General features: G+C 37.5%; 6 protein-coding genes across 11 annotated transcripts; 3 read left to right on the top strand and 3 right to left on the bottom strand.

Moving 5' to 3' along the window:
* Positions 1-1,192: 1,192 nt before the first annotated feature.
* ppp3ccb (protein phosphatase 3, catalytic subunit, gamma isozyme, b) lies at positions 1,193-28,057 on the bottom strand. Of its 2 annotated transcripts, XM_079861376.1 has the most exons (14): positions 27,677-28,057; positions 20,404-20,601; positions 19,191-19,315; positions 14,842-14,953; positions 13,028-13,173; positions 11,945-12,084; positions 11,719-11,796; positions 11,500-11,594; positions 11,166-11,291; positions 10,748-10,825; positions 9,039-9,123; positions 7,370-7,467; positions 4,794-4,820; positions 1,193-3,049 (listed from the first exon to the last, which is right to left on the bottom strand). In XM_079861376.1, exons 1-14 carry the CDS (start codon positions 27,726-27,728, stop codon positions 2,874-2,876), a joined length of 1,536 nt encoding a protein of 511 aa, XP_079717502.1. In that variant the 5' UTR covers positions 27,729-28,057; the 3' UTR covers positions 1,193-2,873. The 2 variants fall into 2 exon arrangements, with proteins under 2 accessions (XP_079717502.1, XP_079717503.1); XM_079861377.1 differs by lacking the exon at positions 4,794-4,820.
* Positions 28,058-32,647: 4,590 nt separating this feature from the next.
* On the top strand, positions 32,648-41,652 carry LOC307152600 (5-hydroxytryptamine receptor 7). The gene is made up of 2 exons (XM_079861378.1): positions 32,648-33,290; positions 38,965-41,652. The coding sequence occupies exons 1-2, from the start codon at positions 32,824-32,826 to the stop codon at positions 39,713-39,715; spliced, it is 1,218 nt and encodes a 405-aa protein (XP_079717504.1). The 5' UTR covers positions 32,648-32,823; the 3' UTR covers positions 39,716-41,652.
* Positions 41,653-47,247: 5,595 nt separating this feature from the next.
* Positions 47,248-64,968, bottom strand: dmtn (dematin actin binding protein). Of its 3 annotated transcripts, none has more exons than XM_079860848.1 (15): positions 64,888-64,968; positions 56,838-56,897; positions 56,400-56,462; positions 56,058-56,213; positions 55,729-55,773; positions 54,623-54,755; positions 54,492-54,536; positions 54,238-54,381; positions 52,972-53,081; positions 52,617-52,722; positions 52,200-52,264; positions 51,904-51,957; positions 50,356-50,421; positions 49,964-50,044; positions 47,248-48,704 (listed from the first exon to the last, which is right to left on the bottom strand). In XM_079860848.1, exons 2-15 carry the CDS (start codon positions 56,844-56,846, stop codon positions 48,591-48,593), a joined length of 1,191 nt encoding a protein of 396 aa, XP_079716974.1. In that variant the 5' UTR covers positions 56,847-56,897; positions 64,888-64,968; the 3' UTR covers positions 47,248-48,590. The 3 variants fall into 3 exon arrangements, 2 of the variants coding, with proteins under 2 accessions (XP_079716974.1, XP_079716975.1); XR_013819991.1 differs by having other exon boundaries at positions 47,435-48,704; positions 51,909-51,957; XM_079860849.1 differs by lacking the exons at positions 47,248-48,704; positions 49,964-50,044; positions 50,356-50,421 and adding an exon at positions 51,441-51,658 and having other exon boundaries at positions 51,909-51,957.
* Positions 64,969-70,433: 5,465 nt separating this feature from the next.
* pbdc1 (polysaccharide biosynthesis domain containing 1) lies at positions 70,434-72,174 on the top strand. The gene is made up of 6 exons (XM_079860850.1): positions 70,434-70,516; positions 70,924-70,989; positions 71,092-71,151; positions 71,249-71,389; positions 71,482-71,593; positions 71,721-72,174. Exons 1-6 carry the CDS (start codon positions 70,487-70,489, stop codon positions 71,831-71,833), a joined length of 522 nt encoding a protein of 173 aa, XP_079716976.1. The 5' UTR covers positions 70,434-70,486; the 3' UTR covers positions 71,834-72,174.
* Positions 72,175-74,296: 2,122 nt separating this feature from the next.
* On the bottom strand, positions 74,297-91,996 carry xpo7 (exportin 7). 2 transcript variants are annotated; one of them, XM_079860844.1, is made up of 28 exons: positions 91,913-91,996; positions 88,504-88,650; positions 88,235-88,328; positions 87,978-88,144; positions 87,263-87,328; positions 87,013-87,117; positions 86,723-86,888; positions 85,855-85,928; positions 85,624-85,743; positions 85,219-85,365; positions 84,933-85,105; positions 83,544-83,737; positions 83,359-83,464; positions 81,636-81,771; positions 79,793-79,866; positions 79,607-79,687; positions 79,396-79,459; positions 79,084-79,192; positions 78,847-78,953; positions 78,646-78,734; positions 78,339-78,446; positions 76,844-76,926; positions 76,495-76,709; positions 76,279-76,417; positions 75,995-76,155; positions 75,631-75,729; positions 75,296-75,423; positions 74,297-74,524 (listed from the first exon to the last, which is right to left on the bottom strand). In XM_079860844.1, exons 1-28 carry the CDS (start codon positions 91,928-91,930, stop codon positions 74,431-74,433), a joined length of 3,264 nt encoding a protein of 1,087 aa, XP_079716970.1. In that variant the 5' UTR covers positions 91,931-91,996; the 3' UTR covers positions 74,297-74,430. The 2 variants fall into 2 exon arrangements, with proteins under 2 accessions (XP_079716970.1, XP_079716969.1); XM_079860843.1 differs by having other exon boundaries at positions 79,396-79,456; positions 79,604-79,687.
* A 3,530-nt stretch (positions 91,997-95,526) lies between these two features.
* Positions 95,527-110,328, top strand: dok2l (docking protein 2-like). Of its 2 annotated transcripts, XM_079861672.1 has the most exons (6): positions 95,527-95,768; positions 97,156-97,452; positions 97,577-97,694; positions 106,637-106,809; positions 108,224-109,149; positions 109,887-110,251. In XM_079861672.1, exons 1-5 carry the CDS (start codon positions 95,709-95,711, stop codon positions 109,121-109,123), a joined length of 1,548 nt encoding a protein of 515 aa, XP_079717798.1. In that variant the 5' UTR covers positions 95,527-95,708; the 3' UTR covers positions 109,124-109,149; positions 109,887-110,251. The 2 variants fall into 2 exon arrangements, with proteins under 2 accessions (XP_079717798.1, XP_079717797.1); XM_079861671.1 differs by having other exon boundaries at positions 108,224-110,328.
* The last annotated feature ends 33,851 nt before the right edge of the window (positions 110,329-144,179 follow it).

Raw genomic sequence — 144,179 nt, forward strand, 5'->3', positions numbered from 1 at the left:
GGATTTCAATAGTTTTAGCCAACAACGTCTTGGTGTGCATTCTTTATCTCAAGCCTAAGTTTCACATAATCTCAGCCTTAATCGGCATGTGCTTGTGTGTGTGGGATGTGTTAAGACAGGTAACTACACTAGCTGTCCTTCAAGCACAGAATGTTGAAAATGTGAGTGTCGTAATCATAGGAAACCTTGACGAGCACAGACATGGATAAAGAAGAGAAAATGACAAAGGGAGTCTCACAAAACACTAGCTTGCCATCAATCAGGAACTCAAATTGTAAAAGCAGATGCAATATGAAGAATCTGGAAACATAATTCAAAGACAAATAAAGAAACAACACCAGGTTTTTTTTTCCCCAACATTTTTTGTATTTCATTTTACTTTCATTTTTAATGGAGCGATACATCAACATAATTCGAGATTTATAGAGGCCTCGCAATACAAGTACTTGACACAAACTCCTCCTTGCCCTCTTTTAACAGCTATTAAGAAAAAAAAGATCTTAAACATTTTTAGTAGATTCTGCAAGATATGTTTGGAATTTGCAACAGAAGCCCTCCTATAACGGGGTCAGTGGTCCGAACGCCCCAATTCCTCTCCCATATGAAACAAAACCCTGCCCCTTCCACCCGAAACCCCTGATTGTCTAACACCAGACATCCCCTTTTAAATTAGACATGAAGGAAACTAAAACAAAATAATAGTTTGCAGAGGCTCATAACATAAAACAAAGACTTGAAGAGACAAACACTTAAAAAGAGGACACGAAAAGGTGGTCGTGGGGTCATGATGATCTTTTGGTACCTGTTTAAGGATGTAGGCCTCCCTCATATCTGTTTTATATCGCAAAGAGTAAAGCGTCAACAGGTGTTTTTTTTCTTTTTCTTTACATGACTGCATCGCTGATTTGAGCACTCGCCTCTTCTCAAGCGAATGCAGAGGCAATGATCATATACAATCAGCAGTTGTTGTTTTTTTAGTCAATGATCAAAAGCCATATATTACATTAAAACACTGATTTTTCTTTGGATGAAATGTACTTTAAAATACAGTTATGATAACGTGTAGGTTTACCCTCGTCAAGTCTCGTATTACGACGCGCCATGAAAACGGAGTATTGCGCAAGGCATACAGAACCTGAACTGCTTGCGGCGTTAAATTAAGCAAAAAATGTGCGAGCGACTGCCTCAATGCCTGCACACAGAACTCTCGCTAGAATTATTAGCATGGCACATGACCTCAAACGTGTAGCGTACGGGAAGTCAGAGTCTTTGCGCAGCGAAATCTCCAGTCACCGGATTTTATGCAATGATAACGGTACAGTGTAGAATAGAAAGAAAGAAAAAAACAGAAAACAAAAGGTCTGAAAAGACGATTTGGTAAACATTTCTTGCAAAACCTGTCCTTCTCAAAACACTCGGTATAGTAAAAGCAATCAAAATAACATTGTTTTACTTTAGGTAAAAGCAAAAGATGAGGCTTTAGTCAATCATATGTGTGGAAAATGGTCCACTAGAGAATACAGGCGTTTAGAAGAGCGTTCTGCTCAGCTATAGAAATACTAGCGCTGAAGATACTTACAAGTTTGTTGATGCAAACCTTAATAGGTACAAAAATTAGACAAATTGAAAAACAATTAAATGGAGTTTAATGTTAAAAACATCCAACTGGTGGGCTACAATGGTTTTGTAGAAACAGAACATTTTCTACATTTCTAAACTGAAAGACTTTTCGGTTTAACTAATTTCATTTAGCCGAGATGAGACGGGATGTAAGGCATGTATGCTCATTTTCTGAGATGCTTAACGTTTCACCTCATCCAATCACATTTATCATATACATTATGGGCGGCAAGAAAAATGTCTGTGTAAAATCATGGCAGTTAAACCGTGCCTTTTACCACTTATGGTTCTGACAAAATGCGTCTAAAAGTGTTCGAAATTATGGCAGAGGCCGATAAAAGCGTGACTCGAAGGGAAAAAGTAAAGAAAAAAAACAAGCTCCTCCAACCATCTTACAGGATGGCTTTTGCTTTTTTGCCTTATTGATTACAAATCAGTATAGTAATTTGAGTTATGAACAGGAAAAAGAAAACAAATGAAACAAAGTAAACATTACATTTGGTTGAGGGAACACTTGAAAATGTACATGTACATATAAATGTGTCAACACTTGTTATTAATGCACCCCCCTTAGCTATAATTGGCATTATGAAGGTATTTTTTTCACATTGTTTCAATAAAACTTTTGTTTTTTTTTGTTTTGCATCAACAATTATCATACTTGCTTTGGGTATTCACAAATAAGCATTCTATATAATTATGCCGGCCAAAAAATTCCTTTGCCAAGCGCACAAACATCGATAACATAATTCTGCCGAGCAAGTCTTGGTTGTTAAAAAAAAAAAAGAAAAGAAATGAAAAAAAAATGTCAGAAATAAATCTAATTTATAAACGTAAATTTACAAAATGGATTGTTTTTTTGTGTTTGTTTTTTTAAACTACTGAATCTAAGATGACCTTACACCACCCCAATGCTATGTCTATATATATATATTCTGTTTATGTACACATGTAATATTCATCACGTATGTATTCATTCATCTCAATTTTTCCACCATTACAGATCTTACATTTCTTATCATCTATTTCAATAAATAAATAAGAACCATGGTTTGTTTTTCACTACGCCCTCTTCATGGTATTGTGCGATTCTCCCCGAAATGGTCCTGGAGAGTTTTGCATGTAGGGGGCATCACCTCTACCAAAAAGAGAGAGAATGAGAGGAAAACAGAGGGAGAGAGGAAAAAAAAAAAAAAAAAAAAAAGAGACAGAAAGGAAAGGATGAGGGAGAGCGCTAGGTAGCTGCTGGGTTACTACGCCTGTGTGTTGGTGCCGTTCTTGTCGGGGGAATTGGCTGCGTTGATGGAGTTGGCAGTGCCGTCTGGCTGCACGCTGTCCCTGCGCGGAGGCATTCGCTCGTTTATCCGGTCCAGTCCACGTGCTTCTTCGAAGCTTTGGATCTTGTGTTGAGGGTTGAAGCCTTGGATGGCTGGAAGTATGGAAGCACGAAGTTAAATAATGCTTTTGAAGTGACATACAACAATGACAATGTTTGCTTTCGTTTTGGGCATTACTGGTATCCTTGTGCATATTACCGTGTCAGTTTACAGATTGCCCTAGCCTTAAGATTAAATAAACTGTGTCCACGCCATGTCGTAATTACATCATCAACACTATCAATGCCAAAATTAATCTTTAGGGGACTGGTGGTACAGTCGGATCTCTCAGGAAAAAAAAAAAGTCTACAAATTGTAATTACAAGTTCTATAATGACGTGAACACTTTTTACAAGTCGGCATCTTGTAATTACGGGAATTACGACATGGGGTGAATGCGCCGTAAGATTTGAGACTAAATTTTCAAAACATCCCAAAAGGGCTGCACAGTTATCTGTTAAACTGAAAAAAATAAATAAATTGGAAATTAAACTGAAATTGCGATATGGATTTTTAAAATGTAAAGGCTGCGAATGAATTAAATAAATGTATGCACTGTTTCAGAGCGAAGTGTGTCTTTTACACGCAAACAGCTCCGTTCACAGGAAATGCCACACAAATTCGGCTCTGAGCTTGGGTTGCTTATAACGTGCATTTGGAAAAGCAACATGCGCCAGCCATCTTACCAAATTTGTGAGAAGCACTTATAAACCGGCTATGCAGGCTTCCTATAGTTTTCCGCCGAAATAAAACCTTGGTGGTTTAACGTTAGAAAATGAACAAAGTGAGTGACAAATCCTATTGTAATTTTACAGTGATATATTGCAATAGTAACATTCATTATTTTGGTTAATATTAATAATAATAATTATTATTATTATTATTACTTCTACTACTATTTTATAGTAACATTGATATATAATCAAAAAAAGCACAGCAAACCTAGAGCTTAAAAAAAAAACAAGCTTGAGGAAAAATTGCAATTAGTGTTTTTCCCACCCACAAACCATGCAGTCCTACATTCCAACATTAACTTATTAGACATGAACATTTCCAGTCACTAAAGTCGCATGACTACTAAGAGAGGGTTGTTCTTCCCCAAACAGTACCCAAAAAAAGTTGATGAAAAAGCTAAACAAACCAAGCATGAGAAAGGTAAAAAGAGAAGTTGAGGGTGTACAGTAAGGGTACGACTAGTTCAGATAGCATTCACCAGAAAAACGCTGATGTACCCACGTCAAGCCTGACATTAAAGGCAAAAACAGGCCTAGATTTGAGTTTATCTGTGTGCTCTTTGGTCAGGAAGTGAAACTGATAAAAACAAAGATTCAGTCTCATGCTGTGGTCTGCTCACACCCCTGCCTCTGGCTTCCCCCTTTAAACAGCTGTGACTGAAGCGCTGGCGTTCACGATTGTGAGACTATTTGAAACGTCCTCTTTCAACGGCTAGATCTACCAAAGTATATACTGGGATAAAGAGATAGTTTACCCAAAAATAGAAATACAGTCATCATTTGTGTCATTTTTATCCGTTTAGTGGCGCAGAAATTACGTGACGCCTTTAAATGCAAACAGACGAAATGCAACAAAACAACACAAAGGAACAACAAACAAATATCTCAACGTGCAAATCAAACTAAATTGCTAGCTTTAAAAGTAACAAGCATGTGAACTACATACACACAAATAAATAATGATATTGGCGACTACAAAAGGACGAGATGCACAGACAGTAAATCACAGGGGGAGGGTAACAGACAGACAACACTGAGAAGGTTTCACAGATGTCTTGCATACCTTGTGCTTCCTCTGCTTCTATGGTGGCTGTGTAAGCATGAGTAGTAGTGCCATGCCCAAAACGAACGGGGAAAGAAAGTGAGTCAAGTTATCAATGCAATCACAAGTACATTCAAACCCCCTCCCTGTTGCCCATTCATTCATCTTCCCCTCCCAAAATCAGCCCAAACGCTTCACATGCCACACAGGAAGAAACCTAAAAGAGGTTAGTTTAGTTGCTTCATTCAGAACATAAACAGATTTCAAAACTAGTTTTTACTTGGTGAGGTTTGTTTGAGAAACCAAGCTTTTGAACCTGAGACGCAAGGCCTTCTGAACGACTCTTGACATGGACAGAGTCTATTTTTACAGCTGAAGGTATACAATAGCCAAACAAGGAGAGGCTTTCGCCGTAAAAACGCCATGCAATGTACTGTATATGTACGAAGACAGTATTTGTGGGCTTCACAGGAAGATGAGAGATGAGACAGCTTTGAGCGATGTGTTGTTTTATTTCTATTTTCGGCTTCTGAAGAATCCTTTTATTTACGTCCCCTCCCCCAGTGCACCATCAACACGTTACAATCACAACACTGTGTTGTATTTTATTGTGCCTTGACGTTTGACCACTAGAGCAAGGCCTTTCAAAATGTGATGCCATAGACCCCTAAATATGAAGAGTCCCTTAGAAGTGCCTTTCAGTGCCTTTATTTTCCACTAATAAATACCCTTTTATACTATGGCTGCATGATATTTTTATGTGATATATATTGTGAAATGAAAACAATTTCACCAGATGACCTGAATAGCTCTATTTGAAAAGAATGAATCATTCAAAAATGATTCAGGTGATTTTGTAGGGGAGATAATTTGCATAGAAAATAAATGACATGTAGGGATGCGATGCACAATACTGTTCGCCATGATGGTTTTGAATTGCTTTAAAATATGATTTAAATGACTGTGCAATGTAGTGCAAAATGTGCAGCGAGTCTGTCATATGGGCTACATAAAATTATGAGAACATTATAATTATGTGCTTTGGACATGGCTTTTAATGGTGAGACTTTTGTTTTTGTAATCAGGCTCTCAAATTAAATAAATTTGAATTTAGATTTATCGGCTTTCAAATATAAAGAATTATCGTATCGGCCAAAATTTCCATACCGGTGCATCCCTAATTACATGCATAGATCAATACAACAGAACAAAAATACAAATGCTTTATATTTTTCAGTTTTCAGAAATTGAATCAAATGTAAAATTACACTACATAGTCTTTAACAAATATTAATTATATTTAATTTATACATTAAAGCTACAAAAGTATTTTTCCTGACTTGATTAACAGCAGCAGGTTTATTCGTATGCAGTTTTCAATATAATGATACACATCCGTTTTCTTTCTCAATTGTTTACACCGCGTTTACAAGGACACTCGCCGAGAAGCGCATTTTGACGTGTATATGTCTGTTTAAGCACAAAAAGACGAGAAAGAGACCTGAATTCAGTGTTCGCGTGCTGTCTGCGCACAAGCTCCGAACTGAGTTCTTTTTCACGTGTTCTTGTGCTTGAATGTTTTAAACTCATTTGAATGTATAAACTGAGGCCTTAAACATGTGCAAATGATAAACTTTCACTCTGATGGTTAAACTTAGCGATTAATATGCAAATCACATGCATTCTGAACCGGGTACGGATCAAGGATCAACTACGATCCCTACTTACTTGACACCGCACATCCTGCGATGTGACAGCATTTATTTGAAATAGAATTTTTTTGGTAACAACTTAAAAGTCTATGCTTTAGAAAACCAAAACCATTTAAAATGAGCAGTTTTGGCAGAACGGTGGCCTAGGAGTTTCATAGGAGTGCAGTGCTCAGACATGTTAAGCTATTGTGCCCATACGGGAAGCAAGCCAAATTATTCACCGTCACAAACAAAAGTGTTTTGAGCATGTGAAACTAGTCACTGTGATATCAGTGTGTTTCCAAGTGGATATTAAGCTGTACTGAGTGGTGTTTAGCACATTGCTATGATGTTTCTAGGAAGGGCAACTAGTTTCATCAAAAACAAACCTGACCATGTTAATGTGGCAGTGAGTAGGTAAGCAGGATGCAGCAGGCTGGTGAGTTTTTACATTAAAGGCCAGGAGAGGAAGCGTGGCACACCGACAGGCGCTGGCTAAATTGGGTCATATTGCGTCATAGTCATAAGCTCACAGGAGCCCCTCTCACTGTGAAAGCATCACCCGCGGCAGCTCCTTGGCACTCGCTATGATCTCAGCAGTGCTTGGAAGTTTTTTAGGTCCCTGTCAGGGCAGGAAATCTGAAGCGTGTAGATTGAAATCCCCTTCATGACCAAACCCTTCTAAAATCCTCCCCCTCTCTTAACGATATCACTTTCGATGATGGGTGTGTTACACCGTGAGAGAGGCAGAGCTGACGGGCAAGGCGGTGACAGCAACAGGGTGAGAGAGAGAGAGTTATAGACAGAAAGCCTGAGAAAGTAAGAGCGTAACAGGAGCAGGGGGTTGGTGGAGAGCCGGTTACACCCTCCACAACACCACTCAATAAGGCCAGGAGCAAGACTTACCGCTCTGCAGGGTCTGTCTGCCTCCTGACAGGACACCCAGAGGCAACGTCCCAGTAGGGGTCAAGCCCTTTAACTGCAACACACTCTCGTTCTCCTCTCTGAAAATACAGATTTTCTGTATTTACATCAATGACAAATAAAAGGGTCCACAAAGAAAAAGGGTTTTGAAATGTGCAAAGCTCTTAGAAATGTACTCATTGTATTCACCATGGTTGCATGTGGACTTTAATTAATTATTTTTTGCAAATGGTATAACAAGGTATTAATGGTATTAATTCATTGACTCGAAATTGTCATGTGGTCCAACCAGTAAAAATAAATAAAAAATTAAGACTTATTGACCATGACACAGTCATGAGTTTTTCCAAATAAATACATTTTTAGGAAACACTTTATTTTTAAGGTGACGTAGTTACACATGTACTTAATATAGTAATAACAGTAAATTATGCATAATTACAAGTAACTAACCCTAAACCAAACCCTAATCCTAACCATAACTTTATAGTAAGTACATGTAGTTAATATTACTCAGTACTTATTTGACTAAGTACAATGTAACTACGTGACCTTAAAATAAAGGGTTACACTTTATTTTAAGGTGTCATTGTTACAGTGTAATTATATATTTAAGTACTGAGTAATATTAATTAACTACATGTACTTACTATAGGGTTAGGGTAGGGTTAGGATTTGGTTGAGGATAAGTTGCATGTAATTCTGCATAATTCGCTGTTATTACTATGGTAAGTACATGTAACATATGTAACAAGGACACTGTAAAATAAAGTGTTACCGAATAAAGTGTAACCTATTTATAAAGATTGACCAACCTTAAATTCATTATTCATATCTTATAAACCTGCATCAAATGCTTTTAAAGAATACACCGCAAAACATTTTCGTAATTTTTTACCGAAAACACTGTAAAAATGCTACAGTAAAAACATGTTTATTGGTTAAATACAAGTTAGCTTACCATAAACGGTGAAAAACTGTAAATGGTTTAACATCACTTTATGTGTAATTTTACTGTAAATAAAAAGGACATTCCCAGAAGTCTCTACTTTACACATCACATTTGATGAAACTGTTTTATAAACGATTTTGTTTCTTCTTATTGTCGTTGTCAGTAATATAGATTAGTGTGCTTATGTTACATTTATTTTACATTTTATTACATACATTTTGTTATTTAGTTAATGTGTATTGCATTATTTTATTTGACTGTTTTACTGTGTTTTACCCTGATGGTGTTTTGTCTTTATGTGTGTAACCCTGTACACCATCTATATACTGTACTGACCATGTTTTATGGTCAGGTCGCTTACAATGAACCGATTCATCATGAGGTTTTCTATTGTGCCACCTATATTATTGTTGTGGTTATCAGTACTTTTTAAGGTAAAAAGACAGATTTCGGTAGTTAAAGTAGGTATATATTGTCATTATATCACTTCATGAGATACACAGTTAAAAAAATAAAATATACAGAGCTGGAAACACTGTCACAGTATTTTTTTTTCTGGCAACCACAGCTGCAAGTTTTTTTACCATAAGTATAACAGGATATTTTTACAGTGGTCAACATCTCTGTTGTGCAGAAATGAGTGTGTGCGTGTCAAATCCCTGGCCATGAGGGATTTGTACTGGAAGTGTGTATATTCACCTAAGAACAGAGAAAACTCTGGCCATCTTGCCAATGGCACGAATCTTATTTCGGATCACCTCCTTGCGGACTGCCGGGGTGCCACCTGCCACAAACGGGGAGGGACAGAGGAAAACAAAAATAGAGAGTAAGAAGGTTAGAGTCTAGTTTCATTGATGGTACATGGGGACAATTTTGCTATATATCCGTCTACTTAAAACCATGTCTTGTAAATTTTATGAACTAATTTTATCCAGAAAAAAATTATAAAGTAAAGAGGTAATCAACATTACCTGCAAAATGCAAACTAGTCCTAATCTGATGGCTAGAGTTATAAAATACTGGAGATCAAATGAGGCATTACATTCTGAATCCCATAAGGAATAAATAAACCCCATTTCAAAACTCAAAAGGCTCACAGACACACAGAGGAAGTGTGTCAGGCCAAGTTAAAATTATGCACCATTCAAAAAAAAAAAAAAAAAGAAGGACAAATCAAATGGGCATCAAGAACAGTAAATGGGACACTGTATTCCTTCATGACAGCTCCTCAGATGTGTGCTCAGAACGGGTTCATCTGGTTTCATTACAGCAAGAGGCATCACTGTACTTCATGGCTCTTACGTTAAGAGCAGCAATTCATTTTGAATCACTGACGTGACTGAATGGAGACCCAGTTTGGGGTAGTTTTTGAAAACGGTTTAGGGCGGTGCATGTTGCGGTGCATGTTTAGCTAGAAGGTTTGTAATAAATTTGATCATTTAAAAAAGAAACAAAAAGAACATGCTTTGAAGGCATTCATGATGTACAAACTAAGCACTGTCTATGTACTTCCTGTCTCCGCAGTGTTATATGCATCAAACAGATAAAACAATAAAGCAGGATGCCTATTTAATCACACAACGCTGAACACGGAGTTCATATTTAAAGCAACTTTCACACGAGAATATAGTGTCCTAAATAGAAATATATGGGTTATTCACGGAGGACTAATGCACACTAATCAGGGAACTATTATTTGATGAGATGAGGGGCATGCAGATATATATTTAACAGAGCTGAAATCCATTTGAGGAGAAAAAAGAAAGGGAAGAAAGGAGACATTTATGCAAGAAGGCTAATAGAGCACACTTTGTTACATTTAAATTCAAGCAAATGTTGATTACATTATTATTGCTGAGTGGAAAGTAAAAAAACGTACCAAATATTTTTGTGATGTACAAAAATGTTTCAGTCTGGGGTGAGTAATTATTTTTTATTTTGAAAGAAATTAACACTAAATCCATTAAATTAATCAAAAGTGACAGAGACATTATTAATATTACAAAAATGTATATTTCAAATAAATGTTGTTCTTTTGAACTTTCTATTTTCTAGCAATAACGTTAGGCAATCATTACAGTTTTCTTACAGGAAAAACATCATTTTAGAATGGGTCAGAATGAGCAATGAAAATAATAGTTTTTCCAAATATTTTAACTTTACATTAGTTAGTATTAGTTAGTTGTTTTTGCTGTGGTATCGAAATTGGAATTAAAAGTTGTTAAATTTCACTGGTATCTAAAATATTATTAAAATAACTATTAAAAATGATCTTTAGCAATCTTTGAGCCCTGATCCCTCACCTCTAAAAAGAAGTGGTTACCAACTTTAAGTCTAACTGAATTTATTTGGAGTAAAATAAAAAAATAAAAGCTACAGTGCAGTAAAACAGCTTTACATGTTCTTACCTTCACATGTGTCGTCTCCCTCTGACATGAGCTCATCATCTGAGCAGATGTTTAACACGTTGACCAGCATCTCTGTTACTGAGAGTACATGAGAGAAGACATTACATAGACCGCCAACATATGCTCTCTGAACCAAAACTTGGTCTACTTCTACTATTTATTACATGCTTAGGCTCTAATACTGCATACATGTCATACTTCATAGTGTTCAACATAAGGTCTATGGTCATTTTGCACAGACATCTCTTAATTAGCAGATGTTTTGTCTGAATGTTTCCTTGTGGGTCAATAAAATAAACCATCAGAACTGATAAATCGCAAAACATCCAATAATCCCACAACCAATAATTCTGCAAATGCACTTCTGATAGGTGCCAAAATCAATGTAAAAAAAAGAAAAAGCTGTTGCCATTTTTACCTTTCTCCCCGACGAAGGGCAGTGACCACGTGAACACATCCATGAAGTTGGGCAGCCAGTACGGATGAGGGGAGCAATTGAACTGCCGGATGTTCATAACGTTGTTCTCGTATTTCAACACAGCAGCTTATGGGGTGAAAGGACAAAAAAAAAAAAAATCTGAAAGTATGTTCTTATTTGAGAATTAATATTTAATTAATTTTGAAAAAGAAAAAAAAAATAGACATTTTCATTTCAGCAAAACTGGCTTACCTTGTTGAGAAATTGCATACGGCTAGATATTAAACTGCACAGCATGATAGCACAGGCTCAAACATTTTTTGAGAGTTCTTACCTTTATTGTTATACACATCTAAGTAGTTTGGTGCAGAGAAGATTGTGATTAATGAGGGGAAGCCTGTCGTCTGACTTTTTCTGTACATTCGATACCTAAGGAGGTCAGTGAAATGGGACCGAAATTGTCAGGGGTTCATTTAAAAACAGCTGTTAAAATAGAATTGAAGCTCTTGCTGCAAATAGACTGGTTTAAGAGTGTGCTGTGCAGTGGACTCACCCTGCATCTTGGGCTTCGTGTGCTCTTATAACTGACAACAAGTTATTATTCATCAAAAAGTCACATACTGCAGGGTAGCTGTTAGAGACGGAGAGAGGTGTAATTAGCGATTCCAGCAGTCCATCAGTCAAAACGCCATGACTAACATTGAGGGTGCGACTGTGAACGGGTACTGAGTAGGCAGCTATCGAACAAATGCATGTGGGTAGACTGTCAGCTGGAGTACCTGTAGAAATAGGAACATCCTCTCACACTGTTGTGACAAAAGTGCTCTGAGCTCTTTTCGCTGCCGTAGTCCTCACCAGGGTCAGACCACAGCAGGTCGCACATCGGCCCGAAAGCTGGCGGCTCTTTAAACCGGTCTAACTGCAGAGCAAAGCAAACAATCAGACCACCTTATCAATCACTGCAACAATACATACTCAATCTGTTCAAAATCTACATGATCGGTGAGGGATCACTGAAAGAACAAATCGCAATTCGTCAGTGCCAATTTCGTTGATGAATAATTTGTCATCAGTTGTCAACGACATTTTATCCCTGACGAAAACGCGATAAAATAAAATCCAGTATCGAATGACAGAAACTATGACGAAAATCTATTTACATTTTCGTCAGATAAAAACAAGATGAAAATGTTGGGGAGGGACGATTTTGGGAAGAGATCCAGTCAGAACTGATGTCAAACGCAGTAGATGCGCACATTTGAATTGTAACGTGCTTATCAACCTGACGGGCTGACATAAGTTGGCATACACTTGCTGCATGTCTCATACAAAAAAATTTAAATGTCTGGGAGAAAGAGAAGAGCAGACATATGGATAAATCTGAAAAAGTGTGACGACCTAAAAAAGCGCTTGCACAGAAAGCCGCCTCTCAAACGCCAGTGCACGTGTACTGAATTGAGCTCTCTTTCGCATCTTTAAAAATGTCTCTGACCAAAGCTAAAAACATTGTCCATGGTCCAGGTTAATAATAATAAATAGGGATGAGTCAGGGTGGTCGCTAGTTGTCCAACAACAATTTCAAATGATGAGGTAGACAAGTGAGTTTACCAAAATTTCATAAAGTTTTTTTTTTATCTTTCTTATCTTAGTGGCAGTGCTTTAAATGGGATCCAACTTCTCAGAGAGGGTTTCAGCATGTTGACAGCATGCTGTGATTTAGCAGCACAACTCCCCATTAAAAGCATCATCACTACACGGCGCTGCCTTTGCCACATATTCACCATCATCTGGTACTGTCATACCCAGGACACAGAATACCATAGGTACACAGAACACAAAGTGATGCTTCACATCTTACTTACTTTCCGGATGTCGTCGAGGCAGGTGACCTCGGGGGACAGGCCTCCGTGAACACACAGGAACTGCTGGTTGAGCAGAGCGGCCAGGGGAAGGCAGTCAAAGGCCTCCATGCAAGCATCATACACCAGCTCAGAGTACTTAATCTTGCCTGCAATGAGAGAACCACAATAAAAACACCCATGTATCTCTGAACAGGCGCAAGCGGGGTGATGAGCTTTTCAAGCCAAGGCTGTCACGCTGTCCGTTTGACATATCGCAGTAATGCTGGGTGGGTGAGGGCAGATGGGCTTGCCAACTTTCCAAGGCTGGAGGAATAGATGGAGGAGGAGGTGGTTGCATGCCTTGTTAGGTGATGTTACAGCAGATCCGCGTGCTAATTGGGATGAACTGAAGAAACCAGCGTGGCGGGAGGCTGATTAAAGGAAGCGGAGGCCAGACACAGGTTACACGTGGAACAAGGGCCGCATACCGCCGTTAAATCCTGACATTTTAGAACGGGCCAACCGTGCAGCGTATTGTAAACAGCAGCACTGACAGATGAGAAACAGGCTGCCTCGTGATGAGCAAAGAACAACATTGCAACGCGCCGGCAATTGGTGAAGAAGCACATCATAATCAAAGGCTCTTTGATTAGCTCGATGGAGAAACAGCCAGGATTCTGCGGATACAAACTAGGGATGTGCAGCATGATTTCATTTCCATAACTTATAAACGGACATTTTGTAACTGACTAGTTGTCTCTGTAAGTGATCCATCTGAAATAGTCTACTTCATTTATGAATTTATCAATCATTCAAACAAATTCCATACTGAATGCTGTAGAAAAATAGGTCATATACATGTGATGCGTTTACCTCGCATTATAATCCTTATGCCAATTTATTACAAATCAACTGAATCAATAAGCAGTGCAGGACCAGTAAGCACAAACTCAATACTATTAACAAAATGCCTCAAAAGTCAGTTAACAGACTAAGTCAGAACATGTCGAGTTATTCCTGTTCGTTATATTATTATTATTTGTACAAAACAAGCAGCGAAAATCGCAACTATACAACATTATTTAAGGGTATTCTATTTGTTAACTTAGGATAGGATCTGTTGTTATCAAGTAAGTTTCATCAATAATGGTTCATACTGGTATTGTCCAACATAACCGGTAGAATAAGTAGCCTAATTGTAATATTCCAGTTTGACATGAGTCAAAATACTCCATTACCCTAATCGTCTTCTGAGTGGATATTTCTCTGAACCCGTCGCGAGTGATGAAAGAAAGCAAAAGCACACAAGGTCGAAGGCAAAATGAAAGGATTTTGCTTTCTGATCTAGATATAGACTTAACACTGTAAAAAAAAAAAAAAGAGGGCTGAGAAAACTGCAAAGTGGCAGCTGGAAGCATATTTACATAGCCAAAGTATTTAATGAACACGTACAGGACAAGGACTTTATAAAATTGCATAAATGACAGGCGTTACAATTTTGCACAGATTCTGTGTGGGTCTGCTTATGATCATCAGCTGCTGGTGGAAGGGTTTCAGTTAGCTGTCAGAGTTTGTCATGACTGATATGATGGCTGATGTAAATCTAAGTGGGGAGGGAAGAGCCCTGACGAGCGCTGAGGGATTGTGATTGAGCTCTGTGCCCGTGGCCCACCATCCAATACTCTCAAGAAGACATGAGCTCTCTCGGGATGCCATGGAAAAAATTGCCATGACAGAGTTGAATGATAGGATGTGGTAAAATCTCATTTCGCTCTCTTTATAACGTTCACACACACACACACACACACACAGTGTTTCTAAAGAGCTGAGCTTACATTCTTGTTTAAAGGTGAAGTACTCAGTGAGATGCCGACACTCGTGGTTGCCCCTGAGGAGGAAGAGGGTGGTTGGGTGGTTGATCTTCAGGGTCCACAGATAGAGCACACACTGCAGATGCAAACAGAACACACATCACCAAAATGAACCACATACACTAGCGATACTTTCATATATATGATAAAAACAGCTGATTATCTGAGCAGATTATATCCTGTCAATCAAAAGGGGGCGGGAAAACATTTCACTCTGCAACTCATAATGTGTGTGAAGTTAATGCGACAATGCATTAACAGTAAAAAAAAAAAAAAGCAGGCTCTATTTGAACCTATGAATACGCTATGAAACAATAAATGGCATTTTAACGCTCTTAAATGTGACGTGACAGATCGCAGCAACTCCGTTCAAGCGGCAGCGTTAGCCATCTCTTTCTCTAAATGCATGTTATAGCATGAGAAAACATGCATGAATATCAGAGGGTGTGTTGAACTTACCGAAATGTATCATGACTTGTGTAATCGCTCAGTTCAACCGGTGAACGACGTCAATAAAACAGCTTTTCACTTAACAGCTTGTGAACAATGTCACTTAATGTTGCATGTACCTCAGGAAAGTTATCCAATGCTCACAGTTTGTTAGTTAGCTATAAAAACACTAGAGAGGAGTTTATTAAAATAAATAGTAATTGAATATAATAATTTGGGCTCTGTTGTTAATTTTAACCTCTAATATTATAGTAATGTACCAAATGAGAGGGATCCCTGTATAGTTTAACTTTAGAGCATTAGTTGGGGGAAATTTTTTTCCTTAAAAAAATTAATTCATTAATTCATAAATTTTTTTTTTTTTTTTTTTTTTTTTTTTTAAATCGGCAGATAGCATTTTGAATAATCAGGTATCAGTATCTCTAAACATTAGTATTTTGATTTAGCTCAAACTAATATGCAGGTTCAGTGTTTAAGAGGATTATACCTCCATTACTCCTGATATTTTATTAAAGGAATAGATCACACAAAAATGAAAATCCTTCTATCACCATAACAGACCACTAGTATTCACAGTATGCAAATTTCCCTTATGCACAGAATAATTAAACAAATGACTTCATTTGCCACTGAGACTAGTACACTCTGTAAAGAATACTATATCCCATAATGCAATGGGGTTGTCTTGTCCTTCTATTACAAATAGTTCCATCAGCAAATAAAATAATTTCTTAACTCTAAGTACTCCAATCAAATGAGTTTTGACATTTTTATTATTTATCTATTTTCAAGATTGTAACTGGACAACTAGGCTACTCTTTTTCTGTAATGTGCTAAACATTTTTGTGAACTACAAAAGTAATGATGCTGAAAACTCAGCTTTGCATCACAGAAATAAATTCCATTTTAAAATATGTATTGATGAACAAACACTTTAACAGTAGTGTACCATTTTTAGTTACTGTATGGATACAGTAAGAATACAGTAAGTAGTATGCTAGTATCCCCAACTTTAAACTACCGCTAGCAGACAAGAATTTGCAAAGCCGAATCTCATGTACACTCCAAACACACTGAACCACTAACACATCTGAGTAGACAAAGAACATTTTGCTACATTAAGCAAGACTAAGATTTCAATCTTTTGAAGGCTTCGCTTCTGATATCATCTCTCTACTGGAAAGCACTGAAACGTCTAAAGTTCTCAATATTGTTGTCTTGAAAAAACTTGGCCTGTCTTGTCATTGGCATGCTATCCCATTAAACACCAGCAAGGCTTTTGGGTTCACACCTAGGTTAGATTAATCACAGAACACCGCTGTATAACAGTGGACAGGAGGTTTTCTCTATCCTCTCAGGAAAGATACGCTGCGTTTAAGTTTCAGTTATCTTTAAAAAGGCCAGTCCTATAGTGAAAGAAATACTGAAAATAAAGCGTACTCCACGCAGATCTGGATGTCGGGGTGGGGCGAAGTCTGGTGGCCTAACCTACGAAACGTTTGATGACTGCAGTGTCTCAGTCAGAGGGCATTAGCAGGTGGTGTGGCGGATTGACTGAAGTTCAGTCCTCTGTGGTCTGTGATGTCCAGGGAGGGAGTAGGAACTTAGCGTGGCCTTTATTGTGAAACACACATGCTCTCTATGAGTCTCAGGTTGCACGCGGGCGGCCCTGAACCCTCAACTGTGTTTGATGGTATTGAGCAGCGGTGTGTCCGCTCTCTTACGCCGCCTCTTTTAACCATGACATTTCTCCCGTCCCTGAACTTTGCAACCAAAGCGAGATGCAGAGGTGGAAGCTTTTTGAGGACTCGCATTCAAGGCCCATTTAGAATGACATCAGACAACGATATAAAAGACTGCAGCTGATAAACTGGACCAGAATGTTTCTCAAACCAAATTACATGTAACCTCGATGTTGAGAAACGCTTTCTCTGGCCTAAAGGATGGCAGGATCAATAATCCTTTAATGCCATCTGCTTCATCATTGTGGTTGCTTTACAATGATGATACAGTGCTACAGGCCAAGGCGACATGCTGACTGCATCATCACAATGCATCCTGGTACAACAGAGGCTGTTAGAAATGCACAGCCACATGGCATCTTCTGAAGGCCAAGTTACATTAAATGTGAACATCTTAAATGTTTACAATGTGCAAGATGTGTTCACAAAGCCTTACAATTACAAAGGACTTTTTATAGTGATTACAAAGTAGTTTAAAACACAAACTAGCCTCTTTTAATTAAAACAATTTTCTAGATTTAAAATAGATTCATGAAGGTAAAAGAGTAGCAGAACTCGAGAGCACGTAGATGTGAATTAGAGAACTTGTACAATTAATATTCATACTTTTACGTGAACATTTACACTTACAGCTCCAATGTGAAAACATTTAAAATAAAAATCTGAAGTTGAATGTTGAAATTTGCACTCTCAGACAATAGTCACAAACCTGTATTCTGAATTTGAAGCTGCAGACAAGTAAGTCAAGTCAAGTCAAGTCAAGTTTATTTATATAGCGCTTTTCACAACATAGGTTGTATCAAAGCAGCTTCACAGTAATAAATTAAAACAATACATCAATGTTTGTTTCTAGTGGAACGTCCACGTTTGGTAATGCTGATCAATGGTATCGTTGATTGATTAATTCAATTAAATATCCCCAAATATCCCCAACTGAGCAAGCCAAAGGCAACAGAGTGTAGTCACAAGTAGAGGCAACAAGTAGTCACAAATGTGTAAAATGCCATTCACAGAAATACAATGACAGTCACAAACTTGTAATATATATTTGCATTTATTCTTACATTCACATTCGCAGTACAACCTCAATTAGGCACTTGCAACTTCTCAAATCTGTCACTGCAATTTCAAATTTCACGCCTTGACTTTTGCTACTCTTTTCGCGATATATTAAGTGCAAATAAACAAATGCAAATATATATTACAAGTTTGTGACTGTCATTGTATTTCTGTGAATGGCATTTTACACATTTGTGACTACTTGTCTAAAGCTTCAAATTCAGAATTTTATTTTACATGTTTTCACATTGGAGCGTACAAGTAAGAATATTTATTGTACAAGTTCTCAAATTCACATCTGCGTGCTCTCGATACAGATTTGGCTATTGACAACATTTGTGGCATGCACCAAAATAAGTTAACAAAAGTACATTCTTACTTTAGACAAAATCTAAAACCAAAAATAAAGTCAGGGAAGTTCAATTTGGGTAACTGAACTGTTCAGGGTGTTATGTTTTCAGGTGATAGTAAAGTTTTTCGAATTCTTTTTATGTTCCGCCTCTCAATGTTTCAGCCAAACAAATGTTATATATTGCTACTTTAGCATCCTTTTTGATCACACTGCTGACATGTTTACCTGTAGTAGCTTTTCCACGATGATAAATAAATGTTTACAGTCAAATGTATCACCTGTTTAAAATCATTTTTATTGTTAGTGGGAGAAGAACGTCTATGAATGTAACTTCTGCACATACAGTTTTCCCCAAATAACCCTTATGTTATCTTTGTTCCAATGTGAAAATTACCATATTTACCAGGGTTACTATATGGGGAAGTGAAAGATCACACCAGCCTCATGTTATTAGGTATAAATGTAGATTCTAGTGACTGTAATTTCAATAATGTGTGTATATTTGAACTTTTCTCCATGTATAATGCCTTGGCAAATAGACTTTTTTGCAAACAGAAGCAAGTTTAAATGATTTTCTATGGTATTCGACAGCATGCCACTGATGCTGCTGATAGAGCTTAATATGTATTGAACCTGTAGCATATTATAAAAGTTGTTGACCACTTAACCCTATTTTACATAACGTGCGATCATTACAGAGTAACACTCACCTCAATACTGAAATAGCCTCGATCCACATAGTCTCCCAAAAATAGATAGCGTGTGTTTTGCGGGGAACCCCCCACCTCAAAAAGCTTCATCAGGTCGAAGAACTGCCCATGGACATCTCCACACACTGAAGATGGAGACAAAACATAGTAAGACAAACACTTGAAGTTGAAACAAAAACAGAGTGACATGATTTGAAGGATGTTGCCAAACCAAAAACATTGGAAAACCTTGTGAAACGAAGAAATATCACATTGTGTACACGCAGGGTCATCTTAAGGTGAAGGAAAAAAATCGGTAGCAGAAATGCTAAGATTTGAATAACTGCTCTTAAAACCACTAGACGGAAGTATACAAATACTAGGCCCACCCAAAACAGCAGAGTGAAAAATATTAATAGTGGTCACCCTAAACAGGATGTGGCCAAACCAACATCATTTCCTCTTAAACCTCCACAAGGTAAGTTGTTGTAGAAAACAGCAAGCAGAGACATTATCTCCATTATGCACGCCACCATTTTTATTTTTTTTTGCTTTTCTCTTGTAGGCCAATTATTACGCACACAGTGTGTGTTATGAAAAACATGAGAGTGTGCAAAGGGGGGGTTGAGGGGGGATAGATGTGGATAGACGTGCCCATTTATATCCACACACCTGTTTGTGTGTTTGCTCGAGTGTATGGCGAGTGTTGGGGGTTTCCTGTGGCCTCCGCTGGGGAATTAAAGTGTGGGGGTGTGTGCGAGAGAGAGTCTAGGATGCAACTGTTTCTCTGACCTTTATAGAGCAGCCACATTAGGTTGCTGTGGAAGACTAGCTCCATATGAAAATAATCACGCTCTTCTCGCTGGCTTGAGGATTATTTTGGGGTCAAGACTAAACCTTAAAGATTAAGGATGACATCAGAGATGCCCTATCAAGTAACGGCAGAACCTTGATTGTACTTTCATAATGTTCTTCATGAAAAGAACTATATCACTGTGAACCAACAAACAAACTCTGATCTCATTTTTCATCTGAGCAAGCAGGAATGTGGGCGAGCACCTCAACAGTGGGCATCGTGTTTTTCTGTGATCGTACGGCATTAGGTGAAGCGAAAAACCTGAGAGAACCACATCCTGGATGTAGATGGTGGTTGTCAATCACGACAGGTTTGTAGTGTCTCCGCACAGTGAGTCATCAGAACAAGCAGCACACGGCTGAGTGCGCAATAGCCTACCTGTGATGGGGGCCTCCACTTCCAGCATGCACTTCTCGTGGCGGAGGATGTTAGCGCCGTCATTGATGATGCGTAGGGCCAAGTCCTCCTCCAGGCGGCCCTCTTTCACCAGGTGGCTCTTCAAAAGCTCCACCTTGGGCTTGCCGTCCTCGTACAGCTCTTTCATGGTGAGCCGCGTCGTGGGAGGGTACGGCACCGCTGCGGGAAAGAGGAGAAAGGAAGACTCAATTCTTTACTCTTGTTAGTCACAGGGAGACCCTGCTGGCGAGCATTTGATACATTAGAAAATTACTAAGCAACTACAAGACGACATTATGTGTGTTTTTGACTGTACAAAATGGATTACAGCTTTGTGCCGGAGCAATCCAGACCCCATATTGATTTGGAGCTACCCGTTAGAACGTCGCAGCAAATGTCTAAATTTAAAGCAGCATGTTTACAGTCACAACCATGCAGAGTCGATAACAGTGTGGTGCAGTCTCAGAGTCTCTCATAGCATCCGAGACCGGGGGTGTCTCCAAGTTAAGGAAGTGCGTCTCCTTCACAAATTTAAAGCCAGATGGTGTGTGATAAAAGTGCTGAACCATAAACAGAAAGGTGTTACTCCAAGTATAAATATCTCAGCCCAAGATTTTTTGATCCACTTTCAGGCTTCCATCAAAAGTAACTCAAAGCTTCTGTCTATATTGTTCAAACTAGATTGTTAAATGTTCAGAACCTGAACGAGCCTAATTATTCAAGTGTTGGAAAAATATGCAGTTTTGCACATCACTATAATTGCTTGCCTGTGCAAAACTCGCCACAATGTTGCTAGGGTGTTCTGGGTGGTTGCCATGGCATTGCTATGGTTGCTGTTCTGAGTAGCTGCTAAGGTGTTCTGAAAAAGTCAACATGATATATTTTCTTCTGTTTTATTGTCCACCAGCCAAAAACCATACAATAAGCCACACGATTTGAGGTATCATTCCTTGCCACAGCACAAAGGGTGCGGTATGGGTTACATGCCAATGTTTAATACTAAGCATTATGGATTTTGAAAACATCAAACCCTAAAAATATTTTATTTTTTTTTCCTAAATGTCATGATTCAAGGGTGTTCTGGGTAGTAGCCATGCCATTGCTATATGTTGCTCAACTGTTCTGAGTTGCTGCTAGGTGGTTTATTACATAGGCTAGAGCCCACTCAATCTTCTAAAGTTGTGCATCTTTGGAAGCAGAGCCGCTCGCAAAGTTACAAAAAATGCTGAGAGAGTGAAACCTGAGTGCTGAACACCGAGGGGTGGGGCAGCCTATATTTTCAAAAAATTTTCTCTTTCGGCAAAAAACTGAAGCTGCCATTTTTGGCCGATAATTCTCTGCGGCCTAAATTTCGGTGCATCCCTATTAAGCACTAACCTTAATCTCAATATAGTGTTGGTAACTGGTAACACATTATGAAGTTAGCATTATCGTTTGTCATTGTCTCTGATTATGAAGTCTGACATTTTTTTGATCGGTGACTGTGAATAAGTTGACCAATGACACTGCTGCATGGCATGATTTGTATTTAACTGGTTTGGGAGAAGAAGAAGAAAAAAACGACCACAAAAACAATGCACATGATGCAACACAAATACTTGCACGTGATGCAACGCTAATTAGCATTGCTTCAATTCTTCCCCTGAATACAGGCGAATTAAACTGATGTGTGAAACTTGGTTGCAAGACGACAATCTATTACTCAATTCATTACGATAACTGAAAACATACAGTTTGCAATGAGGTTGTCTGAAAAGCGCAATGCCAAGCTGCCTGTCAGAAACTAAAAGTGAAACATATGCACGGTAATAACGGTTACAGTTTTTGGTCAGAATTTGGGACTCTCCCACAAAGCTATGTGGGTTATCAGAACACATATGGCCACAGCTGGTCCCGTCCCTTCCCCCAACCAACGCGCAAAGGCCTTGTTAAGAAGACACGAAGCCCTTGCCGTTGTGGAGAAGACAGCTTAAACAAACCCTTGACAACCTGGGGGCTGGGATTTTACATTCAGACACCGCGCGCATGGGCGAGCGGCATGCAAACAAATGCCTGCTGGAATTGCTCTGCAACCCCCCGAGCCTTAAGCTATTTTCAGTTGCAGGAATTCCACAACATTCAAACCAGTTTAAGAGGAGTGGGGAAGTTACGTCCTGAAGCTAGGGTGGGGTAGAAGGCCAGCTGTTGGCATCGATACGGAATCCTCTCCGCTAGGGTCACAGGCCAGGTTGGCACGACTCGCTCTTCAAAAGAATGTGGGTCTGGCCGACGGCCACGTCTTTCAGCGCTGGGACCACAGGCATGACAGACCACAATAAAGCTTCAAGCTCAGATGACAGGAACCTTCCAGCGACTCCAACAGCAGAATTAGGATCAATTTGGGTTTACAAAATTTCTTCGGAGACTGCTCAGGCTGAAATTGTCAGGGAGTGTAGGTCTTGTTGCATGCCAGTATGAGGAAGAGAAACAAGGTGAATCTTTCATGCTTGACAGAATAAAGGAAGGACACCTGCTCATTTGCCTATATTAACTAAAGCCGTAACAGGGCTATTATCTGGATCGAGGGTTGAGTTCACTCTTCTGCAGCAACGGCAGCGAAAATGTGTAACCTCTCAGTGTTGTGCATTTGCATGTGAAAATTAAGCCCTCAGGACAGGATGGGGGTTTTACTATCAAAGTACCAACATACTGTATGTGTGTGTATGATCTCAAAACCTAACTAAAGGCCCACTTAAAAGCAGGTCAGTTTTCAAGAACAAAAACAGTGCTTTTGGACTTGGTCATTTCATAGCTGACCAACCATAAAAGTGTAAATGCATTCAAAGATGCATTTGAAACCAAATTTATTCTGTAATCTTAAAGGAATAGTTCAACCAAAAATGAAAATCCGGTCATCATTTACTCACCCTCATATCGTTCCAAAGTTGTATGAATAATTTTTTTCTGTAGAACATAACATTTTGAAAAATATTCTCAACCTTTTCGCTCATATAATGGAAGTCAGTGGGATCTAACGTGGTTGTTTTGGACCTCACTGGCTTAATGTTTAGACAAAAAGATTTGAAACATTACTGAAAATATATTTTTTTATGCAGAAGCAAGTAAGTTGGTGATTAAAGGATAATAGAATTTGCATTTATGGATGGACTATCCCTTTAAGAATCATTTGGACCAGACCGCATGTATATTATTAAGGAAGCTAGAAAAGTCGTTACTTCCTGTGTCAGGCTGATCTGTGGTTTTATCGCACTAACTGTTTTTTGACAGAATATTAGAGAACATTTTTGGTAAGAAATCTCATGGACTTGTTCTGGGCAAGGATGACGAGGGCTATCTTGGGAGGTACAAGCGAACCTAGACAGACGATGCTGTGTAAGACTGGCCCGAGGTCTGTTAATCATGCATGAGGACAGAATAATTACACAAGCAGGGTGACGTTGACCCTGACAGCTCTAGTTTCTATCTGTAAATAAGCCAAAAGGTCAAAACATCAAATTTACCAGCAGCCTGACAGGGGTCCAAAACTTTATAGCATCAGCTGCATAACTCATTTCCAGACGACATACATTAGATGGTGATATGATTTCATGTTGATTAGAGATGCACCAGTCAACCTGCCATCAAAGTCAACCGACTGGTTGCCGATCATGCGTTCAAAACAAAAAAAACGTTCTGATTGATGGCGTTTTTTTTGGGTGGCTGATCTTGTACACAACCCGCATTGCAATAATTTCTCAAAATGTCATGTGTGTGGAAATATTACAAAGTCTATAACCATGAAGTTAACACAGGCCAGAAACGGGACACACAGAGGAGAGAGGAGAGCACAGATGTGCCACAGAGAAAAAACTATCCCAGGCAGATCAAGCTCAGACCTTGAAAATATTGGGAGAAAAATATAAATATTGAATTGGAGGTGGGGGTTTATATGAATGTGTCTCTATAGGGAACTGACTGTCTTCAGAAAAGTTGATGGCATTTTTTTTCCTATTACCTCCGTTTAATGCCTATTAAAGTGTGCAGCGGTAACAAGGAAACGCTATATCGCTGCTGTTCCATAAGCGCCACCTACAGACAGAGAGTGAATTAGCATTTTCCTCCAGTCCATCCGCTGGTTTTGTTTTGTGCAGGTATGTTTTATGTAGCATAATTTCAAAAAGCTAAAGTCAGACCATTCTGTTTGCTTTGAATCTTGAAATGATACAATCTAATTTAAATTAAAAAAAAACTGCTCATGCTACATAATATAGCATCTTTTTTGGATCTTGAGTAAAATGCAATGGTTGCCTCTTATTTCAAACAGATACAGAATTTAAGGCCAGTTTGGCCTGTATAATAGAGCAAATAGCTACAAAAACAGCAACCCAACTTGAATTGCTCTTTCATGCCAACCTTACAAGCTTTCAACGGACTGCTGGCCCATGTTTAAATACACAGCACAACAACTACTGCACTGTCTGCCGATCTCAGCAGGGGAAAGTGAGAAAAGAGTTGCGTGGAAACGTCTAGCAACTAATCAAAGCTTTTAAAGGCACTTAACCTCAGCTTTCCTCCGCCTCCGTGGTATTGTTCCAAGCAAGGCTCGGCTGATGAGTGCGGAGTAGAAAAGTGCCGCTGCGATCCTTGATTCCCCACGCTCCGTGCTTTAGCTGTGGGAGGACTCATCAAGACACGGCCTTGGCGAGAACCTCAACTCCCACTCAGCACTTCAATCATGCTGGAGTTCATTCTCACAAAGATTATAGTCCTTTTAAAGACAAGCTTTAGTTATTTTACCTTCCAAACACAATATTTTCTGAACGAAACAACAGGCGAGCATGGAAGATTTTTCTTTTTACACTCGAGTTGACTGAATTCACCTTTCATCGGCCAGAAAAAAAAAAAAATGCTTACCCAGAACATCTCAAGGTGGTATCAGAATACGGGCGCAACAGCACTCAATGCTTGATTGGTCATTGGGTAGCAATGGTTTCAAGGTGCTAACAATTAACAATAGAGTGCAACGGTCAGGTTCTGGAAGACCAAAAACTCAAGTTCATTTTCTCCACAGAAAAATGTACAGTATAACTTTAAAGGCAGACCTACTACTATGAGGTATGAGGTTGTTAATCGATGGTATACGTTTTTGTTGAAGCCATCCGTTTGCATTATTTCAACTTACTCTTAAAATAACTGTTTAAAAGCTAAATTTATGGTGAGAAACTACATTACCCATGATCTTCTACAGAAAATTTCACCAATCAGAGTCACAGAGAGATTTTCTGGATCGAGGATTCTGATTGTGCCACTTAGCCTAAGTCTTGTGCCTCTGTTTCTTTTTTGTCTGATTTATAAATACTTTTTCACCTTGTATCTAGTTGGCTTGGTTAATGGATTATAACGCTTTAACAAATACTTTTTAAAAATCCCTATGGGAAAAATGAAGGGAAAAACGCCACTGAAAACGTGGGCAGGCACTAATGCACTCTATTAACACCTGCATCATTCCGCAGACAATGTTCCCTCTCTCTTGTTTTGTTGAATAATTCTCAAGTTTGAACCTTCCGCAACATGGATGTCTGACCACCGTGGCCTACAAATAAAACATTTTTCAGACAGCCTGCAATTAAACATACGTGTAGCGTAAAATCCAGGTGTTGGAGTGCTTAAACTGAAAAGAGGCATTCAGTGAAACCTGGAACTAATTTGAAGCTGAAATGCTCCTGTTCCTGCAAAAGGGGATCACAGATTCTAGACAGACACAGGCTTCGGCTCTTTTTAATGAGGAGGGGGTTTTTTTTTGTCTGTAGCGATTTAGATTGCTGAATGGTCTGACTTGGGAAGGAAGATGCAAGTCATTACAGATCCAGACTACTAGAGAGCCCAGTGCTATCAGCTCATTACAGAGACCGTCTAATTGAGCCCGATCAGCCAAAACACATCGAGCTGACAGCAGCACATAAAAAACTGAGAGGAGAGAACACACTATGTCAGCGGACACACTAGTTTTAATCAAAAACTAGCCCAAGTTCCCCAGGTGCTTCTATACCCATGAAACTACGGACCAAATGATCCAATTAGCGTATTACTCCACTGTGTCTCACTCCTTTGATATAAGAAACTCCCACGAGCACTTGATAGGGAGCTGATACACCACGTAATCAGGGGTCAATCCTTTCTTGAGTTTAAAGATTATTTGTATGAGGTTAATTGGGATCACACGGATAACTTCAATTAGTTTAGTTCTATCTCAGTCAAGGGAGCAAGGTAAAGTAAGTGACACAGTTTTTGAGCATAGCGTTTTTTTTAACTAAACTGTCCCGAGATCACTGATGTTGCCTAAATCCCAAGGAAGGATGGAAGCAAGAGGATGAAAGCAAATGTACTACAATAATGTGAATTAACATTAGCAGAGTCAATGTTGTGCATGCAAGGCATGTAAACCTCTACAGTCTTTCTGAAACAGTAAGTGGCTTTTAAGCTCACCAAAATCTTTTAACATTAAAAAAAGTTAGATTAATCTCTCATTTTAAGATTTATGTTTATTCAGTAATCTATATTACATATACATTTAAAAAAGTAATTCCTTATTTTAAGATTTATATTTATGTATATTAAGTGTAACCAGAAAGACCACCAAAATGTTTACATTTTAAAAAGTTAGATAAATCTATACATACAAAATCCTTTTATATTTTGAAAAATGATGCTGTGAAAAATATATATGTACACATACATACACACATACATACACACACACACACACATACATACACACATATATATATATATATATATATATATATATATATAATTAGTAAATAGAAAAACACCTGCAATATGTAAAATGTTTTTTTCTTCTTCTTGACACGGCTTTGGCAGTTTCAATTTCATGAATCATCGGGGCTTTGCATATTCAGACCAATGAGTAACATGCATTCCCACTAATATCCCTACAATGGTCTAATTCACTAAGAGCTTTCCTTCTGCGTACTGTTTGCACACTGCAGCTTAAAACTTCATTGATCTCATTTAATTCATGCCAGTCCATCCCATGCAGCCTTAGCCAACCTGTCAAATTAGCCATCAACATGTGTGTCATTAGACTTTCTAAGTTATCCAAAAGTCAGTCAACACAACAGATGTCTACACTTGTTTATCTTTATATTAACGTTACACATAAACTGAATGTGACCCATCAGCTACCAGAGCGGGTTAGCTAACACAAAACCAGCAAAACTGAATAAAAACGCACGGTTTCACATAGAAAATGTACCTTTTACGAGCCGTTCGGTGGTGGATTGTTTATTCTGCTCCTTCCCCGACATCCTTCAGTTTTTCTCGGTGGAATAATTGTAATTCCTCCTTGTAGCTGAACCCAGCTAGTCGCGTTAGCCCGCTAGCTCGGCTAAGCTACTGACGTTTCAGTTCGCGAGGAAAGTCCTGACCGCTCCGCTATAAAAGCGGGGAAACGGAGTCAGCGCGCTCGTCCGGGTTGGCTTGTTGATATGTACACTCAAACGGTGGGGGAAAGGGGAAGGGGGAGCCCACTGTAGCGGCAGAGTTTTATTTTCTGCCGTGTCTGTCCTTCGGGTTTGCTCACACAGGCGACCCAGCTGCTGTCAATTTCTCCGAGGGAGTAGCGATGTCCGATTCGTGAACGAATCGTTCGGTTGAGTCGGATCTTTTCAGGGAATCGTTTGAACCTGTTCATAAATCCTGTCTGAACGGCTCGTTGTCGAATATGACTGAATCGGTTCTTGAGTCAACAATTCACCGACTCATCCTGTCTCAAACTGTCTCCCCTCCCTATGTTTAAATAGTTACTTATGTTTAAAATGTAATTTAAACTAAACATAGCCTAAAAAACAAGACAATGCAGACGTACTGCCAGAGTAACAAAAAGGAAATAACTTAATAAATTAGCCCACACGAGGGTACAAAAGATGAATATACAGTTTTCGTTGCTTTAGGATTAACAGAGCTTTGGATAGTTTCCTTATCTAGATCAATTTTGAATAAAGAAAAGAGAGGTTTAGAGGCCGAACATTTTTTTTTTTTTATGTAGGCCTTATGTGAAATTTTGCTAGCATGACATAATGTATTGCATTGACAATATTTTCCATATCTTTTGAGTATTCAAACAATCCAAAGAAACACATTTAAAAGAGAAAGAAAAGTCACTAACAAAATGAAATTGGATAAACAGTAAAAAATACAATTACAACAATTTCTGTGCGTAGGTAGGATAGCCAAAACAAGTGAATAACATTTTCCTCAGGAGAGTGACAGAAAGAAAAATTATTAAGGCTTTAGTTGGGTAAACTTTATGAATCAATTTAAATGTTATTTATTTTACTTTCCCCTAATATACAATGTAAGGAATTGTTACTGCCTCTCTCTGGAAGAGAGCTCTGATATTACAGTTATTTTTTGTTTCTCGAAAAGCACATGCTCCCAATCATTGTGTCAGTTAAGTGCAGGGAGATAGGCTACATGGCCATGGAAATGTAGAAACATGCAGCAATAAAGACACTCCAGAGGTAATGGCATGGAAAACAACAGCATATTCATTGGCGGTAGGAAAAAAAAAAAGATTTTTTTTTTTTCTAAATAGGCTTTAAACCTGCCCTGTGGACTAAAATAGGCCCTACGCATGTTTTGAACCAGTTGCAAAGAAGTGGTTTATTTTTGCAGACAATATCCTTATTGATCCATATCTGTGTGGAGAAAAGTTTTAGACCAAGCCAATAGCATCTTATGGAAATTAGAAAGTTTGATAGGGATCTTTGCAACATTATAATTACAAAATAGGAGAATAGCCTATCCACTAGTATCCAGCCACCAACTTTATAAAAAATATAATTAAGGATAATATTCCAAAGTGAAGAGGGCTTATTTAGGAAATTCCCAAGCGTATCCTTTAGACATGTCCGATTCACAATAAACAGAGAACTGATGAGAGAGTTGATCAAGTTGTTAATGGCATAGCCCTATCCCTAATAAAATGTAGGCTACTGGGATAATGCTTGTATTTTATCAACTTTTTTTTATTAATTTGGACATGTAAACATCCTTTTATTAAAACTCGTAGTAATTATCAATATGTGCTTACAAATGGCTTAATTTCAAGGTTAGACAGAATATAAATGCCACGCCGGTGACGCAATCACGTCACGACGTATAAGAATCGCTACATTGGTTGCTGAACCGGTTCTTTAAAATCTTCAAAAGAACCGATTCCAGAAAATGGCTCAGACTTCATGAGGGAAAGGAGGCGGGGGGACAATAAAAAGGCTGTGCGCGAGATGTTGCCAGTTTTTGTCAAGCGACCACAGTGGCCTGTAAATAATAAATATGTATTCTGGTTTGGTTTTACTGTAACGCTCAAATTCCGTGCCTCACTGTTTTGTCTTTCTTCTTTCTTGTTTGATCCACTGAGTCGTCCTGACTCCCTTCTTGCGGATTAAACTCTAATCCACAGTGCAAACGGATTTCCTACAACATGGCGACTTGTGCTCGGCATACATATTTGTGGGTAGTGTAGTTTTTAACATAGCCTACATCTAGCCATATGAAGTCATATGCATCGCTATGAAATTATCCATACGTCTGGGGTAATCCAATGATTTTGATTAGCCTACAGAAATTGCTATGTTATAGACCAGTACAATTATAGAGAAACACATTGTGGAGGTTATAATTATGAATGGGAGATAATTCATAAACAGTAATCCAGCATTGTCACCCAGTGGTCAAACAGAGAAAAGTCAGATTGTTTCATTGTTCAATGGTTTATAAACCTGACTTGAACGATATATTACCCACGGCAGATAAGGGTCCAGACCATAGTTCGAATTACAGGGGACAGAATATCAGTTTTGGGGGGGTCAGATAATTTTTCTGATATTGTGAAAAAATGTAATTACAGTTACAATACAAGTCAACTCCTATTTTCACTGTAGGAACATTTTAATGTAAAGCGATTTCAGACACCCCTATTGTGGACCATACCATTTTTAACCACCGAGGCCAGAAGCAACGGAGATAGAGAACGACTTCAACTTCTCAAGCAAGTGTCAACGATGAATGACAAAACGCTAGTTTCATAAAGTATCATGCTTTTCAACATTCCTTATTTGTATATTCAAAAATATTTAAAATAATCTAATTTAATACAGTTATAATTTTTCAATGTAAATTATTTAATTGTATTGGCAACAGCCTAGTGTCTAATTAATTTAATTTAATATATTTATCAAATTTAAGAATTTGAAATGAAAGATGGAGCATACATTTAATAAAATTAGGGGAAAATGCCCTTTATAAAGGTACAAAAAAACAGTGCTTTCAAACAGTGATGTAATGAAACATTGACAATTTAAGCTTGAAGGGAGTAAAGCCTCTGTTTAGGCTATTAAGGAAATGTAATTTTGCCAAAAGAAGAACTTTTATTTTAAATAAATGTTAATTTTAAAGCAGCCTACTTCAGTGTGATATGTTACCATATTATCATGCTTAACACTAAGAATTTTAATAATTGTAATCAGTGTGATGATCAGATGCAGCTATCTAAATCAAAGAATATAGGCGGTTTATCTTATTATTAAAATGCATTATTATGATTTTACCACCTCCGCCTCATTTTGAGCCATGAAAAAATAGGCAATATGGCTTCTTGTAAAGGTATTACTTTTACTAGTAATTAGAATGGTATTTCAGTGCACTTAACTTCTAACTTTTGGGAGTTGATCAAAACAGTTCTCTTTTGGATATATAATAACAATGAGATATTCTGTAGCCTACTGATTATCAGTTTGTCGCATGTTTAGACCTTGTATGTGTGTTGCACAACACATGTTGCATTTGGCGATCACGGTGGGGATTGATATGGTAGTGGACCATGATGGTCATAGAAGAAGTGAAGGAGCAGTACCCCCCAATTATGGTGGGGTAATTCGCACTCTGGTCCAGACTTATATTTTACTACCCCATAATAACATGAATGATTTTTATTCTTCTAATTTTAGGCTTTGGGGTCAGGCTCAGGTCTATTGTTTTTTCTACACACTGTAAAAATATTTAATGATTTGGTATCACAACTTTTTTTCTTTTGTCAAATCAACTTAGATAATTCATGTGGTTCAGATTGAGTTTCTGTTAATTAAACCAATCTCTTTCATTGTGTAACTCAAATTTTTTATTTCAATGAACTCCAAATTTTAAGACAACCAGGTTACTTACTTTTTTTTAATGTTAAATATTAAAAAAAAAAAAAAATTGTTAACAATGCATTTATGAAACTGAATCAGAGAAACCATGAATGATTTTGTTGTTTTAAAATAGACCGTATAAAGATTATTATGGTATTACTATGATGGAGTAAATTAAAATATAAAGAGATCATTTGACAGTATAGAAGTCTATAAATATTGTACTGATGAGGTGATTATATAACAAACTATTAGGCTCCTAGGCTTATGGCTAATTTGATGTAGGCCTATTTTATGGTAAGTTTTTGAAGCCAAGATTCATCCCCAGAGGGCGACCTTCTACAGAGAGCTATGATGTTATGCATAAACATTAAAATATGAGCAAGGCGAGTGTTTGCTTTAATAAAATATAGCCAACCATCTGAATAAACCGTCTCAAATGTGTTATCATGCTGGAACATGGTGATTAAATATTTTTAATTTTATATCTAACACCATGCAGACCCAAAAAGGAGTATTTCGGAATTTGATCGATTATTTATAGGCTACTGAATGGATTAAAACTGCACCTCCTGAATAACTAAGCAATATTTATCTTATAGTAGGCTACTATCATAGCTTTCGTAATAGGCCTAGATAGATCTAATATTTAATATTAATATAAATATAGAAAACTTGACGTTGCTATGCAACAAAAATAATCCATAAGCATTTATCAACGACAACGTTATACTGTGGAATAAACCAGGATTTAACACTGTATTGGCCAATCAGACGCCAGAACTTTTCTTAACGACGTAGGATAGCCTTTTTAAATTAGGATATCATAAAGTTATTTAATATCAATAGCTATTCTTTTACCAACGCTGTGTTTAAGTGGCGTTAATTGAAAGCATATTTTAATTTCAAAACTAATATTTTATATTTTGTAGGCTAAGAGTGTTGTGCACTAGCGTCTGTCAGGGTTCACTGGCAGGTTCACTATTCTTCACAGAACGGCTCTCAGAACTACTTATAGCCCGTGTTTTGTTTCTCCCACTCAGCGGAACGAGGCTGAGAGAGTTCTCTGTGTTTCTCATCACCCTCCTCGGGTGTATTTTGTTGTTCGGACCGCTGAAGCCGGACTCGGAAAGTTCGTAGGCACCATGACGTTCACTGTCCACTTCAGGCGCGCGGAAGTTTTATTCACTGTCAAAATCTCGATACAGTGATGTTCACGACACATGGGGCTGAACTGGTTTCTTTTTCCAGAGAGACCGAAATCTCCTTTTTCAATGGGACAACTGAGTTTTCCCCCACTGTTCTATTAACAACAGCGGAGCCCAAAAGTAATGAGTCGTGCGGGGAGCAGCAGACTCTGAACCTGGACTTGACTAAAACTGTGGTCATTGGGATGATGCTGAGCACCATCACTGCGGTCACTGTGATGGGGAATACTCTGGTCGTTATTGCGGTGTGCGTCGTGAAGAAACTCAGACAACCGTCCAACTATCTGCTTGTATCTCTGGCTATAGCTGATCTTTCTGTGGCTGTAGCCGTGATGCCCTTTGCCATAGTGACTGACCTGACAGGGGGCGTCTGGCTGTTTGGGGAGGTTTTCTGCAATGTCTTTATTGGGATGGATGTCATGTGCTGCACGGCTTCAATAATGACTTTGTGTGTGATCAGTGTGGACAGGTAAGATCATATGAAGAGTTCGAGATTCTTTAAAGGTTTTAGTTCTTTTAAAGAAATTGAATTCATTATGTAGTTCTGGCAAATCATTTGACACTTTTTTTATTGACAAACGTTAATAGATGTTATAATGCCTAACATATCATTATTTAAATATGGGTTTGTTATGTATGCTTTGCTTGGCTATAGCCAAGATGTTATGGTTTTCAAATAATCATTCAAATAAGAATAATTTATAATTCAATTCATATTCAAATATTTTTTAAAACTAAATTATAAAAAATCTCTCTATATAATATAAAATCTATATAGCTTAGATATTCAGAATATTCTATGTTCTTGGCTGATTTTCAAATAATATACAACAAAATTATATAAAATCTATATATAGTATAAAATCTATATAGATATTCAATGAATTGTATATCCTTGGCTGTTATCAAGATGTTATGATTTTCAAATAATATGCAACAGAAATATATAAATCTATATTTTGTATAAAATATATATAGATAGGTTATTCAATCAATTAATTGAAAAATACCCTAAATAAAACTTATTATTATAACTTAATGATTTATTTTGAATTATATAAATAACCCATGTAAGAAATATTCACTGACATGCTCCAATATCAGTGTGAAAACCTGCCCCAACCTGTTATTCATCACACACACACACACACACACACACACACACACACACACACACACACACACACACACACACACACACACACACACACACAAATTAATGTCATAAACATTTATTTTGTTGAAATTTGAACTTGCTATTGCAAAATATGATAATTATGGAATTGTTCTTTGGAGGATAAAATCCACAATGTCCTAATTTTAGAGAGTTTTAAGAGTATCAACATTCAAATCTAAATGATGGAAGTATTTATGGAATTGTATTTTTGACTCCAAACCTAATACTAAAATATATCCCCAGTCTCCTTTATAATTGAAAGTGCATGAGCTACTGATCTGTTGGTTAAGCAAATATTGCACTGTTTATTAATGATTTTTTAATGAAAACTGAAAAGCATGTTGGGTATCCATTTCCATAATAATATATATATAAAAAAAAAAACGCACAAGAGCAACCCTAAATAAATAAACAGAACATTAAAAAATGCTTCCATGTAATTTGAGGCTATGAACTAGACTTTGAAGCTGCGTCCTGGTGCATATGCAATTTTGATGGTGTTCTTTGATAAAGTTCTGAGCTGGAACCCCAGGAGGTGAGGAGGACTGCGTGCTGGAACACCCTGCTTGGCAGCGGTTATTCGATTAAAATGTTAGGTCCTTTCACGAGTCTCAATGATAAGCGCTGGCCTGACAACGTGTATCTGCTGCCTAAATCTGAATGTTTCTGGCATTCGTGGGACAGTGCAATGTGTACCTGTAGATGCATGGAAGTAGAATAGCCTGGTGATTGGAGGTGGGCTGAGAATTATGCCTGTTTTTACAACCATCCTACACTTTGTTTCATGAGTGACTATAAAATTGCAAGGCTGCAAAACAGGTTTAGACTTTGACTACTTCACTAAAATTATACTGTGAATAGTACATTTTGCAAATGCTGAAGATAAATAATTCAAGGATTATAGATGGCTGTAGAAATATTCTCTTTTAACGAGCTTTGTGAAAAGTTTTCTCTACAACTTGAAGTCATTATTTAAGGCAACTTTAAGGCTTAAATTAGAAGATGAATGTTAAAATTACAAAATACCAACCAAATAAAGTCTCCATGCACCTGATGGAGATGTTTCTGTTTTCAATATGGCTTTTCATTTCAATACAAGAGCTAGTTTTTATGTTCCTGAACAACCTTCAATCCAAATGAGTACTATAGAAACTAGGTATACGGCATATATGAAATTATATGTTCTTCAAAGGGGTATGACTAGTAAAATCAGGTATATATTGCACACTTAATACCATTCATGAATGCATGTGAAAGCGAAAATACAACAGACATGAAAGATCCAATTAGTGTAATTTATCAATTTGAAAAGATCCTCTTAATAAAACTATTCACTTAAGGGGTTTGAAGGTCAGATTATACTGAAAGTACAGATCTCTAATAATGTCCCCTCAGATTTTTTCTTTCTTTGTTCTCGACTACTGCTGTTCTCTCAAGTTAATTTGCTCTGATACATTTGACGGTTCAAGAGTGCTTTTCATTACACATAACTGAATGCTGCGGTGCAAATTCAGTAATATTGATGTAATCTAAACATTACCACCCATAACAATCCTGTCATATTAAGACCTTCAATTTTGCTTTGATCTGTTTTTTCACTTTTTTCTTCCCTTCATGCTACAAAAAAACTCTTGCTTTGTGCTAGCTTCAGACAATCAGCTGCTACAACATAACATGAGTTCCAAAACCTACTGAGCTGCTTAGTTGCCAGCTTCAGCAATAGACAGCTTCCTTCTAAGTGAACTTCCTAATTGTCATGCAATCTCATTTGGAATGCTACAAACGGCATACAAATGGTGTTCCACTCAGAAGACTTGCATTTGACTTATTTAAAATCAATTTAGATTGCGATTTATAATTGCTATTAGCATGTTGCTAAGCTAACAGCGCAATACTCAAGCATAAGGGGCTTTCGCACCAGATAGTTCTTGGAACATAGTTTTAGGAACTAACCACCAGATTGGTTCCCTTGAACTAATGGTTCCCCTAGGAACGTTTACTGGTTGCATTCGCACCGCCAGTAGGAACTCAGAAGTGACGTAACCCGCAGTTGTTGTTGTGACTTTTATTTTGACCACGCTGAGAACGCCAGAGCCTTAAAACACAGTGCTTGCATTCTCCGTGTTCATTAGTTTACGATCTGACTAACAGTCTAATTAATATGTTATTAGATATAACTATTATACATAGAAAGTAGACAGTAATGAAAAGTTAGTAAGCCGTGTGGTTGATGTCCAGTGTTGCTAGCTGAGCAGAAGTACATAATCATGTTTTGCTTGGTCCCCTCAAAGTTGCGTTGGATTTTCTCCTCAGCGTAAAGTTTAAGAGGCCCATCTATCACTGTTTTCCATGTTCGTAGAGTTAGTTTGTGAAGTAAATATATAGGCTATAATCTGTGTGTTTACACAGCCTTTTAAAAAATGGCGGGTGCTGGTGTTTCACGTGCGTTTGGCCAATCAGCGTACACTAACGTCACTGTAGTTCCTATAAGTGCTGGTTTAGACCCGACTCTGAAGTAGGAGCTAAATTATTCTCCCCAAAATATTTCCTAGAACTAAAATAGTTCCTAGTTCCTGCGGTGTGAACGCGCCAAAATCCGGGTACTTTCGCCAATAGTTCTAGGAACTATGAAAAGGTTCCTCCGCTGTGAAAGCCCCTATAAAAACAGTATTGCTAATTTTAACCAAAAATATTAAAATAGTTATGGACTCTGTTATGGACACATTTGATTATTTTTATTTGGCAAGCTTTTGGAGTTTACCTTAGTTTTTGAGGTGGAGTACACCTATGATGCCTTAACTCAATGGGTTTTGCAACAGCAAATGTTGTTTTCGATATCAATTACAGCAGCAGCGAATGTTATGCTGTGATTACATCATGCCCATGACTGAAGTACATAGACACTGACTTAAGTGCTTTCTGATGATACTCAGAATGAAACGCATTCATCCACCTGTCTGTCTGAATGAAAGCTTGTTAATCTTACGTTTAGCATTAGCTGCTTTTGTCTGGTGCACTGTCTCTAATGACCAAATATGGCATTCAAAGCTTGGGTTTCGTAACTACCAATGTCTGTCCTTGCAGTCCCTTGTAATCCTTTTGCTGGTTCTCAAATCTTGTCTGACTCTTTAAGAATCACAGTAACTTCCGCTCATTTGCTTGACCTGCCGCTGTTAGCATCAGCCGTCCAATCTTGAGAAGTGCCCCTAGACTACATTGTTCATCTCGCATTTCACTACTGTTTTTAATCTAGTTATTCCTGTTTTCTGAGAGGCTTCTGCAAGTGTGCTGTATTTCATCCAGTATGACAGGAGGCAGAAAGAGCAAACTGGAGTGTAGACAGTACTCAACATCAAAAGATGCTACCCTGCTGATTGATATGAAAGCACAGTATTTGATGATGACATGAAGAGGCTTTCACTAATACTATGGCTCATATGTACTGTAGGGTTATTTGAACAAACCTTTTTTAAAAGTAAATAAATAAAGTATAATTTCTAATTTACCTTTAATATAACCTCCCAATTATATTCGACATCTTTAACTCATTATGTTTTAATTGTCTGTATAATAAACAAAATTAAAAAAGTTCAAGAGAGCAGTTTAGCAACTAATATAAAATGGTTTCATGGTTCAGCGATTTATATGGAGTTTCTGTGTAGGTGTATGAAAGGTTTTACCTACCTTAAGTGTCCGGTCCAATAAGTGTGTCTCTAAGCCCTTTCTTGATCAGAGGGATTCTCATGCGTGAAATGAAAGCTTTTATTTTTAGAGGTGGGCAAGGGTATAGAGACTTTCTGCTTTAGAAGGTAAAGAGAAGCCAATGTACCGTATATGCTATTCAAAATTTATAGAATCTTTAGTTACACTGAAGTCTTTTGAAATGCTCACTGCAGTGAAACAGATTTTGATGAAATCAGATTTTGATGAATGAATGCAGTGATTTGTGGGAAAATCTCTAGAGAATGTGATTTTTTTTTATTTTTTTTTATTTTTTAAATATAGCTTATTTTTGATTTATTTTTATTCAAACTCGTGTCACCAAAGCTAAACATGTTGGATCACAATAACCCCCAAGCCACAGCTCCAACTGTAAACTTTAGACGTGTGTTTCAGTCTCGACACTAATGATGTGGACAATGAGATCAGAAACATCTGTAACAGGCTATATTCCTTCTTTCATGTCCAAAGGTATACCTATAAGCATTACATGGTGACATTACAGAGAAGAGAGAGATGCAGCGAGAATTACTGCTAATGCAAACATTACATATTTATAATCCCTATTTCTTTTTGAAAGCTTTTGAAGCCATCTAGACTAGAGTGAAAATGCTAATGCTGTCTGAAACATTTTGACAAAGCCAACTGAAACTTTTTCCCTTGACACTGAGTGCATTCGTAAAGAAAGAACAACTGATTGTGAACCCAATCCAATACTGTTCTTATATGTATATGAATCCAATTGAGCGTCCAGAAAACTGAGTAGGTACTACATTTGGTGAGGAACGCAGGTCGTGTGCCTTTCGCTGTCAGTTGATTTACTACTCAGAATCTCAGCAGTAGTAGTAGGTCATCCTGGTACTTTACGCCTATTATGAATTTATGAATACTGTGATTTTGGACTTTTGGACACATTTCACACACTGTTTCTCCCCCACTATATGGTAGGGATATAGGCATATTCGGATGCTACTTTTGTTGGCCGAGTTGTTTGGTTAGTTGGATTGTCTGACATACCAGAGATTTAGCTGTGAACACAACGTCTTGTGTTTGTTGGCAAAATTCAGGTCATTAGGAATTTCTTGGGTCTGGCGCTTTTGAGGAATTTTGAGCCATATCTGGATTATACCAGGGTAGGTGTGAGATCTTTGGGTTCAGTCATTTTGAGGAATGCAGTTCTCTGCTAAAACGTGAAACATGTCATATGAAGTTACCTCATTAAACGCGTTATCCTCTGTTTCCGCAGATACCTTGGAATCACTCGCCCTTTGACCTACCCAGCGAGACAGAATGGACAGCTTATGGCCAAGATGATAGTCGGCGTATGGTTGGTGTCTGCATCCATCACTCTGCCACCATTCTGCGGTTGGGCTCAGAACGTCAACACTGCGGGAGTGTGTCTGATCAGCCAGGATGTGGGCTACACCCTCTACTCCACAGCTGTGGCCTTCTACATCCCAATGGTGGTCATGCTTTTCATGTATTACAAGATTTTCAAAGCTGCCCGCAAAAGTGGGGCCAAACACCACTTTGCCGCACTTCCCCCAATTCAGATGGCCTGTCCTGAACCAGCGTTGGCCACCGTAGAGGGGCTCTGCATGCAAGGGATGAAGAACCCTGCAGCTACCGAGGAGTTTTCCACCCTCTCCTGCCTGTTGAACCGTGAACGTCGGAGCGCCTCGATTTTCAGGCGGGAGCAGAAGGCGGCCACCACTCTTGGGGTGATCATGGGAATTTTTTCATTCTGCTGGTTGCCGTTTTTCCTCTTCACCACAGCGCGGCCGTTTATCTGCGGGCTGCTTTGCAGTTGCGCCCCTGTCTGGCTGGAGCGGGTACTGCTGTGGTTGGGCTACACCAACTCGCTCATGAACCCTTTCATCTACGCCTTCTTCAACCGAGACCTGCGTTCAACTTATAAAGACTTGTTACGCTGCCGTTATCGAAACATCAACCGTCGACTCTCGGCTATGGGAGTGCATGAGGCTCTAAAACTCTGACTGCTCTCAATCTGTTTATAATGGGATGGTGCAAAATATATCCTCTTGACTCTTCTAAAAGTCAAGAAACACAGTTTGGAAGGAATTCACTGGGAATCACAATAAGTCAGATTCATCAAAACATCCCAAGAGAGTGAAGTTTCCTACATAGCATCACTGGAAAAACATACTTCTTTTTTTAAAAACTTTAAAACATACCTATACACACAACTCATTGCAGTTTTCAACTGAAATGGCGTATGTTATTTTCAAACGCGATTTACCATTTAGTGGCACTCACCTGACATTTAATTTACAAACTGCCGTAATACTTACAACAACCATCTAAATAAAACATTGCCAGATTCACAATCAGTTTCAGATAGAGACTGAACATTCTTTTAGCACAACTCACTGGACATTTCATCGCTTTGAAAGTGTCACGAAACATCTTTTTGCGGAAATGTCGCCACAGGCACGTTTTTCCAGTGAGCTTAGGTTGAAAGTTTCAGGAACCTACATTCAACAAGTTGTTTCTTATTAATGTAATATTCACTGTTCATTCTGCACATTTCCTGCTTTTATGCTACAAAGCAACTTTGTCAAATCACCCCTCTGTGATGCAATCTGCAACACTCTTCATGTGGTGCGCTGAAGCCTGATCCAAGTCATGTGAAACGTCTTAAAGGCAGGGTAGGTGATTTGTTCCAGAAACATGTTTTGTTATGCTGGTTGAAAGTCTCTTTGCATCCTGATAGCAATTACTAAGTTAAGTGGTCTAAATGTATTTACATGTATATATATCGTCTGTGGAAGGCATAGGACTATGAAATGTTTGTCCAATCATTGAATTCGGTCCATATGTCCATATGTCCTACCTGCCTGTCAACACATGCACCTGCTCGCGCAGACATCACACGTCATCAGTGCGTTTCATGCTATTCAGAGTTAGACAGACGTCAGTCACCGAGCACCGCAACCGAAACAGCAGCTGCCTTTTACAGTTCCTCCTGAACCAAAACAACAAACTTATGCTGTGTTCACGCCATAACTACACCAAATTGTAAGAGACTTGAATTTATGCGTTTCAATGTCAATACTATCAATGCTAAAATGAATCTGCAGCAGTCAGGTGGTACAGGTCAGAGCTCATTAAGTTGTTTTTGCTCAGTATTATTGTAATGTTATGTCTCTTGTGAAGCTTTTGTTTGCTCTCAGGCCATTATCATGTGTTTTGAAGGAGGCGTGGCTTTGGAGACGCTCTGAAGGGAGGCTGGGATCTTATGCTTTCAAAGCTAGCTCGCTATTGCTAGGCTCTCCGAAAATTGCCTATACTCTACCTTTAATCCCTATCTGTTGTGCTTCTGAGCCTTGAATTTAACATGAGATAGCTTTATTTCTATGATGAGTGACAAAACATATGGTCTTTTCTTCAAAAATGAATACAGAAAAATTCATACACGATAATTTAAACAAATAAATAGGTAAAAAAAAATTATGTGAGTACTAATTTCAGATTTTTAATGATTTCTTCATCAGAAATGTTATGCATAGCTTCAGGTACTGTGTAAATATGCATGGAAGTCTATTGCATTATTAACCCTTGAAAAGTGTTTTTTATTAAATGTGTAGATATTAGGCCTGTGGCACATTGCCTCATTGTCTTTTGTTTTAGATCTGCACTTTTCACAATGTAAATGTGTTGTTGTCTGATGTAATGTAATCTAAACGGCGAAATAAATTGATTCACAAAGGGTTTCAAGAACTTTATATAGAAAGATTGTACATATTGTGACCACATGTGCTAAATATTATATTTATAATTTAAACTTCTTATTCAACATATGTTGTATCAGTATTCTGCTTGTACATGCTTTGCACTCAGTGTTTGTTTTGTAAGATGGTGTATAAACCTAGCTGTCTCAATACTCGTTTTCTTAATAAACATTACCCTAATGAATATTCGATTACACATGCATTTCATTAGCTTACGCTAGAAGCCCAAGTGTCTCCGATGCTTGTTTACCATGTGGTAGGTCTTGAATATGATCAGTGCAAATGTGTGTACTTAAAGTCAGCATTTTAATCAGACTGATGCAAATGTTAAAAAATTATACTGACTACTAGGTTTTGCACAGACAAGCACCACTAAGCAACCACCTAGAAAACCACTGAGAACATCCTGGCAACCACTTAGCAACACCCTATAGCAACCACACAGCAAAGTGACTGAGGTGCGAATAATACACTTTTTGTGCACTGCTTTTTGTTCTCCTGCTTTTCAGCTAAATAAATTTCTTTACCTTAATGGTAAATGTGAGTTTGCCATATTGAATGTTATGCTGTGTACAGCGATAATGACAAGAAATGTCTTTCTATTGATTTATCCTCAATAGAGCAACATACAACACAAACAGTGACTGTGTTCGAAAGCTTAAAAATGCTTCCTCCGGAGGCTGCATTCCAAGGTAGGAAGGCACCCAGGCAAGTCCAAATCCAATGATAGCTTCACTTCCTGTCTCCTGTGATTCCCTCATCTGATCGATTTTTGAAGGCGGCATAGATGTACCCTTCACTGCCTTTGATATCCCACAATCCTGTGCATTCGGCTCAGTTGAGCTAAAAAAATAACAATGGCGTCTGAAAGTTGCGGCTGGTGGTCAGTTTGTGCATAAATGTACGTTTTTGACCAACGTTTTCCACTTTTGATGGCATTTCTAGTAAGAAATTACTATTGTAGTAATTAAATGTTCGCTTAGTTTTCACCAAAGCTCACTCTATTTTGCTGTAGATCATTAAACCATTACGCTGCCTCAGAAGTCTGGTTGAAATCAGTTTTCTGAGGTACCAGTGCAAACGTTGCCTGCAAAGTCATTGCCTGTAACAAAGCGGGACAAGTCAGCTGCCTAAGTTTTCAGCAAGCGTGCCGCACAAGCCCTGAAAAGTGAAGCCAAAACGTCTCGATCGCCCCCCGGTGACTGGTCCTAGTATAGGTCATAAGTCCCGCCTCCCCGTGTAATTCAATGGGACGTGAGACCAACTACTAAACAATTAAATTACACTTCAAATATATTTTTTCCAAAGGTGGTTTCTTTCATTTGCTGTCGTTTTTATCACGCTGATGTAAGTTCAAGTGTCTGTTTCAAAAATAAGTTGTTTTTTAGTTAGTTACGTGATGCGGTGGTGTAACGTCATGATTGACAGCTGTGATTGACAGGTTCTCTGAGCGAAGTAGTCACTGAAGCACCAACGGACATTTTTTTCGGGATCTTCGGAGGACTGAGGAGATTGTATTTACTTTATTTTAACAAGCCTCTTGTCGTACTGCAATCAATTTTTAAAAAAGTGTGCAGAATCCACTCTCCCTGAGTGCATTCGGCGAGAGTGAGGGCGGAGCGTTGATTTCGCGGCTTTACTTCCTGCTCACTACTGCGCAGGTCTGGTCCCGAGATCGCTACTGCGCAGACTCAAGTTCCAATATGTCAGCGCCATATCGGGACTCTGGCGGCTTCAGTTCTCATCAATGGAAGAGAGCGAAGGGGCGTCGTCCATCTTTTTTTACAGTCTATGGTTTTCAGACACACCCCGTGTCGATTCAAGAAACAAATAATGATTCTTATGATCCGGTTCTTTTTAATTAATCATAGGCCCTGTTTACACCTGGTATTAAGATGCGTTTTGGTTGATCAGATCACAAGTTAGTGCACGATGCTAAATACAGGTGTGAACAGAGTCTGAAACGTTTTAAGCTTGTCTACTTTCGACCACTTGCAGAGGTAGTTGAAAACGCATTTGACTGGATTGTTTTCGTAGTGTAAACGCTCATGCGGTCGAAAGCGATCAAACAGCCACAAAAGACCGTCTCCGCCTACTGAATGCGTAAATATTACAGGAAGTGCGCTAGCCAGATGGGATTTAAAGTCCCCCTGTAGTCAATAATTGTATCCATTAAAACTCATCTTTGATCACCAAAATGACATACAGTATTTAAACGATTTTTCCTTGAAAAAAAAATTCTTTATGCCTTAAAATAACTTGAATGTAACTACACCATTGCCTCATTTAGTACACGGTTCTATGAATATGCAAATTGACGTGATTGGTTACACGGTAGTTTGTGACGTCAGAAACAGGCAATTTCAAACCGCATATTTGAGGCTGTCCTTTTCTTCACCGCAGTTTTAAGGAGAAAATACTCAGCAATGATGTTGACTTATGAATTTGCACATGGTGTGTCTTAAAGCATATTTAAAACACCACATAGACATATAAACAACATTAAAAGCTTGACCGAAAGATCTGAAAAAAAATGGTCTGAAAAAGACCCTCCCCTCGAAAAAATCAGGACAGAAGTGGACAATAAGTGGACAAAAGAGACACATCTTAATACCAGGTGTAAACAGAGCCATAGGCCCATTCCAGAAACAAATGGCTTGACTCTTATGACCCATTTTATTAGTGAATCAAAAACTTATGCAACAGCTCGATTCCTCAAAATCGATAAATCTGAAACACGGCCCTGTAGTAGAATATACGCTTTATTTCATATGAAAGCAAATGGACATTATAAATGACTGAATTAATCGCAATCGAATTAAAGGAGCTCTTCTAGAACTTATGAAATGGAATGAAACTGATTCTCTGCCCAGATGTCTCTAACTCTTCATTTCTTTGAGGAAAGTTGGACATACTAAACGCTAATATGTGTAGAGCCTCTGCAAAACAATTTAGCAGAGTATGCAGATGAAACATGACGGCTGCATCAGAGGCACTGAAGAACCAAACGCATCTACACCATGAGCGGAGGTGTGATGAAGCTGCAAGATGCATCATTTAGCACTAAGGAAATAGTGCAAGTCTGCTGCTCAGAATCATCACATAACTTTTTTGAGTGCTGCTCAAGGCCTTCCGCACACACTTTCATTTGTGTACTGAAATGTAAGTTTTGAATTAGATCTTCTCACTTGAGGGTTAGCCATCTGCCCTGGTTTCTCCGTCCCACAGCATTGCTCCACTGAAGTGACAGTTTCTGCCATCTCCATTTCCCCTTCTGCGTGATAAATACACACTGAACTTTGCTTAAAGCCAGCATGAAACGCAAGTTGCGATAGGCTTTTCATCCCTATTCTGATGTAGGCCTATATCCGAGTGAAACGGCTTCTCAAACAAGACAAAATGTAGGGCAGGACTTTTTCCATGTGGAATTGATTGGATGGTTGTGGTTTGCTATTGGTCGATCTCATGTGAGTGACAGGTTGTCCCGCCCTCGCGCCAGTAAACACATCATCAGAGAAGAGATGTCACTGCAAGAGAGAGGGGAAGCTATTTTGATTAAAGATTAATTTAGTTTTGATTTCTCAATTTTGATTTCATGGTGACTTTAACCTTAATCTATAGCAGAGGAAGACAACATTTGTGGGGTTTTGGCGCGCTTTGGATATGCAAAATCAAGTCGGCTGAAGTTATCAGATAAGATGCTGCCTGTTTTTGCTTCATCATCAATTTCTGCATCATAAAAACTTCGAAATGAGATGATGATAGATGATGATATTTCAAAGTGTTTCAACACTCAACCAGCTTCATTTACAAAGCGTGAGCAGAATGAATTTCTGTGTAAAACAACACAAAGCCATGCTTACTACTTATAGGCGATTAGTCGCACAAACAATGAGCAGATCATTTTATACTTTATAGTTTTAGAATTCTGTAGCAAATAAAAACATGCATTCAAAATAAATTTCATTTACAATTTTGTATCTGCTTGACTAGGCGTGCTGTGTTTTGAGTAATTAAAAGTTCAGTCTGTAAGAATGACAACTAGTGGTCGAAATAGGTACTGCAGTCCAATTCAAAATATCGGAGATCGTCGTTTCTCCCGCCACTTGCTCCTCAGACTGGACGGCGCTCACACAAGTTGCCAGTTTAAGCACACGCAACAGGAACAAAACAAGCGCTATTGACAATGAAAATTGGCAACGTGCAGTATCACAGACCAAAACAAAAACAAACATTCCAGCCCGGAAACACACATTTCAAAGTAAAATAACTGGCTGTAGAAGTGTTTTTCAGAGAAACGAGTACGTGAACTTGAGCATGTTTCCTCAATATATGCAAACATGTTATGGTATGTTTATGCTTTAGTAGAGTGAAAAAAGTTAGGCTACATACAGCACCTTTAACATGACGTGCATTTAATTAAAATGGGATCAAAGTCGAAGGGGTGAGACTTAAAAGTGGTTAATTTATGCTGCTTTATGTGGGATTATTATTAGGCTTTACTTCTGATATCTTTGCACATTTTGACATTCGCTGCGCCCTCACATACAAAGTTTTATTAGACCTAATTGTCATTCATGTCAATTCATGTCAAGCTTAAAGACATGAAAGGAATGGAAAAATACATAGCAGATTACCGTGTCCGTGGGCCACGTTAAAGATAAGCACAATGGAGCACCGAGTACTGGGTGAAACGGACTCACGACCAGCCGCTGTCTCGGAACCTGGTAAAGAAAAGCACTTTTTTTTTTCAATGCACTTGGCTTCCCTGCGGTTATCCTTTGTCTTGGTCTGACTCACAGGCGGTCACGTGACCTGTCTCCAGTCATTCTATTGTGGGATTGAAACAGCCAGAAGCCCATTTAGACCTCCAGAAAGTGAAAGGTATCGCAGCAAAGTCTAAAGACCTGATGGGCCACCTGAGGGTTTGCCTCTCCAGTCAAACAATGGAGATCTGCAGCAGCGCTCCTGCGAATACAATTGAGCTCCACATTGTGGACAAGTTAATGAGGGGGGTGCTGGAGGGAACGGATATAGTAAGTAGAAGTAAACTTCCAAAAGTGTGGTAGAAGTTAGTTTGACATTTAACACCCTGATATAACACTTATCTTGTGTTTTATTTTTCTCACCGATTCTGCTGAAGATTTTAATGCGAAAATACAATTTTTGTGGGGCATTTGTTTTCAATTGAACCCTGTTTATAGTATAAAACTATATTTATTATACAAGTAGCTTATAGGAAGAGAGTCTCAGAATAGACAATAGTAGTCTTGACAGACGTATTGAACACTACTGACACCTTGTGTTCCGTTATATGAATCACTAGACAGGAAATAGGAAACACTTTTCATTGTTCACTTTTCCAGGCTGTTATTCTCTAAATAAGCAGGTCATTATGTTAATGGAACTACATTAAAGTGTCATAATGTTATGTACTAAATAGTTTAAACTACTTTGTGATTAATAGTGTGGTGTCCACATTTGTTGCTTAAAATTAGTGAATACTTTGTACACCGACAGTTCCTTTTTCTATATAGGCCTAGTTATAGTTTAAACATTTCTACAACAATAAAGGCCAGTTATATGTTATCTTATCATATAGATTGTAAATGTAAAAATAACATAGTAAAATAAAAATAAAAAATATAAAAAGGCATGTTTATAATATAAAATATAATAAATGTTAAATATTTTTTAAAAGTAAGTTAAAAGTATGAAGTAACGTATAATGTACAGTGAAAATCTTTCTTTTTTTAAGTTTTAGGGTAAGAATTTTAAAGAAACTATCAATTTAATTCTGCAAGGACATTCAACTGATCAGAAGAGACAGTATAACATTTACATTGTTCAATTTTTTTTAACTTTAAAATAAATGCTTACTTTCTGTTCATCAAAGAATCCTGAAAAAATATGTTTCCACAAAAAAAAATAAAAATAAAAATAAAAATGAATACGAAGCAGAACAACTGTTGTCAACATTTCTATTTAACAAGACAATACATGTGCGCACAGTTAGGAGATTATTATAATTATAATTTTCATTGAATGTAATTTTACCTTACAAATGTATCTTGACACAAAATCTAACATGAAGCTTTTATTTTTTTTCAACATAACACCGTGTTGTTACAGAAAAACGGTAATGAGACACAGCTATGACCAGACACATAATCGTTGACCAGTCTCCATTAAGTGTGCAGTGCATGACTTGATAACACCTACGCCATTTTAAAAGACCGCAATGGAGAATAACTACTAACGGCAGTGAAAAACCGTATGTATGCATCGACAACAGACATTGGAAATCGAAGTATATGGTTTGCTAGTGGCTTCGTGTGGAACAAAGATCTTCTAGTGTTGTTCAGTAATTACAACCTACTGCATGAAGCACCCACAGTGTACGAGAACCAAAAGCCAGAGCTTTCCAGCAAGCCTGAGCTTAGATATTTCAAATTAGTCCACAGTTTAACACTGTTGCTAATAGCACAAATAGGAGTCATATATCGCAGTGCCTTTTATCGGTAAAACTATAAATAAATAATTTATGTAGACTCCATGTCCATGCATTTTTTGAATGAATGAAAAAGGAATTTTAGTGATTGTTAAAGCTGAACTGAATCAACATCACGAATAGATAAAAATAACATGATATATGTACAGTGCCATACATGTTTCGGATACAATAAATTAAGTTTATAGTGTAATATCAGTGAACACAGTTGAAAAAAAGTGATGGTTTACAATTTAAACTTTGTGTAAATATATAGGCCTATTATTATAAACTTCTCTGGGCACTTTAAGATTTTGAAATGGACATAAGGCGTAAAGAAAGGGCTGGAGCGGTTTATGAAATCGATATTCCATCACTAATAATCCGAGTTTTCAGATATGGAGCGACTGTAGGGGATGTGTGAATCTTCATCCCTGTCTTAATTATGTACACCAGAAGACATATAGAAAGACTGCTGTATATGTGATTGAAATAACGTCTGGTAATGTTGCGTCATCTTCCTTGCTTATCTTGAAATTTCTGCATAGCATCCGTATTAGATTAGAGTGGTTATTACTAGCGTCTCTGGAGGGAGAGTGTTTTTAATGTCCGTGTCCAAATGTCCAAATGCTAGAAAAGGGACACTTTCTTCTTCAGGTCATTCCGTTTCCATAGTGACAGACGATCAAATTCTGTGATGGGCATTCCAAATAAGCTCTGGAAGTCTTCTGGAGACAGATGCCTCTATTATAGACGAGATAAAAACAATCAGCCAGTTTACAGTAGACGTGCAGTCCGAGACAAAACCCTACAACTTAACTTCAAATATTGCAATCAATATTATATGAAAAAAATTCACCCAATATGAGATGAGATATATGCATACCATAATCATAATATTTGTTTAGAAAAGAAAAAGTGTCATTTTTAATTAAAACATTTAAAAGAAATACAAATAATAGTAAGTAAAAGTTATATATTTCTTATATTTATTTATTTTAGTGTTAGAGTGTTTAGAAAAACATATTCATAATAATAATATTAAGAAAAATGTATATTTTTTTATTTTATGAAAATATATATATATTTTATTGTGGTAGGAGTGTTTGGAAAAATGTAGTAATAATAATAATAATAACAAACAATATGAAAATATAAATGTATTTAAAAATAAATATATTTGTGTGGGAGTGTTTGGGAAAAAAATAATAATAAATAAATAAATAACAATAATGAACAATAATAATAATAAATGAACAATGGAGAATATTAAAATGCATTTAAAAAATATTATTTATTTGTCGTAGTGGTGTTTGGGAAACAGTAATTATAATTATAATAATTTATTGAAAACAGTATTTATTTTATTAAAATGTATTATTTTTATTGTAACAATTGAAAATATTTAAATGCATTTTTAAAAATATTATGTATTTACTTATTTATTTATTTGTCATAGGAGTGTTTGGAACACAATAATAATAATAGTTGATAATTGACAATTTGAAAATATTTAAATGCATTTTAAAAAATATTATGTATTTATTTATTTGTCGTAGGAGTGTTTGGAACACAATAATAATAATAATAATAGTTTATTGAAAACAGTATTTATTTTATTAAAATGTATTTATTTATTTATTTGTCATAGGAGTGTTTGGAACACAATAATAATAATAGTTTATTGAAAACAGTATTTATTTTATTAAAATGTATTTATTTATTTATTTGTCGTAGGAGTGTTTGGGAAAAGTAGAAATAATAATAAATGAACAATTTGAAAATAATAAAAATGTATTTTAAAAATATTATTTATCTATTGTAGAAGTGTTTGGAAAACATAATATAATAATAATAACTAGTAATAATAATACTTAAATATTTATTATGAATATTGTTTTATTAATATAATTTTTCTTTTGAGCTGGTTTTACACACTTCGCCTTTCAAGGACCTCAAACTGACTAACTTTTTACTAATGTTAGTGCTCATCTGTGACTTACCTCTAATCTGGTTCTGTCCACACCTGGAGGAAGCTTACTGCGCCCTCTGTGGGTCACAACCAGCATTTCATATGGATATATCTGAAGGGAGAGGTGAGATTTTATGATGTTTTGGGAACATTATATTCAATACTCATCCTGCTTGATTCATTGGACACAGAAAACAGGCCAAAAGCTTCCAAAAGGTTTGCTCTAGGGAGAATGTTTACTGCACATTCAGCCTCCAAAGTTTTCAGTTCACTGTTGCCTTCAGTGATGCTGCCATATTGCATTCTGCATTCAATGGATGCAAGGCTTAGAAGCAACATGGATGTGAGTGAATGTATGGCATGGGGTTAGAAGAGAAAAGGTGAGCATGAAAACTTTGGAGGGTCTCTTAAGATCTGCCTCACCTTCTGTTCCAGAATACTAGGAAGAGAGTTTCCTCTGTCCATTCTCCCACTCTGTGAATCGCCATTCTATGAAGACCCCAGCCCGAGAAAAATGCCCCCCAGGACAAAGGAGATCAATATGAGACAGGTACATTTAGAGAGGAGGGTTTCATTACATCCATAATAATGAACCAGCATCTTTTGACTCATTATTAAAGGAGTCCTGTTATGCTTTTCCACTTTTTCAACATTAGTTAGTGTGTAATGTTGCATCATTAAAGCTAAAAGTCCACTCCAAAGAGAGATATTTTATTGAAGAGAATCCACTTCCCAAGAACTACAACGAAACGGCTCGTTTTGACTACAAAGCATTTTTTTCCGGATCTTGTGAAGTCATGTTACTCATTTAAATAATCCCCGCCCACGGAATACACGCAAATAGGGGACGAGGCCTGGTTGAGCTGCTGCTATGTCAAAGAGACGCTGTTTTTTTCCCCACCCTGTTTCCAAAACTTCCAAAAATGAGTTTGACCTTCCTAAGGCTGACAAACTTAAGAGTGTATCTGTGCTGCACATTTAATGGAGAACAGTTTTCAGAACCACAACGCACAAAAGCTTCTCCTGAAATAGAGCGCTTCTTTGTAGGGAAAATCAGTTGTTCGTGGATCACAACTTGTAATTATGTCGTATTATTTGTAGTTGCGTTTTCTATTAACAGTTCAAATGTTAAGTTTTATGATGTTGCTACGATGTACTCACTTTTGTTGCCAGCTGTTTTGACAATAATGGCTGTGTGTTGAGTTATTTTCAGAGGACAGTAAATATATACTGCTATACAAGCAGCACATTGACTACTCTAAAATATATCCAAGTTTCATTTCTATAGTATTGTCCCTTGAGAAGATATACTAAAATGTTTGCTGAAATGTGAACTGGTCCAGCTAACCAATCATAGCGTATTTCGGAAGGAGGGGCTTTAGTGAAACCGGAACTAAGCAACGTGTTCAGGCCAGACTGGGGAGAGAGGTGCTGTAATAATGTAAAATGTGTGAAAAATAATGTTTTTTGAACAATCAAGCATGAAAGCATATTCTAGTACACCCCAAAAACAAAATCAAGACCTTGTAAATGGGCATAATAGGACCCCTTTAAGTATGCAAACAGTATGTGGTGATCACATGAGTCAGAAGCCATGAGAAAGGAGTGTAGGCTAATGTCAGGGTAAAGATACATTAGTAGCAGGAACAGGATGTGGTTTCCAGGTCATAAAACCCAAACGCCATGCTTGTTAAATCAAATAAACAAAGCCATCTTACCTGTACACCTGAGGAACATGTTAAGAAAAAAAGATTAGAATGAGTTCAAAAAACACAGAATACATATATCAGAAAAATACAATGAGGTCCAAAAAGCTTTAAAATCATTCAATCAAAAGGGGGATGTATCAAATATTTGTTCACATTCATGTGCATTTCGATTCAAAATCGAAATAATAATGGTCTATATTTTATATAGTTTATAATGGAAAAACGATGAGAATCTTGCTTGTGTACACTAACATTTTCTGACTTTACCTGTTTTTACTTTTCCGTTGTCTGTGGAGGTAAAGTCTGCAGACTGCAGCTGCATGCAGAGAGAAAAACAGTTACACACACTAGAGACACTAAAGGACTACAGGAACATCTTAAACAACAGTTGACATGTTCGCCACATGATTGGCACATCTTTAAAAGGGTCACATGAAAAATCTAGGATTTTTAGAAAAGTCTAAAAATGTTAATATTATGAAAACTCAGGGGTCAGGGGAGGGGACATGTTATGATTAAAATGTATAAATGACCCCTTTAAAGAGGAATATCCCTTACCCTTGTGAGGCCTGTTCGACTGCAAGGAGGTAAAGAGGCGGATTTAGTAGCAATGGCTGATGATCCTGCAATGAATGTAAATGAAACATTTCATTAAAAGCACAATAGACATTTCTCTATAGACTTTCTATTCACACAAATGTATTTCATCATTTGAACACTGGGTGTCCTCTGTGACTTGCTGGTTGAGGCAGTGATGCCATAGTAGAACCATTTTTGGTTCCCCACAGAACCTTTCTTAGTGTATTCTAACAATCTAAAGAACTTTTTCACAAGTGCAATGGAAAGGTTCCATGGATGTTAAAGTTTCTTCTTGAAACCACAGCTGCCAATAAAGAACCTTTACTTTTAAGAGTGTAAATACTCAAGCACTTCACTATGTTGAAGTGCATTAAGACTAAAACAGACGTCACATACCCAAATGTATGTTTGTCCCATCTGGCAAGGAACGTGTTTTTCTGCGGATGAGCCCTGATTTCTCTATTTCCTCCTTCAGGATCAATTTGCCCAAGTTGGACTGTATCTGAAAAACAAACAGCCCAGTCATGATTAGAGAGCTCCATTAAACGCTGGCCTCATGTTATCCTTCCAGCACTCACTTCCATTTATTGGCCTGAAAACAAAACACTTAATCATCTAGCCTTAGAGAAAATATTCCAGCCCAGCGTCTGATTTATTCTAGACTGACAGACAGACAGTGAGGGATATTAATCTGAACAGGAGTTATTGATATGGGGCAGTGAGTCCTGCTCCAGACAGAAGCTGCTTTCACCTTCTGAAGTTCCTGTTCCTGGAGTCTCTTTGCATCTTCAGTCAGGTCCTCAAACTCATCGTCCTCCATTGGTTTTCCCTGCTCGGCTGCTTTCTTTCTCCACTCGATCTCTGTGAGGAATTGACAGACGCTGTAAAAAAGCGTATCACCCTTGAGGGTGTACCAATGAAGGGGCTTTCGCACCGGGTAGTTATAGGAACTAGAGACCAGGGGAGTCCCCCCAGCCAGGACCATTTTCCTTGTTGCATTCTCACCGGCAGTTGGATCTTTGAAGTGACGTAAGCCTTCACTTAAGTGGTTAATAGTCATTTCTTATACGTTATTAGATCGAACTGTTAAACAAAGTAAACGTATACAAAAAAGTATTATATTGTGTGTCATGTGAGTGATGCCCAATGCCGCTAGCTGAGCAGAAATACATAATCATGTTTCGCTGGGTCCCTTCAAAGTCTAATTGGATTTCCTCCTCAGCGTAAATGCTGAGAAGTGCCTGGACTTCGACGTTGGTCCATCTCTCGCTGTTTTTCATGTTTGCGGAGTAAATATATAGGCTATAAACTGTGTGTTTATATGGCTTTTTAAAAATGACGGGTGCCAGTGTTTCGCATGCATTCAACCAATCAACGTACACTTACTAATCAGGCACAACACAAAGTTTACAGCATTAAGTAAGTTTATAAATAATAAATAAGTTTATAAAAATGTCCGGCGCGGGAAAATTGGGTATAATTCGACTCGGTATGTTGCACTGAATTAAAAAGAGACCCGTTTTTGGGCAAACCGGTCAGAAATTATACGCAAAAATCGCCATTTTTCATATCTCCTGACCAGTAGGTGGCGCTGTGCCAAAACACTGTAGGTAGCCTCAGGTCATGCTTGTGATGACACATACCAAATTTGGTCTGAAAAATACGCTAAAGCATTGCAGCAATAATACATCTATTTTGACGTGCTCTTTGTCAAATTCGTTCGCACGTTATTCGAGAACGTTTTGGTCTATCAAAAGAGTTTTAAATAACTTTATGCCAGCATGGTCTGAAGATGATGTGAGCCACTTTTGATGAAAATCAGACAAACATTGCGTCATAGGATGCAATCGAATCGTCTTGAGCCAAAGAATAAGAGGAAAAAAATTAGTTTCTAGCCCTTACGGTTCAAAAGTTATTAGTGCTAGTCAATGGTGTGGAGCGGGAGACCAATAAAATGTCATTGTGGGCGGGGCTACTGTCCAATGCCACAGAAATATGAAAGCTGGTGAGCATTTACCCATAGTAGCTAGAGAGGGTGGACAGGGCCAGTACTCTGTCTCTATCTTTGAAGGCTGGTTGGGATCAGGTGGTTGGGCTGCTGGGAACTTGGAGGACTCAATGATGACATCCTGTTTATTATGAGACATTCCAGTCTCTCTTTCTGAGGACAGGGAGAAGATAAACATCAGGATGTTACCAGTGAATCTGACCTTACACCTTGGAAAACCAGTAATCTATGATTTATAACAAACATTATAAATGAACAAATACCGTGTTTGTAAATTGGTGGTTTCTTATAGATGTTGATGCCACTGTCTGAAACAGGAATGGATGCACAGTTACAACACATTTGCATGATTATGAAACATTGTGCTATGAAAACCCTCTGATGAACGAAGCACCTGGCCTGTGGAAGTGCTGCATGGGGCCTTTGGAGGCAGGGCTGATTTTGCGGAGGTGCACGGTGGAGCCCATGTTGGACCCTCCTGGAGACCCCTGCTCTGGCCACTCCTTTGACTCTTTTGAGGCAAATATCTGAAGAAACAGGGGAATTGCATATACCTTCTATTATTTTGAAATGCTAATAATGAAGCACTGGCTTATGGTAACATAACTTCATGTTTCAAACCCGACGTTAAGAATGGACATAATTTAAGCACTCAGCGTGTTAACAGAAACCAGACCATCATATTTCACTGCCTGCATCAATAATATGACACTGCAAACTCATGCCTTACAGTAAAATATGCTAATGGAAGTCAGAAGCATAGAATGCTGTTTGATTCCACTGTTCAATGTTCTAGAGTAAGTTTTTAATTAAAAAACTTAATTAAATAGCAGTGCACAATATTACAATTCTGGCTGACACCAATGCTAATTATTTTCAGTGAGTGACCGATATAAAATCAATACATTACATTATTATTATTCAATACATTTTATTATTTTATAAGATAAAAATTAAACTAAAATTAAATATATGGATAAAACTTGGATAATTATTTTGATATTTGCTAAATAAAGATTGGTTGAATAATGTTTCTATGACTGCACCACAATAATGTGAATTAAAGATATTAAATTAAAATATTACAATATTATAATCGTATTAATATTATTAATTATAATGAATAAAAATTAAATAATTTTAAACATTTGTCCGATAACGATACGAAAATTATTTTCATGTTCTGGTCAATATCCAATAAATGGATAATACTAAAATTAAATACTATTTAAAAAAATATAAATAAATAAATAAATAAATATAATATAATATGGAAAATAAGTGGATGTCTTTAATGTGAATTAAATGAAATTAAAGTACACTGTGTCATATTCACGCTAGCAAGCATAATTAAAATACAGAACTGAAACAATGTAATTTAAAATGGCAGCGTCATTAATTGAGTGTCTCAGTAAAGCAATCACATGTGAAGTGTGCAGGGAGATAAACGCGCTAGTTAAAGCTAGTGATCAGTGACTAGCGGCCGTCCTGGTGTCTCACCTCGGGGGAAGGAGGGGGCGAGATAGAGTGAGGCGACATTGATCTCTGTAGAAGACGAGGAGAGAAAACAGAACACACACATACAGTACATGCTTTGTCTTCAAGGCCTGACATTCAAATGCCACTTTTACACACACACAAATCATTTAACACGCATAACAAAGCTTGACTAATAACATTACATCTCATCATTATATTCAGCTTCCTGTTTGCCAAAACACATATATTGATTCTACTTTAAGTGGAAGCAGTAAAACGTACAATAACCCTTCTCAAACGATACAATGAAACAAAGACTTGATTTAAAGAGACACTGGCTCTTTTCTGACCTCTCTGCTTCTGGAGAGACCCATCCGATCCAGGGCTGAGATATTAAAATGCGGCTCGTACACCATCAGATCTGGCCGTTCCACCTCAAGAATGGCTTTGTCTTTGGGAATGGCGGCCAAGTCCTTATATCCAATGACCTGATTGTCCATCCGTGCCTTTGGGGAGTTAAACAGAAAGAGGCTGAGTTCAGTTTGGCGTGAAAGAAGCGGTTGTCCTCTGAGATGCCTCGTGGGGTTCCTAGGAACCGGGATATTGAGCATGTGCTTTACGGCAGATAACAGAACGGAATGTGTTATCTGCGAAACTGAAAGCTATTGAGCGTCCAGGCTAGTTTTACTTACCACAATAGAGGTGGCTGGGGATCCAGGAGCACTTGGACCCCGGGAAGACGGGGCCGTCCCTGCCTGCAGCGGTGGAGCAGATCAGAAAGGTCAGAGGTCATAATTTAACTGCTCTTATCTCTTATCCAATGACATGTTGTTAATGAGAAATAAGACCTATATCTAATATCATCAATCAAACTGATGATGTCTGTCACTCGGCCACGCCCCCTTTCCATTCTCACTAAGGGAAAAAACCCCAGTGCAGATATGATCATGCTTTAATGGGCTTACTTTGACAGAAATATAATATAGATTAGTATACACACATGAGACTATTGATTAGTATACACATATGAGAATAAAACAATAAAAAGCTATATAAATATTTCAGAAACCCTAGTGTTTGGAGATCAATGATTCATGGCAGCAAGATGAAATGAATTCAACATACTTTACCTTCTGCATGACTGAGGACAACTATAAAACTCCCTTCTTTGTTCTTCCAGATACTCAGATCTGCAATAAACCATAAAAAGACCAAACGTGAATTTAATATACAAACAAGTCAGGTTATCTTATAGAAGTAACTTATTTGTTACCTGGATATTTTAATTGTTATACCAATTTCCAGTAATAATATATATTTCTTGAATTATGTTTATTTTTCTTTATTAGAAGTTAAAGAATTATTATTATTGTAAGTTTTCTTAAAATAAGTATTCTTACTAAGGCTGCATTTATTTGATTAAAAAGTACAGTAAATATTGGGAAATATTTCAATATTTGTGAAATATATAAAACTCCATATGGCTCCGGGGGGTTAATAAAGGCCTTCTGAAGCGAAGCGATGAGTTTGTGAAAGGAAAATATTCATATTTAAAACTTTATAAAGTAAAATAACTAGCTTCCGGCCAAACGAACATACGGATTTGACTAAGTCTAAAGCGCAACTTATGCAAGTAATGTGGCGTACTGCTGATATTTAAGCTACAGATGCACTTTTATGATGGATGGATGGACTTTTATGATGGATAGATGCACTTTTATGATGGATGGATGCACTTTTATGATGGATAGATGCACTTTTATGATGGATGGATGCACTTTTATGATGGATGGATGCACTTTTATGATGGATGGATGCACTTTTATGATGGATAGATGCACTTTTATGATGGATAGATGCACCTTTATGATGGATGGATGCACTTTTATGATGGATGGATGCACTTTTATGATGGATGGATGGACTTTTATGATGGATAGATGCACTTTTATGATGGATGGATGCACTTTTATGATGGATGGATGCACTTTTATGATGGATGGATGCACTTTTATGATGATAGATGCACTTTTATGATGGATGGATGCACTTTTATGATGGATGGATGGATGCACTTTTATGATGGATAGATGCACTTTTATGATGGATGGATGCACTTTTATGATGGATGGATGCACTTTTATAGCCTGGGTGCCAGCCCGAACCCCGCCCACAACATTTTTTGGTCGGGAAGTTCGGTCTGGACTCGATCCATTGAGGAGTAATTATGCTCGGCTCCTAGAAGGCCGAGCCAATCAAATTGCCAGGGCGGGCTTTATACGATGATGGACAGATGGTCTGCGGTTACGTAATCACCCACGTCACCAAAGATCGCTTGATTTGAATTGGAGAATTGAGATTTCACGAGTTCACATTTACAAATAAGTCAGATAGAATAAATGCGTAGGCTATATGAGATGTCACGAGTTCACACAAATAAGTAAGATAGAATAAATGCGTATATGACGTGCTGTCCAAGGAGAGGGCTGTGGGCTCTCGGTAGCCATACTCCCCCCGTGTTCCTGGTTGTGAGAGAACAAGACAAGAATGAGGATTCGGGGTGGTGGAAGGACCGAGGGATGCTGAAAAACTGTCAAGGAGTGTTGTTAGGTAAGTTGACAGAGTGAATATGCTTCCTCGGTAACGTTAGACATGGTATTGTTTGATGACAAGTTGATATTGGATTGATTATTTGTACGTGCTCCTCCCGAACTTTGTTTATGAAACATCATGTGTAGATTCCGCCATCGCGTCTGTTATAGAAGATATCGACAGCGCATTCATTTTAAAAGAGGAACAGAGAGCCACGCCCGCGACATTTTGTTGGTTGAAAATATGAATGAAGAACATGCGTCATTTACTCCGTTGCTCTGATTGGTTGTAGGTCTATCCAATTGAGTGCAGAGGGGTTTTTTTCCTAGTTCGGTTGAGACACGCCCCATAATCAAATCTCTATGGAGCGGTATCAGACTCACATTCTGACTAGAATATGAGTATGACGAAGTCAGGCTAGCACTTTTATGATGGATGGATGCACTTTTATGATGGATAGATGCACTTTTATGATGGATGGATGGATGGATGCACTTTTATGATGGATAGATGCACTTTTATGATGGATGGATGGATGGATGGATGCACTTTTATGATGGATAGATGCACTTTTATGATGGATGGATGCACTTTTATGATGGATAGATGCACTTTTATGATGATAGATGCAGTTTTATGATGGATGGATGCACTTTTATGATGGATGGAAGCACTTTTATGATGGATGGATGGATGCACTTTTATGATGGATGGATGCACTTTTATGATGGATGGATGCACTTTTATGATGGATAGATGCACTTTTATGATGGATGGATGCACTTTTATGATGGATGGATGCACTTTTATGATGGATAGATGCACTTTTATGATGGATGGATGCACTTTTATGATGGATAGATGCACTTTTATGATGGATGGATGCACTTTTATGATGGATAGATGCACTTTTATGATGGATGGATGCACTTTTATGATGGATAGATGCACTTTTATGGACTTCAAAACAGAAACAGTCATTCACTGCCATTATAAAGCTTGGAAGAGCCAGGCCATTTTTTAATATAACTCCGATTGTATTCGTCTGAAAGAAGAATGTCATATACACTTAGGATGACTTGAAGATGAGTAAATCATGGGCTAATTTTCATTTTAAAGTGAACTACTCCTTTAAATCAAGTCTTAGTATTGATTGCTTCTCAAAGAAAACTATTAAAACCTTCAAATCTTGTATATTTAGATATTTTCAGTGAAAAACAATATTTTACAAGGCATTTCCCATACTTCCGAAAACATACAGTACACATTAAATTGGAAATAGAAAGTTGGTCTTGATATTCTGCTATGAGTTTTGATTTCAAATAAATCACAATTTTAGAAAGATGAATACAGTCTGCTCCAAAACAACATTGTGAAATTCAGATGAGTTCATTAAAACAGTTTCTGGATGAAACAGCCCATTAGCCTCACACTCTATCACCAGAGCATTCCTGAAAATCAGTCTGAGCTGATCCTCCCACTGAGGGTGTTCAACACGCCCACTCATATCACACATTTCATTTCATCACCCACCACAGGATATTTGGATAACAAGGTTAGCTTCTGCACTGAATTCAGAGAGGCATCTGTTTTAGGAATTACAAATTCCTACAAAAAAAGGTTCAAATGGGTTCTAGAACCCTAGGGATCTTGACTCAATTTTAAAGGACCCTCTGTATGGAGAAATGTCTTAAATGATTGCATAATACTTTCATGTTTAATGGGTTATTTAATTTCCCCCCTAGTGATCAAGTATGATTACGAGCTGTTTAAGTCATAAAATTTAATTAAAAATGAATTAAGACTAAATTCATAGAATTATCCCATGATGGCATTCATATGAAGTGCCTGACAGAAACCTTTAAGGTTCAGAGGCTTTTCTTCTAAGAGTCTGTTAAAACATTTTTCTCCAAGCTCAGTTCAATACGCAAGCTGATAACATAATATTTCTATTTTATATCTATTTAGCTTTTATTTATTTCTATTTCAGTGCTAGTACTTGGGTTTTAATCATTTTAGTACTTCATTTTATTTCAGTTAGTTGCCTGGGCAACAGTTCTAATTAAAGATTTTCATCCAATATTTCTATTCTATTTCTATTTAGCTTTCATTTATATCTATCTCAGTTTTAGTCATTTTAAAAGCTGCTGTCAGTATTACTAAATATGAAGAAAGCAGTTACACCAACCGTTTGATCTCCACTCAGAGGATCAGTGGACTAATATCTTTATGAAATGAGACATTAATTCATTAGACGCAGAGACATCCTGTTAGTGTGGGGGAGGGGAAGTGACATCAAGATTGCTCACCCAATTTCACCTTGAGCAGAGAATTATCCACAGAATTTATCAGGTTCCAGCATCGGGAAAACAGCAGAGAATTATACTGAGTACAGATGGTTTCGGGTTGGCAGTCGTTAATGTGCTAATCAGTTTTAACAGTAATTTCAATTTCATATAAGGACGAGCCTTGAATATTTTATGACAAGAGCATAAGTAACACGCAGGGTACAAGCCTCAAGGCGTTTTGAATCCATTTCCTTGCATTAAAATAGCTGACAAAGATACTCTATTTGCAAAAACAGCTTTTTGATTGGATGGAGTTCACTCGGGGTAAAGCTAGAGCTTTTTCGTTCCGGTTTGTTTTGACTGCTCATGTGTTGCTTCAGGGGAAAAAAGACAAAAATGTCAAGGGAAACGCATAACATTTACAGGCAAATGGGGAATGTGACATTATGTGACCACCCAACTTCTCAATACTGTAATAGAATTTTAAATGTTAAAATCAAATAATTATAGAAATACTATAAATTACAAAAAAAATCACATTTATTCTAATATGCCAATTCTGTCTAGATTTAACCACATTTTTTGATAACACTTTACAATAAGGTTTCATTAGTTTACAGTAATTAACTATAAAGTTAACATGAATGAAAAACATTTATTAATCTCAATTAATGTTCATTTCAACATTTACTAACAGATTACTGAAATCAAAAGTTGGACCTGAACTAACATGAACAAAGATGAATAAATTATATGTATTGCACATCGCCAGTTATTGTTAGCATGCATTAACCAATGTCAACTAATGGGACCTTATTGTAAAGCGTTACCCATTTTCATTTGCTTTTTGGTAATCCAGACAAGTTTCCTTGGCAGTTTTAAGACACCCTTAAACAGCATATTAAACCTTCCCTTTTCTATTTACTCTAAAAATATTGATTTCTTTTCAGTGAAAAATCATTGAGAGAGAAATCTATTGTAGCACCAAACATCACTGTGGTTTCCTTTCCTCAGCCATACACATCTGTCCCTGCTGGTTAGTAGGGTTAGCGATCGGCTCGAGTCAGGTTTACTCTGGCGTGAAGGACGGTGTGTGTGTGTGTGTGTGCTGAAGACGTGATTGATCACTCTGAGCACAATGTAAATGGCCTGTCATCTGAGACGAAGGGACCCATGTGCATCAAGCTCCCTGTAATTCAAGTTCAATCTGGCTAAGAACAGTCCCTGAGCACCAGGCTCAAATAAAGTTTGATTTAGTGCTGATTCACATGCCGAGAAGACAATTTAGCACTTAAACAGCACTAACCAGTTACCTACTGTGTGGAGATGTCATGTGTTTTTGTGCTGTGAACTTCAGGATACTGCTAGATAGCACACATCACCTCAGAAGGTAGCAGAGAACGAGGCCGATAGTTTTGAGATTTTCTTTCAAAGTGAAGTTCTACTGCAAAACTATCATACCATCTTTTGTTAAAGTCATAATGGCCACTAGTAATACAATATTGATCTTATTAGAGGAGGTCAGAGACAACTTTATCTTAATAAAGAGCACATTTTAATAACATACAGAAATAATAGTGGTGCAGGGATGATGTATTTTTGTAGGCCAACCTGGAAGTTAGCATCACGTCGGTTCCCTCGACAAAAGCTTAATAGGATTTCCATTGGCTTTTGGATTAGAAAATAAAAGTTTAAGATTCTTGCACATTTTGTTCATCTTGATAATCTTCACAAATGAACACAACCTATGAATTTTGAAGCGTAAAAGCTAAACATGGGTTATAAACTAACTACACATGACAAGGTCACCATCACTAAGCTTCCGACAACTCTTTCTTTCTTTAAAAACACTGAAAAGTCTGAGTTATAATAGTTTGCGAGAGCATGGTTATAAACACAATGAGGCTGTGAAAGCGGACTTATGTTTATGAGTTTATCTGTTCGTCCTGATGACATTTAATGTTCCGACAACCTCTGTAATCCCATTTATCCACTCGTCAGCAACTGCAAGACAAGTAAAAGCTTTTTAAAAAGTCACAAGGAGGTATTACTGATGTATTTATATCGTAGAGTAAAACGTGAACATATCTTGAGCTTGTGTTCCAAAAATGCAAACTTGTTTTCCGGTTTTGGCCTACAAAAATACATCAAACGTCACAAAAAATACATGAGCAAACTTAGTTGCTTTTATGCAGAATTGTTTATTTTAGCGGTCAGAAATAACGTATAAATTAGCAGTCTAAGTGGGACAGCTGACATTTCGACTTTTACTCACTTTTACTCAATGTCATGGATCAAGGGTGAATCACTGTTGAATTTTGTTTCAATTTTAAAAATTTGTTTCGACATTGTTTCAACATAGCCTATTATTTCTACAAAATCCTGTTCAAATTTAAATTTACAAGTATTTTGATTTAAGTATTTGAAAAAAACTTTTTAGAACCTTGAGTATTAAATGTTATTTTTTTCAATTTTGAAACAACAACACTGAATGTTGGTCATTTTTTTCTGACTGGCATATTATAATCATTTTAAATATGTTAAACTGTTTATTAAATTATATCGATCAGTTGAAAAATCAGTTTTCAGTTGAATACTTTCAGCTTTTCATTATTTTTAATTCATAACTAGAGGTACAATTGACCTTGACCTCAGTCACAGCCATTATAAATGAGCATCTTTAATTCATGTTAACTTTCAACCAACAAAATAAATGCAATTAAAGGGATAGTTCACCCAAGAGTGTAAATTCTGTCATCGTTTACTCACCCTTAAGTTGTTCCGAACCTGTATGAGTTTCTTTCTTATGTTAAACACAAAAGAAGATATTTTGAAGAATGTCGGTAATCAAACAGTTTGGAAGTCAATGGGGTCCATCAACTTTTTGGTTACCGAAATTCTTCAAAATATCTTCTTTTGTGTTCAGCAGAAGAAAGAAACAGGTTTGGAACAACTTGAGGGTGAGTAAATGATGACAGAATTTACATTTTTGGGTGAACTATCCCTTTAAATTTTGTTAACCTTTAACCAAAAACCTATAGATAACAATTAATACAGTTAAATAAAAATAATTAGAAACAACAAATTATACTTTAAATGATGGTCTACAGATATTAAGTAGCTGGTAGGCTGCTAATTACTATCGATACACTTATAAAATTAATCTATTCCATGCATGCTCATAGCAGGATAAAATAGTATATACTGTACTACTACAAAGTACGCTGATCAACCACAGAAAAGCTTAAATGATACCATTACTAACACTACTCTGTAAAAGACAGCATAGTATGTCAGACCAGTATTAATGGGCCTGCTTCAAGCATTACTGAAAACAGCGAGTGTTGATAAGGAAGCCAGTGCACTTACGAGATCCAGAGAATGCCCTTGTCTCTCATCCGAGAGGTTTAGCAAGCAAGAGTAATATGATTCTTATTCACAGCAGAATCTTAATCAGCATTTGTGTCTGAAAACTAAACATCTGACACAATTGTTAAAGGGATAGTTCACCCAAAAAATGTAAACTGTCATTAACTCACTCTCAAATTGTTCCAAACCTGTATGAGTTTGAAACACAAAAGAAGATATTTTGAAGAATGTTGGTAATCAAACAGTTGATGGACCCCATTGACTTCCATTGTTTTTTCCTACTATGGAGGTTAATGGGGGGGGGGGGGGGGGGTTACCAACATTACCAACATTCTTCAAAATATCTTCTTTTGTGAGAGAAACTATTACAGGTTTGCTTGCGGGTGAGTAAATTATGACAAAATGGGTGAACTATCCCTTTAAATTTCTCTTGTTTTAAAGATGTTTAAATATTTTTACTGGAAGACAAGACAAAAATACTGATTAAGAAAATGATCAGAACTCTTCCAACACTCATATAGAGGCAAAAAGACCACCTTCTAGCATCATCACAACACACTTCCAAGCATGTGCATCAGTGTTTGAGTTAAAATCATACAATATATATATAACAATTGCATTTTAAAAGGAAAAGATACAAATTTTAATCTGGACTTGAGTATAAATAATAATTTGGTTTTGTTTTTACCAAAGTAAACAGAAGAAACCAGTGATAAGTTTATGGTAGAATATATATATATATATATATATATATATATATATATATATATATATATATATATATATATACATACATATATTGCATATTTAGGTCAAACTGCACAGGACCAAGCACCAAAAATCCATAGCTTCATAAACAAATTAAGAACCAACCATAATTAGTTTGAAAGGAAAGGGTAATTTTAGAGGCAAAACAAGCCACAATACACACCAGGATTCCACCTCAGCTCCAGCTCTGTGATGAAGAGGAAATCCTACACTGAGAGATCCAGACTTCCTGTCATCCTTCTCCCATTCCTCATCGTCTCTCTCTCTCTCTCTCTCTCTCTCTCTCTCTCTCTCTGCACGCTGTCTAGAAGACCCCACCCACTTCTCTCTCCACCCAAACTGAAAAGCACTTATCTCAGCGGACCAAGAGCAGCCAACGCCCAATCAGACGAGTCGGTTGCGTCACCAGGGCAACGCTGTGCTCCGTCTGAAGAGAATTCTCAACAGCGCTGATGGATACAGGATCCATTACCTTGGCGAGGCCTTCCGGCTCCACTGGGAGTGCTGTGTGACGGGCCGAGGATCTGGGGAGCCTGTGTTTCTGGCATAAACAGCCTGAGGAAGCCCTCCTGTTGAAGATCTTTCTTGTTTGAACAATGGCCATGCTGCACATCACGTCCCAGAAAACAAGCCCTTCCTAACTCCTCCCCGTCACTACTGATGTGCCGCACGTGCTCTGGGCAGCCATATTTCTTTAGGCTTCGGTTTATTCTGCATGTAGAGCTATCCAGGTCATAAGCCTAGGGGTTTAGCAGAGCTCTGGATTGTCTTGACTAGAGTTCAGTCAACAATCCTGTGAAGATCAGACCAGCAGAGAGACTGACTGCTGGATTTGTTCAATCAGATTAGTGTCCCATTGATTAAACCTTCTCTTAGTGAATCACTTCACTGCAAACTGAATGACAGGAGGGCACCGTCTGTGGCAGGGAAGTGTCTTATCACAACTCTATTCAACATATATATTTTCACACAAATTATTACAGCCCATTTTGCAGTTTTAGGACAGGATAGAAGACCAGACATGGAAGAATAGAATAAAATAAGTCTAGAAAAGAATAGATCTAGACCATAATAAATAAATAAGGAAATAATAATAAAAAGAATAAAATATGACTAAAGAATAGAATATGCCATAATAGAATAGAATGAAATAGATCTAGGCTGGACAGGAAAGAATAGAATAGTCCTAAAATTAGCAAAATAGAATAGTATATGACAGGAAAGAATAGAATGTGACACAATATAAGAAAAGAGAAGGGAATATCTCGAGGACAGAAAGGAATTGAATAGAACAGTCCTAAAACTAATAGAATAATCCATGAAAGAATAAAATATGACTGAAATGAATAGAATATTACAGAAGGGAATAGATCTAGACCATGATAAATGAATAAGGAAAGAATAAAATAGAATATGACAGAAAATAATTGAATATGCCACAACAGAATAGAATGAAATAGATCTAGACCAGACAGGAAATAATAGAATAGACCTAAAAACTTCACAATGGAATAGAATAGGGCAGGAATTAATAGAAAATGGCAGAATATGACAAATTAGCCCAACCCTAAAAAATAGATTAGAATATGACAGGAAAGAATGAATGACACAATAGAGGAAAGGAGAGGGGACAAGAATAGAATAATAGAATAGTCCTAAAACGAACAGAATATGATAGGAATTAATACAATATGGTAGAATAGAATAGAGCAGAATAGAATAGCCCTGCCCTAAAAAGTAAAAGGGAATAGAACAGAATATAATAGAATAGAATATGACAGGAAAGAATAGAATAGAATAATAGAATAGTCCTAAAACAAATAGAATATGATAGGAATTAATACAGTATGGTAGAATAGAATAGAGCAGAATAGAATAGCCCTGTCCTGTCCTAAAAAGTGCAAAAGGGAACAGAACAGAATAGACCAGAATAGACCAGAATATGACAAGAAAGAATAGAAAAGAATGGGATACATCTAGACCAGGCAGAATAGAAAGGAAGTGGACTAGATAAAAATGTTATTTCTCTTCAGAATTGACTTTCCATGCAAAGTGGATCTAAATGAAACAGTGCAGGAAGGGGAGGTCATCTGCTGTCTAACTGGATTTATAATATCCAACAGACGATCAGCCTGCTTCAGTGTTTCACTACACATCTTCATCTGTCTCGACCATCATGGGGAATATGAAATAAATGCTTATTTAGCAACAGGCAAAAACAGCAACCAGGAACTGAAGAATCTCTTAACATGTGACTCTTTGCTCCTTACATCTCACAGCCGTTTCTCTGATGATGAGAAAGCCTTTTCACTGCCACCATCAATGCTGTCAATTCAGACTGTGTGATCGTGAGGAAATGTGACAGCAAATTGCTCCTTTGTTTTGTTTTTGTGTGCAGGCAATCCTTCTATATTTCTACAAATATGAATCAGAGTGTCTGGTATTACTCAAACTGGTAATTTCCTACTTGTAAAAACAGGTCCATACACTAATATTAATAATAATAATTATCATCATTATCATCACATTGCATATTAAATTAATTTGGACAACCAATGACAAATAAGAAATGCTCCTCAGAAAAAAACCTGCAGGACTGAGGTTATCCTTAAAGGAAGCAGTAGTTTCCTGTTGCTTTAGACAGGGAAACGCGCGGGGACGCGCAGCTGTTCGGGGGCGCGACTTTTAGTGCCAGCAGTGAGACTGTTGCTGTTTTCCTTTCTTTCTTTCTTTCTTTACTCTATTTGCTGTTATTTCGTGACGCTTGTAGGGCACAAGTAAATGTAATTCGCCGATAAATCAAACAAGCGTTTATCTCGGACATTTAATTGAATCAATTTGTTTTAATTACATGACTCGAGTCATGAATAGTAATGCGTACAGGCCTATACACAGAACATTCATATTTAAGGTCTGTCTGAAGTCACGATTCTGTTGAAGGTTACAGCTGTACATGGCCAAACAAAAGGACACATTTTATTTAAAAATCGTTAAAAAAAAAAAAAATCCCAATCCGACGTTTTTCAAATAGAACTGATTCGAAATGGTCCTCTAGAGATCGCGAGACTCTGTGCGTGTAGAAGGACAAGCGACCGATGATGTACAACCTCTACTGATGATCATAATCGACTACGGCAAAATATTAATACATGCATCCATCATACATCAAACAATAACAAGCATGACTACACATCAGTCATTTGAACATTTATACTCTAGTCTGCACATTTAACATCCCAGCTATATGATGAGAAATAAACATGTCGCGTGCTCGTACCTCAGATGTTAAATCAGCGGTTTATTCTGTCCTTTCCGTCCAGAGATGCAGAATTTCAAAGGTCTCTTGAACACTCAACTCAAGATCATTGCGTGCATTACGCGTTCATATGCTCGTGCCACATTGGCCGTGTCTCAAACACCAGTGAGCTGCCTACCTAGACCGCATATTGTGCGTCATAGTCGCTGTAGGCGTCAGCTGACTCGGAACGCGCTAATAAACCCCAAAAAACGCGGTGTGTAGTTTTTGACACACAGCCGCTGTGGAGGAAATGTGCGTCTGAAGCATCTTTTACAGTAAATGGCCAGCCAATGAGAGTAAAACAACTGTAGGCTACTATAGCCTACTCAAGATGGGACCTGTTCCTTTTAATAGGACACTTATTCATCCCTAGATGTAAACCTCTCTTTGAGCCTATGCAGTATTACTGCAAGGATTTGTGCTATTTATCTGCAGGTCTTTATACATCTGTGATTATTAAACCTACGTTTCACATTATTCAAAATTTGCAATTGGCAAAACTTGCTTTATTAAGTATACAACTGACAGGCTACCTGAATAACACGAGGTATTTAAAAAATGTATTTAAATAAAATAAAATAAAATAACTAACACGAAGGTTATAATCGAACCTTACACCACTAGAGGGCGCGGTAAGGCCTTTAATTATTATGACAGCTACAATACATTTTATATGAGTAGGCTACATTTTATTTTACATGAATTCTATTACACTTATAGCTCGCTTAAAAAAGATTATTTTCTATTCTATTCTATTCTATTCTATTCTATTCTATTCCTTCATGTCTGGCCTAGATATATTTCCTTCTCTTTTCTTCTATTGTGTCATTTTCTATTCTATTCTATTCTATTCTATTCTATTCTATTCTATTCTATTCTCTTTTGTACTTTTTAGGGCAGGGCAGGGTTATTCTATTCTGCTCTATTCTATTCTACAATATTGTATTAATTCCTATTATATCATATTCTATTCGTTTTAGGACTATTCTATTCTATTCTATTCTATTCTATTCTATTCTATTCTATTCTATTCTTTCCTGTCTGGCCTATCTGTTCCCTTCTCCTTTCTTCTATTGTGTCATATTCTATTCTTTCCTCTCATATTCTATTCTATTCTATTTTCAGTTTTTAGGATAGGGATAGTCTGTTATATTCTGCCGTATTCTATTAATTCCTTTTTAATTCCTATTCTATTCCATTGTGAAGTTTTTAGGTTCTATTCTATTATTTCCTGTCTGGTCTAGATATATTTAATTCTATTCTACTGTGGCATATTCTATTATTTTCTGTCATATTCTATTTTATTCTATTATTTTTTCTATTCTATTTTTCCTTATTAATTTATTATGGTCTACATTATTAGAACTATTCCTTCCTATTCTGTCATATTCTATTGCTTTCAGTTATATTTTATTCTGTTCTTTCATGTCTGGTATAGAAGTATTCCCTTCCCCATTCTCTTATTTTTTTTATGTTCTGTCATATTTTATTCTTTCCTGGAATCTAGTCTATTCTTTTTAGGATTATTCTATTCTCATCTATTCCTTCCTGTCTTGCCTTGATATTCCTCTCTCTTTTGTTCTACTCTGTCATATTCTATTCTATTTATCAGTTTTTGGACTTTTCTATTCTATTCTGTTTTTCCTGCCCAGTCTAGATATATTTATGTCTATTCTATTGTGGCATATTCAATTATTTTCTGTCATATACTAATTTATTCTTTCCTTATTCGTTTATTATGGTCTAGAACTTTTCCCTGTAATATTATAACAATTTCTTTCATAGTTTATTATGTTCTTTCATGTCTTGGTAGATCTATTCCCTCCCCTTCTCTCCTATTCTGTTTATTCTGTTCTGTCATATTTTATTATTTCCCGGATTATTCTATTCTATTAGTTTTAGGACTGTTCTATTCTATTATGTTCTATTCCTGTCTGGCCTCGATATATTCCCATTCTCTCCTGTGATATTCTATTTTGAAGTTTTTAGGACTATTCTATTCTTTCCTGTCCAGTCTAGATATATTTCATTCTATTCTATTGTGGTTATTTAAATAAATTAAAATAGCTTAAAAAAAAAAAAAAAAAAAAAAAAAAAAAAAAACGGTTACAGGACGCACTGAAGCCTCTTATTATTAGGCAGTATTTCGCATACATGACATTTTATATAAATGTAGCGTTTCATTTTTTTAACATTATGCTTCCACATCCACAATGTGAACTTAACTTTTGTTGTAACATAGCCTAACCACTAACTTAGATAACTTTTTTGTAGTATGCCGTTTCATTTTTATACACCTTAATATAAATGCCTTTTCTTTTAATTATTTTAATTCTTTTAAAATCAATTCCACTGCAACAACACCTGATTTGAACGGCAAACTGGAAAACAACAAAACGCATTTAAATCACATGACCTGTCGTCATGACGTGTTTGTAGCTCATCCGGGTCATAAGGCGTCAGCATGGACACGGGGAATGTTCTTGCATCTCTGGTAGGGAACGAATTATTTTAACGTATCGACAAACACAACGCACTGTACAATAACGCGACATGCAAGCCTAGTATTTTATCGAACCGATGCTCTCAGTTAATGGATATTCACTTACTGCTTGCAGCCCATAATGCTACAAATCATAGTTAGCTTGCATGCTAACAAGCATGTCATGAGCATATGGCAACAAAAACAAAACAGATCAGAAATAAGAAATAATATCCTTTATAATCACTGAAATTTGTATTAATACAGGTTTAAAATGCTTTGATAGTTCTTTAACTTAGTAGTCTTACAAGGGTATTGACAGCGTTGATAATCACAGTGTCTTGTGTGGTTTAATGGCACGAGTTTTACGTATTAAGATTTATTAATGTTTCATTCAATATATCTGTTTTAATAAACAGGGGGTAGAAGGAGCCACTGCTGCTGCGCATGCGCTGTCTCTTCCAGCAGAAGCGTATGGAAATGATGTGAGATGGGATGGTTTGATACTTGCACATATAAGCAAAACTTTAAATTTTCTGAAAAGCATTATCACTTCAAAACACTAACCGTATTTTGTTCCCTATCAGGCCCAGTTGGAAGTAATGTGGGCTATGAAAGCCTACAATCACGCAGAAATTTACTTTAATGTAAGTAAGTGAGTGAATGAATGAATGGTCACAATCTATCGTGCGACGATTTTGGAACACGAATGTCCAGTTTAACTGACAGTCTCTTTCTCCACAGCTTATTTCCTCCGTTGAGCCTAAATTTCTAAAACTAACTAAATCAGACGAGCAGATATACACTAAATTCCGGGAAGCATTTCCTGACCTCAGTATTGAAGTTCTGGACCCGGACCTGCTGAAGTCAGCAGACGCTAAAGAGGTTTGGGACGTTACTTTTGCACGCGAGAAGAGTTTAATTTGATACATTACTTAGAGAGAGTCTGTCAAGCTCTGTTTCAATTTTGTTTCCAGAAATGGAGGCCCTTTTGTAACCAGTTTGAAGGTGTTGTAGAGGACTTCAACTATGGTACATTATTACGTCTAGACTGTCAGAAGGACTACACGGAGGAGAACACGATATTTGGTATGCAGTGCCACACATGCACTCATTTCAGTCCCCAATAAATAGATCAGTATCTTGGAGATAGAAAACTAAATATAAGGAAACGCACAGGGAAAATGCCTAATTTTCCTCCCCATTTTCATTTCAGCCACCAGAATCCAGTTTTACGCCATTGAGATTGCCAGAAACCGAGAAGGATTCAATGACGTCGTCCATAATGCCAATTCAAAAACCAAACAACTTAAAAAAGATGAGAGTTAATCATCATGACAGTGTATTATTTAAAGTGGCCTTCTTGGTGTAGTAGAGATCTTACACAGCAAGTTCAAAAGTGGAGAAATACATAATAAACGTCCTATGTAAATGTGTGTAAAAGAGCTTTTTCCATCTGTTCTTATAAGTCGGAATGTGGATAAAATTTAGTTTTTGTTTTTCCTGTAATGTCTCACCTTTTTTTGTAATAAATAACAGTACATTTCCCCCTGAAAAGTGCTGCTGTACTGTGTGAATTTATATTGTAACTGATTAATCATGGCTTGAAAGCCATGAAATTGCATTCGCATTTCACTGTAAAATGTCATTCTAAGTAAAACGGGATATTCAACAAAAAGCAGAACTTCGACAGTAATTAATGAGCTAGATTAATGCAATTATGCAGTAGGAGTTCAAAATTCAAAGGTTCTTTTGTGGAGTTCTGAGTCCACCCTTGAGAACATCTTGATGTATCCGAATGCCATAACCTTTACTGCCACACTGAGATTATTCTAATTGATAGTAAATTCAGTCCAGTAGTATATTGAGCAGAGCATTACTAGAAAATTATTAATATTCACTGCAGACTACCATGAATTTGATTCACAGTTAATGTTAAAGGGATAGTTTAAGGGACAGAAAATTCTGTCATCACTCAGCCTCAAGTTGTTCCAAATTTTTTTCTTTTGCTGAACACAAAAGATGATATTTTTAAGAATGTGGGTGACCAAACAGTTGATGGACCCATTGACTTTCAATTTTTTGTGAGCTATCCCTTCTTGACATTTCAGGTTTTCTATGACCATGGGAACCCGTCGCTATTAATAACAGGAGCATTTATTAAAAAAATGTGTTGACTAAAAGCATGACAGTTTAGTCACGATGTGGCGGTCACAAAACGTGCACATACTAGTACAAACCAATGATGTTTATTTTGCAGTCACAATGCTTACACTATATGTAGCAGACATCCAAACAAACAATCAAACAGTTCAACCTTATCACTCAATGGACCCAACACACAGTCGCCAAAAACACATTCACATCAGGGAACCAAAAAAAGAAAGTTAACATCCATGAGTGTTGGACATGGTTAAGAGATGAGCTAGTTCTTCACAAACAGTTAGCAGCAACATCTGTTGAGTAGCACAAGTTGCTAATATACTCCATTCACCTCTGTTTAAATCTACCATATTCCGATGCGTTTTCTGTGATTAAAAATAAATCTGGAATCCAGGGGGAGAAAAACAACGGGGTTAAAGCTAGAGAAACTGTCGAGAGTGATCCTGTCGCAATGACTTGAGTACCAGGGTCTTTTTTTTTTTTTTTTGTTGGAAGGACACGGCTACATCATATAGGCTTCACTACCGAAGAACGCCAGATCAACAATAAAGCCACGAGAGACTGGAAGTCTGTGAGATTAAAAAGCAAGGAAAACAGTTTGACGAAAGCTCAGAGAGCAACTTCACCACAACCAAGTCACTTTATCTAATCAAATCCACAGACGACATGATCAAACCCTTCAGAGACAAAAGGGAAAAGGTTACACGTGCGTTCTCCTTCAACGGAGGTCTCGGAAATAATCATACACTAAAATGGGTGATTTTGGGACCGTTTCCAGGTCAGAGGTGAGCAGAACTAATCATCCTCAGCAATGGAGGTGGTGGGGATGTCACGATGACCTTAAGGGGGAAGGTTGATGCAAGACGGACTTCATTATGCCCAAGAAACTGTATCCCTCCTGAAAAAGCTAACGCGAGGGGCTGTGTATTTACAAATCTCCCGTTTTTGTTCTATAGAGTCAATTTGAGGGGGGGAGGAAATAAATGTACAACTTGTGACCCTATATGACTTTTCATCCCGCCCCCTCTGCGGACAGGTGTCAATCCCAGCACTCATGCCACAATCCCACATGGTCACCCGGATATAAACAACTCTCTCCATACAGACAAATCCGCACTAACTTACTAGACTGTAAAAAGTTTTCAATCACACTCATTATTTGTCTTAAATTGTAATAATTATAAACATTGTTGAAAATGTTATGAAAAAAAATGTACACTTTTTTTTTTCCTTATGTGTTTCTATACAAGGCAGGCAAAAGCAGAGCACTATGTATACCAGCTCATCCTAACCCTTCCTCCCACAGACATGCTCTCAAACACACTCACACACACACACACACTCACACGCAGACGCCCATTTCCCATCATCCCTTGGAGCGGTTTGGGTGTGCCATCCACTCTAGAGTCCACACTGGTGCCATCCCACACCCCAAACCCATTCCCAACCATTCCCCAGCCGTACCCTCTTCACTCTCTTTGGACTTTGAGCCCCAAATGACAAGAGAATGGTCAAGGAGAAGGACCTCTTGAAACTGGCTTTAAAATATGTATATATTTATATGTGTATATATATATATATATTTATATATATATAAAAAAGGGTGGGGGAGGAGATGTGAGGGGAGAGAGGTAATGGTTTTTTTAGGGACTGGGGAGCGGGAGGTGCAGGCTTGCGCAGTGGTGGTCCCCCGGCAGCCGGGCCAGGGGCGGGTGGGAGTACGGGACGGGGCCGGGCCACATGGCCTGGTGCTCTATGGAATGTCAGCTCATCATATCGTTGCTGTTTACCCCGTATGTGGAATTCTTCATGGAGTCATTGACTTCTCTTCTAAATACTGAAAGATTCTGTGTAAACCTGCAAAATAAAGAAAAATTGTTGAGTATATATGCATGCATGTATGAGTATATAAACTTAAATGACATCTGAAAAGAAAGTGCGAGTGTCAGCTTCTGTCCTTTAGCATGGCAAAATCAATATAAATGAAAAATTATTTTAATACTCTCAAAACTTTAGGGATATACGATATAGTAAAAGTGAAGCTTCTAGGGCTGCCACCTAATAGTTGAGGAGAAGGCTTAGTCAACCAAATTTTAATTGATTGGTTACAAAAAATCCAGTTGGTGAAGTCACGCAGTCCATGACAGATCGTTAACATGGCTGGTCCATGTGGTAATTACAGTATGTCAGGCAGGAAATCCAAACTTTCGTCTATCATTCATCCACAAATCTTATCATTTGAAACTTGCAATTAGCAGCTTAACTTCAGCCATCTAACATGGCCGCTCTCTCTAACGTTAATCTAGATAAATATGCGCTATTATTAGGCGAATATCCAAGTGTTTGTATGAAAGCTAAATTAGAATAGAACTGCACTTACTGTATGACGATTAACTTAGCGTGCATTTTTCTCAAATTCCATCCACTATACTGCGGATGACAAGTCAGCGTCGTCAACTTCCTCTTTGCAGACGACACTGACTCAGAAAGCACTAGTTTATTAAAATTACATTTGTGTGCGCGCATGAGTGCTTAATTTATATTTTAAAGGAACTTTATTATGCTTTAGTATTTCTCTGTAAACTTAAATGCAAAGCAGGATGAGAATCATATGAAAAATCAAATGACCTGTCTCTGTTTTTGGTGAGCAAGTTTCGCTCTATGCCCTCCATGAGATTTTCGAAGCATAAGTGCATGGCTTGCTGCTTTTCTGGTGGTTGGCTGTTCACAATGCTGTTCCTCAGATCTGCAAAATACTACAAACACAATGCACTGATCACAAATAGTGTTGTAGTGCTAATTAAAAAGAATTATAAATTATAAATACAAAATTTCAGAATCGATTCAGAATCGTTGAAGAGAGAATCATGAAGTATCAGAGAATTGATTTTTCCGACACCTCTAACACACACACACACACACACACACACACACACACAAACAAACACACACACCCCACATACCTTCTCATTGAGCAGAATCAAGCCAAGCAGTGGCCGTGACATTGACCACTGATTCCTACAATCTTCAAAAATGATGATATTCAACACTGTCGACAGCATCTGGATAAGAAGATTGTGAGAACTGTCAGATCAAATATCTCCAATACACTTCTAAACGTCAAAGTAAATAGACACATATGTGGAAAATGTATTTAATAATAAACAAACGGTGAATATTTCATTGCAAATTATGTTTCAACAAATCAAAAGACTAAATTCTTGAACACCAAATAATTTAATTCATGATGTAAAAATGTATTTTTTATGTGTACTGTATCTTCAGATGTCCTTCAAAGCCTCAGATGGCTACAGAATGCAGCCTCACCTGCTGGATCATCTCAGGGTGCTGCTGCATTATGTGAAGGAAGCGGTCGCTCTCCTGGGCCATGGGCGCCGCTCTTTTCTTTGTGCTGCGTGACAGCTGCTTGAATAGATAAGTAACTATGTGATCCAAGCTTGAGCAGCAACCAGTGCATACCATTGTGTCTGTGAAGGGAAAAACAGAAATGAAGATCAGGCTCATATGTTCACAAACACCTGAGGGGTCCATGATGGAACTGAAGAAGAAGAAGAAAAAAAAAATCCTATGTTTGAAGAGAAGGTCCTTACCAAGTGCAGTAAGCCCTTCTGATATTGAGGACAGGATGTACATGACCACATGAGGCTCCAGGCTGGCGATGAAGTTCATATGGTCTTGGGTTAGCACCTCCAGAAGAGAGTAGTAAGACTGACTAAGCTTTGGATAGTCCTGCAGGAAGAACAACCAACCAAAATCAACCAATCTGAATGCTGAAGGACACAATCCTGATACCTGACGGCTCTTACCAGCAGGTCACTGTGAGGGATGGACAAGAGCAGCTTAATAAAGGTCTGCAGGGCGTTGTCCAGGGCATCATCGCCGTACAGACGGAAGACGCCGAAGTTGACATAGTTGCCGCTTAATACAGCTTTCAGCATGGAGAAACAAATGGAGATTCCCTTCAGTTTCAGTGCATAAACCTGATCTTTTGGCACCTCGCCCAGAGTCAGGATCCGATTCCCTTGAAGCAAAAAAAAAGATGAGTGAACAAATGATTATTTAACTTAAGGCAAAGTGTTTACAATCTAATGCTACTTCTACCCCAAACCAGAGGAATAGCTAATTTAAAATATGAAAACTGGGTCATTATTATACCATATGTTGTAATCATCTTGCTTGTCTCCCTGAACAGCAGGATTCCATTCGGTGACGACACGTCAAACTGTAATCTCTGTGACCTTCATGTAAAAAAACACACTAAGTCAGGGAACATGCATGACCTTCAAACACAGCTCTCAAGACATGTGCAAAATGCAACATATGCATACTCAGGGCCTAAAATGAATACTCGCTAAGTGCGAGTAGAAATCGGTGTTGGTGAGTATATGAAACCGTATCAATCGCCAGTTGGCTGATAAAATTATGAATCCTAACAATGCAATGATGTGAGAACATGAACAACGCTCAGGACAATTGATGGGCCAGAAATGTATCATCATGAAAGTTTAAGCCTCGCCAATTTAAATATTCAAGCGCAAGAAAATGCGAAATAGAGTTCAATTCGTTACTCGCTGTGTGGGAAGTTTTCTGTGCGCAAACATTTCAGACAGCACATGAATACTGAATTGAACTCTTTCATGTCTTCTTGCACTTGAAAATGCACCCGTTGTTGAGTATCCTTATCAACATAGTCAGTCATGTTTTAAATGAACATAAACAGTTGAGAAATAAAACACGTGTATCAGTATATTGGATCTGTGCATTAGCTCTTAAAGTGAAAGTAGCCTTAAGCCAGGGACACACCAAGCCGTCAGACAATGTCAAGCCGTTTTTGAGCGTAGGCCAACTTGTTTTTTTTCGGTGTGTTCTGCACCGTTGGCTCTAGTCAGACAGCGTCTGGGGTTTTTTTGGGGCCGATTCAGCATGTAGAATCGGTGTCGGGCTGTCAGTGAGAGAACTATAGAAGGCTGTTCTAATTTTACGCCATCTTACCCGAGTGATCCTGGGTGAATATTTTCATGATAACATGAGCCAAGGGGAATAGACAAAGTTATCAGCATGACTGATTTTCGAAACGGTAAGCATGCACTGCTTTGTTTACAGTTTGTGTATTTGCAGTGTCGGTTTTCCTTTTTGAATGACGAATATATCTGCAGAAATAGACAGTCGTCTCATTTACATGCAGGCGCAGAACGCGCGTGCTAGCTGACAATCGGCTGTGGTCCTTTCGGTGTTCAAGCACAGCTTTTTTGCCCAGACTCAGGCGACGCGAGGCGACAACACAGACCGCTTTCATCAGCGCTAGTTCTTTGGCGTCGGTTTGGTGTGTCCCTATCTTTATATACCTTCTGCTGTCTGTCCTTAATGTTAATCAAACAACAAAAGACAGAAAAATCACTCACTGCTCTTGACTGAATAACTTTTGAAACTTTAATAAGGAATGGATTAATCGTTTAATTTATACAATGAAGATTTTGCAATGTTATTTTACATTTGATTACTTATTTCACTGGTATCTAAATTTAATTTATCTAAACTGCCTGCTTCTGCAAAAATAGTTTCCTGGCTGGTAAAAACAACAACTCATGGCTGGTAAATTTTCTTAAGTCACTGGCAGGTGGCAAAAAGGTAGTTTAGGCCCTATGCGTACCTGTTGTGGACAAGTTCAGCCATGAGTTTGAGGACCGGTGTGGTGCAGGCAGGTACATGGTACCAGAGCTCTATTGCCCTCTGTAAGATGGGCATGTAAGTGGGGTAACTATGATCTGTTAAGGAACATTAAAATTGACATTCAATCTGAAATGTGCAGTTTTAATTAAAATAGTTTAAAATGAAAATGAATGAAAAAAAAATAAATAAACAAATAAAACCAAAAATAAAGAAGCACACAAAATAAAGAAATACACAAATAATTACACATAAAAAAATAAAATAAAAAAAACATGTTAAAAGGATACATCCAATCAAAGAGCATCATAAAGCTGGTCTTGGCATTGAAGGCAAAGGCAATTCCCCTTAGATCTCTCACCAGTCCTACTAAAGTTCTCTGAAAGAAAGAAAGAAAGAAAAAAGCAAACATTTAATCATCTATTATACGTAAAAACACTGAGGTACAGATGCATTATAAAGGTCAGCAACAATAAAGAATGGCATCTCACTTTTGCTTCTTGTTCATTGAAGGTGTTGGTGCTGAACATCTGAGCTACGGCTTCAAACGCAGCAGTGAGAGGAAGCATGAACTGTTCAAATTGGTCCTCATCCTCACCTGTCAAAGACAGAACATCGTAAAAGATGTTCTTTGACATGACACTTATGTTCTATTTCACACATATCTGATGATTTAAGGCCAGCCCACTGTGAATTTGAAATATGAACTATAATAGGTACACCCTTACCCAAATCTACCATAAGAAGTCTTCCCAGGGCTGTGTAGAAAGTGGTCCGACACCTCATATCACTAAGGTTGGCCTGATTGTTCACACCCAGGAAAGAAAAGTGCTCACTCTGTCACATGGAAGAAAAACAAGACATTGTCAGCTTGTCACTGAGGAAACGATTTTAGGAATGAATAAAAAAAAAAAAAAGGAGTAAAATAGTTTTTAAAAGAAATTATTATTTAAAAAAAATGATATGATTTTATTATTTATATTACAGGGTCAAATAAAGCTGAAGTTCAGTTAAGAAAAAAGCTCAGGTTGTTCACTTACTGTGTGGTTGTTTAGCATGAACTGGACAGCGCTGAGTTTCACTAGTTTTCTAACACTGCTGTATGTGACAAATAAGGTTAAGGAAACACACAAGAAAATATTTACTGTCAAAAACATCACATACGGTTCTATACATTTAATTTTAAACAGTGTCAGCGTTGTTACTGAGGTTGATGAACTTTTATTTAAAGCAACATGCGTGTAAGGATATCCAATAGAGAGGTCATTGAGGAGCTGTAGTGTCTTAGATGTGATTGGTTCACACTGTCCCCAGTACTTCAAGTTGGTGATTCTGCATTAAAACAAAACTCTTCGTTAAAAATGTTTTTCAATTATAATTCTTGACAAAGTAAGGTTTCCTATTAATTATATCCATCATTAGTTGACATATACTCACATTTTACCAATGAAAACACTGAGTACCATGGTCTCATCATTCAGGCCAAGAACCTCTGATAGTCTCCGATACAACTAAGGATAAAACAAAAGTAGTATTAATTCATGTCATCTTGAATTCATCTTGAACAGGTGTTTTGCACTGTAGCTCTTACTAATATATCCTGCATTTTAAATGGAATGATGTAATAACTCAGTGTTTCCCATATATTAATCTGTGGCAGCCCGCCACAATATCAGCATTGATCGCCACAAATAGATTTCAGTGCTTGCCATTTATTAACTAGACTGCGGCGGCCCAAAAATATATTTAAACTTCTCGTAGTCGTAATAACATATAAGTTTGTGTTTTGCGCCATTGCTGTCAAACAAGCTAAAATTTAAAGCATGCCCACGGACCCCCATAGAGGGACAGAGGTCCACCCACCACAGTTTCACAAAATCCTGTGGGAAACACTGATTAACCAATCAGCATCCAAGATTGGAACCATCCATTTTATAACGCATTTAGTATGTTAAACTACTGGAAAAACAGGCTGGGGAATAAAGCCACGAGAAGCAAGCAACTGTGAGAATTCACAGGGTGTTTGGTGAGAATAGGGGGATCAAGCGGTTAAATTTCATTTACAAATTAAAAACTTAATGTAACATTTAATGGCAAATACAGTATACATATTTTTCTAAAATTAAACTGCTAAAAATAAATTCTTGAAAGGAAAAAAAATCATTGTAGTTGAGTCCTGATTATGGCCCAGTCACGAATGGCACCCTTCCCTGAGTCTACACTATGCTGCATTTGCTGTTGGGTAATTTCCTGTAGCTCAAACAGTAGAGCGTTGGCGCTTGCAACGCCAATGTCATGGGTTCGATTCCCAGGGAAAGCAAGAATTGATAAGAATGTAAATGTATACCTTGAAATGCAATGTAAGTCGCTTTGGATAAAAGTGTCTGCCAAATGCATAAATGTAAGTGTAATTATACACTATAAAGTCTGCATCTCTACAATCCAAATTAAGTGTGCCATTTGGGACACTATACACAAATTCGCCATTAAAGTCAATACATCAAGATCAAATAATACTTCATAATGATTTTTGCACTGTTTTGCAGTTATGAGGAGCACTTTTAAGGTGTTTAATTCCAAGGTTGAGGACAACAGGCTAAAGCAGAACTAAACACAGTTTTAAGGCCAATTCACACTGCACCGACACACGCCGACCAATGCTGACAACCACCAGATTAAACATTTCATCAAACATTTCTCGACACATCAAGCAACGACTAAACATGTTCACTCGGCGAAAACAAGCTTCGACAGATGCCAACAGACACCGACAGGATCCCACATCGATTCGACAAAACTCAATGAAGTGTCTGTCGCCGTCTGTCGGTGCAAAGTGAATTGGCCTTTAAAGGAACAGCTAGTCTCTCTATGTGCACTTATCTTCCAAACTGTGGACAGAGAATCGGAGCAACAAGAGAGAAAACTTCAGCTTTCTGGTTAGTTGAGACAGGACACTCATCTCCAACAAAAAAACTATTTGTTTTCAAAACTACAGGTCAAGTTAGAAAGCCAGACTAAAAGAGTGAAACCACAACTAAGCATGCAAAAAAGCTGAATCGACGGTCTCTTTTCAAAGCCCAGACACAACACCGTTGCAAAATTCAACCATTCTGAGAGTTCAAAGACAAAACCCTGTGAAAGTTACGAGAGATCAATAACCAGTTCTATACTAGCTGAATGTTTTTTTTTATTTTTTAGATTTGATGTCTAAACAATCCACAGCTTGACGTTTGTGCTCATGCAAACAGACAAACTACAACTGTAAAATAACTGCAATTACCTTTGATGATTTTTGCACCTGGTCACCGATGTAGATTTTCCGAAACTGTTCGAAGAAACTTAGCATGGCTAACTCGAGCTTCTCATTTCCAGCTTGAGCCAGCCGCAAATCTGTGAGGTTCATTAGCTGCAAAACTCTGAAAATGACAAAAGATGAAGTTTATATTCAAGCAATAAACCATAAAAACTAGTCATCTCCAAATGATTAATTAAAATGATTTTCTTTACCACTTTGTCAGAATAAATTTAAGCACAAAATCCATAAATCAACTGTTTTTAACAGAAGTGAAATTAGGAATCACATCATTATAAAAATAAGATTTAGTTTTTAGATTGGCTAAAGATTACATTTAGCTGTTATTAAACTAGTGTTTTTAAAATGTAACTTTATATAGGCTATAGATAACTAGAAATTGGGTATAGTGGCTTTTTTAGTTCCTGCATGGTTTGTACAGGACTGGATAAGGAGAATAAATGTCGCAATTAACTTATTTTATTTCATTAGTTTTTTAGTGAAGGGAAAGGCCTGTTAGTGTTTAATTCTGTTGTTTGACATTTAAAAGAGTTTCTGTTTTGTTGAAGTATTTGTGGTTACCATTGTGCTGAAGAAGAGACTATGAAGGAAAACACTACATTGACTCTATAAGCAATGACTGAGCTAATGCCAGTGACGAGTGCTATATAAGTTACATTTAGCATGTGCAATGATAGCTGTGGATTTGAACTAGGGATGCACTGAAATTAAAATTCTGGGCCAAAACTAAAACTTTTGGATGCTCTAGGCCAAAACCGAAAATGCTTTTTAAAAAATATTTATTTCTTATATTAAATTAGCTTTGTAAACTTAAAACAGCCTATTTAGTGATGACACAACTAACAACAGGGGAAGAATTCAGTCCCAGCTCTCTTGCCTCTGTACTCTTGTATGTGGTGTGGTTTGATTAACACCATAGTTAATATACAAATCTGAACAGCTTTTTTAATAAAATATGTAAATATTGTTTGACTGTTTATTTTCCTTGACAAAAGGGTGTCAGAAACGGAAAGCTGTGCAGCACTTAGTGTCCAGTGGTATTTCTGCTAGTCGACGTCGACTCGACTTTCATCACATAAATGTCCACTTTAAAAAAAAAATCTGAAGACGTTGAACCCCGACTTTCAAAGAATGATTTTAGAACGATCAAATTGCATGTGAAACTTTAATGCCGAACATTAAGGTGTGAACAGCCTTAAAGTAACACCAAAGAACTTTTCCTCTTCTGTCCCCCAACAGGTTGGAAGCGGAATTGTCCATTACCGCTGTCGTAAATCATTTAGCCTACCGCAGCCTACTGTCGCACGCACGCTCGCTGTTTATCCAGCACCGGATTTGGAATGAACGATGTCCACAGACAAGGTAGAGTATGATGCATGATTTTATGAAAGTATGATGTATTGCGACATCAGAAACGCAGAAAAACAAAATAATGACTATTGTAACGCTTGCCGTAAAGCAAGTCAAATTTGTAGTTTCTTATGTCTCATTCGAACTACAGAAACACGACCCAATCTGGCAAACTTGCATAGTGCGGTTACAGCAGATATAGGGCCGCAAAGCGAATGCAGAAGTGCCGTTCACCCTGTTACGACTTGATGAACCACTGAAACGATTTTGGAAACATTATTTTAAGGTATAAAAATGATCTTTAGTGTTGCTTTAACAGCCTTCGATGCCGATTCCTCACCGACACACAAGCTCCCCATCCATGGCATCTTGCTCATCCGTGCTGGCGAAGGATACCCTTCCTCCAATGACTGCACCGATGATGTACACCAGCCACGTCAAACGACCTGGACGACATTCATAATGTAAGAGTTGTATCATAACGTATGTTTGTGCATCAAGAAATGTAAGGTGTTTCAAGCTCACCCTCCTGCACTGCTATGTCCATTGTGCTGGAGTTGGTGGACTGCAGCAGCTCCTGGTATGACTGGGCCGACTGATCGAAGAGCTGGACCAGCAGGGCACAGGTCTTCTCATACTCGCACCGCCCGATAGTTGACAGCTGGTCCAGCTGCTGTTGCACCAAGCCGGCATCATCCAAGGGATCTTCAAGACCATCCCTGTATAGAATGGATATTGTAAACTAAGGTTGACTGCAGTATACCAGTATTGGTGTAGCCTTGCCAAGCACCTGTTGCTTGACCATCCTGACTTTGTACAAAAGCGACAGGTGAGTACATCATTCAAACGATCTAATTTAGACATTGATTTTCTTTTAACACTGATCAACGCGATGATCATGCTAGAACCAATGATGTTTAGATATCACAATATTTGCACTTGAGTAACAGTAGTATTCAGGTGCAGAAATACTACACTGTAAAATAACACTGGATAGTCTTCGCTGTATAAATTAAACAGATAAATCCTTACAATTAAAGTTACAAAAGTTATTGAGTCAAGTGATTTAGTGACAGATAGCAGCAGGTGTATTAGGCTGCTGACACAGATCCGATATACTGTTACACATGCGTTTTTTATTTCTCAACTGTTTACATTCATTTAAGACATAACTGACTGCGTTTATGTGAGTACTAACCAAGACGGACATTTTGACAATTTTGTGTGTATTTGACCACAATAAGCTGTGAAAAAGAAATCTCTGTGGAACGCGCAAGCTCTTTGAGAGGCGGCTTTATGTGTGCATGCTGTGGGTATGAGTGCAAAGAAAAACATCTCTCAAAGAGCGCACGAGTACTACTGAATGATTAAATAAAAAAAATTACAAAACGCTTGCATGTTTAAATTGACAAGGCTTAAAAATACGTGGGCGAGTGATATTTCCGTCAACCGTCCCGAGAGCGATTTATGCGTCCCAGCTCGCTTATAGTGGAGACGTGATGTGATCTGAAGCCAGAAGCAATCTGCTCAATTTGAGAGATAGAGAGAGGGGAGATGCGGTACTGATGATTCTCTCACACTGCTTGTGAAATTACATCTCACAAAAAGTTTCCAAATTGCCGATTTGATGTGATAATCAGTGTTGATTAATTTACTAATAAATGTTTGCGGTAATTTCCCACATTATCAATGCGAAAACCTGCAGGAATGAGTAAAATGATGCTCAATACCTGAGCTGAAATTCAGACCCTGTATGGTATCGATTTAATATTGATACTAAACTACAGTATTATATTGTGGTACCGCACCGAAGCCAAAATTGTGGTATCTAGCCAACCCCAATAGAAACATTACACATATTTGACATTCACGCTCATCGGACCTAACCATGACTTCAGATAGCGCTCACTCTACCTCAGAATGATGTGCACGGACTCCAAGCGAGACGTGATGTAGGCCTTGGTCACTTCAGGGGTGTAGGTCTCCAGCATGTGGGGCTCCGTGGCCTTCACATAAGGGACAGATGCCGCCAAACGCTGCCACAGGCTCAGCAGATAGTGCACGCTGTTGGGGGCAAACTCCCAGTGCTGGGACACATCAAATTATTATCAGTCTTTGAAAAGCCAATTTTCACATTTTCAAAACTTCTTTAACAATCACAAATCCGATGTGTCTTTAGCATACCAAGACTTTCACTCACCTGCAGACTAGTTACTGTGAAGTTAGCAATCAGTCTTATGACCTCAGGGTAGTTCTCTACTTTAACCAGCTCTCCCAGTTGATAGTTACTCTTGAGTCGAGCCAGTAGTCGGCAGAACTCATGGTAGTTGTTTGGGTCCGACAAACTCTACAAAACAAAAAAATAAATAAATAAATAAATATTGCCAGGTCACCCAATCAACAATATACCAATTGCTATGTATAGATTTCACAATTCACACACAAACAATCTCTCTCTCTTTTTCACTATTTCATTCAAATAAATGCAATCTTACCACAATACTTTATTTCTGTGTCTGATATAAAAGTGACGATTATTCTTCATATCTAATACTACAAGGTATTTATAAAGACACTTGAACAAATATAAAGATTGACAGCATACTTGAGGGTTCTCCAATATTCTCTTCACACCATCTACTAAATGGGAGAGGAACTTTGCTCTCTCTGCGTTGTTGAAGAGAGACCTCCGGACAGATGCTATTTGGACTAGACAAGACAAAACCTAAAAGACAAACAAACAATTCACATCATTAGAAGAAGAGTCTAACAGTATCTATGAGGCAAAGGCTTGTTTATCTTTATATGCATATCATGCTGTTTATCTGACACTCACCAAGGGAGACAGCGAGGGAGGGATGGAATGATACAAATCAAAAAACAGCTGCAAGGTTGAGGAATCCAAAAAGGCTGCAGATGAGAGAAAAAGCCCAAAAGTATGCATGAATTAAACATGAATGCCTCATTTTATACTAAACATGTGCGCAGCACTATTCAAAAGTTTGGGTACGGTCACATTTTTTTCCCATGTTTTTGAAAGAAGTCTCTCATGCTCACCAGAGCTGCATTTATTTGATCAAACATATAGTAAAAATGTTAATATTGTGACATTTTATAAGAATTTAAAATAACTGTTTTCTATTTTAATACGTATTAAAATGTAATTTATTTATGTGAAGCAGAGCTGAATTTTCAGCATAATTACAGTCTTCAGTGTCACATGATCCTTCAGAAATCATTCTCATTGGCTGATTTGCTGCTCAAACATTTCTTATTATCAATGTTGAAAACTGTTGTGCTGCTTAATATTATTGTGGAAAGTTTTTTCTTTGATGAACAAAGTTCAAAAGAACAGTTTATTTGAAATAGAAATATTTTGTAGCATTATAAATATCTTTACTTTCACTTTTGATCAATTTGATGTCCTTGCTGAATAAAAGTATTCATATATTTGCCAACAATCATACTGACCCTGAACTTTTGTACGGTAGCATACATGCAAAAATGTCATCCACGAATAATCATTTTGAAAAGTTGGTTAGCCAACCATAACAAAATAATTTGCATACTGAAGACTTAAAGGTACAGTAGACAAGAGAAGCAACAAGAAATCTCGACTTTATAAGCATATCTTAAAAAATACAGACACTTTAAACAAGTACTGTTTGCACCATTTCATTGTTTGCCAAAAAATGGAAGATCACCTGATCTCCAGCTGGTGGGGATCTGGACGGTGCACAGATCATCTGAGGACTCATCAGTGGATGTACCAATGAAATCAAAATTGAGGCAATTGTGGGCCAGTTTGAGTAGCTGCATGAGCAGCCCGTGCTGGCTCTCATCGTTTAGATTCAAGTTCTTCCCAGACGCCTGCAGACAAACAGAACAGAGCATTGAGTCCTTTACATAATGTTGAAGCACACTGGCTTAGCAGTTCGAAGGAGTATACACAGATACATGGTGCAGTCCATGAGTCATTAAGCATTAGCCTCACCTGCTTGAGGAGGTTACAGGAGAGGGTGAAGATGTCAAACAAAGAGGAATCTCGAAAAGATGAGGCAATCTTCCTGTGTTTTGTAAGTGGATGTGATGAGTCTGCCTGGGGGAACATAAGAAGATTCAAGGAATCAGTAATTCATCTTTAATGTGGCATACAGTTATTGATCCTAAACAAACAGCAAAAAAATTCCAAGCACTAAGGAAAGACTAAATGAAGACACACTGCTGTGAGCGGAGACACTTACTTGGTTAATCTCATTGGTTAACTGGGAAAGAATTGTGACTCCTATGATGCAGTGCTCAACACTATCCTGAAAGCATCATAAAATGTAGCATGTTAAAAATATTTTCAACCAAGCAAACCTTATAAACAACTTCATAACTTCTGAACATTAGTCACACGCAATGTAATCATCTATGCCATCACGCGGAGTATGAAAGAATGAGTGACAAGTGACAAACACTTCTCATGAGACAACTTAGCTTGAGTGATGCACTGGAATGAAAAACTTTGGCCGAAAATTCAACAAACTGGGGCATAAAGCAAAACCAAGATGTGATTTGCATTAGCATTTAAATTATGTAATTCACTGTAAGTGTAGTACTAGGAAACATTGTTTTTGAATATTCACCACAAAATGTTTCTATAGACTGTTGTGCACTTACGTTTAAAGGTCCTCATTCATGAAACAGGAGTATAGCTAATGTGCGTAATGTGTTAATAATCCCTTTTGAATGGAAATTTAACATTTTAATGCATTTAACTTGCATTCTAATTCAGCAGTTTACATAATATTTGTTTTAGGAATGATTTACATAAAAAACATTAGTTTTCATGTTTCATGAATGAGGACAAATGTCCTCGCAAAATTCAAGTTTTGAACAAGACCAAATCCAAAGAACATGTATATATTCACATGGATGTTGTTTTCTCACCATATCGATGTTTGTTATGCCTACCTGCAGGAATCTTGTCACATCGACTATAACATTCCTGAAGACGTAATCTTCCTTTTGGCAGTCGAACCAGCCAAGCTTGGTGATTCTGGCATAAAGCTGGATCAGGGCTTGTGTCACAAAGGCAGCAAGCTTTGGCCGGGTTGCCAGATAATTGAGTACATAATTTCCTGAGGAACCAATGACATTTATTTCACAATTTTGTCTCTTCAAGGTTTTTTTAGGTCTAAATCTCAAATTGGGAGATGGTATAAACTCACGAATGTCAATGCGCTGCTCCAGGGGAAGTGGGTTGCTTGTACGAGACACCAACTTGGAGAGACACGTTGCAGCCAACAACTGCGAGTACGAGGACTGTGAAGTAAGCAAATACACTGTCAAGTAAGCAATCTGCAATTCGAGGAAACCTAACCAAACACTTTTAAACAGTTGCTTAACCCAAACTAATGGAGGAAGAACTAGAATTTTTGAGAACATTGCTGTCTGATCAGTTCAGCTCTTCACAGCTTCCAAAAAGTTTAATTCTTACACTTCCTCTTTCCAGCAACAACTGGCATTTACTCAGGCAGTCCGGACTGTTGGTGAACTCCACCAGAGCTTTCTCGGCCTGTAGACGTGTGGTGGTGTCTGTGGTCTCATATAGCTGCTTGCACAGGATCTCTAGCTGGGCTAGGCTCTGGAAAAGAGACGCACATGAGTTTAGTGGCAGCAAAAAAAAAAAACATCCAGAGGATATTTGTGAGATGAACCAATAAAATTCCTGATATTTTTGCAGTCTTCCAAGAACTTACTAAGCACATGTCTAAAATATTTGTATAAACTCTACTTGCAGAAATGTGTTAGCATTGATAATCAAGCAAGATGATGGATGTGGTCAATCAATGACATTAACCACAACTACTATTTTCATCAAAAAATACATTAAAACACATACAGACAACGACTTGAATACACCTCTTCTGAGATAAACATGTTTTTAATTTCGCCATTAAAATCTATTTTGATACTTTTTGGGGGAAATAAAGTATTAAAAAAATGTCAGGGTCAAGTGTCCTGATATGATAAATATAAAAAATAAAGAAAACTCAGAAGCTTGGAATAATCTTTAATCTCTGTTAAAAAAAAAAAAGCACTTTAACAAAACTTCTACACGCCAAATCATCAGTCATGTGGTGCCGAATCTTATATCTGTGCATCAAGGTTAATAAAGTTAGTTCAGGTTGTAAAATGTCATGTGGTGTGACTCCACACAAATGTACATTTATGAATTAACAATTCAACAATTTATTATTTGTAAATAAATATTATTTGTAATAATAATACATTAACCTAAAAAAAAAAAAAAAAAAAGATCAAGAAACACAGATGTATTCAAGATTTAAGGAAAATCTGTAGTTCATTTTTACTTGGTTACACCACATGGCATTTTTTAGAGCCATTAAATAACTCCACAGCACATCTCCTCAAAAAAAGACACAATTTGAAGTATTGTCAAATGCTAAAGATGCCAAGTCTTACAATCCTAAAACCAGAGGCCAGAGAGCTTCAGTATCTTACTGTACAATCACAACAACAAACAGCGGGTTTATGAAAAACTAGACACTTATGTTCCATTAAGCAAATTAATGCGCAAGTTATTGTTCTAGGTCACTAAGGGAGTATCTGGTTCATGCATGCATGCATGAAAGACTATGATGATTGGAGAAAAAGTCAGTGATACACTTTGGTAATAATAGAGGAGAATGAACGAGCTAACTCGTGTTATGCAGCAACAAGCCTCTGACTCCAAACAGTCCTTTGTTCCCTTGTGGAGCATAACTAACTATACAAAATCAGCATCAGCAGAAAAACAGCAGCTGCAACAAATGCACAGTCTCAATGAAAACGTTAATGTTTATTATGCAAAACAATTCTGAATCTGAACTAATAAACTCTAGGCTAGTTTAATATTTGCGCAAATGCGTTTTAACAGTTTAAATATGCTCACTTTCTTGTGCGCTTCACAACTTTAAGTTAGTATTTCATGGCATGCCCATGTACATTTATGCTTGATGCAACCTGGTGATAACCGAATCAAGAGACCCTAAAAGAACAGGGAGGACCCATAAAGATACAAGAAAATGCATTTGCATCCTATAGATAAAAAAGAAGTTGAATTAGCAAGGAACTGCACAGACAAGATAAGACAACTCTAAGTCGAAAAACACAAAATTAAGACATCATGCACAACTTTTTGAGTTGTTAAACAAGAGAGGAATTGAACGTTAAATTCTGCTGAGTCATTAACTTACTGGCCTCACACTTTGATAATTATGTCAACATACATATATTGAAGTGTTGGTTGGTTGGTTGGTTGATGCATAAAATAAGTACGTTACACTACCAAAATGTGATCAGCAACACTCACATGGCCTGTAAGACATAGGGCTGCTCTGATGGTAATTAATAATCTATTACTGCAAATGGAATGGCTTCTTTACCACCTACAGAGTAACAGGACGCGTGACAACAACACTGGAAAGCTCATGTTTACGGTTGCCTGTGCAAATGAGAGTCAGGTTAACAACGGCATCGTCCCCCACTTCATTAAGTTTCATGGGAATAAGCAGTTATTCAACACTGTGTTTAACCTCGTGACCTCCTTAACCTTTGCCCTCAAATATGACCTGTCTTGAGCAGCTTGTTTACAAGATGACATGACAAGCAGTGTCAGTGTCTGAAAACATGGTACAGTGTTTAACGCACCAGTGAAGCCCGAAAAATGCTGTCTGGGTATTGAGACTTTTATGACAACCGTGTTGAGCCTGTCAAAAGTGAATGAGGAGTAGACAAAGAATTTCTTTAAATTCTGAGCAGCCTTTATTTGTCAATTACACCTGAAATTATTTTTGTTGGCTCATTAACCCCTGTTATCAAAAACAATGTCGTGATAGTCAATGAAATATAATAATATCGTGTGGTTTTTTTTCGTTTCAATGTAATTAAATTGATTATTTAAAACACACCTCGAAGCATTCATAAACCAAATACAGCATTAAATATAATGCATAATATAGTGAAAATAAAATCTCAAAAAGGGTATTTCTGGTTCACTACATTTACGTCATCCAATAATGGCAGTTATTCCGCGTAGTCATTTAACTCTTCTCAACCGCTACAGGTGAAGAAAATATACAGTTAACGTAATAACGTTTTATATATATTGGATGACTTTAAAAACCATTACCTTTTTACAACCTACGAAGGACGCTAACGTGCATAGCGTATTTATAATTTTCAAGAAAAACACATTTCTGGTCGGGCTTTTGGTTTGACGAGGCGGCGCGCGGGAGAATCTCATGAGTTAGCATGCGAGCTACAGGCTAACAGCGCGAGAGCTCAGCAAACTGGACACATTTGCGTCTAGCAACAACACAATGACAGATAACCGAATGCAAATACGCTTTTGGGCTTACAGAGACGCTTTTCTCTAGGAAAAGGTATCGCTGAGCGACAGTTACTATCGCTTGTGAATACAAGGCCAGTGTATTTATTGTATTGCAAGCGGTTGGATGAGGGATGATGCCTTGTTTACAATGTAAAACATCACTGTGGCTATAGAGTTACATGCAGTGTAGTATTGATCTCTCGGGATCTACCAATCTCTGCTGCTTAAAATAAAAGTCTTTGCATCTTGCTTCAAAACAACTTTCAGACAACTGGTAAAGTTGTGTGTTAGCCTGGACTACAGAGTTAAAATCAACATGATGACAGGCCACAAGTCAACACTTGATAATCGCATCCAATAAAGCATGCGAGTCAACCTCTCCCGCCGCGCGACGCATGCATTTAAAACAAACACGTACGCTTCGCCGAAATAAGCCCCGGGATCTATCGCTAGACTGCAGTGGATCACAATACATTAATTTAATAATAGCAAAACAAAATCATTGACTTACCTGCACATGATCCGCCATTTTGCTCCATTCATGCTCCTCTCACTCCCCCTGACAATGAGCATGCGCGCATCTGCCCACAATCACTGGAACATATACGCAATTGACGCAGTTAGTGATAAAGCCAGATGTGCGTGCGAGGCTTCGTGAATACCGTTACGGCAACCCTCCACCGCCGAAACTAACGCAGAAAAGAGCCTTTGTTTACATGCTTCTTAAAGTGAAACTGCGAATTCAGATATTAGAGGTCACGTGGATTTATGATTCTAATTATATCTAAGCGTGATTGACAGTGCTTATTTAAAGTTCATAGAGGCTTCTGCGGGCGTTCTTACGGTGAAGGACTTGCGTTACACCTGTTGTAAAGTGCACATATTACGAGATTTTACACATAAAACAATTATGCATCACTTTTGCTGTCATTAAAATGATGTGCACTGACATTAAATGTAGACTCCAGACATAGCAGTCTTCTAGAAATTATTTTCTGTAGCTTTATACACTGTAAAAAAGTTAAAGTAGCCTATAGTACGTAAAAAAAAAAAATACTATTTCAGTTTTTCTGCTTCACAATTCAATGTGTTGGCGTTATTTATTTATTTTATTGTCGACTTTAGTAGCAATTTCTGAGTGAAAATTGTTTCCACAACAATTGCTGTGTCCGAAATCACATACTGTCTGAGAAGGTAGACTACTACATTTTAATTTGAATTTACTTTGCGACCGTTAAAAAAGTGCATTCTATAGATCTTATTCACAGCAGCGCCATCTTTGATTTTTTTACGGGAATGCAAAAAGGTATTTAATAAAAGGGTATCAATAATTGTGGCCAACGTGTTTTGGAGAAAAACATTTATTTCATAATGTGATTTCCCCCCCATTTTCAATTCTTTTACTTCAATGAAAGGTTAGATTTTTGCCAATTTTTGGAATGAAAGATCAAAAGGATAAACGATGCAGATTTATTTTTTACAGCCATTTTTGATCATATTTACCAGGGGTATGATTAATTCTGAGCACGACTGTAGGCCTATATTTAGCGCATGAACGCAGTGGCAAATCAGAGGTGTTTTAAAGTCACCATGCGAAGAATTCGCTCAAAATGTATGTTCAGAATCAGCACGAGCTTTATCCTTTCGCAAATCCCCTCATAAACAACAAAGTATACGCGATCAGTGTTGTGTGTAACGCGTTACAAAGTAACGCGTTACAGTAACTTAACTACTTTTTCGGGTAAAAAGTGTAACGCGCTACTACTAAAAATTTGGTAACGAAACGTAGTTCCTTTTTCAATTCGGCGCAACGTTACTTTTTCCATGGATATATTTGACAGTGACACTGCCTCAGCTGCGCGCTTGAGAGAAGAGAACGGTTGAGAACTGAAGAGAACGATTTAGTTTCATATTTATGTTTAAATTAAATTAAATAAAAAATTTGCGCAATATAAGGACACAAATGGAGTGGGCAGACATGATTTTGACCACTTTATTAAGTTTGTTTTTGTAGAAAGCATTTCTTTAAAGTGAATTTAGTTTTGTATTAATTGTATCTTAATTTTAATCAATGTTTTATCAACCAATTGCCTAAATTAAATAAAACTATTTAGTTTCATATTTATGTTTAAATAAAATAAATAAAACAATTATTTAATCTATGTTGATTATATGAAAAGTGAAAAGCATGAGTAAGATCATAATTTTGCGCAATATATCGGGAGACAAATGGAGTGGGCACAGTATAACTTTATGTCTACATATTTAGGATACAGATATTGTCTACAGATATTGGGTTCTGCCCAAAGTCAAGCAACATAAAAGTAACGTAAAAGTAACGAGTAACGTAAAAAGTTACTTTCCAAAGGGGGTAACTAAGTAAAGAAACGGATTACTTTTTTTAAAAAGTAACGAGTAACGAGCAAACACTACTTTTTAAAAGTAACTTCCCCAACACTGTACGCGATATAAATAAGAGATTCACTGTGCAGTGCGGACAACTTCAGTGTTTAGAGCTTTAGTGAGAGTGCAGAACGCGGTAAGTAAGTGATGGCTTTAAGGGAGGGCTATTGATCTAAATAATAGTTTTGTTTTTCATGCTTTTAGAGGACCAGTGGTTACGTTCACATTGTAAATTATAAAGAGTGATAATAACTGAATTTAAATGTGGGAGTAGTCCTGTGAGTCATGAAATTGCGATGACTGACAACATTCTGACATTCTAATAATGTAATGATTTTTGTTACATTTACACTTTAGTCATAAGTTTACAAACACCTTGATTAATCTCTAAAATGTTATATTTGTTTATTTATTAATAAGAAGGATCATAAAAACATTGTTTCTAGTTAAAACGGTGTTGTTATTGTTTAATAAAACAAACTATTAAAAACCTTTTGTTGTAACTGAAATAAAGCTAAAATAAAATGAAATATAAATAAAAACTTAAATGAAAAAAATCTTAAAATGAAAATGAAAAAAAAAACTATTTTAGTTTTTATGTTTTTCATTTTTCATATTGTAGTTAAAGTTTTAGTCATTTTATTGCGCTTTTGTTATTTTTATTAGTTTTTTTATTTTTATAAATATGTCTTTTTTAATACATTTTTATTTCAGTTTAGTTCTACTTGGTACTCCAATTTAGTACTTCAAGTGATGAGAATCAAGAAACGTTGCCTTGCCAACCGAATACACACACATACACACACACACACACACACACACACACACACACACACACACACACACACACACACACACACACACAGTTTTAGTCAACTAAAATAACCCTGTCACACCTCATGAAATGTTTCTCAGAAGTATTTTATGTCAGGTACCCAACCTACCTCCTAAAAGGTATGACTATGCAAAGCTGCTGCTGATTGGCCAGATGACACACAGCAGAATGTCACATGGCTAAAGATGGCCTTTGCACAGCTTGGTGTTTTCAGCTGGAAATATGGCCTTTTGACCCTTTTCGAAACGCACTGTAGTTCTGATACTAAACAAATGTACATTTCTTAGTGATTATTGAAAGACTAAGAAACTAGTTAGAGTTTCTAAACAATAGCGTTTAAGCAGCAGCAGCTCTTCAGTGTTTGTGATGTAATGTTTGTGAATGTGCTGTAATAGCTCATATTGGTCACAGAGGGGCGCTCTAGATACACGATCAGACTGTAGGCCTGAAGTCTTGTGTTCATTTGACATCCCCTGGTTAGTTTCCTGAATGTCATTTTCACATGACTTGAGGTGACAAAAGTACACATGCACAGTTTGATTTGCATACATTTATTTTTAAATTCCTATAAAATGATATTTAAAAAATCTTGCAGATCATGTTGATCTATTTGGACTGACATTGTTGGAATTGTAATAATGAAGAACTTTGCATTACATTTGCTGTTAGAGCACCAGTGAAAGATTTGAGGAAAAGCGAACCTTTCCAGGGATCCTGTGATTGATTCTGATGTGGCAGCTGTAGGATGTTGTTGAACGTGTTCACACTTTTCACAGTAGATACACAGTCTCCAGCCCTAAATAGTGTCAAACAGGAAGAATCATATGAGTAGGAAACCAACCCTACCACAGACATACAGACACACGCCCACTCATCTGACTTCTCCAAGTGACTGATTTAGACATCTTAGACAGGAAGTAAGGCTGACAATGTACCTAAGGTCAGTCCGCCATTCACAGCAATGCATCACATAGTGTTTCAAACAGTTTAAAAGCAAAGGGGAATCAAGGGAACCTAAAGAAAGTGAGAGAGAGGAGAGAAAAACAAGATAAAGGCCAGCTGAAGAACCATGGAGGAGGACATCAGGAGAAAAGGGACGCTTTACTTTCATCAGCAACGCTTCGGCAAGGTTAGACTCAATGTCCTTTTCAGAGCTGTAAAATATTGTGATTGTTTTCACCAGTTTTTTTCACAAGATAAACTAAAGACAAAATCACATTCACACTCTTGAATGGCTGTGGATTCAGCATGCATCGGCAGACTAAAGAGTGCGAAGAACTGTGGCCATACTGGCATAGAGTCCAAGAGCGCAAAACTGATCCCATTAACCAACATATAAATATAATAAAGATTACAATAAAACATATATGCGGTTTCCACAAAAATATTAAGCAGCACATTGTTTTCAACATTGATAATAATAAGAAATATTTCTTGAGTAAATTAGAATGATTTCTCAATGATCATGAGTAATGATGCTGAAAATTAAGGTCATCACAGGAATAAATGACATTTTAATAGACATTAAAATAAAAAAACAGTTATTTTAAATTGTAATAATATTCACAATATTACTGTTTTAATGTATTTTTGACCAAATAAATGCAGCCTTGGTCACTGTAAGAAACATTGCGTTTTACTGAACTTACGTTTTATTGTTCAAATATTTTATACACTCTAGCTCATCCTAATAGCTAATAATCATCACTAAAGTCAAAGACTTTTTGTCTTCATTTTGATGAGTACATCTTTATCTTATCTAACCTTTTTTAGAAATGTTTTGCTTGAAAGAGTTTTCATGCATTATTTCTTTAAAATAAATACTTTTTGGTTTGATATTTGTAATGCAATAACATACATTATGACTTTAGTGCTGTGTTTCTCAACTGGTGGGTCTGTATAAAAAGAAAAAGTTTTCCTATGCGAGACTTTTATTTTGAAAGACGAGACGTGAGTGAAAGTTGTTAACTCTTCTGTCAGACGAAGTTTAAGTAAATAGTGCGTAAGAAAAACGTTTAAAAAACGAAAAAAATATTGTCAGTCTATATGTTAGTGTAATTAGTCTAACTTTATTTTCGTAACTAGGCTAAATAACTAAATTCCATAATAAAAAGTCTCTCACTCACTAACCATGTATGCAAATGCAATTTCTAACCTTTACCCAAAATACCACAATATTTTCACTTTGTTCTACTTTCTAGTGCTCCAACCAGCTTAGGCTACTAACTAATGTAGCTAATAACAAAAACTATTTTGGAACTGCTAATACCTTATGTTGTTTATTCATCAGTGTTAGTGATATTCTTTCAGTTTATGTGTATGATAAGTAAAGTGGGTGTGTGTGTTTGTGTTAACCATTTTTGAGAAATACATTTGCTTGGGTCATGCTTAATGACTTATGGGTCCAATGGCCAAACCATTTGAAAACCACAGCTTGAGTGTATATAGGCTACGTTGTTTTCAAATAGCACCAACCGAGCGGCTAACAGACTATAATGTGCGTGTGTCCTCTTCAGCGATGGAGGAAGGTGTGGTGTGTGGTGGTGGCCGAGGGCAGGCGCAACGTCGCACGACTGGAGCTGTACGAGCACAAATACTCCTCCATCAAACAGGGCCACACCAAACGCAAACCCGACTACAAACAGGTGATCCGGCTGCGAGAATGCATCCGCATATCAGAGAGCGAGATGGCGGACCGCCCCAAAGACTGCGCCGCCTTTCTTATCGAGACCTCAGATAAACTTTACGTCTTCGCTTCCCACCTTTCAGAGGTGAAGGACTGGATCAGGAGTCTGTGCGAGCAGGCGTTCCCTGTAGGTTGAATGGCATCAAATCACAGCACATAATGATGATGAGCGTTTTGCTAATTGCTTGTAACACATAATGGACACATTCAGGTACAGATGTCACACTTTAAAACCACTTAATGCTTTTCAGAACATCGAGGCTGAACAAAGATTACCGAGAGAGAGTTGCATCTATGATCCTGTTACTGTAAGCAGTTCCAATGCCAGAGAAATGCAGGAAAACTCTCTCTATGACACGGCAGAGAGCGGTAAGCCAGTTCATGTCACGCTAACAACCGACATATACGTTATAAATGATTATAAAATCACCCTTTCTTTACATTTCATCTACCTTTAACATTGTAAATAAGGTTGCACAAGCATATGATGACCTTAAGGTACTGCAAACCCAAGGGTAAACTTTCTCAGCTTAACCCTTTCATGCAAGTTTTCAACATATTACAAAAATGAAACAATGCAAATATAAAAAAATGTGACATTAAAAAGTGTATAAATCACTGTCCAACAGCGACACCAGCAGGTAAAGTTACAGTAGAGTCCACGTCTCTGCATGGTGCCTCCCCTGAGCCCTTTGACTTTTAACAGACCCCCTAAAGCGTGCGCTGGGTTTAGTGGGGGGTAATGGAGAATGAATGGGGGAAAATCACTTGAGAGGAGGCAATGCTTCCATCACACTATGATTGGATATGATTGGTTCTTGCGATAAATACCGCCTCTTTTTCGTGCGTGTTTTGCATTCGCAAATTGGTCTCAATGAACTACATTATGGCATCAATGGGAATATATATAAACTGTAGGGCTTTGCCTCCTCATTTCAGAAAACCATTGCATGCCACTGGTTTCAATGAATCCAAGTTCAAAAACACTTTAATTTTCTCATAATATGCACTGCAGCATTACCTCTTTTCTCACAGTGTCTGAAACAATTCGATCAAGGATTCTCTCTAAACCCCCCCTTTCTTGAGAGTTTACTCTGCTCTGATTGGTCAGATGGTCCAGTCTGTTGTGATTGGTCTACTCTGCTCTGATTGGTCAGATGGCCCAGTCTATTGTGATTGGTCTACTCTGCTCTGATTGGTCAGATGGCCCAGTCTGTTGTGATTGGTCTACTCTGCTCTGATTGGTCAGATGGTCCAGTCTATTGTGATTGGTCTACTCCTTACAGTGCGTGTCAGAACCAAAGGTGCATTCACTCCATGTCGTAATTACCGCAATTACAAGATTCCAATTTGTAGAAAGCGGTCACGTCCGACTTGTACATGGCTGCAGATTCATTTAGGCGTTGATAATGTTGTCATTGGACGGCATATGAGTCAGAGGACAGCTCCAAGTAGAACATCATGTGTTGTCCTTTTGAAATTACAGTAATTATGACAAATTTCCGGTTACCATATCTGAATTTCAGTTCCGGTAGCTTCCTCAGTTATTGATACACAGTGATACGAACAGTAATGATGGCATCGTTCTTCTCGGGCAGCCAATGAAGACCATAGACTGACGTTATGCAAATTTGCTACAAACCTATACTTAGGTTTGAGCAGGAAGTGAGACTGGGGATGACTGATGACTCGTTTCAGGCAGTTCAGAATCAGTTCTTTCTTTTGGGAGACAATAACTTAATTACTTTACAATAACTTACTTTAACCTGCACTTTGACCTTTGAAACTTTGCAGACCTTTTACATTCACAAACACACTATATGAAAACTAATATCTGACAAAGCATAATAGGGCACTTTAAAATCTTTTTATTGATTTTTTCATGTTTTATGTATTTAAAGAGAATTGTGAAAATATCTAACCCCCCCCCCCCCCACTAAAAACAATGTTAATAACAATATTAATATCTAGCTATTTTTCATATATCTGGATGCTGCTTTAATACAGCTCACCCTAACATAATATTAGTGATGTTGGAGGGACAGAGAGGAGAGAGAGAAGCTATTTTAGTTTGTCCTGTTGCAAGGACGAACAGCCTCTTTTTCAAGGGAAACCTCAGGCCTGAGTCAAATTGCCCATTTGGGCCACAGGTGGCCAACCTTGATTCCATTAAAGGACAGGAAAGAGGGGACACTGTTTTCAGGTGTATGTATAGAGAGAGCTCATTCAGGGGAGACGACAAATGAAATGAAGCAGAGGGATGCAAGCTGTCCTCAAATTCACCCAAGGCGACTTCTTATTGACTTCCTGCTTCTTCCTTTTCATCTAGTTCAAGATTTCTATTGGTCCTTGAGTATCATTGACAACAGGGCACTTCTTTTGTGGCGCTTGCTAAGGCAAGCATCACTAGCACTATTACTAAGTTTTTGGTGCGTAACTTATCTCAGACATAACTGAAAAGCAATGAAAAAGAGTTGTGATTTTCCCCTGGTGGACAGTAAAACAGCCCAAACATCCAATAGAGTTACCTTGAATGAGGGTCCTGGGCCATATCTGAATCTGAATCGGTAAACAGTTAGCTAGCGAAACATCAACAGCAACTTACGATTTAGCTTGCAAAACATTAACATTAACAGTAACCACTGAGAGAGAGAGAGAGAGAGAGAGAGAGAGAGAGAGAGAGAATGGGGAAGGGAGGTGGATGAAACTTGTTTGACAGTAAATCAGCCCTTCATGAACTTCAAAATGTTTCTATTTTTGTCTGAGAAGGGGTGACGCATCACATCCTCATCTTTTTTTCTGTACGCCATGCCATCACACAGAACAGTTCTATATTGACTTCTCCCTTGACAAATAAGTACATGATTTAAAATAAAAATATATATTTTAAATATATATATATATATATATATTTATTACATGGCTTGGTTGAATTCTAATGTAGAATGCGGTGTGTTATTTCTTGATAACAGACCGCTGCGAAGTATAACACACCGTTGCCATGAAAAACAAAGCGTTGCTATGGACGCAGGATGCTAACCGTTCTGAACTTATTCTTAATGCAACAATGTGTAAAACAAGTTATAATAACACGTTATAAAAAGTATAGAGAAACCATTTTTAATTTGATACGTAATTGAAACGTAATTCTTGTATGAGCAATTAAAGGGAAATTTCCCCAAAAACTGTCCCTTTAAAAACGTGATATTGCTGCTTCAACTATTGAAAATGCGAGGGCATCCCCGGTTGCATACTACACATTTAGGCCTTCATCATTTTCCATTCATACATAACATTTGTATACTTTACACTGTATATGGCAGAAATAATATGAGAATGCCAGTATGCCATGTTGAACATATAGTCTCAATTTCCCAGTGTCCTTGGTTGAGGACTGAGCGAATAGCTTTTAATTATAAGCAAATTGCTAGACTTGGCAGAACATGAAGTGATTATGTTCATCATCCTTCTCTTAACTGTCTCTTAATTGCTTTTATATTTCATTTTCTCCTATGCACATTTTACAAAATGGCTATTATTCATATTAACTGTACAAATTAAGACGTCTTTGTATGGAAAAGATCTCAATCTAGTTGCCAAGATGACCCGAAATGCTTCACCATCTAGCTGCCAGAGTTTCTGAAACTCAGTGATGCTAAGTTTAAAGGTGCTAGATGTCAGACTCGCTGCAGTTTAAGAATAATTAGATTGCAACCTATGATAGATTTGATTGGACGAGCAGAAGTGTTTCAAGTCGGTAGGTTGTGTGTGGTGTATGATGTTTTATATAGAAGCTCGCTTTTCATCACAGAAAAAAACTGGAAGCAGGCAGAAACTAAACATGTTCAATTGCCTCCATGACCTTCACTTAATCAGAGAAGCAAACAGGCATCTATCTATCTATCTATCTATCTATCTATCTATCTATCTATCTATCTATCTATCTATCTATCTATCTATCTATCTATCTATCCATCTATCTATCCATCCATCCATCCATCCATCCATCCATCCATCCATCCATCCATCCATCCATCCATCCATCCATCCATCCATCCATCCATCCATCCATCCATCCATCCATCCATCCATCCATCCATCCATCTATAGTCTGTCCATCCGTCACCGGTCAAAAGCATGATTTAAAAAAAACAAAAAACTTTTATTCAGCAATGATGCATTAAATTGCTCAAAAGTAACAGTAAAAACATGTATTATGTCACTATATTATATATTATATACTACACATTATATAACATTACAGTATATAACTATAGTATGTAACATATACTATATTAATAACAAATATTTGCATAGATATTTCCTAAATGAAAACTTACTATGAGAGACAGTATATAAATAAAACAATATTATATTATATTAAATTATATAAACAGTATAAAATAAAAAATGGTAACATTTTGGCACAAAATTTGTTTAAGCTTCCACTTCATTTGACCCCCTTGAAAAATGTCAGATGCATTGCATTGTGGGATACAGTCTTCCATGTCATGTGCTCTGTCAAATACTACATATTGAAGGAAGTAAGAGTTCTATGCATACAAAATGAAATGTCAGGTGAAAATAGATTTCTAAAGACAAACAGAGTGTTTTGGGACAGCAAAGCTAGAATTGCAGTTCCTGTTGTATATTTTTAGTCGATAGATGCAACACCCATGGGCCAGATAAGAAGGAAGTGGTATTTTTTTCTCTGATCTATACTTTGAGAGTCAAGTATCAGCAGCTCGCAGCTGGAATCGTATTTTCGTGCCTTTCCTTCCCGAGAAGCCCCCGACTCATCTACTGAATCCGCTGCGCAGTCTCTGAATCTTATGCAGGTGTTACAGTTTAACATTGAGGTGAACTTCACACTGGCCTTGTGGTGGTCTCTAATAATACCCCCGGTGCTGCTGTGGTTCGACTGTGCCTTTGATGGTTTTAAAGCGTAGAACACAAACAGTCAACCAAATTAGTGGCAAAAATGTTTTTGATCACGCATTGTTTGCGATGTTTGAAATTGGCACTTAAGAAGACTGAAAGAAGACACTTAAGACATGTAAAAATAACTATACACATATGCACAATTAAACTGATGGCTAATTAATGTATAGTTTCTTCTGATTTGCGTAATATGCTGATGAACTGGTTCTGTTAAGACTCTTTTTAATCAGTGACCCAACAATCAGAGGCTGATTAACACTTGGCAGATCTCATCAGACACCCTTGAAATCAAGATGGGCACCGGGAGTCAGTTTAACATAAATGAACACATTAAAGTAATTGTCAAGTCCTGCTTTGCACCAAAGCACGACTCAGGAAAAAATGATAAAAACAAAAGGTTTGCACGATTTTTTCACCCGTCCAAATTGACAGCTTAGTCACCTAAACAAAACTCCTTGTCAACAGCTCTATTAAAAATCAAGGGCGTTCAAGTGAATGATGGTGGCGTACAATTAAAAGACAATAGCTCTATTTCAAGACCTAGTGTGCTCCGTTGCTGCCTACATAGACACTTAAATGTAATGGAACCTCATTAGTGACAGATTCGAAACGCCCTACATATGTGCATTGTACAAATTGTGCTTATCGCCCAAGCAAAATAGTTATTTTCTATTAGACTTAACTATTTTATATCCAAATGGGTCCTGAATAATTATATTGATAATCAACATTTATCTCAGTTTGTCGCCATTTTGGATGTAAAAATTATGGGATTATGGGATTGCCTTCTCTATGCAATGCTGAATTTGGCCAAAATGAGGTATTTTATCTTTTGGAACATTTTGTGTGTGTGTGTGTGTGTCAGAAACGCAGCTTAAATGTATTTAAATGCTGTCTATGTAGTCAGCTCACTAGGTTTTCAAACAGAGCCAATGAATTTCATTTTCTACTATTGGTGCATTCAATTCTTCCTGAAAAGTAATGAGTTGGGAAGTTGTAATTTTAACATCAGGTGACATAATTTACTCACCCTCAAGCCATCCTTGGTGTATATGACTTTCTTCTTTCAGCCAAACACCATTGGAGTTATATTAAAAAATTACCTGGCTCTTCCAAGCTTTATAATGAATAGTAACTGAGATTTTGAAGCTCAAAAAAGTTCATCCATCCATCATAAAAGTAATCCATACGGCTCCAGTGGGTTAATAAAGGCCTTCTGAAGCGAAGCAATGTGTTTTTGTCAGAAAAAGATCCATATTTATAACTTGGCTTCTGGAGTTCTGGCCGAAGAGTGAACTCTGACCTGAAGCATGACATATTGACGAATGTGGAAGCGCAGAGGATAGAGCAAAACAAAACGCCCCTACATCCTACGTCATACGCCGGAACTCGAGTCTCGTGAACGCTTGGACGGCTGTTACCGGAAGCCAGTGATTACAGTTTATAAAGTTATAGTAATGGATACATTTCTTACAAAAATGCATCGCTTTTTAACCCCCTGGAGCAGTATGGATTACTTTTATGATGGATGGATGTGCTTTTTTGGGCTTCAAAATCTCAGTTACTATTCACTCCTTTTGTAAAGCTTGGAAGAGCCAGGATATTTTTTTAATATAACTCTGATTGTAATTGGCTGAAAGAAGAAAGTCATATACACCTAGGATGGCATGAGGGTGAGTAAATTATGGGATAATTTTCATTTTTGGGTGAACTTACCCTTTAATTGGACAAAGATGGTGATGTACCTTTTCTTCAAGAAATACAGCTAATTTGGCGAATTTGTATAAATTTGCCGCACTGACTGTTATGTTTAGGGGTGAACCTTCATGCTTAAATTTTTTTTCTACTTTCATACAACACAAAATACATTTCCATATAAATTCATACAAAATCGCCACCTCATAAAATAGTTATGTTTTCTCATGAGAACAGGTTTAAGGTGGTGCCTAGCTAACAGGGAACATTCTCAGAACTTTAGCTAACAGTCCGGCAAGGTTCTCTCAAAGTTATGAACAAACGTTCTTCCAGTAACATTAATTGAATTTTTGTTCAAAGTTATCCGGTCTTTAATACTGTTCTCAAAACGTTAGCACAAAAACATTATTTATAGGCTACATCATTCGTTTCAGTTCGTCTAACGTTTTTAAGAAGATACTAATTGTTTCAGAATGTTGAAGAACATTCAAAAGTTACGTTCCCATAATGTTTGCAAAATTCTAAAAGAGAATGTTCCCTAACGTTCATATAACCATAAAAATGTTTTAAAACATTTTAAACACTGAAAGTTTTGAACGTTCAAAGAATATTCAGAAATAACGTTTTCATAACTTAAAGGAGAACTCCAGTCAATTTTAACATTGAGCTCATTTTTTTGTAAATTTGGAGTGCTGTCAGTACAGAGAACAACGACAAAAATCGGTGTTGCCTACACCGTGTTATCCTCTTTTTAAAATTTGCACCCTGTTGACTTCAATGGGGCAAGTTTTAAACCTGCTTTTAGCCTCTTAACATCCTTGATGTGTCATTACAAGTGCACAGGTCATGTGAGTGATTCCTTCAGAGTGAACACGGTGAATCTGACTGCAGTAGATGTGAAAGATATGAATAAAAATGATATTTATTTAGCCAGCGCTCATACCTGTATTTACATCCTGTTTTCGGTCGAAGTCCATAGTAATCGATTGTCGAGTTCACGCGCGTGATCATAGGTACTAAACCAATGCGCGTGAACTCGACAATCGATTACTATGGACTTCGACCGAAAACAGGATGTAAATACAGGTATGAGCGCTGGCTAAATAAATATCACTTTTATTAATATCTTTCACATCTACTGCAGTCAGATTCACCGTGTTCACTCTGAAGGAATCACTCACATGACCTGTGCACTTGTAATGACACATCAAGGATGTTAAGAGGCTAAAAGCAGGTTTAAAACTTGCCCCATTGTAGTCAACAGGGTGCAAATTTTAAAAAGAGGATAACACGGTGTAGGCAACACCGATTTTTGCCGTTGTTCTCTGTATTGACAGCACTCCAAATGTACAAAAAAATGAGCTCAATGTTAAAATTGACCGGAGTTCTCCTTTAATGGGAACGTTAGCAAAATGTACTTAATTGAGGTTTGGCAATAAGTTCCTGCTTATTTTTTTTAAGTAACTCAACTCAGTAAAAACAAATGTATGTGTGCATACACTAGAATGATTGTTAATCCAGTGGAAGAACATTGTCTGCACAGATAAGAATAATTGCGGACAATTACTGGTGAATAACACCTGCTAATGCATCTAATCTTTCACTATGTGTGTTAGTGTTAAAACATCAAATGAAGAAGACATGCAAAGGACAAAATAAAATGATTCTTGTTCATCATCCAGTTAAATCTGAAGCTTAAAATCTGACACTAACTACAGCATGTGTCCAGTGAGTCATTAAGGAGTCGTGCTTGACGCATGTGTCACCTGTATCTCCAGATATGAGAACTGTGTACTGCTGCATGTAACATTCTCCCTTAGCGGCACTGCGAACGAGAGCGAACGGAGAAAACAAGTACATTTGACATTCACGGTCATGGGTGAGGCCTCACAGGGCAACAAGCCAACAGTCTGAGAGCTTGTTTCATCCTGGAAGATGTAGAGCGAGGAGGAAGAGGCTCAGAAAATGACAGCTGTGAACATCAACCGAAGGAACAAAGGCTGAAGTTAGACGGGTCTGCCTTCTCTGGCTTCTTCCTGCTCCTGTGGACATCCAATTTTGAATTTCAAAGCTTTCTCCAGAGGAAAAGCAATAGGTTGTGTTCCCTGCTGACTTCGGGTGCAATACCTTTCAGTGACTTGTGATTCAGCTATATTGTACTTGCACCCATGAAAGTTCAGAAGTTGAAATTGTGGGAGTGGATGGAAATGTTTAAAGGAACAGCTCATCCCAAACGGTGCTTTAAACTCCTATGACTTTCTTTCTTCTGTTGAATACAAAAGAAGTTTAGCAGAATGATCTTTTTACATGTAATAAATGAGTTGGTGATTTTATACTGAAAGCTTCAAATAGAGCAAAAAATCATCACTGAATTATCATAACATCAACACAAAAGTACCATTAAAGTTGTACAAGTAGGACATATGATTAATGTGCTTATTAGCCACATGACACGCAAACACCAAAGGCTTTTTGACTGTTTGGCATAAATTACATCAAACTGCAACTAAGTGTTAAAAAGAAAAAAGGGTGAACAAATATTTTGTACAGTTCCTTATTTTATTGTGTTTTAGGGGCCGTTCAAACTGCACACGACAAGATATTCACATGTTTGTTGTTTATTTCTTCCTGATTTCATTTTGTGCGAACACTCACAAGTTTCTTTTGTCTTGCAGTTCGAGATTATCTGGTTATAGCAGTGGCCACAGAGGCTGCCATTCGGTGCAATCTGTACGGGGACTATTTCCTTACTCCCCTGCAGGACTGCTTAATCCTGAAGGACGTCAAAACTAAGGAAGTGCTTTTCAAATGGCCGTACTGTTACGTAAGGAAGTTTGGACAAGACACGGTAAGCTGGTGTCACTTTAAATTTGTGGTTAATGACATGGTGCTATTTTTTCATATCTTCAATTTATATAATATATATGGGGTGTAATATTCACAATGATGACGATACCTCACACCTCCTCACAGTCACGGTTCTGAATGTTTTTGGTATAGAAGGGGGAAAAACAATTAATTAAAACATGTTTTTTTAATAAACCGTGGCTTAATGAACAAACTATGTCTGTAGTTACATTTTAAATAGTCTGTCAATATTGCAGCAACTGGCAGCAACACACTTGCAATTTGAAGTGTTTACTCTTTTGGAAGTGAAAAATGTTAGCTAAATATTTTAAAATAAGGTTAGAATTATTGCGCTCCCATTCTTATACGCTCTATCTGACGTGCATACACGCGCTGGCACTCGTTCATTGAAGTCTACTAAGTTGAAAATAGACTTGCTGTCAGGATAATCCTGTATGTGAAAATGGAAATTGCAGGAATTTGTAACATTTACAGTTAAGTATACAACAGATACTAGCTGAAGAAAGCTAGTATCAGTTTTCACAGAAATATTAGGCAGCACAACTGTTTAACATTAATAATAAAAACATTTCTTGAGCATGAAGTCCACATATTAGAATGATTTTTGAAGGATCATGTGACAAAATTCAACTTTGTCACAGGTATAAATTAAAGTAGAAAACAGTTATTTTAAATTAAAATAATATTTCACAATATTACCGTTTTTACTATATGTATTACAGTAAATCTAAAATGAACAACTTTCATATGTGGTGCAACCAACATGCAGAAAAAAAAAAAATCCTTAACAGGAAATGGCACCATTTCACGGTGTGGTGCAGAAGACAAAGACGAGTCAGAAGTTCCAATGCAAACTTTTACTCGCAATATAAATCATAAAGGTACATCGAAGGTTCACACACTTAATACGACTTAGCTCAGACAATGAACGAGGCAACACACAGGACTTCAAATACATAGGGAAACAGATCAGGGATACGAGACACAGCCGACAAGACTAATGAGGAAACAGATGTGACAGATGAACTAATCAAGGTTACCGTGGAAACAAATGAGTGGCGGGAAAACAGAACAAAGGAAGACATGTGACTAATGAAAACAAGACTCAGACAGAAACACAACTGTGACCAGTGTAATATTTATTTTAAAATATATAACATACTTTTGTGCATACATGTATAAAGATGAAAGGAAGAGCGTTAGTGTTGTCAGTGTGCAGGTGTGAGATTTTTTTTGAAAACAATTTCCTCATTTAAACATATTGAATTTAATTTGCATGCCTTTTCTCATGGGAAACAAACAGCCTTTCTTTATTAACGCCCGAGTGATTGTGGACAAACATCTCTGGTCTGAAATAGATTTCATAACTTTCCCTTCTCTTTTCTTTCCCTCAGCTGTCTTTTTCCTTTGAGGCTGGTCGCAGATGTGAGTCCGGCGAGGGGAATTTCGAGTTTGCAACCCATCAGGGTGAAAGACTGTTCAGTGTTGTTAGTGCATCCATCCAGAATCTGCCAAGACCTTCCACAGCCAAGCCGAACAGCCTTGACCGTGCAGAACAAAGTAGAGATCAAGAAACCGTGGCCACGGATGAAACGTACAACTACGAAATAGAAACTCAAAACTCTGACTTTTTACCTGAGGGCAAGATGCAGAGAGCAGTTCAGCGTCCATCAAAAATGCTCAACCCTGCTTGGAGGAGCTTTTCTTTGAATGCAATTGAGCCACAAAGCGAAAGTCAAGTGATGAGCATTGACACCGACCTCGAGAATAAGGAAGCTGTCTACGCCACGGTGTCAAAAGCTCAGCCAAAAGCCACTTCCCCTTCAGACCCTAAAATGCACTGGCAAAACCTGAGAAAATCTCTCCAGAAGTCTGCTTCTTTCCAAGACGCTTTCCAGACCAACGCTGACATTGCGCAGTCGTTTGATTTCGAGATCTCCCGGGAAGAGGGTGCACGTGAAGAGACGAGGCCCACGGAAGATTTGACTGACTTGTTGGGTGATTCCATCCAGCAATTAGCAATTAATAACGCATTACAGGACATCAGTGCGGAGCCAATTTATGCAGATCCACAGGATTTCCAAGCCAGAGCTGAGTGGGTTGTCAGTGCTGTGTGTGAATCAGAGGAGGTCATCGAGGCTAATCAAAGAGCTCATGATGGGGCAGACCTCCTAGCTGAGCATGACTTCTTCTACAGCCCACAGGCCATGGCTGCCCCCTCCAACCACATGCAAAGTCTAGATGATACGGATTCAACTTATGACAATTTGATGTTGACGGGGAGGCGCATATAATGGCATTTCTCACTCAAAATCAAGGGGTAATTAATAAGAATTGTACCTGTTTGAATATACACTATATGGACAAAATGATTGGAACAGACATGTTAATGATTGAATTCAGGTGTTTCAATCAAGCTCCTATCCATGCAGTCTGCATTTACAAAAAAAGTAATGCAGTTTCAACACTTTTTTTAACATCAGTACCTGAACCTCACAAATGCTCTAAAAAATCCCACATTCTCATGTGTCCCAATACTTCTGTCCATAAAGGGTGTAATGGTACACGTATTCGTACAGAACTTTTGTGTACCAAATGAATACAGCGTTGTTTTAACCACTGCATGTGCAGAACTTGTGTGCGTGGAATGTAGTTTCAAACTCTTGAGTTTGCCCCCTACTAGGATGGGATAGTATAGTTTATGTCGATATACTTTGATGAATCTAAAACATATCTTATCTTAATCTGAATCTAATCTTCAAACGCATTCATAAGCTTACATTGCTTTCCTTACTGTCAGATGCGTGTGTTGTTTTCCCTTCACTACCATTTCTAACTATTAACTAATTGAATAACTTTTAAACTAGTGATTGTACAATGCAGCAGTAGTTTACATTATTAACATTATTTACTGAGAAAATATGCTTTCTTTTTATATGCTGTCTTCGGCTAAGAGTGTGGATGGGGGTCATTATTGGGTCTGCGCTTGGTGAAAAACAACAAAACCTCTCCTGTCACTTCATGTATCATGTTTTTCCACTTAATACCCTCTTCCAGGAAATCTTTGATTGCTAGCCGGAGAAATGTTCATGAAATCCGCTCGACTGTAATGGAACAGTAACAGTTGGTGGGACATGCATTGGCTGCGGTCTGTCTCTTGCAGACTGATTTAATTAACTGTGCGAAGGGACCTGCGGCTCCAAGCTGATTGGGATCCCGACCTGCCTGAGTATGAAGATGTCACAGCGCTTCATTCATCTCGTGCTGTCTGTCACTCTCTCCGCTGAGATGACGCCTGCTGGATCAGACTGATGTGGAGTGTGCAGAATGATGCCGTTTGGAGGGCTTTAGTTTAATGAATTTCATACTCTACTGAAAAAGTGTGTTCATTTAATCATCGGATGGTTAATAAAAGCAATTGTAAAAAATAAAACTAGTAATCATCTATTATTAAATAACGTACACACCAGGATTTGTACACACATTTTTTTTTGACTGATAATTATAAAAAATTAAAATATATAAATATTTCTTTTTCATATATGATTTTTGCAGTTATTACTTTATGAAGATGTGAAAATACATTTGGAGATGTTTTCTTTTTAGCTCTATCAGGGGTGCAACGATACCCTCATGTCACGATTCGATACGAATCACGATACTGAACTCATGATACGATATTATTGCGATACTCCAAAACATATGATAAAAGGTTAACAAAAAATGTACTGTTGATTCAAATGCTAAATTTGATATTACATTGGGGGTGTAAATGAATAGGCTTGGACTTGGTGCTGGTAACCCAATGCACAGGACAATGGTGACACCAGAATAAAAATATTCATGATTCTGAAGCTGAAAATACAGAATTATTTGAGATGAATATGCTTGCACTCTGTCACTGACTAGACTAGATATTTAAAATAATATAGGCCACTTTTTACTGGTAACATAAGACATTTGGCATTATCAGGACCCACAAATATATATTCCCCCATTGCATTATTTATTATACATAATATTCAACGTTTAATGTAGTACTGAAACACAGTCTCTCACAGTAATCTATCTATCTATCTATCTATCTATCTATCTATCTATCTATCTATCTATCTATCTATCTATCTATCTATCTATCTATCTATCTATCTATCTATCTATCTATCTATCTCAGACAGATAGATGGATAAAGAGTCAGTCAGATAGTCATCATGAACATGTATCGTACAGACAGATATTCATGTTCACGTTATATATTCTGACAAGACAAGGAAAAACAGCATTTTTAGCACCAATATTTAATTCCCTAATCTGCAACACAAATATTATAGATGTGCTTCGTATTTCTGAATTCTAATATTGGAATTCATATGAAGAACAAGTTTTACCCACCTTTTAATGTCCACTTTGATGGACTGGCACTAGGGGGCAGTCTCTCTCTCCCAACACATAATGACTGATATTTTGCAGAATACTTTTTTGCAGATGTAAAATATGAAATGATCAATTTGATACGAGTCTCCAGAGAAACCAATGAGATATGTTGCTCTGATGTGATTTTGCATTCGGAGACATTGCAATGAAAACTAGTCTTTCTTGAAGTTTGATATTCTATTTTCCCCTGACAGGGTTAGGTCAGGAGAAAATACAGCTGCATAACTGCAAAAAGAATCTGTCAGGTTAGTCTGCACCTGTGAAATCCTAACAAATGAAAAGCCAAAATGCTTTTGTATTATGTATACTTCGACCAAAACTAGTGAATTCCAGTGCCTTAATTAGACAAATGGCAACACCACAAGTGTAAATGAGAGCAGACTGTGGAAAAACAGCCCAAAGGCAAACGCAACGCATTATCTTCAGAGGAGCGCTTTCACGGGCCAGAGGATGTTCAGTGACACCGTTTGCTTCAGCGGTTGACCTTCGAGCTCAGGCCATCAAATGCCTCCTGTTAAGAAACACAGCAAACCCGCATCAGACTTGCAGTAAACATGATACCAACTTAAGGTAACACATTTCACTTCATCATCCTGCACGAAAAATATTAGACCTGGTTATATTATATCCTGTAGTCATCATTAATCTTCAGAGAGTTATTTCTATGGGTGACCTTGGTAATCTACAATAGGTCTGAGAACTCTTGCTTATGATGTTGTTGAAATAAATCATGCTAGAAATTATATATATAACATTTTTGTTTTATCCATGATATTGTACTCAAATAAATGTAGCTTTGGTGAACATAAGGGACTTCTTACTATTTTTTAAAAATATATTTTGTTAAGAGGATTGATTACAATATTTTAGCATATAATATCACCTTTTAAAAGCAGTCTTATTATATTCAGTGCCATTTTTTCTATGAGCATGAATATACATCATATAAACCCTTCTTTCAACACAAGGTGATGTAATACGTTGTAATTATGAGATTACCTGATAATGAGCTCCACTCTGGGAATCTAGTGTCTTTTCTTAAACTTGGCATATTCTGGAGCGTGTGCTTTTTCTTTTTTGCACTCTTTTCATACTCTCCATCTAGGGACAAATGTGGCATGTCCTACGTACCTCGGGGTCTGTCAGTACAATTCACCATGTGCTCTCACACTAAACATTCATCTCTACTTTAAAGTAACAGTTCACCCAAAAAAATTACATTTCTGTCATTTACTCACCCCCACATCATTTCAAACCCATATGAATCTGTTTTTAAGGTAGGACCCAAGAATATCCTTAGAAAAATGTCCTAAAAAATCACTCTTGAACTGAAGATTTATCTCAAAAGAATGATTAGTGCATCATATGCTGCTACTTCTCTCATTAATGCACCAGGATGAGAATATCATCTTAAAATTCATTAAATTTGTTACAAAACTATCACATGACTTCAAAAGACTTTGAATATAGTGTATGAATCATATAAACCACTAACTGTATTCTGATTATGAGTATTTGAAATAAAACCTTTTAAGAAATATAATCTAAGTACAAGTATTTCATTTTTGGAATCTGATAATGTAATCCAGATTACATAATTATAATCAGTAACTTCCCAGCACTGTATATATATATAAATATATATATAGTGCTGTCAAATCGATTCATTATGACTAATAATAAACTTTTTTTTTTGCTTTTTGACATTTTGGAGCTTGACAGCCCCATTCATTTCCATTATTAAAAAAAAGAGTGGTCAGAATATTGCTCAAAAATTTACATTTAATGTTCCACAGAAGAAAGAAAATCATTCAGGTTTGCAAAGACAGGAGGATGAGAGATATTACAGAATTGTCATGTTTAGTTGAACTATCCCTTTAAAGTCCCCCCCCCAAAAAAGTCTCCTTCCTGCTTGGATGTGGCCGTAATTAGAAGTCAGATCTATAGGAGCTCCTCCACCCCTGTCATCCGACAGCTTCAGAAGGATCTCACAGATAAAACCAGCTAGAAGTTTAATGAGCCTTTTCTCTTGCTTTCCCTGGATGTGAATGTCGCACTGAGACTCCACACAGGCTTTCACAGCACTTGCTAAAAGCGTGTATAACCCCCCCTCCCTTTGCTCAAGTTTTCGGTGGGAAAGTGCTAAGGCGTCCCGGTCGCTTTCTTACACTGCTGTAGTCTGTGGGTGGTTGGTAATCTGATTAGCCAAAGTGTTCACCCTCGCCCTATTCCTTTACACCAGGGGGAGAGGAGATGATGGATGTTTTTTATCGCTTTTGTTGGAAACATACCAGAGGACAGTCAAGTACATAAACGTGCGCACACACTATATATTTGCTTGGCAGAGCGGATTGTAGTGGGATTACTTAAACGGATATGCAAATGAACTACAAGTTGAGTAAATGACTTAATCTCAGATTTACATTTATGTGCATAATGTAAAAATCACTTTGTTAATCAGTAATCCAGAAATCCACAATCCTATCCACCCACAGAAGGGCGAATTTACAGTAATTTACAGTAAAGCAAATTTAAAGTAGTTTCGCCACTTTTATTGGTGGCGTTTTAGAGCTAAAACCTGCCTCTTATTTATTAAAGCTACACTGTGTAAGATTTTCTCCCATCTAGCAGTGAAATTGTATATGACTACCAACTGAATATTACTTTCTAGCACCTCCCATTCCAAGGACGTTTTAACTCCTACGGTGGCCGTATTATTCCAAGATTAACATGGCTTCCAGTTCAACTTCGTCCATGAGTGTTCCTTCAAGTGAAGAGGTTACTTAAGAAAACTATGAACTACACTGTTAGCAATTGATGTAATTTTTACAATAAATTTTACAACAACATATTGTATTCATGTTTTTATTGTAAATGCAAATGCATGATGGGAAATTTATGTACAGTCCTGTAATTTTATTGCAACTACACTGTAGACGCATTATTTTACAGCCACCGCATAGCATTGTGGGATCGCTGCTGTTTGAATTTTGAAATTGCGCGCGGCCAACGGTACCACAGAATTGCCACATTTTTGGAAGAAGAACACATCTCAGGTATATGAAACGTTAACATGAAATCTCTTTTATAAGTATATGGATATATTAATACCGTTGATATGAGTGAGTGCTGCTGATTGTTTCGTTTGGTATATTTCAGTGACGTTCGCCCCGAGTCGACTAAAAACAACCTGAACTGACCGCAGTGAAGTGGCGTCTTCTTACTCAATCCATACAGAAAAGGAACCACATGCAGGTGTAAGGTACGAGATATTCACAATTTTTTGTTTGGTATATTTCTCAGTGACATTGGCTAGAGTAAAGTTAGATCCCTATAACGTTAGCTCAACTCGCCCCGACTCGACTCGCTCACTCCCGGTATAAACATCACAAACTGACCCCGGTGAAGTGGCGGTGTCTTACTCAATCCATAAGGGAAAAGGTAGGCTAAGTTACCACATCACATCAGGTACAAGACACTAGATATTCACAATGGAAAAACAAACATGGTGAGTCGAGCGGAGCTTGTAACGTAACTTTTAACGTTAATGGAAAACCACCACAATGACGATAGCTCAAATAATGTTAGCACAAAAAGTTAGACTGTAAAAATAAGCATTAACGTTACCCCCGTAAGATTCCTTAGCTCAGATTATTATTGCATTGATTACACGTGCTACTGGGCAGGCTGTTACGTTAGCTAAGTATTAGGACTTCTGTTTTGTAATCGGGGGTCTTGAAGTCGTGGTGGTTTACACACTTAGCATAAACGTAACGTTAGCTTGTATATTTTACGGTCGCTGAATACTTACAGAATTAAATGAAGATACCAGCATTGTCATTTAATTAAAGCCCATATTTCAAATAACCTTTGCTTGTGTTTACAAGCAAACGTAAACGTTATTTGAAATATGGGCTTCAATTAAATGACTGCTGGTATCTTCATTTAATTCTGTAAGTTAGCTATAGCTGTGATAAAAGCTGAATATAGCATCTGTTCAGATGTTATAACTTTACTTTGTGCTTGGCCAACCAGGGTGGAAGAGCAGTTGTGTAATGTCTTTATATAAAATAAACTGCGCGTGCGCAACTTAAACCTCCAACCAGCATCGTCATTAAATATTTTTTTCGGAGCCTGGGTTCTGTTGAAAGGCTGTCACTGCTCTCTTTGTCTTCAGAGAATGCAGCAAATTATCAGTAGTATTAAAATCAAGTTAACCATTTAGTTTTTCTCAAATTATATGTGGCTGCCTGGCAGACTGTATGGAATATTAAAATAATAATAGATTTGTAATTGGTATTTGTTGTGTAATTGGTAATACATTTGGTAATGTTTACATTTTGTATTCCCTAGCCCTCCGCCACAGCTGCTGATATCCAGAGAGAGACCCTACCCAGCACACCTTGCTTAATTGTACAAGGTATATTCTTCCCTTATTTTGTTAAAAGGGTAGTTCACTTTTAAATGAAAATTACCCCATGATTTACTTACCTTCAAACCATTCTTTCTGACAAATACAATCCGAGTTATACAAAAACAAAACCTGACACTTCCAAGCTTTACATTGGCAGTGGATCAGTTTGAAGCTCAAAAAAGTGCATCTATCCATCATAACAGTGCTCCACGAGGCTCTGAGGGGTTAAAATAGGCCTCCTGAAGCGAAGAGTTTGTGTAAGAAAAATATCCATATTTAACACGTTACAAAGTAAAATTCTAGCTTACGGCCAAACAGCCATACGCAGTCTACTTGCAGTCAAAGTGCAACTTGCGCAACTCATGACGTCAGAAGTAGCGTAGTGTGTCATGGCGTAGTGTAAATATCAGCAGTACATTGTATTACTTGCATAAGTTGCGCTTTAGAGTAAAATCTGTATGTTATTGTTCTTTTGGCCGGAAGCTAGTTATTTTACTTCATGTACGAAAAATATTAATATTTAAAACTTTACAAACTCATTGCTTTGCTTCAGAAGGCCTTTATTATTAACCCCTCAGAACTGTGTGAATCACTTTTATGATGGATAGATGCACTTTTCTGAGCTTCAAACTGATGTTGCAATCCACTGCCATTATAAAGCTCTGAAGCATCAGGGTGTTTATTAATATAACTCCGATTGTAAATATATTGTGAATTTTAACCGTTTCAGCCAGGTCAGGATTTCTTTTTCAAATGGTTAAAATGTGCATTAAAAAGTTGGATGGAGACCCAGCTATTACTGTTAAGTGTCTGTTCTACCTAGAGTTGGTATTCCCATACAGGACATTTATGTGTAAACAGAAGAGTCTGACGGACAGCAGTTTAACATTGCGACTTTCATTAATTAATTAAATAAAACACTTTGAAGTGTGGTTAAGGTATTTAGCAGATGCTTTTGTCCAAAGCGTCATTCAATATACAATGCATACATGCGTGCAATGACGTTATATATTTACAAAAAAACAATGTAAAAGCCAATGTAATTCTAAATGTTAAAGGGTTAGTTCACCCAAAAATGAAAATTATGTCATTAATGACTCACCCTCATGTCGTTCCAAGCCCGTAAGACCTCCGTTCATCTTCAGAACACAGTTTAAGATATTTTAGATTTAGTCCAAGAGCTTTCTGTCCCTCCATTGAAAATGTATGTACGGTATACTGTCCATGTCCAGAAAGCTAATAAAGACATCATCAAAGTAGTCCATGTGACATCAGTGGGTTAGTTAGAATGTTTTGAAGCATCAAAAATACATTTTGGTCCAAAAATAACAAAAACTACAACTTTATTCAGCATTGTATTCTCTTCTGGGTCTGTTGTCAATCCGGGTTCACGACTCCGCAGTGACGCTGCTGACGTAAGACGCTGTATTCAAGCTATTTTACATTGTTCCTCTGTGTCGAAATCCTTAGACATGTTTGCGAAGATTGTTTTGTTTACAGCGTGCGTCTGTAAACGCAGACTGTAAACGAAGACTGTAAACGAAGCTCGGGCGCACCAGATAACACGTCAGCAGCGTCACTGCGGAGTCGTGAATGCAGATGGACAACAGACCCAGAAGAGAATACAATGCTGAATAAAGTTGTAGTTTTTGTTATTTTTGGACCAAAATGTATTTCCGATGCTGTTCAAACCAATTGTACATTGTAAATAACTTAAATATGTTTTGAATAATTTTGTTGTTGTTGCTTTATTATCATTTACAGCTGATTGAGAGAGGAATTAAAGCATGGCTATACTGTATATATTTTTTTCCCTGCAACATATTCCAGGTCTGAACGGGTTAAATTAAGCCACTGCATTATTTTCAGCACAGAATGTGGTTTTGCAGTGGGAGTATTTGATAAACATAATTTTAAGTCTCTAACATTATTTACAGTAAACTCAACTTCTTTCTATGCAAATTTGGGTTGTTATAGAATGCACATTATTTAAACAACTCAGTGCTATTTGCCTGCTGCCATTTAAGGGTTAGTTCACCCAAAAATTACAATTCTGTCACCATTTACTCGTCCTCATATCGTTCCAAACCCATATGACTTTATTTCTTCCATTGAACATCATATAAGATAGAAGATATTCTGAGAAATGTCTTTTTGAGAAATTGTTTACAATGGAAAACCATTGATAGTCCACTTTAGACTAACTAACTAACTAACTATTTTCAACACCGATAATAATAAGAACTGTTTCTTGAGTATCAAATCAGCGTATTAGAATGATTTCTGAAGGATCATGTGACACTGACAACTGTATTAATGATGCTGAAAATCCAGCTTTACATAGAAAAAGAGAAAGCTATTTTAATTTGTGATAATATTTCACAATATTACTGGTTTTACTGTATTTTTGATTAAATAAATGCAGCCTTGGTGAGCATAAGAGACTCAAAAACATTGAAAAAAGAAGGCTGTCAATTAGAACTGCATTATTCATATACTTTATTGTCAATAAATACCTTGAGATGGCTTGAAAAATACAAAAAAACGTTTCTGCTTTTTATTCAGCTGCTGCTACAGAATAGAGCTGGTAAGTCCCGCCCCTTCCGCTAACCCCACTGGACCTCTAGGTTGAAAAATCGTCAATGCAAGTGAATGGGAGAAAATAATTATTTTCTGGTCCCGTTTGAATTGTGCCATGAATGTGAACATATGTTGTCTGTGAATTTTTTATATAACTTTTCATGTTACGAGTTTGACAGTATATGGTATGATTCTTCGGCTAGCAGTTGTGGAAAAGACATAACGAGAAAGACTACATGTCGCCTATGTGACGTCACCCCATAAAGTTGACTTACCCGTGGTTTTCGCCAACCTCAACGATTTTGTCCTCTCCCTGAAAGAAGGCGGTGAAGTGCACCAAAGACACAGCCATGTTTAGCGGGATCCGTGAGCTAGTGTCCGTGTGCTAGTGGTGTTGACGTTTCAAACGCGTCGAAAGCAGCGAAGAGTTGTAGTCCACAAAGTGCTCTCACACAAAGTCTAACCGTATCAAACTTGTTATAAATGATATTAAAAATTCACAGACAACATATGTTCACATTCATGGCACAATTCAAACGGGACCAGAAAATAATTATTTTCTCCCATTCACTTGCATTGACGATTTTTCAACCTAGAGGTCCAGTGGGGTTAGCGGAAGGGGCGGGACTTACCAGCTCTATAGCTGGATGCCTTTTTCCATATAAGGGATTTCCTGGAACATCATAAGTTATTACTTCTATGAATCCGTTGTGGACTTTCTGTGAGAGAGCGCCCTCTGGCTTCGAGAATGAATGAAACGCATTACACAAGAGTGTTAGCTCTTCATAATGTTCTGATCGCCTCATTTTGGATAAAAATAATCCGGCATGTCTTGTCTCTTTGAATTTAAATCTAGGTTTATTCACATTGCCCTTTATGTGAACACACTTGCCCGAAAAAAGTGTGCGGGATGAATTTACGTTTTATTAAAAGTGCAACACCACTGCAACTACATGTCAACTAACTCTCATTAGAGTATTAGAGCGATGCTTTACACTCCAATAAAGCACACCAGATCACTGTCACTTTCTACATCCTTGATCATTTATTACTAAACTGACCTGTAAGATTTGCGCGGTGCAACTGCATTCATATTGTTATGGGCACATCTGCTTTGTTATGCTCAAATCATTGTATCTACAAATAATCTGGATCTAGGCCTTGCTTGACAGACACATACTTAACTTCCTCCTCTGTGCTGCTCAGATGTAGCCTGACTCCAATTTCCTCAGAGCTAGTTTACAAATGAAGGTGTGAAATATATTTTAAGGTGTGAAAATCAAAGATAAAACCAAACAACATATTCTCTTCTGACACACTGTAGCCTACATTGATTTTCACTGCAGGATAGATATAAGATTCTGATGATTGCGTTGCATCAACACCTGGAATTCGAAATGAATGATATTGTCTGGTGAATGTATTCATGTTTTATGCATTTCTAAGATATGTCTGGGTTGTTTCATTTGCTTTCTTTAAATGCACCTAAATATTCACAGATAATATGGATCATTTCAGAGGTATTGTGTACATACAACGGCAACCACAAGGGTTTATCTAAGAGTTGTGTTAAATGAACACAATGGTGTGAAATCTCTGTAAGAGCTCTATAAAATCTGTAGTTTGAACTTGATGTTTCTGGTCTTCCACCCTCTGTCTGAAATAACTCTCCCAACTATACACCTCCAGAGGAATGCTGCCAGTTTAACCTTCAGTAAGTGAGGGAGGACACAAAACTACAGCCATGTGATTTAAAGGGAGGTCATAAGGGACAATAGATGCTGAGTTTGGCAGGTGGCCCGTGAAAAAGAAAAGACCCTTCGCCCGCACTTGCTGCTCTGTAGCATATGTTGGCATAATATGGTATAGTCAGTGACGGTACAGTGAAATTCCAGCAAAAGAAAAGAAAATATGTAAAAGTATCCTTTCATATGTGCAGAATGCAGACACAACTGCACAGACTTGTTTTAAAATGTATGTTCAATTTAGAAATAGTATTCCATAGGATGTATCTTTCGGAAAGTATGTGCAAATTAGAGAGAATTATATTGTGATGAACAATTTCAAAAGAGTTCCACTGGACCCTTTGATGTGTTTAGAATTTAGAAATAATTCTGTGATCCTTTGATATATGTTTAATTTAAAAGCAATTGTATTCTTTGATGTACAATTTATAGGATTTGTTGATATGTGTAGAATTGATTATGAATTCTATAGGATCATTCGATGTATGCACAATTTAAAATCAATTGTATTCTTTGATGTATGCACAATTTAAAAGCAATTATACCTATAGGATCCTTTGATGTATTTGAAATTTAAAAGCTACTGGATTCTTTGATGATGATGTATAGGATCCTTTAATATATGTAGAATTTAGAAATAGTTCTATATGATTATTTGATGTACACACAATTTAAAAGCAGTTATATAGGATCTTTTGATGTATGTAGAATTGAGAATGAATTATAAAGGGTTCTTTGATGTATGCATCATTTAAAATCAATTGTATCCTCTGATGTGTTTACAATTTAGAAACAATTGCATATGATGCTTTGATGTACACACAATTTAAAAGCAGTTATATAGGATCTTTTGATGTATGTAGAATTGAGAATGAATTATATAGGGTTCTTTGATGTATGCATCATTTAAAATCACTTGTATTCTTTGATGTATGTACAATTTAGAGACAATTAGGATCCTTTGATGCATGCACAATTTTCTATAGGGTCAACTGATGCACATTTAATTTTATATTATGTACATTCAATTTTCCAAAGGATGCTTTGATGTATATAGAATTAGCATTCCACTCCCTGCAAATATTATGCTAATATTTCCCTTTGCATGTGAAGTTAAGTTAAGGCTTTGATTGGTCGTGATCTGACCTGCACATCTATAGAGGATGGGTGGTGAGGAGTGTGAATTGTTTAATGTGCTTTGCAGAGATGCCACTGAACGGCATGTCAGCTCTGCTCTGTGTCAACTTGCGAGGACCAGGATCCGCTGAGGCTTTATCACTTGTGGCCAGGCCAGGGGAGAGCTGACAGTGAACCAAAGTGACGACTTCATCGAGGGCCACATGACAGTGGCAGGCCCGTAACTGATGAGCCGTTGAATCGTTCCTGACAGCGACTTGTGGAGTGGGGCGCAGGGGCTAAACAGGAGCGCTTTAATAGAATTCTGTCCATCTTTAAAACAAGACATCTCAGAACACATCTAAACCTCAACACAAATGACAGAAAAACAGATAAAAGGTTTCTGAGGTTAACAAAAAGGATCATTCGCAACTACCAATCACTTGAAGCCAGATTTCCACTGAAGACAAAATGGTTAGACATAGAGCTGTCACTACAATGTTTGTTTTAATGCTGATTTATTATGTTGTGAACCCTTAGATTTGTACAAAACTGTTTTTAGTTCAGCAATATTTTTGAATGGATGCTGTGAATGGCCCTCTTGAGGGCTTGCCAAAGCATCTCAATCCGATTGAGGTCAAGACTCTGACTGGGGCACTCCAGAAAGCACATTTTCTTCTGCTAAAGCCATTTTGTTGTTCATTTAATTCACTGCTTTGGGTTGTTGTCTGGTTGCATCACCAAAACTTCTGCTGAACTTCAATTGGTGGACAAATGGGCAGAAAAATGTCCTGACAATCTTGAGAACCTTTTTCCCACTCTGATGCTTCATTGTTTGTGTGTCTGTGTATTATTGTAAGTTTTTTTTAATAAATACACACAGAAATCACATAGCCTACTTTTTCCTGCAGCTTTATATCAGCCAAATAAAAGCCACAATGTGGGGCAACATCAAAGATCTTAGTTCTGGTGTTAATTTCTATGGTAACAGGGCTCGATGCTGTATTCTTATGTGTATTTTAATGAGCATATTTTTAAAATGTAAGTCATGCATGTCGGCCCTGAATGAGCAGCACAGTGATAATCAGATTAAGAGATAGTGCAGTGAATCTGTAAACTAGAATTATCCTAATCCATTTTGCAATCTGCCTGTAACCCTGAATCAGGACAGCAAAGATATATCCACCCTTGGAATCACATCTCTCTGCCTGCATACAAGATGTGTTATTAAAATCAAGGTTCAAGCACAAGTTTGGCTGCAATTTTTATGCTTGATAATCGAATTATACCATACCTCATCTTAAGGAAAGGTTATACTATGTGTTTCAGAAAAGAGTCAATGTTTGAATTTCTAAGGAGCCAGCATGCAGAAATCTATTCATGACTTTTATTTCGGTTTATGCAAAAAATAAGTGCAAAAACCCAAATTTTAAATTGTCACTAGGGATGGGTCAGGTGAATTAATCTTGAAATATCTTTACTTCTGATAAACCTTGTGACAGAGGTTGTCTTGTGATGATTGAAGTTTATAAAAAATGTAATGTTAAATACCAACACATATTTTTCCATTCATCCTGTAATTAAATGCATATCAAAAGCTTCAATGTGAAAAAAAATTAATAATCATTTTAACACTTCGCTCATGCTCATCTTAACACCTCTGGAATGCAAAATCAGTCATAACAGCCATTTTGACATAAGCAGCTGTTCTGGAGTAGGCTGGTAAACTTCGTCTCTCACTTGGCACAGCACTTGTCCCTTCAAGCACGAGTCATGATAAAAGAGCTGAAAGACCTGTAAAAGTATAATCTAAAATGGCATTGTTACTTCAGCAAATGCTTTTTAAAATCTCACATTTGTTTTATCGGTAGCACTTTATTTTGGAGTCCTGTTTCGCATGCACATACTATGTACTTATTGTAGTAATGACACCAACTGGGTAATAACTACATTAGGTACTAATCCCGCATCCGTTTCATCTTAAAATGAGCACGCTTTATGCACACCTCACTAGCTCTGAAAGTGTCACGAAATGTGCAAGAAGCAACATATGATCATTTTTCAGAAATTTCGCCACAGGCACAGTTTTTCCAATAAATCTGGGTTGGATATTATTGGGACTCTAATTAGCCTAAAATAAGACACAATATTTGTTTTGCTTTTTGAAACTAAATTATCTTGAATTTATTTTTCACTGAGCTCATTCACAGCAATGCATTCCGGGTTGTTGCTGTCAGTCATGGCCTAATGGTTAGAGAGTCAGAGTGGTAACCTGAAGGTTGCAGGTTTGATTCTCAATATCTGCAGGAAATGACTGAGGTGCCCTTGAGCGAGGCACCGAACCCCAAATTGCTCCCCAGGCGCAACAGTAAAAATGGCTGTCCACTGCTCCGGGTGAGTGTGTTCAGGACTCACACTAATGTGTGTGCACTAACTTGGATGGGTTAAACGCAGAGGACAAATTCTGAGTATGGCTCACCACACCTGGCCTCTTTCACTTTACCCTTTTTTATCTCACAATTTTGAACATTCTATCTTACAATTTGGAGAAAAAGAGTAAGAATTACGAATTATAAACACGGAATTGCGAGAAAAATGTTAGAATTGATAGTCTATAACTTGCAATTTTGACTTTTTTCCTCATAATTGTGAAAAGAGTAAGAATTCTGAATTATAAACTTGGAATTGCAAGAAAAAAGACAGAATTGATAGTTTATATCTCACAATTTTGAATTTTTCTAAGAACTGTGAAATGAGTAAAAATTACGGATGGAATTGCGAGAAAAAAGTAAAATGCTAGTTTATATATCACAATTATTTTTTTCTCAGAATTGTGAAAAGAGTTACGAATTATAAACTCGGAATTGCGAGAAAAGTCAGAATTGATAACTTGCAATTTTGACTTTTTTTCTTTTATAATTATGGATTATAACTCTCTTTTTTTCTTAGAATTGTATATGTAGTCAGAATAGTGAGATAAAGTTGCAATTACCTTTTTTTATCCCGTGCATGTGATGCTGTTTTAAAATTTGTCTTTAATCAACTTTTGCAATGACAATAGACCTGTTTTTGCTCGACTTGGTTTAGCAATGCGTCAGGCGAATTCAGATGGTTGTCTGACCACAAACACATTTATGCTTGCAAAAGCCTCTACAACTCACAAGATGCTCGTGCGTGTGCGTTTCATCGGTTATCAAAGGCTTCTTTCATACAGAATATCAGGGCTTTAGGATACAACAAAATACTCGCAAGACCAGAGCTGAATGTCAGAATAAGGCATATCGTGGTGTGCATCAGGCTCATTGACAAAGGACAGAAAACTGCCTGTGCCTGAGGCTTCACGATAACCCTCCTGCACTCCAGGGCAATGTGGAGGCTGCTAAAACTCTCCTCGCCACACACAAACACAACAGACAGCATACAAGGGTGTATTACAGCTGTGGTTTCTTCCTACTAGAATACCAAGAGAGGGATGAATGTTGTTTGTTGAGGTAGATAAATGGTTCATCCTTATAGGCTGGGAAATCCGCTGCTGACTGAGATGTTTTCATTGTTACTGTGTTTGTTTGCTGTGTTGTTATTGGAATGGGAGCTATTTTTCCTCACCAAATATATGTAGGAGTTGAAAGTTATATAGTAAAATCCCTAGAACACCATTCTGCACTTTGAATATAGATGTCACAGCCATATATATATATATTCGTATTCTGGCATCTGTACATGGAAACGCAAATAGCAGAACGTGTAGATGAATAAAAAGACGTATTTAAAGAAGCGAGCAGAAGAACATTATAATAGAGTTGGGAAATTCATCTCTCATAGGTGGATATAAATATGAGAATAGAAAATCCAAGGGTTATAAGCAAAAAGAGTATGCTGTATATCAAAATATGAAATAATGTGGAATGAGTCATGCATAACTTTATGATGTTTTCTGCTTAAATGAATGAAACCCATTTTGTTGTTGATAAGTGAATTGTATTGTTGACTACTATTTTGAAGAGAAAGTCTGAACTGTTGAAGTGTTGTGTAATGACGTAATGTGTGTAAATAAGTGAAGTGATGCGTAAGCGTGATGGATAAAGTGCGCTACTCCTGTCATTCAAAAAAAAAAGTCATTCATATTTTAGAAGTATAACATAAACATTATAGATTTTAAATGTAGATATACATTGATTTTTTGGAATATTCCATGGACATTTTAAAAGGATAGTTCACTCATTTCTTTCTTCTTATTTCAAACAAACATCTTTTGAACTGAAGAACTGGAGTACGTTTTACAAGAAAATATTTTAGATTTTTTTCTACTTAAAAATTTCACGTTTAACTCAATGCGTTACAAGCTCTTTGCAATTATCTGAAAAATATACTAGAAATTTTATTTCTAGAAATACAATTTTTGCAAGTAGCCTAAATCTACACTAAATTTATTCCAGCAAGTCGACAGAATCTTTAAGATCAGGATACTGTGCCACAACAGTATCTTGATTTAAAGTATTACGCCACAATTAGTAAAAATTATTATTTTTTACAATTATTAAAGTGTCTCTATTATGCTATTTTAAAGGTTCCTTATTTTGTTTTGGATGTCTCCTACAATAATTTTACATGCATCCAAGGTAAAAAAAAACACTTTAATTTTCTCATAATAATTGCAGCATCACCTAATTTCTCAGAAAACGGTTCGTTCGAAGATTCAGTCTCTCTAAACCCCTCCTTTCCAAACAACTACATTGTTTGAGGGCGGGTCTAAGTAGACGTCGTTCTCCGGCAGCCAACGAAGAGCAAAGGTTGATATTATGCAAATTTGTTACATTGTTACGTAGGTATCAGGAAGTGAGACTGGGATTGTCGACGACTCGTTTCAGCAGTTCGTGCACTTTGATCTTTAAGTACCTTTTACATTCAAAACAGCTATATTACACACCGCATGAAAGGTAATATGTGACCCTCACTGTAAAAAATTATCGTGATTTTAACGGTAAAAGACTGTAAAAATGCTACAGTGAAAAACTGTTAATTGGTTAACAGAAAGTTTCCGTACTATATACGGTAAATAACTGTGATAGATCTAATGGTACATTTAAATTTACAGTTTTTGAAAGTGAAAAAGAACAACTCATTGTATAATTTACAGTGAAAAACCGTAAATTGACATTCCCACAATTCCCTGCGTGACACTTCACATTTGATCTATTTTTGTTAAAATAACTGTTTCTTCATAGTTTTCTCCGTTTGTTCTAATCAGTTATGTACATTAGGGTTTTATGTTACATTTAATGTTGTTAAATTAATGTTTATTGCATTTTTAAAATTTCATGTGTGTTACCATGATGGTGTTTAATGTTTGTGTGTATTATATTAGTATTACATCTCTTGTTGAAGAGCTGCTTGTGATGAGTTTAGATTGATCATGTGATTCTCATCACTGCTGTGATTGGTGGTTATCAGTGTATTACAATGGTACAAAACAGATATTAAAACTTAAATAGGACGTTAAATGCACATTATATCAGATAATGAATTACGGTTTATTACTGTAAATTTTAAGTTAAGTCTGTAAAACCAATAACGTTGCTACCGTATTTTTGACGGTAAAGTACTGGCTGCCGTTTTTTTACTGTAAAAATCACGGTTTAATTTTTTACAGTGTGGATCACAAAACCAGTCACAAGTCGCACGGGTATATTTCTGGCAATAGCCAACAATACATTGTATGGGTCAAAATTCTCGATTTTTCTTTTATGCCAAAAATCATTAGGATATTAAGTAAAGATCATGTTCCATGAATATATTTTGTAAATTTCCTATCGTAAATATATAAAACGTTTATTTTCGTGAGTTAATGAAGCACAATAGCGAACATAAATGAACAACTTTAAAGGCGATTTTATCAATGTTTCGATTTTTTTGCATCCTCAGATTCCAGATTTTCAAATAGTTGCATCTCAACCAAATATTGTACTATCCTAACAAACCATACATCAATGGAAAGCTTATTTATTCAGCTTATCAAATCTCAAAATAAAAAAATTGACCCATGTGACTGGTTTTGTGGTCCAGGGTCACATATTTGAAAAAGCACAATACAAAGGCACTTTCATTTAAAGTTTTATTGTACAACCTTGAAATAGTTTCACAGATAATTAAGTCACCAGATTTCCTGTGTTTATCATGATATACCGATTACAAAATAAACCATAAAATCATATGATTTTTTTTTTTTTGGAATGTTGCTTAATGCTTTTTTTTAAAAAAAAGGAGATTCCTCACATTCTTCTATGATCAGTGATATCAGCACCAAAATAACAATGAAAGCTCAATCAGAGCATCCCAGTGATCATCATTGTGTTGAGCACAAGCTGTCTGTTTCTTCCCAAAAGAGCAAATAAATCCATTGAGTCATGGTACTCTTTACCTAGCTACCGTTTTAGAGCAGATCGAAAGCCATTTCCGCTGTGCCCACCCTCCCCACATAAGACATCAGTAATAACAGAGCCAATGTGACTCAGGCCAGTCCAGTTTTACCAGCCTAAAGTTCCAGGTGACACTTTATCAACTGCACCATTCTGGACCACATGACCCTAGTCCATTAGGGAAAGGGCTTGAAAATAGCATTACTAATGACATTCAAATCTAAATGGACAAAATGGATTTGAATGAAATATGAAACATAAAGTTTAAGTAAAATGCATTAAAGGTGCGCTATTAAGATAGAATATGCTTTCGAGGTGACATTTACATGAAATAATGCAATACGTCAATGCAATTTACGGGTTGAAACATTTAAATATAACATGTCATTGGACAAGAAACCTTTACTGTTATATTTTTTATGTAAAGATTGAGCAGTCGCACTGCTGTCAGAAAGACGTTGCCACTCCGTTATGTCAAACTAAGTCTTGTTGGTCTGCTATCAATGCAAATCAATAATCAGCATTTAAATGTGTGATACAGTGTTTATCGTGATTGTGATTTCTGTGTAAATATATTTAGGCCACTTTATCTGTCTTTTATGTGGAGTAAAACCGTTCTACATGGGCTCTGAAAGCCGTATCACAGCCCCCCACATGTCCTTTATGTGTTTACATATGGATTACAGCCTCTTTGAATGTTTAATAATATTAAACATTCAAACATTAGCACAGCATTTTACAAAACCATCTGTAAAGAGCTGTGAGGCAGACTAAAATGAGTGGAGGAAAGTATAATAAATCATAAGTAGCCTTGGAAAACAAGCATGCAAAAAGAAAAGTGGCCAATATAATTACATTATGTGCAATCTCATTTAAAATATAACCAAAAGGAAGAAAAATTGTTCAGAATAGTCAGTAAGATTCTTTTAAAACCTTGGAGATCATAAAAAACATGATCAGACGCAGTAAAATATCTCTAGAATGCAGAGGAGAATGTAAAGACGACATTGTGAATTGGTTAGTTTGTAAAGGGGAATGAAATTACAGCCATGAGATGTTATATAATATATATATTTTTTTAAATGTCAATGATTTACTTATCTGCTATAATATCTTGTAATTATCGTCCTTTGGGAGCTTTTCCCAACAATATTGATTATTTCCAAATAATTAATCAGCATGTCATAAATTTAATCAATTGACAGCCCTAAATTACCACAATCTATGAATAAATTACATAAATGGTCCATTTTGGTGTAAGATGCATATAGGCTGTCTTGAAAACTTACTGTATGCCAAACCAAAGCCTTTGTTCTGAGTTTGAGTCACCAAATCTATTTACTGTCAATTTTCACTATTCACATGATAGCATAATTTTAATTTTCTAAGACATTCTCTTGCCCGTAGAGAAGAAATGATGATGATTGCTCTAGATTTGTTTATATGAGCCTGAAACAATTCACTAGGAAGCATTCCCAATTCCCTTCACTTTCCTTTATCATTGGTCATCAAAAGCATCAATATGATTGCAATCTCTTTCTGGGGAAGAAAAGTGTCTTGAGACATGGAAAAACAATTCAAATGAGCATCAAACCATCTAACTACACTCACCAATCCTCTGGTAATTAGGCTCGCTCAGAGAGCGCAAGTCAGCGTGCTTCGCTCAAACACTCTGGTGAGGCATGAGGCTTCTCTCAGCACTAGATTACCCGTTGTCTTCAGATCCAGCACAAATAGCTGCTTTTGGCTTCAGCAAGTCAGTGACAGATAGACATCTTTCTACTGCAACCTTTTGAGACAATTGAGCAAGACTCCTGTTTCATGTGAACCACACATTCCGCTAATGGCTACAGCACAGACTCGGCTGAACTGTCAGCTTCTCTGCTCGAGTCTACAGTTGTCTGGCAATACAATAAACAGGCATGAACTGATGCCAAGCTGCCATTTTGTGAGAGAAAATAAAAAAACGTCAAATTTTTAAAGTGTTTTGATACATCTGTGTGTACTTTTTTCCCTCAGATATCAAAGGTGTAAGAAGGAAGTGGGCTAAAAGAGCCTACAGCTACATTTCAAGCCCCAAAACACACATATTTTAACATTTAATTATTTGTTCCATTTGTTTACGTTCACTAGACATAATAGGCTAGACTGTTTACATTAATATCCCAACAGAAACAGACTCGCTGGATCATTCTAGTAACATGCTTCTCAATCGGAAGGCTGTGTCCTAAGGCTGTGTATGTTGGCTGCAACATCATCAAGCACTGCAGAAGGTCATCTCAATTTAAAGGATCCTTAAAAGGCAGCATTCGTTTCCTGTCCTTTATTCAACTAATTTTGAAGGATACATCTCCTTCAATCACCCACAATCCTTTGCACACATTCCAACTAAACGAGACGGCACTGAGCTTGTCTGAGTTCATTATGAAATGTAGGACAAAAATAATGTTTTTGGACATTAAGGCATTATCTTACTGTAAGGCATTATTATCTTTTGTTTTGCTGTAAATTAATCAGCAAATGAAACACTAAACTGCCAATAATGTAAGCCACTGGGAGACCACAGTCATTTACTGTCATTCACTGTTTTGTAGAAGGACTGGACTAGGAAGGACACAACCTCACTAGGATGCAGCCTTCCGTTTGAGAAGCACCTATAGACAGTCGTGCACTTGGACACTTGTTTATTCACGCAGTTTCATTTCTTTCATGTAAGAAATCATGTAAGGATGTGTAGGTCACCAGATACATACACATTTAAAAAAAGTTGTGCACCATTCAGATTGGAATTGAGAATGCCTTTTAAATACCAATTCAGTTGCCGAATTTGAATTGTGGTTAGCAAACAAGATGCAGAATTGCAATTCTATTTTGAATGTCAGATAAGTAGAATTAAAATTACAGCTACAAACTGAATTTACTTTAACTAAAAAAAAGAAGAAAGTTTGTCATATTTAAAAATGTTATACTTTTGTGGATCTCTTGCATTACCAGATGTGGATTCTAGATTGCATTCCCAGGGGAAAAATATTCATTTCATGCTTTAAAGAATCCTCTTACAAAAAAGACAAAACAATCACTGTATAAACATCCACTGTCATACAATTAAATATGTATGATTTTTACAACCTGATCTCATGGGAAAACGTAACTATTTTACAAGGTGGCGATTTCGTATGAATTCATATGATTTGAATTGGACAAAAATGAGTGATTTTTTAAAAAGAAACTCATTATGAAGGACCAACCCTAAACTTACCCGTCACTAGGGTTTAAACAGATCGAACGAAAAAAATACGAGTAAGATCGTATGAATTTCTCCGAATTAGCCACCAATTAAGCAAAACGTAAAATAGTTACGAATTGCTGTGAGATTGTGTTGGATTTGTAATATGGCCATCAATGAACAAATATGCTTTGTGCTACCAGATGATATTGTATCACCCCTGTGTGCTAACTGGACCATGTTAACAAGCCAAACCCTGACCCCAATCCGACCTGTGCCAGATGCCTGTGAAAAAGTAACAAATGGTTGATAGTGCGACCAGAAAAGCTATCTGAGAACATGACAGTGGGTGGAGAGCTGTATTGTTTGTTTATTGGCGGAACATGACTCAATTAAACTGTACTTGGAGCCGCAAGCGTATTTGCATTTCACAGTCCTCCGCCAGAGTACTATGAGTTTCTCAAATTATTTCCTCAAGATAAGAGAGTGGAAATCAAAAAGGCCTTGGTGCAACTAAAAGTGCATCTTCTCCAGTGGTCTTTGCACTCTCCTCTACAAATGTTTATCCTGAGCAAAGGTGGAGCCTGTGAGTTTTACTGCTGGGGGAATTTATCTGGCAGAAGAACAGCATCTGGATCTCATAAAGTTGTTTAAAATTTCATGGGTCTTTCGCCTTGAGTTACAGCGCTCTGCAAAGTAATGAGGTCGTATGGGAGACCTCTATTGATTCACGCCTTTACTGCCAGACACTCATCCCTGCCTTAAAGCCAACTATGCAATGAGGACACTGCACCGGCAGATGGCTGCCCTCAACTTACAAAGCTAATAAGCTCTAAATGTGAACTTCTAAATCAAATTGGAGTCACGTCTATTTGACCGGCCAACTTCTCTATCCAACCGAGGGGTCCGAACATAGTCTCCTGATTGTGGAGTCATGCAAGAAACCAAATGAGGATTTCTCATCCACCTTATCCTAGCAGCGATCATCCATGCATGATAGAGGACAGTAATGAGGTGGCAAATAAGGCAAGAGGCTAGCTGGAGGAGGACCAGTGTCAGCAACTCCTAAGCCATAATGAGACACGACGTGGCCCAGGCTGTTCATCTGGGTTTTCCCCCACTCCCTGTGGGACCCTGATGTGTGACAGAGAGCAAAATGTCTCCTCGTCCTTATCCGCAGGCGATGGAATGCTGAACGCAGTGTTCCGATGCTTTGGTGTGCATTTATACTGTTGGGATTCTAATCTGATTGCCAATGAGGCATTGAGCTGCTCCATGGAAACTCGGATAAACCTTACAGCATGCAATATGAAACTATTTAAACTGAGATTGAGGGAATAGTCCCCCCAGGCCAAGGAGATCTTTGTGGAAGACTAAAACGATGCTTTAACCAACCCTGAGGCAAGTGGTCTCAAAGCTTTGTCTTATAAATATATATTTCTTAAAACCAATTCATTTGTCAACCTAGTGACTGCACATGCTCCTGTAACTTCCCTTCCAGTACCTTTGGGCCTATTTGGGCCCAGTAGGCCATATTTGTGGTGTAGTAGTTCTATGAATCTGGCTAATGGGAGCTATAATACGCTATCATACCTTTATTTTTATTTATTTTTACCATTTTGGGAGAAGTAATATTCACATATGTTGCTTTAACAACCAGATGCATTTACACTTGTCTAGTTGCACCTGGAATGCATCTCAAACCACCTCCTGAAGTGGTTTGTGCGTTTGGATTGCAATCAGTTTCAAATGAGTTCCGAGGGGCTTTACACATCGGATCAAAGAAAACTCATGCTGTGTCCAAGTGCAAATAGGCCCTTTGTCAATGTTTCTACCAATTGAAGGGAAAAATAAAGAAATTGCATGAAGGAAACTTGCCAGTGTATTGTTCTCAAACCTCTGAACAACCTGCTCCCCTTCAGGCTTGGCAAAAGCGCCTTTTCCCTCCCTGTAGTTTCAGTTCTTTTTAGATGTCAGCTCTGGCAGATAACAAACTGTTATCAGCTGGGGTATGGGCCCTTTTGTAATTGCCTTTCACTCACCGGCAGGACCTGCCGGTGACGTGAGCCCCATGTTTGGCCTTCGTTTTCTCATCCCTATCGGCCCACGCCCCCGCCGCCCACCCCGCCAGCAACCGCAAACACAGCTGATGCCTGATGCCATGCCTCACGGGGGTCATGATTGGATGTGTGATTGCAGTACACCACTGCCTGGCTGGTGCATTTCTTCTGCGGCCTGCATCAAACACACAAACAGAGTCGCAAATACACAAATTTCGAGAAGTACGGCTCGCATACAGCTATGTAAACAAGCTGCCCACAAATACATCTGCATTGGAACTGATATCCATAACCACTCTCTCTCTGTCTTTCAGAGAGTCACATGTATCTGCGTATCGCATTTAATCTAACTGCATGGTTGACTTGCAAACGATTACTCCTATAATTATCAGTGGTAAGCGAAACCATGAGTGTTGTAATTGATTTGGACCCAGCAGGTGCATTCTTCAAACAATGATCTCACTCCCTCTCATCCCGGCACATCTTCATACAGAGGCTTCTTTATGTAAAGTGACTAAGCAGTGACTCTCAAGGTTAAAGATAACAATGTGTTACAAAAGTCTGTTCCTTTGAGGTGAAGATGAACTTTTCCGTTCTTGGAATGAAAGCAGCATTATCGAAAAAATTAATTTTGTGTAACTCTACAAAAAAAAAAAAAAAAACGACAACAATTAACTGTTTGAAAACTTGTCAGAGCCTAGTGGGTAATGCATGTGCTCTGAACCTTTGAGCTGTGGTGCTCATTTGGACAATTAAGTTTGAATCTGGCCTGTTGGATTTCCACATGCTGTTTTTATTCATTTCCTCTCTCACTTTATACCTGTTATTAAACCTCACACTCTATTTCTCATATCTAAAAACATACTTAATGCTGAATTATCAGGATAATACTGTTGTTGAGTACTGATTAATGACAAAAAAAAAAAAAAAAATTATAAACAAAATTCGATAATACGTTACAAACATCCATCATGAAAAATGTGACTACGTATGTCAAGAGAACCCAAATAAATTCAATTAATTTTCATATTCTAAGCAGTTTTCTAGTATATATACTCAAACATTATTATTTCAAAGGTCTATTTCGATTTGTTTCATTTTGTGTTTAAAATGTCAAATTCATTCAAGCAGAAACAATATATTGGACAATAGTCACATTTCGGAAAAGTTTATGCTTTAAGGTTGATAGCTAATCTTAACAGAACATAATGTTAAAGGTGGTAAAACTAAATATCAAAAAAGAAACACAGACAAATGTATGAAATGATGGTCAGATATATATCTAGAGCTGTGATGTGTATGTGTGGAGAAGGAGTTATATTACAAAGACTCATACATCACAAAGCTTTAAAAATTGTGCCCAAAGGCACTGGCTCACGAACAGCCGGGTTTATTATTCATTCTTAGAAAAAGGGTGAATTAAATGTCTGTTATTATGCACACAAAACCACTGACATCTAAATCCATATCCTGTTTCACTGGGGTGGCAAGAGCCTCTCTCTCCCTCTTTTTATTCATTTTATCATTGTCATCCTGCCACTATGAGGGGCCGCTCGTGTCCTTTTCAGAAGCTATTCATCCTACACATCCATCATCCAAACTCATTGTGCCATGCTTGTTATTTTCCAATTTTCAGCTGGTGAAAGAAATTATTTACTCATAATCGAGGCCCACACTCTAAATTAAATGGCACACATTGGAAAACAATGTCATTTTCAGTGACTATTTTGTGAGAAGCCGATCCAAATAATTCACAACGCCACTGCATGCCAGTTACGGCATGCGAAATGCCACTGTATGATAATGTGACGCAGACTCGAGTGCTCCCTACAGGAGATAAACTAAATTAACGAAGTGCACTATCGTGTCATGTTTCAAACTAGGGCAGCCTTAACAGATGCTGGAAACGTAGCATCTAAATCAAAACTCTGAGAAGGAGCCATGCAGAATAAAAAGTTAAACACAATCCTACTGTATATCTTCCTGCAGGATTCATCAAACATCAATACTTCTGCAATGTGAGACGCAGCGTCAGGGAAGCTACTTTGAAACTGTAGCTTGTCAAACTACAAGCTCCTCATAATTTTGAGCAATTGATACTGTTAAGATACTAATTTGAGAAAAAAAAAATTACACATTTTTATTTTGCTAAACTTACAGGGGAGAAACACTACAGTTCTTGATATTCATAATTTACAAACTTACTGTTTTCATATTTAATTTAAAGATATTTTGGCAAATTTTGTTGTACTGGTCAGAGTTTTCAAAAACACAGTCATATATTTCTGTATTAAATCAAAACATTATTTTCACTAAATAATATAAAATATACACTTAAATTCACACATTAAATTGATCATAAGGGGCAGTAAAGATATTTATAATGTTACAAAAGATTTCTATGATAAATGCTGTTCTTTTGAGAAAAAAGGATTTTTCCACAAAAATGTTTAAGCAGCATGACCTTTTTTTTTTTAATCAACATTGATAATAATATTAAGAAATGTTTCTTGAGCAGCAAAACAGCACATTATAATGATTTCTGAAGGATCATGTGACACTGAAGACTGGAGTAATGATGCTGAAAATTCAGCTTTGACATTACAGGAATAAATTAAATTTTAAAGTATATTAAAATAGAAAACAATTGTTTTAAATTTAATTTTTTTTTTTCACAATACTTCTGTTTTTACTGTATTTTTTTTTATCAAACACATGCAGCCTTGGTGAGCATATAAGAGACTTCTTTCAAAAACATTAAAAACTCTTACCGACAAACTTTCGAATGGTATGAAATACTACATAGCCTATATCTTGTCATTGCTACTGTAACAATGGACAAAACATGATAAAAACTTGCAGCTCGGGAGTGGTACAGACATGATGTCACTTTGTAGGCCAATCGGCAGCTAGCATTACACTGGTTCCCTCAACAAAAACCCAATAAGTTTTTCCCATATGCTTTTGGATTATCGCTAAAAACAAGCTCTGTGATCAACAAAAACGTTTTTTCCATCAAGATAATTTTCACAGATGAACATAACTTTAATGAGTTTTGAAGCCTAAATGCAGTCGGCAGAAGTAAAAAGCTAAAGGTAGGCTATAAACGAACTACAACACGGTCCCATGGCCCTCGGCCTCGTCCACAGTCACCATCACTAAGCTTCCGACAACTCAGTTTTTATCTAAAAACATTTTCCCAGAACGCTTGATTAACAATAATTTATAAGAGCACAATTATAAGCATAACAAGGCTGTAAAAGTGGACTGAGTTTACCTGTTCCGCGTGGTGACGTTTAATCTCCTCGACTGCCTCTGTAGTCCCATTTAGACATTTGTTAGCAACCGCCTTTTTTAAAGACATGTAACAGCGTAAAAAAAAAATCACGGGTGGTGTAATACTGATGTATTTTATGTTGTAGAATAAAATGTGAAAGTGTTTCAGCCATTTAACCAAAACCCCATACAAAAAAACCCATTGACTTTGGGAAGTGCTAAAATGCTAACTTGCTTCTGCGTTTTGGCCTACAAAATGATGTCATACCTGCACCACTCTATTGAAAGCCGGCTCATATGCACAATGTCATTCATCTTGAAATCATATAATTCAATTCGCGTCTTCTGATTGGTTTCTGTGGACTTGCTGACAAAGGGAAGTGGCGTTTAGTGGTTTCTGCCAACGAGCTGGTATTTCTGAATGGGCTGACGCTGGAATTTAAAGCGAAAGCATTTGATGAACTTCTATTATGTGCAGAGAGCATTCGCTCAATATCATTATCTTGTTTTTGATGGAGGTGGCGCTTTCTGAACTCTTCGTATTCATTTTGTATTACACTGCTTCTGGTTGGAAAAAAAGTTACTTGGTACTAAAAACAGTCGAGTTAACTGTCATGCCACTGAAAATTTAGTTAAGTTAGTGGTGTTGGTATTTTTAGTTAGGGACTCCGCATTTACTCCGCAACTGGAAGCAAAGGAAATGGAAGCCCTAGCATGAATGTAGCTGCCAACAGCGGGATATCTCAATAATGCTTAAAGTATATTCACTCAGCTAGCACAAACCTCAGCATATACACAAGCAGCCAACAGCGAGCCAGCAAGAGCACACTATAGATGTGAGGAAGAAAATACACATCATCATTAGCTCTCTCAACTTCCTCTCTGCTTGACTGCGGCGCGGAGCAGCCCTCTGGTTGATCTACAATATTCTGTCAGCTAGAGTCGTCCTGGAGGGGGGCGCACAGCAGAGCTGACAGACAGCATACTTCGCTGATGTTAAGAAGTATACTAACTGTAAACTGGAGGGAGAAATCACAGCATGGAGAGATCCAAAAATATCCGTTAAGTTCAAGTCGGGACTCGGTGTACTACTTCAAAGACAATAAATGTGAATATTGCATAATTTGGACATAAACAAAAAGTAGGTTTTGAGTCAAGACCTGAACCAAATCTCAAATGCATTTCTTTATAATGTATTTTATTTAACAAATATGCCATAAAGGTCACACCAAGGATAATATAACTAACAATGACTATAAAGTTTTAATAATTGCTCTAATTCTATGAGAATAGGGATATCTACACCACAACTATAACGATAATGACACAAATGAAATTGTTGGAATCACTTTCAGAATGAATTGTTTTTTTTTTGTTTTTTTTACCAGCTGATGAGTGATCCAGAATCCACCTGACTTTAAAGAGCTCAAACATTTACAGCGGCAGACGACAAACCTGTGGGCAGGCTTATAATAAACAGAACGTTATTGTGTGTTGATGTGGACCCTAATATAGTTAACATTATCTTGCTTTGTGTTAAAGTGCCTCTACTATGCTTTTTCCAAAATCACCTTTCAATATAGCTGTTTGAGAATGTAAAAGGTCTGCGAGTTTTAAAGATCAAAGTGCACAACAAATAAAGTTACTGTCTCCTTTAACTCTTTCCCCGCCATTGATGGAAATTTCCTTCATTTGTGAGGAAACGGAATTTGCTATGTTTCCGTGTTTTCACTGTTATACGCTAGGGGGCGCTATGACACATCTTCTGAAAGCCAGACTGAATCTCCTGATTAAAACACATGCGAAGAAGATGCAGAAACAAGCGATATCATATGTAATCACATGCATATGTAAAATAACGCGATCATCAACATTAAACAGCATATAAATCAAAACTGCATAATGTTACTGAATGAAATGTCCATGTAGCCCAGGACGAGCTATAGGACTGTGCAGCATTAGTGGTGTCGATATACTCCATCTGTGTTTTGATCATCGTTCTGAATCCCACCCATAAGTACTTTTGTAGCTGCGGACTGGAAAAGTTTGGTTTGTGTTGTCTTCATGTCGAGTAGACGCTGTTTTCTCCGCGGCCATCTGACCAATCAGATCTGAGGAAGCTCTCGGAAAGGAGGGCTTTAGAGAGACCGAATCTTTTATCTAACCGTTTCAGACATTGTGAGAATAGAGCTGGTGTGAAATGTATATTTTAAGAAAATGAAAGTGTTTTTTGACCTTGGATGCATGTAAAACTATTGTAGGAGATCTCCAAAACAAAATTAGGAATGTTTAAAATAGCACAATAGAGGAACTTTAACAGCTCTCTAGAGTAGTTTGATTCCTTTTTGTGACGCATTGAATCAGGCTTTTAAATTGACTCACTTATTGAGTCAATGGTTTAAGTCAATTCAAAACTCTGATTCAGTGATAGGTTTATTTGTGACATCCCTCAAAAATGTTCATGGAAGTCCTTGTGTGGCACTTAGTATTTATTGTTATTGGTCTAAATATTTTAAAACATATGTGATGCGATCTGGGAAAACCCACCACATGGTGAAATTTTACCTATTACAGGTTTTGATATCATATGGAAGCTGGTATCAAGCCTTTTCCAAATCTGTTTTTATTTTTATCATAGCTTGTTGGTAGCAAAAGTTATGTTTATCTGAAGTCGGCCGATCGCTATGATTTTCTGGAATGGAATTTTGAGAAAAACAGGTTTAATTAACTGTCACCGTCGAGACGCTTCTTGTCCATCTCGCGATTGTTATAAAACTGTGTGACGTTATAGTTTAAACAGGATTGGCGTGAAATGCGCATACACATTCACTGTACATGTATGTGGTTTATTTTAAAGGTAAACTATCTTTGTAGTGTTAAGAGACGGACAGGTGTATGGGATATACGCGATTGTTGATTTTTTTCACCTCTGCCGGGCGTTAGAGAAAATGGTCGCATAGAATGCATTAGAGAAAGAGAGTATTTTCAGCTTGACACTATAAATCGCTGTTTTTCTGCACTAAACAAGGGCATTTTGCCAAGATATTTTCAGAGATAAGAGAAAATATGTTATAGAATAATAATTTAATGGAAAAAAAAAATTGACAAAAAAACTGACATTCAAACTATTTTGGAATTTACTGAAAACGGCCCAGCGCGACATCCGACGGGTTTTCCCAGATCGCATCACATATATAAAATATTCAAAATTATAATTATTCAAGTTTATTTATTGGAAAACTACACCTTGATCATTTTTAACAACTGTATTTCTGTCATGATAACTCTTGGAGTGTTTGGTATGGAAATGGATATGACAGTGTTGTTCTGTTTGGTCTTGGCGGAATAGATCTGCTACGCTGCTGCTGTTATTGCTGCTGCTGCAGAGCAAATACAGGACTTGCTACTGCCATTCACGACACGCTGCTGCTGTTCAATATAGCATAGATGAATTACCCGTAGCAGATTTATTCAGGTGGAGCTGGGGAAGGTGGAGGGTTTCTGAAAGCACGCTGCAACTGCTACAGCAAATGCTGAAAAAAAAGTATTTGAAGGTTGAGCAGTGAGTTCATTGGCTACTGATGCGGCAGGAACCAATCATCTGTGCCCTATAGAATGATGTGATTGCAAGCAGATTGAGTTAAGGACCTATCAGCCTGCGCCACCTAGCGTTTCATGACAGAACTTTGTATTTTACTTATTGCATTAAACATTTTAAACTTGGCAACAATAACGTTGGTTGAAATTTTGAAAGAAACAAATTCCATCTTTTAAGTTATTTTGGAACAAATATGTTAATATTTAAATATGTATTTAATATTATCAACAGGTAAAAAAAAAAAAATATGTATGTACATTTCGAAGGACATGTAATATTAATGAAAAAATATTTATTTCTTTTTTTTCAAGAAAAAAAAAATTGTTAGAGTGATTCAAGTGTGCATGTGGTTTACTTCTGCCCTAGTGGGTTAATACCATCCAGCCTCCATGCATGTTCCCAACAGCTGATAACGGCACATTGAGAGCATTCTATGTCTTATATATGGCTAGATGAGCAAATTTAATAGCAGATATAATGTGATTCAATCAATACGGATTTCTACTCAGCATTTAAGTGTTTATTGTGGTTCTGATGTGCTTATCAGAGTGGCAGTGCAATTAGTTCGGCGAGAGCAGCAGGGTCAAAGCATTCATCCAATCATTCTTTGAGTGCAACAATCAGGCCATGAGAAAAATATTCTGTCCAATTACAGAAGGACATGATGGTAATAGCACACAGGTTATTTCCTGTAATATGGATTTGTTATGATTCCAAGTATTATTTTCAATCTTGAAGAGCTCTAAATACACAGAATTGTAGTATTTATTTACAAAATGCTGGGTTGTTTCAACCCATGATTGGGTCAAATATGGACAAACTCAACCATTAAAAATTAAAATCAATGGTTGGGTTTGTCCATATTCGACCCAAACATGGGTTGAAACATCCCAGCATTTTTTAGAGTGTTTGTATTTTAAGAAAATTAAGATATTACAAAGGTTATGTCTACCTTTTAAGTACTGCATGAAATGAGCTAGTCAAAAACAGCTATAGTCTATTCTACATAAAGGTTTAAGTAAGGGATAATGTCACATTACTAAATGTTCTGACTGCGTTTGTGCAGGACAAAGTGGTGGTAAAAATTATTATTTATTTTTTTGTGGGTATTTTCTATATGTAGCTGCTGTTGTGCGTTTCTAAATCATTTCTGCATTTCCTCAATGTTATATAACATTTTAGAGGACTAACAGCCAGGCTACAGCAGGCGCCCTCATAAGATTCCACCATGTATATATATATATATATATATATATATATATATATATGTGTGTGTGTGTGTGTGTGTGTGTGTGTGTGTGTGCGTGCATCGGGATCATTTTGACAACATTGTCGTCTGTACGCGAACAATGTAATATCATGTAAACCAGTAGTCAACAAAAGTCCATGAAAGTAAACGAAAGTAAAACACAGATGATTGTGACAATACCGAGCAAACACAAAAAACAGCCCAGCATAATAGATGGCAACTTTGGCACAAGCAAATACCACAAAACATAATTTAGTTCTAATAGTTGAAGCTATACAGGTGAGCTCTTGTTGCTTTTCATCTTAGAAGCAGTAAAAAAAATTACTGAGAAGCCTTACAATCCCAAATCTATAAAAAACTGAAATAAGCTTTCATGTGTGTCGTTACTATGAGCCTTCCCAGGGAAAAGCAATTTGGTATGTGTGTGTGTGTATCAGAAGTATAAAAGAAGAAAGCGTGTGTATGTGTGTGCCTGTGTGTATGTAGCTCTCTTCCTTGCCTCCATCCTTTTATGGCTTATCTCTTATCTTGACCAATACCTCAGTATCATCTCTTTGCAGCTGCACACATCAGTTGAAGCTCTTGCCATCCATAAACAGCCCCATACAGTTTCATTAACCTCAGGCGGTAACAACGCAATTAATTTTTTTTCCATCTTCTCAAGTCTCACTCAAACCTGTCCTCAGTATGTAAAGGGCAGGGGGAAACGACTCAATCCAAGTTGAAATTACACCTAAATAAATGTGTTTCTGGAATAAAAGCGAGGAATCTTTGCGCTGTGGGTGTGGGTCACATGGAAAGGGATTTAAAGGGATGGGTCCCCCAAAAATAAAATTCGGACATAATTTACTAACTCTCATGTCGTTCCAAACCTGTAAGATTTTGTTTCTTCTGAAGTAGATATTCCCTTTTGATACGGCTCACTGCATTGCGTTAGTTGACTAATGCTTATGGGGAAAACTCAGTTTTCTCCGAATCCTGAAGCCTGATTGGTGTGCAAGTGCACAGACAAATGGCATTTAAGCCAGCTGAAAGAGGCGGGGTTGGCTGCCATAAGTCATGCAGAAATGCCCAATCATCAGAACCTTTCTCCTTTAGTGCGAAGTTCATCTCGCTGCTCCGAAGAAGACTGAAGCCTCACTCTCCTCGCCTCTTCTCACCATTGAACGAGCCTCTGCAAGAAAGCCGATTCAAAGTGCTCTGCAAGCAAGCTGACTCAGCGATCTTCCCTGCGGCCATCCGGCATTAACAAAAGAGCAAATTTAAGAGCAAATTTCACAGCGATGTTGATGCAAATCTCATGCCACGAATGCAACCCGTGCAGGGCTTACCTGCCCACTCTAGATGAGCATCCCGAGTACGTCACCTGCCTGGGCTGCACACATGCCAAGGTGGCTCTTCTGGACTCCAGCTGCACGCACTATGAGAAGCTGAACCTTGAGACGCTGTGCGCCCGGATCGCGCTCTTCAGCGAACAGGCCACTCCCTCATCTTCTTCCTTTCTCGAGCCGAGGCGAAGAAGAAGCGGAGCTGCCAGGCAATACATAGAAATGTATTGCCCATTTTCAATGGGAAAATGCCCAAGCAACAATCGCTCGACAAGATTACCCAGCAACATTGCTCAAAAAGTTGCCCTGTGTATCATCACCTTTAGGCTCGATGTCCCTGGCCACCTCTGAGTGTGAACAGTGGGTGAACTCTGGCGATGACTCCACCCTTCTGCTGCCCAAACAGTCTAACGACAAGTGACCTTGTATGGACACAGAGCTTTTGTGAGTCCTCACAAAAGCAGTAGAAGTGTTCGGCTTGGACTGATCGGCCCCAGAAGAGCTGCCCGCAGCTGACTTGATGAATGGTTCCTGCTGCCAGCAGGCCCCTCGCCAGCGTCTAGCACCGTTCTGTCGCTGCGCACCTCTGCCCAACCGCCTATGCCTACAGGCTGTCTCTGCACTCCATACAAGGCTTCAAGTGCGCTATGGCCAGCCTAGTGGTGCTCGAGCGCCACTTGTGGCTGAATCTCACGGAGATTAAAGAATCTGACAGGATGGCTCTTCTCGACTCCCCCATCTCCCTGTTGGACTTGTTTGGCTCTACGGTAGACGGCTTTGCAGAGCGCTACATCGCGGCCCAGCAGTCATTGCAGGCTATGAGCAGGCAGCTCCTCCATTGCCTCCAGTCACTTCAAGATGGCCCAGTCAACTCAGCAACGACCCAGGCCAACCTCAGCACCAGTCCAGCCCCAGCCGAAAGCGGAGCCTGAAGTCAAGCCACGCCTCCTCTCGGCCAAATGCTACCCATTTCCGAAGCGTCAAGGGCCTTGCCCCAAGCTAGAGCTGGACCCTGTGCAGCCGATTTGGCACCCCCAACCAGAGTTGTGGAACCTGCATATTTGGTCCCTCGACGGGAACCATCAGGGCTTCCCCAGGAAGTGATGAGAACGATCTCGGAAGTGAGGGCCTCTTCCACAAGGCGCCTTTATGCTCAGAAATGGTCTGTTTTCTCAAGCTGGTGCTTAGCTCGGAAAATAGACCCCACAAAGTGTGAAACTGTGTCAGTGCTCATGTTTCTGCAGGAGATGCTGGACCCTGGGTGCGCCTCCTCCACACTCTAAGTATACGTGGTGGCCATTGTGGCAAACCACGCCCCGGTGGCCGGCCAGTTGATTGGGGAACACAACTCAGCGGAGTTCCTCAGCGGAGCTAGGAGGTTGAATCCTCCCTGCCTGTGTTTGGTCCCGTCATGGGACCTCTCCACAGTCCTTAGGGCCCTCCGGGACCCTCCCTTTGAGCCACTCGAGTCAACTGACCTTCGGTCCCTCTTGCTTAAGACGGCCCTCTTGCTGGCTTTAGCGTCAGTCAAGTGAGTTGGAGATCTGCAGGCTCTGTCCGTGAAACCTTCCTGCCTTGAGTTCGATCCTAACGACTGTAAAATGGACCTCAGGCTGAGAATAGGCTACATGCCGAAAGTGCTTTCCATCCCGATCACAGTGCAGGTGATAGCGCTGTCAGCTCTTCTGCTTGCAAAGAATGAGCAGGCACCTCATCCACTCTGTCCTGTCAGGGTCTTTAGAGTGTATACTATGCGCCAATTTCAACAATCAGGGCAGCTGTTTATCAGCTTCAGAGGTCGCACTAAAGGGCTGTCGGTCTCGAAGCAAAGGATTTCCAGATGGATTGTGAATGCGATAGCGTTGGCTCACAAGTCCGTCAACTTGATGTACCCCCTAGGGGTTAGCC

This window comes from Squalius cephalus (assembly GCF_949319135.1).
Source record: "Squalius cephalus genome assembly, chromosome: 24".
NCBI lineage: Eukaryota > Metazoa > Chordata > Actinopteri > Cypriniformes > Leuciscidae > Squalius > Squalius cephalus.

Coding starts and splice junctions, on each gene's coding strand:
- dok2l (XM_079861671.1), top strand. CDS start 95,709: ATGGAGGAGGACATCAGGAGAAAAGGGACGCTTTACTTTCATCAGCAA. Junction 97,453..97,576: donor TGTGCGAGCAGGCGTTCCCT/GTAGGTTGAATG, acceptor AATGCTTTTCAG/AACATCGAGGCTGAACAAAG. Junction 97,695..106,636: donor CTATGACACGGCAGAGAGCG/GTAAGCCAGTTC, acceptor TTTGTCTTGCAG/TTCGAGATTATCTGGTTATA.
- pbdc1 (XM_079860850.1), top strand. CDS start 70,487: ATGGACACGGGGAATGTTCTTGCATCTCTG. Junction 70,517..70,923: donor GGAATGTTCTTGCATCTCTG/GTAGGGAACGAA, acceptor TTTAATAAACAG/GGGGTAGAAGGAGCCACTGC. Junction 70,990..71,091: donor CAGAAGCGTATGGAAATGAT/GTGAGATGGGAT, acceptor GTTCCCTATCAG/GCCCAGTTGGAAGTAATGTG.
- xpo7 (XM_079860844.1), bottom strand. Junction 83,738..84,932: donor TCCGTGCACATCATTCTGAG/GTAGAGTGAGCG, acceptor CATTCTATACAG/GGATGGTCTTGAAGATCCCT. Junction 79,460..79,606: donor CTCAATGACCTCTCTATTGG/ATATCCTTACAC, acceptor CTTATTTGTCAC/ATACAGCAGTGTTAGAAAAC.
- dmtn (XM_079860848.1), bottom strand. Junction 54,382..54,491: donor ACCACCAATTTACAAACACG/GTATTTGTTCAT, acceptor CCCTGTCCTCAG/AAAGAGAGACTGGAATGTCT. Junction 50,045..50,355: donor CTAGTATTCTGGAACAGAAG/GTGAGGCAGATC, acceptor CTCTCCCTTCAG/ATATATCCATATGAAATGCT.
- ppp3ccb (XM_079861376.1), bottom strand. CDS start 27,728: ATGTCGGGGAAGGAGCAGAATAAACAATCCACCACCGAACGGCTCGTA. Junction 13,174..14,841: donor CTTCACCTTTAAACAAGAAT/GTAAGCTCAGCT, acceptor CTCTCATTGCAG/GCAAGATTAAGTACTCTGAG. Junction 7,468..9,038: donor AGAGTTTTCTCTGTTCTTAG/GTGAATATACAC, acceptor CTGTATTTTCAG/AGAGGAGAACGAGAGTGTGT.
- LOC307152600 (XM_079861378.1), top strand. CDS start 32,824: ATGTTCACGACACATGGGGCTGAACTGGTTTCTTTTTCCAGAGAGACC. Junction 33,291..38,964: donor TGTGTGATCAGTGTGGACAG/GTAAGATCATAT, acceptor CTGTTTCCGCAG/ATACCTTGGAATCACTCGCC.